At 48.4% G+C, this 123,787-nt stretch overlaps 2 protein-coding genes and 1 long non-coding RNA gene across 5 annotated transcripts; 2 read left to right on the forward strand and 1 right to left on the reverse strand.

Annotated features, from left to right (window-relative positions):
• The first annotated feature begins 51,181 nt into the window (after positions 1–51,181).
• On the forward strand, positions 51,182–102,072 carry ACAN (aggrecan). Its single transcript, XM_039493418.1, has 19 exons — positions 51,182–51,236; positions 66,362–66,438; positions 66,927–67,310; positions 68,744–68,918; positions 69,668–69,795; positions 70,459–70,752; positions 73,071–73,532; positions 74,117–74,291; positions 74,745–74,872; positions 75,004–75,297; positions 75,732–75,914; positions 77,237–79,573; positions 80,209–80,322; positions 90,063–90,176; positions 93,839–93,997; positions 96,371–96,453; positions 96,946–97,090; positions 99,185–99,367; positions 101,044–102,072. The coding sequence occupies exons 2-19, from the start codon at positions 66,369–66,371 to the stop codon at positions 101,130–101,132; spliced, it is 5,517 nt and encodes a 1,838-aa protein (XP_039349352.1). The 5' UTR covers positions 51,182–51,236; positions 66,362–66,368; the 3' UTR covers positions 101,133–102,072.
• Positions 102,073–103,927: 1,855 nt separating this feature from the next.
• LOC120372860 lies at positions 103,928–117,050 on the forward strand. The gene is made up of 3 exons (XR_005585222.1): positions 103,928–104,181; positions 111,868–111,950; positions 116,361–117,050. It is a non-coding gene; the product is annotated as an uncharacterized LOC120372860 (long non-coding RNA).
• HAPLN3 (hyaluronan and proteoglycan link protein 3) lies at positions 105,222–116,123 on the reverse strand. 3 transcript variants are annotated; one of them, XM_039490301.1, is made up of 5 exons: positions 116,021–116,123; positions 112,394–112,545; positions 110,469–110,837; positions 107,589–107,891; positions 105,222–106,424 (listed from the first exon to the last, which is right to left on the reverse strand). In XM_039490301.1, the coding sequence occupies exons 2-5, from the start codon at positions 112,515–112,517 to the stop codon at positions 106,144–106,146; spliced, it is 1,077 nt and encodes a 358-aa protein (XP_039346235.1). In that variant the 5' UTR covers positions 112,518–112,545; positions 116,021–116,123; the 3' UTR covers positions 105,222–106,143. The 3 variants fall into 3 exon arrangements, with proteins under 3 accessions (XP_039346235.1, XP_039346233.1, XP_039346234.1); XM_039490299.1 differs by having other exon boundaries at positions 112,388–112,545; XM_039490300.1 differs by having other exon boundaries at positions 112,388–112,541; positions 116,021–116,084.
• Positions 117,051–123,787: the final 6,737 nt, after the last annotated feature.

Raw genomic sequence — 123,787 nt, forward strand, 5'->3', positions numbered from 1 at the left:
ACAGAAGAGAAATTTTCAGTAGAAGAAAGTCGTTCTTGGCTCCTGTTAACATCTTCACTTCATACACTTAGGAAAAATAAGTTCCACTGAGCTTTCTTTCTTTCTCTCTTATTTTTTTTATACTAACTGTTGTAATAAAATAGTCACAGTAGTAACTACTGACTAGATCCTCAGCTGGTGTAAACTGGCATAGCTCCTGTGAAATCTGTATACATGATAGTTGCGGGGCAAAGCATGTGCTTCCTACAATCCCACTTACAGACAAATGTGAAACTAACATACAGAGCCCTGGGTTTCTCTTTCTGAACTCCGGGCATGCCAGCTCTCATTATCTAGATGGGCACACACGAGAACGTGTGTTTATGCGGCTATCCATACGCTGAGATAAACCCAACTTCACTTCCTTCAGTGATTAGATAGGAAAACAAACACGCGCTTGTGCATTTATTTGAACATGAGCTGATGCCATTAGACGCATAAACTGTTACTGGAAACTCTCAGGCAGTACCTGATTGTGTGATCATTTGATTCTCATACCACACGGCAACCCAGGTGCAGGTTGTGTGTTTGTTTGAATGTGCCATCAGTTACAATGTCCTTTGTTTTTTCTATTATTTTTTAAGGCAGTGGTTCCCAAACTTGGGACGCCGCTTGTGTAGGGAAAGCCCCTGGCAGGCCAGGCCGGTTTGTTTACCTGCCCCGTCCGCAGGTCTGGCCGATTGCGGCTCCCACTGGCCACAGTTCGCTGCTCCAGGCCAATAGGAGCTGCAGGAAGCAGCGGTCAGTTTGTCCCTCGGCCCGCACCGCTTCCAGCAGCTCCCATTGGCCTGAAGCAGCAAACCGCAGCCAGTGGGAGCCACGATCGGCCGGACATGCAGACGCAGCAGGTAAACAAACCGGCCCGACCCGCCAGGGGCTTTCCCTACACAAGCGGCGTCCCAAGTTTGGGAAACACTGTTTTAAGGCATGGAAATTAATTGCAAATAATTGTTGGCTGGCTTGTAACCTTCGAGGGTCACAGCTGAGTTCCTTGCTCCGAGGGAAGTAGTCCTTTAGCTATTTCCCTCTATTTCTGTCTCTGAGCCAGCTCCTTTGCACTGGCCAGTGCATTGCAGGGGCATTGTAGAGGCAGAGTCTTGGCTCCGCCCAGTCTCCAGGAGAACAGTAGCAGCTCAGTGGTGGTTGATCTGTCCACCACACAGGCTCCAGTGATGCGGAGAGCCTCTGCAGGGGGGTCAGGGAGCTCCTAAATGGTCACACACCAGGCTCCCAATTGAGACCATATGAAAATGTGCCGTTGTTGAGATTTTAAGGAGAAATAATAAGGAGGGTTATTGTAATCTTGGATTTTCTTACCTTTATGCATATCAAATCTCAGCCACAGCCCCATACATCATTTGCATTGAATCTCTCTCCCTCGCTTTTCATTAGATATGTTTATACAGACAGACCATGACAGGTTGAGTTAGGAAAAGAGGAGAGAGAAGCTCCAGGGAACAAAACGTTAGCACCAAGCTTCTGTAAGAGGAGCACATATTCTGGAAAGTGAAATGAAAATTAAAACTCTTTAACAAAGCTGTGACAGCATCTGTTGACGCAACAGAGTCAGTGATTTATCACAGGATAATGGTCTCCTGCTGCTACAGAAATGCCACGGGGAAGCCAAGGTATTTAATTTCAGTGCAAGAGAGCTGAACCTTGCGCTGATGTTTTATCCCAATTACCTTATTTCCTTTTGAGTGAACGGCTGGTGGAGATTGCAGCTTTTTACCTGATGGATATTGGAGCAGGAGAGTGAGCATTGCCTTGGCCTCATGGTGGAAAAATTGCCTTCTGAATGTAATTAAACACATTTAGGAATTGGAAGCATCTTCCCAGCTTCCTCATGATGCTAAGGTTTGCATTTCTCCTTAAAACACAGAGGAGTCAGAAGTTCCTGCCTCATTACCTGAATTGTAAATGAATAAGTCTGTATTTCTTTAAGTTAATTTCATGTTGGTGGAAGGTACTGGATTGACAGGCCTGGAGATAGGCCTTCATTGATCCACAGGCTGGTACAGCTTGGGCAGCAGCAGGGATGGTTTCCCACACATTGACATCTGCCTCAAACCTGACCTGAAGAGACTACGACTAGTGCAAAGAAGAGTGGTCAGTGTCCTTGATCCAGTCAGCCCTGGGACTTTCTTCTGAGTAAGCCAACAAGGGGGCTAATCAGTGTCGGTTGCTTTGGTGGTTCCAGCTCTGTAAACACTTCTTCACTAGGAACGGAACTGAGAAACCCCCCCCCCCAACTTATTTTAAATGAATGCCATTATATGGCCACCACCATATGACCACCAAAATGGTAAGGACTTGTGGATGCTTCCAACCTGGTCCCATATCCTCCTAAGAAGGGAAAGTCCCCCTATCCTATTACTAGTGTTGGTCAAATAAGTAAAAACTGGTTCTAAAAGCACTGAGTCCTGTTCACTGTGAGTCAGGGCCATATTATTTTGTGTTCACAACACTCCAACTGGGAACTTATGGAAATTCCAACAGTTTTGTACATTCTATCCCAAAGATTTATTTGGAAGGAAATCTGTAACCAAAAACATGTTACTCATGGGATCCTTACCAACAAGTTGGAAAATCATGATCAATTCATGGGCAGTGCACCAACCAAAAAAAACCAAAAAAACAGAAGCTCAGTTCATGACAATTATTACTTGTAATGAATAGCTGGCCCAGCCCTACCGTTCAGCAATGTCCCTGAGTACTTGTATTCTCCACTCTTTTTAAGGGGGCCCTTTCTATGAGTTCTCAGTGATTCATAAGAAAAAGAAACACGAGATTCCTTCCACCCCTGCCTGATACAATGCCAATTTGTTTATTGAAATAAGAAAAAGTGACCAATGGGGACAAATGACGTGGAGGTGGGAAAGCTGAATAGAGAGGAGGAGCGAGTGTTATTTCCTAGCTTGACATTGCAAGTGAATGATGATCTTTGCGCCAAAGGTCCATTTCAGAGCTAAACTGAGCCCAGAGGTGGGGCCTACTTTCTTGGCAACTTCCACTCTGATCTCTGTTTAGTTCTCAAATACATCTTTCGAGCAAAGCGCCACCAAGTATTTGCAAACCATTCTGCCATGTCCCCCCAAAAACTTGCCCTGCATATGTTGGCAAATTGCAGCTGTCAGCACTCCATCCCTTGCACACACTCCCCCAGGAACAGAGACGGATAACTCTCCTCTCCATAACAGCTCCAAGAGCTGCCCAGTTTGGGGATCTTACAACTTGCTTCTCCCCTGCATTTGCTATGTGTATTTGCTTTGGCTGCCTGGCTCTGACCCGCTTTCCATTTCTAATTTTTGTATTTTGCTTTACACACACTGATCAGCCCTGGCTAGGAGTGCACACAGCTCCTCGCTTGTTTCCCCAGCTGTAGTTACAGAACATATAGTGTTTGGAACCTGCAAAGAGGAGGGGAAAATAGAAGAAAAGGTGGCTTATAGACCTAGGTAGAGAAGAAGATATGGCTAGTGAAGGGTCTGAGTGATAGGAACACAGACCTTAGAGGCACTTGAAGTTGGGCTGGATTTCTTTTAAACAGACAACAGAAAGTTTTCCAATCAAAAGAACATCCCATTAACAAAATGATTGCAGTAGCGAGCTGGGATGCACAACTACATGCTTTGGGGAGCGAGGGGGAGGAGGGTGGTTGTTTTTTTTATCTGTGAGCGCTTTTTCCTTGTGTCTTGCCTTCGGCAAAATATCCCGTTGCCTGGGCTTTGTCCACCCCAGTTTATTTCTACCGGTGATGTGCAGGTGAAATGGTGTCAGCATGCTCTGGCGAAATCAATCCGGGGCATGTTGGATCTTCGCTGCTTGAAAGAGAATATGGACCCCCTTGTTGTGGCAGACAGTCACAGTGTGGTTCTAACTCTCCAAGGCTGGTTTGGCGCTTCGGCTGTTTCACTTTCCCCAGGATCTCACGTTGGAGAATCTTTCATTTTGTTTTTGGCTCAGCCTTTCTCAACTAACCAATTGGGTCAGTTCTAGTTAAAGGACTAAATAGGACCCCGCCTCTTCTTCCACAAAAGGCCCTGGGATCTGTCTCCATCACCCCTTCGGCACAAGCCTGTCAGACCAAGTGAGTTCCAGCTTCTCTGGAAACATCTCTAGCCCCTCAGACACTGAAACATCTGGGCAATGAGCCCCACAATCCGGGAGCATACCCAGTTCCCATTATGGACAGTCATCCTGGATTATTACATTTTCCAGATAGTGACACTTTGATGCTGCCTCACAAATGCCTCATGCACATAGTAAGTCCCTAAGTGCTATAGAAGAGCTAGGTATTTTTATTATGATTCATTATTTATTACTGAAAGGCCTCCTGGAAATGGAACCAGAGCCATCAGAGATGAGAAGACTCTCTGATGTCCCATCTACTCCATGCTGCTGGGGAACTGCATGAGATTATTCTCTATACCCTACTTGCTGGTGCTTTGCTCGCTCTCATTTAAAATATAGATGTATGTTATGTCGCTGACATGGGACAGTGTCAGAGTTGCCTTTGACAATTTAAAGAACTCTGCCATGTTTTGTGACTGCAGAGAGGCTGTGGCAGGGTCCAGCACTTAAGAGGTTAAGCTGCAGCAAGAGGTTTGAAAGGCCTCAGTGGAATCCACAAACTTCTTCGGTCCCTCTGAAGCACTGGGATTGTCCTGGAGCTGCTAAATTCCTTCCCTTGTCCATGGGGCTGTCAGCCATTGACATCTTTTTTTTTTTTTTTTGTAAGCATGTTGGGCTCATTCCACACTGCCCAGCCAGAAGAGAAAAATAAACATGAAATAAACATGAGAGATCCTGGCAGCTGGGGGTCCGTTAGGTTACACGACGTGTGGGTATGTCTACACTGCAATTAAAAAGCTACGGCTGGCCTGTGCCAGCTGACTCGGGCTCACAGGGATCAGGCTAAGGGGCTGTTTAATTGTGGTGTAGATTTGGGTTTGGGCTGGACCCTGCGAGGTAGGAGGGTCCCAGAGCTTGGGCTGCAGCCTGATCCCAAACGTCTACACCACAATTAAACTGCACCTTAGCAGGAGCCCAAGTCAGCTGGCATGGGCCAGCCGTGGGTGTCTAATTGCAGTGTGGACATATCCCGGGACATTCTTGGCTTTAGGTTAACTAACAGCGCCCACCTCATCAGGACTACAGCCTGTAGATGCTCCAAGGGGAAGGGAAAAGTACTAGGGTTAGCTTAGCTAGGGTGACCAAATGTCCCGATTTTATAGGGACAGTCCCAATTTTGGGGTCTTTTCCTTATATAGGCTCCTATTTCCCCCCACCCCCGTCCCAATTTTTCACATTTGCTGTCTGGTCACCCTAGGGTTAGCTGTCCATTCCAGGCACCTCAGAGAAGGCTAGTGCTGTACATGGGTTCTCCATTGTGCCTATCCGCTGCCAGCCAGGGGGTTTTGCATAGGGCCCCACCCCGAACTTGCACTTCGTTATTTAGTGAGGCCGTGGGATGTGAATGGTGTTTACAGACATTTAGGAAAGCCAGGTGCCTGCCACAAAGGGGATTACAATAGGCACAGTATGAACCATTACGGCTTACGTGTGAGCCCCGGAGCACTTGGCATGCGGCTGTAGCTTTCTGTTCATATTGTGGGTATAGCAGGACTCTGGAATAAATGTTCCAAAGAGCTGCGCAGAGGAGCCAAGTGTCTCAGAAGAACAGGCCTGTGACCTTCTGAATGAGCAGAAATAACAGCCTCATTGTAACCCTCCCTGTGCCATAGACAGAAGCTAGAGTGGAAATGAAACTGATCTAGGCCTATCAACGACTGCAACTGAAACGGGCCACTGACTGGCCCTGCCTCCCAGAGCTGCTCAAACTGGGAATCACAGGGCACCTAAAAGGCGTCAGCCTAGACCGTGCTCCCAGCTTTCCCAAACTGTAAACCTAGGCAGTCCCCGCCCCCCTGCAGTCCCATACCCCAGGCAGCTTCAGACCCTATCAACTCGAAAGCCCAGCTGGCCCACAGACTTCCCCAACCTTGTTGTCCAGCCTGCCCCTGTAGTGATATATGCCTTGCCACACTTCCACCTAATGGCAGAGCTGTATTAAAGGGACAGGGGGGTACAGCTGGCCGAGTGAGCTGAAAGCTGCCAGTACATATTCCTGCTGTGATTTATCAATTGGAAGGGATGAGTCCCTGCCTCACAGGGACCCTGGGCGAATAATTTATGGCTGTCTCCAGCTGACTTACTGAAGCACTTCCTCTCTGTCAATAGGCAAAGGAGTGAATCCAGGCAATGATATAAAACCCAAATGTTGTTTTTGTTGATTTATAAAAGGTGTCCCTGGATCAGCAGCTCAGAGCAGCTCAGGGATGAGGAAAGGAGAGGTCTTGGCCTTTCAGAGTATTTTACTTTGTGAAAAAATGTGGGTATCAAAAAGCTGAGTTTGAACATTTCAATAGAGTTTGTCACAGAATCATAGGACTGGAAGGGACCTGGAGAGGTCTCCTAGTCCAATCCCCTGCACTCAAGGCAGGACCAAGCATTATCTAGACCAGGGGGTCTCAAACTGGAGGGTGTGACCCCTTAGGGGGTTGTGAGGTTATTATGTGGGGGTCGTGAGCTATCAGCCTCCACCCCCAAGCCCCACTTCACCTCCAGCATTTATGATAGTGTTAAATATTTAAAAATGTGTTTTTAATTTATAAGGGAAGTCACACTCAGAGGCTTGCTGTGTGAAAGGGGTCACCAGTAAAAAAAAAGTCTGAGAACTGCTGATCTAGACCATCCCTGACAGGTATCTGGGCAACCTACTCTTAAAAATCTCCAATGACAGAGATTCCAGAACCTCCCTAGGCAATTGATTCCAGTGCTTAACCACCCTGACAATTAGGAAGTTTTTCCTAATGTCCAACCTAAACCTCCCGTGCTGCAATTTAAGCCCATTGCCTCTTGTCCTAGCCTCACAAGCTAAGAACAATTTTTCTCCCTCCTCCTTGTAACAACCTTTTATGTACTTAAAAACTGTTAGCATGTCCCCTCTCAGTCTTCTCTTCTCCAGACTAAACAAACCCAGGTTTTTCAATCTTCCATCACAAGTCATGTTTTCTAGACCTTTAATCATTTTTGTTGCTCTTCTCTGGACTTTCTCCAATTTGTCTGCTTGATGTTTGCTTTTTTTGTAACAGTGTTGACTCATATATACCTTGTGAGCCACTGTGACCCCCAGATCCCATTCCACAGTACTCCTTCCTAGGCAGGAAGGATTTTTACTATGGCGAGTTAGCAGTGGTCTCCAGAACTAATGCAAACTCCTGACCCTGGGCCTTTCAAACAGGCTGGAGAATAACGTTCCATGGAACAGACATCTCCCAGAGCCTGTTGAATTCTACCTATCCCTCAGCATAGGCCTTGCAAGAGAACTCAACTTTTTCACTAGACTGTGGAGGGGAGGGCCTAGAGGACTTCTTACCTGAAAACTACTGCTACTATTACCACTGGTACAAGCGTAAGCAACCAGACCTGCCTAGTTCCCACTGGAATTAGTTATAATACACTCTAGGCCTGATCCTGCAAGCCCTCCACATGCAACTGCAGGCCCATACACGGATGATTTATAGAAACATTGCACCGGTCCAAGAGTTAGTTGATTCTGATTGGCTGAAGCAGCGGCATGAGACTTCAAACAGTTCTGTGTGATTGCCTGGAACGGTTGGGCAGTGGGTCATTGCACTTGCTGAGACACCTCCTGGTGTCAGACAAACAAGATGACCAACACAGCACACATGCCCCAGAGCCACACAGATGCATGTATTTTCTCAAGCCATTGCTGTGTAAAGATAGGACAGTCCAGGTCATCTGGCTGTGAGCTCAATACAAATACACAGAGGCAGAGAAGTCGCCTTGCTCAGACTCCGTAACCTTCCTATCCTGTGAACAATCTCTCCCAGCTCCTGCTGTCCAGCCCAATGACTAACTGCGAACACAGGTCTCTTTATAATTCTCCTCCATAAACACAGGAGTCAGAGCTGCAGCTCCCGTTTTCAGATCATCAGAATAGCCAGTGCGGCTGCACTAGCTCTTTGCCTTTTAACTCCATTTTAAAAAATGCTCTGGATCTAGATCAACTTTCTCCGCTCAGTAGTTATGACCAGTTCACCTGCCTTGAAATGGGGTCTGCAGGCCCCTTGATAAAGGCGTTGGGAGGTTATCCAGTTCCAATGGAGTTTTCAGAAGTGCCCCTTTAATGAAACAATACTGCTTTGGAACATTTAGGTTTGTGAGTCTCTTGTGAATCAACATCACGGATATCCCTACAGCTTCCTTTATATGGGATGTGCCGTATCCCTTCTAACGGCCCTGCTCTGTGATGACAGGAGGGTATTGGGGACTATTTCTTCTTTCTCTATCAGTGTTGTTATCATAGAATATCAGGGTTGGAAGGACACTCTTTTCTAAATCAACCTCACCGTCCCTTTCTACAGAAATAGCAGTAGAACCTGCACTTCAATAGCAAGCCTAATAATGAGAGGTTACTTAAAAGAGGTAATAGCTAACACATGGGGAAGTTGGCGGGAGGGAGGAAGAGAGGGGATTGACTGGCTTTTTCTGTTGTTGTTATGTGCTGCAGTACTGTAATTGAGGCTTCGTTTCAAGCCAGGGCACTTTCCAATAGAAATGGTCCCATCTCAGGGATGGGGATCAAGAGCAAAATGTTCATGTTATTAATCTTCAGATTTGCACATCGTGGGTGCTGCTAACTTCTTCCTGCATCAAGTCCCTCACACACTGAACATCCACTAGAAGCCACAGGGCCAAACTTCATCTCCGGGGGGTGTTACAATAAGACCTCAACACTTCTTTAAAAAATAGACGTGCTAGGAGAAGATAATATCGTGATGGGTGTTCTGAGCCTGGTGAGTCATTCCTGAGCCTGAGTGTCCTGAGTGCTCGGATGAGTCATTTGAGGTAATTCCCTGTGAGTCTTAAGGGTCCAGTGGCATCCAGTCCACAAGCAAGGGTCTAACCGGGCGACCCCAAAGCAGCTATATAGGCTCATAATGAAAGCAGCCACTCCAGTCTGCTCAATGTTGCAACCTTGTTTGGGATGCTCCCTGGCCATGCTGACAGGCTATTCCTACGCCAGCTCCAGGTCAAGCCATGGCCAGTTGCTCCGCTGTCCTGACAAACATGCTGTGGGCTCTGGGGGGGTCACATCCTTTATATGTGAGGCCACAACCTTAGGAGAGGCGCATCATGTTCACGTAGGGCTAGACTGTGACAAGTTATGAGGAGTGGTGGGCAGGTTGCATTAGGGACAGAGCTGGTCTATATTTCCGGTAAATTACTATAGCCATGCTAGCCCGTGAGTAGAGTCACCTCTTCACCCATTCCTCTATCTTAGGTACTTGTGTGGGCCCCAACACCATGGTACCTACATCTCTCACGAACTTTCATGGGTTTATCTCCACAACACCTGGAATAGATGGGAACCTGGGGCACAGAGAGATTAAATGATTTGGCCAAGGTCACACAGGGAGTCTGTGGCAGAGCCAGGAATTGAAGATGGGTCCCATGTCAGCCCCTTAAAGATTGGGCCACCCTCCTTCACAACTGCTTCTGGGAGGCAGTAATCCTCCTTCGCATTCAGAGCCAAGGTCCAGGTAGCCCATGTAGGTGGGACTCATCCTACCTGCACCAGAAGCACAGTGCAGGTTGCTATTTAGCCCATATTAACACCTTAGGTTTCACAGAGGACTTTCCATTTGAAAGCCTGGACAGACAATAAACAACTCTTGACACCTGCTGAAAGGCAGCAGGTGAGTCAGTGTTGCTATCCCTATTTTAGGCTTGGGACACACTAGGGAGAGGTCACTTGGCCAGAGCTGGTGGCCAAACTGGGATTAGAACTCAAGAAGTTCTGGCTCTTAGGTCTGTGTGTGGAGACACTTTCCACTCACCAAACCTCTTCAATCAGCTCCCAGAAGGCTACTTTGTCTCTGCAGATCCTTCAGCTTAGGAATGGTTTGCATAACATATTCAGGAGATGGAACGGGAAGGGGACCAGCAGGCACTGGCCCTTCGCCCCCAGCCATATCCCAGAGCCATTGGCTTCTCAGTTGGACAAGCTTATAGCCCAACCCTGTGCATTGGCCAAACACGGGACTGTGCTCAGGCCAGGCAATTTTTACAGCTTAATCACCACCCACTACAGCCCAGGATCTTTTGCTAGAGATCTGCAAAGCTTTTTAAAAAGCAGCAAGCAAAGGAGCCTAGCTAGTTTGGGGAAGGTGCTCGGCAGAAAATGGCTGCCCTGCCAGGTTGGTGAGTGTGCAGCAAAGTGCAGAGGACGTGTCCGAGGGTTTCTAAACAAGAACCGATTGTGCGCAGAGAGCTGCAGGACTTCCAGTTCTTCCCCTAAAGTCAGTGTCCCAGAGTCACTGCTCCCTGCCAGATTCCTGTGGTCATCAGCTTCTTGGCACAGGCAGCCGAGACAAGATGTCCAGAGCTGTCTTTCCTCTCCTGAATCACAGACTTAAGCAGATTGCTCACCAGTTTAACAAATTGCTTTAATTTAAACACAAGCATGTTTTTCATTTGGAGCCTGCAGCATAATCAGTACCACCACTGAACACGGGGCGTACATTACCTCCCCTCCTCCTTATTGAAAGAAGTCAGAGGCTAAATGCACCTCAGTGCTTGTCCACAGCATCCCCGCTCATCCAATACTATGCTTTTCCACCCAACCTCACCACAGTTCTGACCTACAATACCCTGTTAATCCAGTCCTGGATTCCCCCACGCAACTCTGTAATGCATTTTAGCCCTGATCTGGGACCACCCCCTGCTGTTGCAGCCCTGTGCACTGGGCCTCTTTTGGTTTTGTGATGTGTTTAAATGACTATTGGTGACTTCAGCGGGGTTCCCCCTGGTGGCTTTACCACCTCTTGCTTGCAGGAGATGAGATGAGAATGAAAGTTGGCTGGAAAACCTTTCCAGGGAAGGGATAGAGGGTTCCATGGCCAGAGTGTCATAATCCGTTTGCAACAGGCCCTTCATTGCCCCATTGGTCAAAAGTCACTGGGACGGTTGTATGTTCATGCAATGTGTGACTGTCAGACAAGACTAGCTCTGCACGGCTCCATCTCTTTATTACTTGAAAAGATTAGGGCTGTGGTCAGTGTCTCCCCAACATCCTCTGTGGGGAAGACAGATGTCAAAGAAACCATTTAGCTTCTCTGCAGTGTCTTTCTCCTTCTTATTTGCCCTCTTTACCACCTGGTGGGGGTCCAGTGGATCCACCAATTCTCTCACAGGCTTCCTGCATCTGATGTACTGGAAAGAGTTTCATTTGGTACCTTTGGCTATTTGCTCTTCAAATTCCCTCTTAGCCCTACTGATTTCCATCTCACATGTTGCTGGCTATAGTTTCTGTTCATTCACTTGTGCTGGATTTCTTTCTGAAGGATACCTCGAATAACTCTTGAACCTTGCCATTTAGCCACACTTATGGCATTTTTCCTTGCTTCCTTTTTCATTTAGGATTATGCATGGGAGACCCAGTTACAATGGGTGACTCAGATGGCATGTGCTGAGATCACGTTTAAGGTGGGGCTTTTGTACTTGCAGGTGTCAATGGCGGGGGTGATGCTCCCAGTCTCTAGTTGTGTAAGAAGGCTTGCTCCCAAGACATCCTGAATTTGGTTTCATTGTGGCTAGGGATCGCAGCACATACAGCCCTTTGCTGGGTGAGTTATCCCAGCACTTGCTCCAGGTGCTCACAGACACATGGATGGTAATTGAGATCAATATTCCAGCTGCATGATGTATTTGGAAAGGATCCCCATGGAGCTGAGTGTTCAGGGTGGGAGTAGGGTATGTTTTGGGCCACCTTCTTTTAAAATCTCCCTTTCCCCCACTTGCTTGTGCCTTCTATTTCCTCTTGTGCGCTCTCTCCTGTTGCTGTGAGCTGCATACTTAATAGATGCAGGCAAAAGCTTGCTGGGTCTTTGGCTTTTTAAACCAGAGATATCCCAGTAGCTTATTCACTCACCTCAGCGGGGAAAGGATTAATGTCACAGACCAGCCACAATGCTAAGAGACGTGGAAAATTGGCTGGGAAGAGAGCAGTGTAATTCCAGCAGCTGTGGAAGCAGCAGACCGGAACTGCCCAGAGACAGACACGGGAAAGGAAAATCTCTGCAGTTCTGGCTGGCTGTGGTATCAGTCTCCCTCTTCCCTTCCCCATCTTTTGTTTCATACCTTCGGGCAGCAGAAAGCCAGAGCGCTGCTGCTGCCAACTCCGCACCTTCTCCTCCAGACTTGAAAGCAAACAATGTGGCTTTAAGGGAGGAGAAGTGGGAATGGAGAGATGGCACTTTCCTAAGTATGTGATGGTCTCGTAAGGACACGTGCAGTCCCTCTCTGCACTTCACCCCCATTGCCGCAGGCAGGGTGAGATAGACACCCCATTGTTTGGATATAATCATAGCAGTGGCATTTCCCAGACCTTATCACAAAGCACTGAGACGTGTCTATAGTAAAACCAAACCAAAGTGTTTTTAATGGAGCTTGAGATAGAGATTCAAATAAAAGCAACTATAAGGGTTTGGAAACATACATTTACAGGTAAAAGAAAAACATAAAGCGCAATCAATGGCCTGTATGTATTAACAGGTTACGTTCCTGTCTAATAAGTTATTCCTCACCCAATGGTCAGTCCTTGCAGTGCTTGTCCAGGTCAAAGAGTTTTCATGAGACACCCCCACTGGCAGAGTCTCCTCTGTAACGGGTAACGACTTGGGCCATTTCTTCTGCTCTTACACATTTACAGGCTATTAGCCTATTAGGGTATCTTAGTCTCTTAGCTCAGGGGACCCCCCTGTTCAGAGATCTTTCCTGGGGTTGGCTTGTCTTTGGAAATGCAAAGTCTCCACCTGGTCCAGACATTAAGCAAAGTGATGTCTCCTCAGATGTCCATTGTTCCCAGTCTCAAGGTTGACTGCGTTAGCCCCGAGACCCTGCCTCGCCTCAGGTGACACTTCAAGTGTTTGCCTAATATTCTACATTTTACACATTGCTTAAACTGGTTCCCACGCAAACATCTCTCAATAGCCATAACAATCAGCTAGTGCTTGGCTTTCGGCAGAAACCATGCACAACCCCCTTTGGTCAGCTTCAGCCACTTGCCACTGGGTGGAAACTGGGAGAGCTCGGCAAGAGGGGTGATGGAGGCTCTCGTCACTGGGAGGGATGAGTCACACCCCTGGTCTTGCCATCTCTTCCCGCGCTGGGAATGTTCTGTTCACCGTGTGCCCCACATGTGACTGCCCTGGATGGAATTGCACAGCACTCCCGAGAGTCTGGGTGCAAGAAGCCAAATGATCCTCTCCAGTTCAGCTTACTCCAGGCACCTGATGTGGCTGTTGCTGTCCTGAACAGTTTCCTTCCTGCAGTTTGAACACTCTGCATTGTCTTCACCTATCGTTTTGCAAGCAGGGTCCTTCTCCCAGTGACTAGTGTTAACACAGGTTTCCCCTGTTCTTTCCCTTGAAATTTCCAGTAAAGGGCCTTTAATACAATCTCTCTGTGGCTGCTCTAATTACGTGTGAAATATTTTCCCCCCCGTAAACCAAAGAAAACAAATCAACACAGTAAGATCTTTTCTCTTGGGCTATTTGGCAGGCCTCACCGTCTTCAAAAGGAGTTACCCAAGGTCCACACAACCCGGGCTGTCTCTTTATAATTGTACTTTCAGGCTCCTGTAGAAGAACCCAACAAAGGAAGGAGCAAAACAGAGCACAAAGCCCTGAAAGGATATTTTATTTCTATTTTTCCACCTGGATATTGGCCAGCTACAGGACATGCTGTTTGCAGGGCAACAGAATATACACGCTGCAAGTCAGAGCTGTGCTGAGGGAGTGGGAAATTTATTTCTGGGTGGCAGCGGGTGGGAGTGGACCATTAATCAGATGTGATTTAAAACATGGCTGACTGAATGCAGAGATTTTGCTCTGTTCTCAGGAGGGCTAGGATACATTTGCTTTGCATATCTTGTCTGGGGGAGAGGAGTTGTGAATATTTTGCTCACACAAGTAAAGGGCTGTTCCTCTCTGTTAGTGCACCTCAGCACCCTCCCATTCCAATCCTGTGAAACACACGGTCTTCAGATGCAGCCCCGTGCTCCCCATTATTCCAGTCCTGCTGCCCCCGCCTCCTCCCAGGCACACATAGCTCTGCCAATAACCTCAGTTCCTCCCAGCACACAGTCCCAACCCTTTTCCAGTGTTGTCCCCTCCCTCTGACACAAAGCTCCGCTGATGTATCTTAGTCCTGACTTGCGGCAGCCCGTTATCTCATCCAGCTCTCCCAATCCTGTCCCTCATACATTCCTCTGCCAGTGCCCCTCTGTCCTGCAACAGCCCTTGCTAATTAAGTTCTGGGATTCTCCTGACATTGGTAGTCATGCTTAAGTTTACAACTCCCCATCTTTAAAATGGTCAGTTGAACTTCACTCTGGTCTCTCTCGCAGCCACTGCTGCTCCTACTCTGTGCCATGTTCCTGTCCCTTTCCACTGGTAACTTGAGAGAAGGTAAGCTAGTCAGAGAAGGAGCTTTAGAACTATGCTGTCACACCCTCCATGCAGAGAGGGCATTTTCCATCTTTTATGGGCACCTAGATCCAATACTAAATACCACTGGTTAATTTGCTAACATCACCTACCTAGCAGGCCTCTAATTATATTTTAAACATATGGCAAATGATTCAGCAAATTTACATAAAGCATAAAACAAGCCAGTTGTATGCTATTCACGGCTCACTAGGGTATGATGCAATGTACTGCAGTCCAGATCTGTTCTAGCCTCGGTCTGCTTTAGGCAGGAGAGGGATACTGCTAACAAAGAGGTGTTCTATGTGCTACAGGGGATCTGGCCTCTGCTAAAGCCCTGGTTAGGGCTGACGCTGTGATGTCACTAGAACAAACCAGGCCTCTTATCCACCCCTCTGAGGTTGTAATGTCACTGTACCAAAGGCCTAGCCTCTTACCCTCACCCTAGCTGTAACATCACTGTCCCAAGGCCAGGTCGCTTAGTCACCCCTCTGCGGCATGCATGAGATTTTTTTATTCCTGTCTGAGCAAGAACAAGGAGTGGTGACTTCCCACCTTGGTACAGTGGGAGGCTGCACCAGCAGCCACACAGGGTGGGCCTGGGGTGGGCTGTGCCGGTTGTAAGTGCAGCTCCCAGTGCCAAGCCCTGGCCTGAAGCAGCTGCCCCGGGCCCTGCACAAAGGCGCTTGTTTCTGGAAGTGCTGCAGCTGCCTGGGGCCCTTCCTACTTCACAAATATTGACACTGTGATCTCTGAGTCTCAGTCTAGAAACAACATTTTCAGGGAGCCTTGGATCTGCAGAGAGTTTTTTTTTTTTTTAATTTACTGGAGAGAATTTGGATTTCAGCCCCTCCGCTCTCTACTATGGAAGTTGCTCACATAGACCTGCTGAATCTCTGTGAAACCCCACCTCTGCCTCAGGGAATCCATAGAGGGCCTGCAGAAATGTCTTCCTAGCGGCACGCTGCCCGAAGGCCATTCTGTACAGGCTGTGTGAGGGCATTTCACAAGAAATACCAAGGCTGGGAGGGGTGGCCTGCTCTGGGGAGTTTTAAATGCAGCTGCCATCATTTTTTTTTTATGGAGGAGCACCAGTCAATGCGCCATCTTTGCTCAAGCTGAGGGGGATATTGCATGCTGGGAGCATGCAAATTAGCCACTGTGCTCCTCAAAAGCTTTTCCAATGATATTTGTGTGTCTGACTCTAGTGGTAGTCAGAGGTGCAAGACCAAGGGCTTTTGGCAAGACAGGTACAGCCCAGCCAGGGACAGGGTAGCTTACCTCACCCTGCCTAACTGATATGCCTCAGCCCAGCCCTAGATGCACAGCTCTCCCCATAACCACCTCGAATGAGACTGCCACTTTTCATGGCATTATCTTTCCTGGGCCCAGCAGAGGATGCAGGGTGGAGCTAGGGGAGACACACACTGTCCCAATGCCAACAACAATCCCCAAAAACCAGAAACCATGCACTGGAGTTCCTTCTCCCTGGGCAATGGTGGATGGAGAAACCCTTGTGAAGCATGCCATGAAGTTATGCTGTAAGGAATCAGAAGAAGACAGATGGTGTGGTGTGGTGGCACAGGGCCTCCACACAGACAGCCCTGTGACCCTGGCAGATCCCCAGAGAGCTACTCTTTCTGGGGGCAGAATCTCCTGCTGATTCCATGTAGGAGGGAGACAGGGAGATTTCTCCTTCCCTGTTATGCTGTGAGTTTTTCATGGGGGAGCGTTAATCTGGCTCTCAGAATGTCCAGAGCTATGAGGCAAGGCAGGTTACACCTTCCATCAGTTGGAGGAGGATGAAGGGATGTTATTATTAGTACCTTGAAGGACATTTCTTGACTTTTTGCATTAACGCCCCTGCTCCACCCGGCCCCACAATCCAAACACACACAAAAATCCTCTCCCTCGGCAAACAAACACAACACATTCCACCATATGTTGTTCAAAAGCCTCTGGAAAACAAGGGGAAATCACTGAAACCAGAGGATGAGGTTTCCTGGGCAAATAAACTAAAAAGCAAGGGAAATACCAATAATAAATCCAACTGAGGGGGGAGCAACAAACTTTGCTAACTCACCTGCTAACCCTGGGGCTGTCTGATCGATCAGCCACACTCACCAATGGCCTTCGTGCAGCTTGTCTGGAAGTACCGTGCACCTGCCTCCCTCACTTTCAATCCATGATCGCTGCAGCAGAGGAAAGGTTAACGGCTGAGTGTAGTGAGCCCACCAGTAGGTGCAGTTTTCATGGCCTCCAAAGCTGTAAGGACAAAGACTGTGACCTTGACAGTAGGAGACCAACTGGAGGGGTGTTTCTTCAAGCACTGATGGGAACATGGAAAAGCCTTTGCCCTCCCTATTGCAGAACAGAACGTCTCTGTGCAGGAGTCGCTCGTACACACATCTTTAATGATTTAATTTAACTTTGTGAGTTAAAATGATGCTCACGTGAGAACTGGCTAACGACTAACACAGCACAGGCAGGCAGTGTGCAAACTCCCCTCTTTCCTCTCCCTCATCTTCTCCCCCGCCCCCCAGACATGAGGAAAATGGGCCTTGGTGAGTGAGGCCTAATCTATAACCTTCAAATGTCTTTAGGTTCTGTAAACATTAATTTTTCTTTAGCTTTAGCTTCTTTTTATGAATAGAATTATGAATGAGAATTTAAGACAGCTCAGTTGTTAAGAGGTGACCATTTCCTGGTTAAGCCAAAATTTTTAGTTCCCCTAAAAAAACCAGAATATTTTCAGAAATGCTGAGAGGATGAAATATGGATGAGTGTGCGTGTGCATGAAGTAAGGAACAATAATTGTCATTAGAACTTGACCATCTGCACTCTTCCCAAAGAAGAGGAGCCAAAACCCCATCCATGGAGTCATCTCCTGTTGATTCCTCAGTTTTCATATTTTTGGAGCACGTCTGTGGTGGACTGGTGACATATATTGTTACAGAACCACCAGTAAGAGATGGGGCTTTCCAGACTGAACGAAGGTCAAACTCACCCAGCCTAAACCCAGATTGGATCATGTTATTGGGGTACAAGACCTCTAACCCCCTGTTCACTCGGAAGATCTCTGGGAAGGTGCCATGGAGTGGAGCAAGCTAGAAGGGCAACCTTCAATGTCCAGGTAAACTCAGAAGAAGGTGTGATCCTCCCAGGCCACCAGAACATCAAGAGCTTCATCTAGGAACAGGGCCGGCTCCAGGCACCAGCTCAGCAAGCAGGTGCTTGGGGCTGCCAAGGGGAAGGGGCAGCAAGTCGGGCTCTTTGGCGGCAATTTGGTAGCGGGTCCCTCGGTCCCTCTTGGAGGGAAGGACCTGCCACCGAAATGCAGCCAAAGAAGAAAGTGGCGCGGTGGAGCTGCCGCCGATCACGATCGCAGCTCTTTTTTTTTTTTCCCCACCGCTTGGGGCGGCAAAAACCCTGGAGCCAGCCCTGTCTAGGAAGGTGGAGACCAAGCCTACTGTAGGGAATGCCAGGCAACTGCCTGGGAAAGCCTGCCAGCCAATATTCGTTACTGCCTGGAGATGACATCATTTGATCCCTGAACTGCAGTCCTGGCTCGGCTGCTCTGCAAGATCATGCGAGCAGAAGAGTTAACCTTTTTCTTTTCAAATAACTTTTTCACTTTTTCCCATTTTGTGCTGTGGCAGGGACACCCACCACTCCTCACTTAAAGTCGTCCCGGTTAATGTTGTTTTGTTGTTACATTGCTGATCAATTAGAGAACAAGCTCATTTAAAGTTGTGCAATGCTCCCTTATAAAGTTGTTTGGCAGCCGCCTGCTTTGTCCACTGCTTGCAGGAAGAGCAGCCCGTTGCAGCTAGCTGGTGGGGGCTTGGAACCAGGGTGGACTGGCAGCCCCCCATCAGCTCCCCGCTCCAGCAGGCTAGCAATCAGCAGTTCAGCTGTCCCTCCCCCCACTGCCATGTGCTGCTCCTGCCCTCTGCCTTGGACCTGCTCGACCAGGAGCCTCCTGCTTGCTGTACAAGTGGGGGTCAAGAGGGGGGCTAATGACAGGGTGTCCCCCTCCCCCCTGCTCCTGCCCCCCACTTACCCCATCTCCATAGAGTAATGGGGAGACACGACAGGGCTCAGGACGGACGGAGCTTGCTGGCAGCAGGGGCTGTCTCAACTTGCAGATCTGCTTAAAAAGGCAATGTACTTAGAGTGGGGTCAGCATACCTAAAGGGGCAATGCGCATCTGTCTCACACACACACAGGGTGGGAGTCTGTCTCTATCTGCCATGCTGTCTCCCCTCTCTCCATTTGTGCTGCCTTGTAGAGTGTGAGGCTATATTAACAACGTGTTAACTCTTGAGGGGCCAGCTGTTCTAGTTCATCATTTAGCAGTAAGGCATTCCCTGGGAAATATCCCACCCTCTGCCTTCATCACCTCAGCCAAGCTTCACAATCATCATTGCTGTGTACAGTATTAAACTGTAAAAGCAGCAAAGAGTCCTGTGGCACCTTATAGACTAACAGACGTATTGGAGCATGAGGTTTTGTGGGTGAATACCCACTTTGTCGGATACTTATACTGTGTATATATACACAGGTAAAAAAAAATTCCCTGGAACCTACCCCAAGTTCTTATGGGGAAATTGGATTCACTTAACATCGTTGCACTTAAAGTCCCATTTTTCAGGAACATAACTACAACATTAAGCGAGGAGTTACTGTACTCATGATTTTTTTCTCTAACACTTTTTAAAATGTGTGTGTATATGAAAGAAATAGGGTGATCCTATGTCCCGATTTTATAGGGACAGTCCCGATATTTGGGGCTTTTTCTTATATAGGTGCCTATTACCCTCCACCCCCGTCCTGATTTTTCACACTTTCTATCTGGTCACCCTAGAAAGAAATAGCATGTGCATTTCCAAATTCTAAGTAGATCCTATCTTACATCACTTCATGTTACCTCAGGCTGTAAAAATGTGCCTGCACAAATGTCTCTGCCCCAAAGGGGAAATTATGGGTTGTTGTTAATCATGCTACAGCACAGTAGAGAGAAATCAGTCAGGAAAAGAGTCGGCCTAGAAGTCACCTAGTAAACGGCAACCTTGAAGGAGTCTGGGAATTGTTTCACAAGGCTGAGAAATAGACTACGCCTCCTTAGGTTTCCAGGGATAGTATGTGTAAGATTTGATTGTGTGTTATGTTAACTTTAAGACTGAAGTCTTGATTGTGTTCATCAGGGGTGGCTCTAGGCCCCAGCACGCCAAGCACGTGCTTGGGGCGGCATGCCGCGGGGGGCGCTCTGCCGGTCGCTGGGAGGGCGGCAGACGGCTCCGGTGGACCTCCCGCAGGTGTGCCTGCGGAGGGTCCGCTGGTCCCGCGGCTTTGGTGGAGCGGACCCTCCTCAGGAACGTCTGCAGGAGGTCCACCGGAGCCACGGGACCGGCGACCGGCACCCCCGTGGCGTGCCGCCGTGCTTGGGGCGGTGAAATCGCTAGGGCTGCCTCTGGTGTTCATCCAACAACTAAGTTAATTGCTGATTTCATTCCATATTATGGTCAATTTGTCGATTTAGTGACTCAATTCGAATTGTGATTTTGATCATTGTGTTGCTCCAGTCTTACTTAGTTTAATAAAAGGTATAATTAGCAAGAAGTTTGTTTAACTTTGTTTGCCTTTTTGTTAATTTGTAAAAAATAAAAAATCCATAATCACATACAGCTGGTATTTCTTTCAAAATTGCACCGAGGGTCACGGCGCTCTCCCCAAGAGCAAGGTCATTTAATAAAGTATCTAAGAGCTACTTAGCTCTGTCCCTAAATTAATACCTATGTCCCTTTCACAGACTTACAAATGCACCCTAATCCTGATCTACAGCACCTACCCAGATCTGGTCTGCCCCCACAGATATAGCAATGCCCCTGGATCCTGACTTACATCCCCCTCTGCTATTCCAATCCTGGGCTCACACACAGCTCTGCCAATGCACCCCAATCCTGAGCTGCTGCCGCCCCATCCCTGCTGTTCCAAATCTTTGTCCCCAACACAGTTCTGCTGATGAAGCTTCTTCCTGATCCGCCTCCTGCTATCCCAGTTCCGAGCCCTACCAGCATCCCCTAGTGCTGACCTGTAGCCCCCAGAGCTATACAAGTGTGGGGGCTAGCTGCACAGACTGGTAATCAGCACTTGTTACAAGGATTCCTCATAATGGACAAAGGAACCTGAGAAAGACCGTCAGCCATTTTTGGTTTTGTGACTATACAGGTTTTGAACCCAGCCTTCCCGAGGTGAAATGCTAAGGTGCTCTGTCGTCTAGTCCTCCCCTCACTTCCCTGGTCACAAAGGGCACATACAATCCATGACTACACAGGAGTTGTAGAAAGCCTTGGACGTGACTGAACCCGGTTCCCATCTTAGGGGGTTCTGTGCAGTGATCCTCATGTGAAAGGAGTTGTTGGGTCTCAGTGCAAGATGCCCCAGAAACGTTGTCACCGTGGCATTAACTGGCCCTGTCATTGGCAATATTAGCAGAAAGGCCAAAGATTGGCTGAGCTACAGAGCACGAGCCCCCCGTTATCTCCAGAGAGGCTCTCTCTAGGATAGTCAGTTTGGAGCTGGCAAGCTGACTCCTTCCCCACTGTCAGGCCATTGGTGTTTCTATGGTGAGACCTCCTAGGGGGCTTGGCCCCACGTCACAGGCTCAGATAAGCTGGCCCTTTCCCTCAGGACAGAGTTCACTAGGGAGAGAAACCCCTGGAGCAAAACCAACATGAATCAGAAGGCAAATCTCTCTGAAAAAATCCCCTTGACAAACATATTTCCCTGGAGTCAGCAAGTTCCCTTCACCTCTCTCTGCTGTACCTCTCCAGCCAGGGGGTGTGTGGCGTGGTGACTGACCCCGTCTCAGAGATCAGCACTGCACTTAGCACTGGGTGTGTGTGTTGTAGGTAACCTCTGCAGCCAGGGGGAAAAGGTGCGAGGCCATAAATATCAAACCTGCCTCCCCTGACGTAATCTCTCGTCAGCTTCCAAGGTCAATAGCAAGCTGTTTGTACTGTGTTGAACTAGGAAGGGAATTCTGGGAGAAAAGCAAACAGAGGAGATGTCCTGTGTCCATACAAAAGGTGCTGTATTCCCCACACACTCCACCTTGGGCTGGGAGGAACATAAAATTAGCACTGTGTTCATTTGTTCATTGTATCAATACCGTGCTTTGTGCCAGCCCCTTTGCTTTCTTGCTGAGCTTTCAGGTTTCCATAGGAGAGACTGAAAGGAAGACTGAGGTGGGTTCTCAGCAGCAGCCTGCTGACAGGATGAGACCAGGGCAAGCATGCAAAAAAGGAGGTCGCGCCAAACTGAAATGGGGCGTGAGAGAGAAATGCATACAAACAGAGGGATGTAGAGCTGACACCAGCCTAGTGAGAGACTTTGCCTGGCTATAGGGAATGAGTCAGCCAGCCTTTCCAGAGGAAATGTCACTTCACCCTACACTCTCCAGAGAACAATTATCAGACTGTTTGAAAGATACTGGTGCCATGAGTGAACCATGCCACAGCGGCATAGTAATGCCAAGGGAGTCGTACCGTGGCAGCATGCTAATGCTGTGGGCGGATACTCTCTGCTTGTTGCTTTGTAACATGGCTTCAGCTTTTATTAGGGATGAATTAAAACTGTATTGGGCCTGGAGCCATCAGAACAACACCCACCTCCCACCTTATCCAGATGCCCAAAGATCCAGTCACTGCCACCCTGACTCCTTCCCAGGAATGCCTGAAATTGAGACACTGAGACTCACTAGGGGTGTATATGACAATGAGCTGTTTTCACTGTCCCTGCACCAGACAGGCATCTGCCCTGCACTTGCTAAACCCCCAAAGTCCTGACCCAGCATGCACTGGCCTCAGTATGTAACCTGGGACAGAGTCCCTGGGGAATGGTTCTCCAGGAGATTCTCTGGTTGTCCCAAAGACTGGTCAGGAAGATGGAGGGAGAATATCATCAGGATATTATGGGCCTGGTCCACCTCCTATCTAGCCCCTGCCACAGAAACAGATGTCCAGCCAGCAGACACCATCTGGGTATCTGATTCAATGCTCATTCAGGGACACCCTGACCACAGGGCCCAGATCTCAGAGACTCGTGGCTCCTGCATTAATCTGCCGTAATGGAAAATGGTTCATGGTCCAGGCTGGTGAGAAGCAAAACGAGCCTCTTTCAGTTTGACTCTTTGAGGCTGTCTGGAAAATGAAATGATGGGGGAGATAGCAGACCCCAGCACTGCAGAGGCATTGAGATGTCTGGAGATGTAAACTGCCATCCCTTTTCCCAGGACAGTATATTAACCCTATAAAGGAGGCCAATGGGGCCTCAGGAGAGCCCAAAGTCAGAGCCATTGGGTTTGTTCTCAGATAACGAGACAATAGAAAGAAGAAGATGAAAGAGTCCCCTGAATGCAAATAATGGCACTAGTCGAGCAGCTCATGCTGCCCAGCACTAGATCCAGGACTGGAGGTGTCCTGTTCCAGATCCCTCTGGACAGACCTATTGAGCAATTGGAAGGACACTGACAGGATATGGAAAATGAAAAAATAGCTGCTAAACAAACCCCACTCTGTGAGCGTCGGCCCGCCCGGAGGCCTCGGCTTCTATTTTTATCGGCTGATGAATAAACCACCATATTGGGGCTGGGGGAGCGGAGGGGGCAGAGAAGCGAGTGCTGCTGTTTATGTCTGAAAGTGTAAGAGATGCCCAGTGTGAGCAGGGAGAAGGCGACTCATTCAGAGGGATCCAGGGGAGAGTTCCAGTTGCTGCAGGTTGAATGGGTGCATTGTCCTGGAGCCGGAGGCTCTGGAAAGGCACCGTTTCCAACCAGGGGACCCAACGGGGCTTGGGGGCAGATCACTTCCCAAAGGTGGGGGGGTGTTTCCCATTCATACAACCAGGGGAGCAAAGGCAGTTTGGGGGCATGGGAACTGGGGCTTCACCATCTACTTGTTTAAGCCCTGAGGGCACCCCCATTTTCTTTGTTTGTCTTCAATGCTTTCCAGGCTCCCTGTCACGGTGATGTAGCTGCTGAGGGCTAGATTTGACTCTCTTGGGACCTGTTAGGGCCCCTCTTAAATGTTAACTCAAGGTATTTCTGCAGCTTCTCCCTCTAGTTCGCCATGGCCTGCATGGCAATCCTCTACTATCCAGAGCAGAGCCATGAGACATACCCTCAGTTCCTGTCTCCAGGGACGTAGCCTGCTACTCTGCCCAGCCCCGCCGGTCCCCGAGCCCTCCGCCTGGACGAGCAAGGCACTCCGAGACGTGGGGTCAAACCTGGCAATGAGCAGCAAGAGCCACAGCAGTACTGGGTCGGCCCCCAGATAAACCCTTTCTGTCTTGCTCGGCTGCCCCTGTGTGGAACAGGGCGAGGGACGTGTGAGCTGCACTTTGTGAACTAGCTGAGGCAAAGGTTGAACAATGCCCCAGGCTCGCCACTGTTTGCCCCAAAGTGATTCTGTCTGGCAAGGCCAGTACCACGGCTGCCCTCATCGCGAGGTGCCAGTGCTGTCCACGTGGTAAATTAGAGGATGCTGTGCCCATGCTGCCCATATAGTGCGGGATGTGTTCACTGTGCAGCGAGAGCGAGTGCCACAACTGCCCACTTGAGACTGCACCAACGGGGCACTGGCAAGGAGTGAGGTTTAGTCCATTGTTTTACTAAATGAGTGAAATGCCATTTACCAGTTTGACTTGGCATCCAGCAGACACTGGTCTCTGAATTACAAGGGCCTCAGCAATTAGAGGGACCCCAAAACCCATTGTGTCCCGAGGCCCCCAAACTGCAAACAAGGAACAGGAGACTGCCTGTAAAGAGAGGCACTTTAAGGTGGCGTGTGTATTGGCTATGCAGCCCCTGCATCTCAAAGCACTTCACAAACATTCACTGGGAGATGGGGTGGAATGATTATTTCCATTTTACAGAGGGGGAAAACTGAGGCACAGGGAGGGGACATGGGCTTTCAGTGAGACAGTAATACGAACAGAACTCAAGAGGCCTGATTCCCAGTCCTGCACTCTGTCAACTAGGCAGCACATGATTCATAATGTTAATTGCGCTCAGGATGTTGCCCATGAGTGGTGTGTAGATGTGACTTTACACAATAGTTAGCATCTTTACCCATGTGCCTTTATCCACGCCACCTTGTGCAGCTACACAGATGTTAAGCCGTGTACCTGCTGATAAATAAGCCAATGCCACTAGTGAAATATTCCCAACTATGGAACTGATTCAAAAATACACCTTAGCCCAGCCCTGGGAGTACATCCCATTTCCTCTCCTCCTCCAGCCCCTGCCCCTCCCTCTCCCCCAGATAACAGTGGAGAAGTGTGAATTACTCAATGGCCATATTTGTCAGGAACACCCATACACCTGTCTGGGGCTTATGCAGGGGTCTAGTGTTTTCATGCTGGGAGTCATATTTGGGTTTTTTTCAGAGTTCTTAGCTTGGTGTAATTTGAACCAATTTTTTAACGACAAACAAAAACCAAGAAGTTTGCAAAATGTTGAGAAACTGAGCAGGAAATACACAAAATGCCCAACACACCCCAAATTAGTGGCTCATTTCTATATTCAGTCAATGAGGTGACAGCCTTTAGCATGCCAAAGGATCATGGAATGTTCTGTTTTGGCGGCACTTGTCTTCTTCATGCTGCCATAGGAGCTAAGGAGCTTTTGGCCTTTCATTTCTAAATGCTCTGCAGTATCATCTCCCCATGAACTGCGGCTAGATGCTCAGATTCTCAGCTTTCAAGTAATGTTGCTGTGAACTGAGTTCAGAATTGGCAGTCAGACTGGACTTTTATTTCCTATCTGTATAAAAAGATGGCAGAGCTTTTTGAGTGACTACTACATTCTCCCTAAGCACCGGTGCCTGTTTCTGATTCGGAAAAATATACCACTTCTCCACTGCTAATGTGCCATTCTCGTAAAGTGGCAATGGTTCCTGAGCCATTTTAGCAGGTCAAGGGGTATTGTCTGCTTCTTCATGAGAAAGTTCTGGACCCACTGCTGGTCATACCCCAGGCCTGCATGATGATGTGACCCCAGCAGTCTGTGCTTGTGGCCCTGCTCCAGAAGCACCAGTCTATGCAGGCAGAATCTGCAGCTAAGACAACAACAGGCCTGAGCAGCATCAGCGGGGTGGCAGATGGCATGTCAGTGTCTTCCTCTGAGAGGGGCCTTCAGCAGTACAAAAGCTACCAATGAAATGTCCACTAGCATCTCCCAGATGCTCCACCTACATCCCGAAACAAGACTGACAGCATGAGGTAGAGATGCCGGACCGGGTCAGGATCCATGTTGATTGCTATGGCTGCTGGGAGCATTCAAACACAAAATGGCTCAGCTGAATGTGTTTGAGGGCTAAAACCACCCAAAATACTTCTGGTCAGCTCCCCCATCACAAACAGACAAGTTCTCCCACAACCCGCTAGAGCAGCTTCAGCTGGCAAGGGCGCTAGGAACTGTTGTATACAATAGTACCCACCCAAAGAAGCTGAAGTTTTGACTCAGATCTACACACTGCAGTATGGACGCACCAACACAGTTGTGAAGCCCGGGTTCCCCTTGCAGTGTGGATGCTCAAGCATGGGCTTGGAAACATGAGTCCGCAAGCCCAGGTCCCACAGATGGGGGCTTAGTGTGCTGTGTAGACATACCTAAATTGCTTAGAGAAGAAGGTGGGACTGGGAATCATGATTCCTAGATTCCTTTCCTGGCTCTTCCACAGACTTCCTGTGTAACTTTGGGCAAGTCACTTCACCTCTGTGTGCCCACGGTTGGCCATTGGCACAATGGATATTATTTATATAGCATTCTCAGAACTTCGCAATAGGTGCCCAATAACTGTGTAGTAGTTGTTGGTTATTGATGAGATTCTATAAGATGTAATTAATGACTGTTTGCAAAGTACTTTGGGATCATGGGCTCCTCAGATGACAGACACTATAAAAGTACTTAGTAGGAGTTAAGTGGATAGCTAAAGCCTCAAACTCCTGGGTTTCCCAGGGCCTTTCAATGGTTTCTCACTATGACCTGCTATAGAATCTTAAATATGGGAGTCCTCCATTCAGTCCCCTTCGTACTGCGTAACCAACACACTCCATCCTCTGGTTACCTTCCTTATTCAGCTACTCTACAGTAAGTCTTTTAAAATTACTAATTAGTGTTTACTATGCAATAACTGTCCTACAAATGGTAAATGAAGTGCACTCTGGAGACTTTAAACAAAGGGGTAACTGATTCTTCCAATAATTCGTCTGTTCTGACAAAAAGGTGATGTTCTTAATGAGAAAGGTCAAAGCTGCCCCATGGCACAGGGACAGAATCCACCTCTGCCAACTGGCACAAGCCCAGAAGGGATGGAGTCCCTGGGATCCTCCTGTGTATTGGAGCAATAAAAGATGCAAGCAACAGGAGATACTAAGGATGCTCTCAAAAGGGCTGCCCCTTACTAACCCTGGGAGGACGGCGGGTGACAGTTTATAGGCCAGCTGGGATGTCTGTGTGACTGACTTCCAGCTGAGAGATAAGACAGCAGCAGCACAAGGGGGCGTGGATGTAAGGAGGAGGATAGGGATTCCCTATAACTGCATGCAGGGTAGTCATTTCCGGACAGGAGGGTTTGTGTCTTGGCTGCACTGGGGTATACATTACAACTGTTGGCCCTAGAGCTGGACCAATGTCACCATTTTTGTTGCATTGAATTCCAGGCAGAAACTTGCAGTTTCACACTGTTTGTTCTATCCTCCCACCCCACCCGATGTGATCCACCAGGGAGGAGCTCCCTCATTAAAAGGAGGAGAGGGGGACTGGGGATAGGGCATTTTGGGGAGGAGCCTTTTACTCTGAAACTCCACCCCCTCAAATTTGGTCAGCCACTGCTCAGAGTAATTAGTCCTCCAGGTTCTGTGAAAATATGTTGCTGTTTTTCCACTAGTTCTCCCCATAGACAAGAAATTGAGATAGTTAGCAGATACTGAACAGTTTCTGTTCTTTTTCTGAAATTGCTAATGAAGAGACGAGAAGAAGACGAGAATTCCACTTTCCTAGCTGCTCAGTTCTAAAGTTGAATTTTCTTAACTCCTTTGGCTTCAGCCCACAAAAGGATTAAATGGGCTTCCAAACCACAGGTGGCGCTAGAGGACAATCCAGGGTTCACAGCATTTTCATGGTAAAACCAAAAAATGCTGGTTAATTTCCCAGAAGATTATTTCTCTTATGGTGAGAAAGGGTTGAACTTTGTGCTGGGGTATGTGTGGAGTAGCGAGGAGGCCAAGGCTCAGATGTTTGAAATACATGAAGTCCTGGAGATCCAAAGCAGATTTTATGATCATTACTAGAGGGATCTAGCTTTATAGGATTCTGAGTCCTGCTTTTTCACTCCATTTTTGAAATATTGAATGCTAACCATAACTGCCCCAGGTCAATGGGAGCTGCTGGAAGCAGCGCAGGCTGAGGGACCTACTGGCTGCCGCTTCCTGCAGCTCCCATTGGCCTGGAGCAGCGAACCGTAGCCAGTGTGAGCCGCGATCAGCCGGACCTGTGGATGCGGCAGGTAAACAAACCAGCTTGGCCCACCAGGCGCTTTCCCTACCCAAGCAGCGTACCAAGTTTGGGAAACACTGCTCTAGAGCCATGCCATTTATATTGACTTCAGAGAGATCTCCCCCATTGCCCTTTTGACCTCTAACATATTGGAAGCTGGGAAAGGGTTTCTCTTTAAATTAAAATCTCGCGCTGACCTGATGAAGGAGATGGGGGAATGATTTAGCTCTACACCCAGATCTGCCTCTGAGATATGATAAGTTTCTTCTGAGTAGGCAGATTGCCTACACAAGTGTGCCTCCCTGCTGTGGGGTCGGCGAACATTAGCTGTCAGGATGATGGATGTAAAGCCGCCGAGACAAGATGCGGATTCTGTGAGGTGACCTGTAAGGTCACCTGTAAGGTCACCTGCACATCTACTAATGTCATATATGCCATCATGTGCCAGCAATGCCCCTCTGCCATGTACATTGGCCAAACTGGACAGTCACTACATAAAAGAATAAATGGACACAAATCTGAGAACACTTCAGTCTCCCTGGACATTCAATAACAGATTTAAAAGTAGCCATCCTTCAACAACAAAAACTTCAGAAACAGACTTCAAAGAGAAACTGCAGAGTTACAATTCATTTGCAAACTTAACACCATTAATTTGGGCTTGAATAGGGACTGGGCGTGGCTGGCTCGCTACAAAAGCAATTTTCCCTCTCTTGGTATTGAGACCTCCTCATCGGTTATTGGGAGTGAACCACATCCACCGTGACTGAATTGGCCTTGTCAACACTGGTTCTCCACTTATAAGATAACTCCCTCCTCTTCATATGCCAGTATATTTATGCCTGTATCTGTAATTTTCACTCCAGGCATCTGAAGAAGTGGGTTTTTTACCCATGAAAGCTTATGCCCAAATAAATCTGTTAGTCTTTAAGGTGCCACCGGACTCCACATTGTTTTTGTGAGGTAACTGTAGGCATCAGGTTTAAAAGTGAGACAGACAAGGAGGCAGATATGAAATGAGGGATGGGATTAAAAAAAATTCAGGGAGAGAGGAAAAATGATTATAATCATAAACAGGAAGGCAAGGGAGGGAGTTGGGAACAGAGAGGGAAATAGATATTAAACATCATGTCAAAAGAGAGAGATAGAGGGAGAAAGACTGAGTGTGGAGGTATGTGGCTTAGATTAAAGGGAGTAAGTTGTCCGTGGAACATGCCTAGGATATAAAACTTCACCAGCTGTCACAGGCAGGGCCAAGCTACCAAAAGCCACTGAGGAGCTTTGGGGCTTTGGAGCCAGCAGGGAAAGAAGTTCCAAGCAGATATAGTGGTAGAAGGTCGGCATTTTTTCTGGATACCTCCTCATTGAGGGTCTGGGTCATTCAAAGGCGGCTGGTAATGAAGTGCTGAGGAAGTGCAATCCACTAAACCGCCATGTAGGGGAGCAGTTTGAGAGCAACTTCGAGGATCCCATCCAGGGCCAGGGAAAGGCAACATCTTTGGCTAGAAGAGGGTGCACGAGACCTAGCGACGAAGCATTGTTGGTAGTACGCTTGGAGAAGGATGTATGCCCTGTCCTTCCAGCCAGGAGGGAAAGTGTGTGCCAACAGCTGTCACAAATAGAGCAAGGTGATTTCTTTTTCAGGGAATGGTAAATTTACCAAAAATTGTGGTTTGGGGGGGGCACTAAAACTCTTCCTAAATTTGGGTTGAATTTGCCAAATAGTTTCAGCTGAAAAAAAACAACCCTGAAAACAAAAATTTTTGAAAAGTCCAAATGGTTTGTTTTGAAAATGTTGTTTCGAGTTGATACTTAACACATTTCACTGGACCCGGATGAAATTTTTTCAGTTATTCATTTCATCAAGAAAAATAAAAATATATAAAAAATTCAGATTTGGTTTGAAACAAAGAGAATTTTTTTTCTGGTTTTCTGGGTCAGCTTCTGAACCAAAAAATCAATTATTTGCTCAGTTGTAATCACGAGAGAGAAGGAAGATCGGTGGTTAAGGAAGGACTTTGGAATGAAGGGACTCAGAAGCTCCTTGACAGACAAGATGATTTCCATTGGCCTTGCACATGTGCCTGTTCTTATCACCCTGGCAATTCCTAGTCACACAGCCAGTCCTAAGGAGCTTTCTCTTGGGTTTGACTGACTGACTTTCTCTCCTATGAGGTATGGCAGTGGGGAGATAGCTGCCTTTTAAGAAAGGCAGCATCTGTTTGCTGAAGTCCTGTGTTTTTTCCACAGAGTAGGTGCTGCACAAGCAGTGGCATTAAACTGCAGCTCTGTGCTGTACAGATGACATTGTGGGGCTCCTTGTTTATCATCGCAGATCAAATGTGGACAGCGTAGAGGTGAAAAGATGTGTTTTTAAAGGTGCTATTTCAAATGGACACTATGGTGGTGGGACAATGAGAACCTTACAAATGATGGATAAACACTCCGCCCAACCTGGAGGGCCCTCTGTAGGTGTGAAAGAGAAGGTCAGGCTCCATAGCACAGTCAATCCTTGGTTTTTCTGTTGAGGCTGCCACTAAGGTGTGTCGGTTGGGAGGTTTTCAGGTGGACACCCATCAACTAGATTGAATCCAGCTACTCTTTGCATATAGGCCACCCCACAGCCATCCTAGAGTAACAGCTTTTGATCACTATTGGCCTACGCTGGATTGGATATGGCAACCTGGAGATGAAATCCTCTGCAATGTCCCACCAGCCATCCCCTCTGCCATCCAGTCTTTCTACCAGCCAAAGTTTACATCTGCAAAAGCAAATGTATTCTAGCGGTTCAGAGACCAGCTTCACTGCCACTGGAACTTGCCCACGGCCAGTAGAGTGAACACCCGGTGAAATGTTTCAAATCGCTGTGCCCTCAGCACTTCCCCATGTCATCAGACTAACTCAGGACTAAGGCTGCATTTATTTATTGGAACTAGCTGAGGTTTTTTGGTCATTGCTTCATTCCCCACCATTTCCAAGCTCTTCCTGGCTCGGCGTTTTCTCCCACCTCATCTTTTATTCCACCCAGCCTTTAAACAGGCTTTTTTCGTTGACAGTATCTCGTTACCTCATCACTTTTAAGTGCTCATTGGTTGCTGAGGTTTTGGGGCCCTTTCCATTCCTTAGTGCTGGAAATCCTCACCAGCTTTCCATCTCCAAATTCCTCCGTCCATTGCCTGTCCCCCTCTTTTCCTACTCTCGTCCACTCCCCTCACTAAGTCACACAGTCAAAGCCACGCCAGAGTGCTCTAAACCAGTGGTTCTCAACCTATGGTCCGCGGACCCCTGGGGGTCTGCAGACTATGTCTAAGGGGTCTGTGGACGGTTGTTGTAACCATAGAACTGTGGTTTTCAACCTGGGGTCTGCAGACTATGTCTAAGATTTCCAAAGGAGTCCGCGCCTCCATTTGAAATTTTTTAGGGGTCCGCAAATGAGAAAAGATTGAGAACCACTGCTCTAAACTTTTTAAAATTTTCTGCTAGTTCTGGGCTCTCCCCAATCTACGTTACTCCGAATAAATCTGTTAATTCCCAGTCAGACTGCAGTGATATCGACTGCATTGCAGGCATACTCTAACACTCTTTAATTAGCCTTCTCTTATTTTATTTAGCATAAACCCCACATCTCTCTCTCTCTTTTCATTACCTAACCTATTCCTTTCTATCAACTTGTGGTCCCCAGTCTAGCTGGTTCCAAACTGGAGAACTATATTTAATCCCCATCCCCTCCTCCCCATTCAGTTTTCTCCCTTTGCAGTTTTTTTAAGTCATCTTTTCTTTTCTTTTTCTGCTTTTTTTCCTCTTTCCGAGAGGCTGGGCTTCCTTTCTGTCCTAGAGCCCTCCTATTTCCCCCTGCCCATGTGTTATTTCCCCTGGATGCCTGCCTACCTTTACTCTGAGAGTTTGAGGAGGATCCAATACACTTAGTAATCTGCCAGCTATTCCAGGAGGTATCTAAGGAGGCTGACAGGAGGAGTCTGAAGGTCTCTCTTACAGCCAGTGGCAGCTATGGTCTGATGTTGCAAAACGTCTCTCTTTTTTCATACTCACACATAGTACTCTTCAACTGTGCTGCTGCTCCTGCTGCCACTGTCTGAAAGGAACCTGACATACCACACAGGGAATTTTGATTTCTTCTGGGGGGACCAAAAAAAAAAAAGGCTGGAAAACCCATCTGGAGGCTGTGAAGAAGACATACAGTAATAGCAAGAAGTGGCAAGCCCTTTCCTTATTAAACACAAAAAAGGAGAAAACCTAACTTCTCTGCCAGGTGTATGGGACTTAGATTCTTGAAACACTGCACTGAACTGTTAAAGGTAACGTATAGCACTTTCATCCATCATCTCTGCTTTGGTATTTTTTAACCTTTCTTTTTCTTTCCTCGGTGCCCTAAGGAAGCAGGGTACCCGATATGTGGATTGGTTGTTTCCCTGGTGGGCAGGGGTTGGAGGATGTGAGGGCATTTGCTAACAGATCGATTCCAAACTTCTCTAATAAGTTCCACTCACGCACACGCACAGCTCCAGCAAGAGAAAAGTTTGCCTAGAATGTAAATGTTGTTCAAGGTTGCCAGGAGCACCTTCTGGATTTCAAACCTACAGCCAGAAGCAGCAACTGTGTATTGAGTTTGTTGGTTCCCTTAGCAAAAAAAAAAAAAAAAAAAGCTTAGTGTCTGGTTTTAAAGAAAGCCCTGCCAAGATCAACAGGTGGGAGTGGAGGAGGGGGTTAGTTCCCCCCCCCCAAGCAACCCCCTAAACCCTGAATGTCTCTTTAAGACTGATTTCAGCTGGCAGCTGAGCACCGAGGACAGTTCTCACACTGATGATGAGCAATGTGGGAAGGAGCTGCTGCTTTTTCTTTTCTTTAGAAATGTCCTAACCTGGGTTTATGATGATGTTCCATAGAAGGCAAAGGGAATAACTTAGTTAAAGGACTGTTGAACCCTGCATAGGGGATGGCTGGTACATCAGTTCATCCCAGTGATGGGAATAAAAAGGGACTGGATGCTGAAGGTGTGACAGTGCACACTGCTCATGTTAGAGTCATGGCAGCTGGAACTGAGCAACCTCTAGTGAAAGAGGCAGCAGAGATGCTAAGAGCCTCTCTAAGGACCTGCCTCTCTTTCTGAATGAATGCACAGAGTATGTTCTGAGCAATAGTCTGCAGGAAGTGCAGGCTTCGTGTATTCATTTCTCCCAAACAGCATCAGAATTTTTCTCCTTAAATCAGTCAATTGCTTTTAAAAGTTTTCATTTAAATCAGATGCCAAATAAAAATCTTTCCGCCAAGGGCTGCGGAAAGCCTGCCCTGGTTTAACCCTTTCCTTCTGAGCTTTCTGGCCAAGCACTAAAAGCTTTAGTTTGTAAACTTTAATGTTCACCAAGTGTCATTGGTTTTAGTCTGCAAAAAGGAAAAAGAATTCCCAAAGGACAATAGCAAGGGGGGCTGCTGAGCCTTCGTTGCTGCTTTGGGTTTTTTTATTTGTTTGGGTTTTTTTCAAACTACAGATCAGGTAAAGGACTTTGGTTCTGAGGGAGGAAACAATCATTTGGGAACTGACCTTAGTAGATCTTTCAGACTCTTCACCCACCCAGTGGCATCACACACATTTGGAAGTTAAGCTACTGGCCTCATTCCAGTAGGAGTTTCTCATTTACAGCTTTAACATCTGGGGAAGCAAACTTTGATCAGTAGAAAGCTTGGGTATCTCTGAACTAATCCTCTCTCCTTGGCGTTGCTGTGGATGAGTTACGCCACACAGAATATGATTTATTTATTTTTTTACATTAAATTCCCATGCTTGTGATAAGTAGCTAGGGCGACTGATTCTGTCTCTAGAATGACAGATCAAAGTGGTTACTTCCCCCCTCACTGAGACATTTCAAGCTGGTGTCAGAGTGCTGGAGTGGGAGGGAGACATACTGTACAAGCAAAGGTGTTGCTTGCTCACATGCCTCTCAGGTTAGGTTTGGAGGCTGGATTCAGGCAGCTGGAGAAGTCTGAGGATTTGCATACACAGGCTGCCTGTTCTCAGTAACATGCACGGCCTTTGGGGGGGAACTTCCATCTGTTCCACTTGAACGACTATTTCATGTTCCCTGTAATCAACTCCACCTACAGCAGCAGTTACTTGACAGCAGCACAAAGTCTTGGACAATCAGTGGGGAAAGACAGCTAAGAAGATAGGAAAGTGAGGGAGTGGGGAAAGGGAACATGAGAGAGAGAGAGACTAACTGAAAAGAGCGTTAAAAAACATTTAGCAGGCACCTGTGCTTTACATCTTCAGAACAAATAGGAATTCATCACTACTACACTCTTATGTAATTAGAATGGGAAGGTAAAGTGTCGGGGCGGGGGAGAATGGCTAATACCAAATAAACCAATGTAAGAAAAGATCAATACATATTTAAGTGACGGGGGAACCCAAGTTACTCATGGCTTGTTCAGTGCTCTGATATCTAACCAGGGATTCGCACAGCAGCCTGAAGTCTGGGGGGAACTTGTTATAGTATTTAAAGAGTGAAAGAGAGAGAGAGATCAACACTTGATCTTAGCTCATAGATCGCTTCTCGGCTCTATGAGCTAAGATCAAGTATTGATCTTTCCTTTCCTGTCTCCGGTGCAGCTCCTCAGCCAGTGTAAATTGGCATAGCTCCATTGGCTTCAATTGACTTCATTGGAGCTACTCCGATTTACACCAACGGAGGATCTAAGCATGTCTGCATTCAGCTGCGTGCTACAGGGGTTGTGGCCAGCTGGTCAGTTGCACCATCCCATTTTAAAAATCAACAGGATCCTTCTAAACATAATGAGGCATCTTTCCCCCTTACGCCCTCCTGCCCCGCCTGCCCCCTTCCCTTTGCAGCATTAGAGCAGGGTGTTCTGCTACCACAAGATGATGCCAGTCTTGCCTGGTCTCCCTCCACACACTCCAATTTCCATGTGCTGAACAAACCGGCCTGTGTGTGCAGTTCACAGCCAGCTTCCCAGCAGCAGCAACAACAAAAGCCGTGTTCATGGCAGGGTCTGGACCACATACAGTGCCAGAGCTCAGCTGCTGCAGAGCCGCTCAGAACATTCAGGGCCATTTAAAGAGTGACAGAGAGAGAAAGAAGGAAAAGAGAGGGAGCCGTTATATAAAAAAATACTTGAGACCAGTGCAACAACGGAAACCTTAGAGTTTACTTTTAAAAACTCAGTGCCTCCTTGTGAAAGAGCAGAACAGCTCAGCCTGTGTGTGCGGAGCTGATCTGCGGGCTCCGGCTGTATGTACAAGGGCAGAGTGTGTGTGTGAGTGGCTCCCTCTCCCTCGCTTTCAATGGACTTACAGTGTAAACCTAAAGAAGCTTTTTGTTGGGCTTATGAATAGATGGGGGGGAGGCGTTTGTAACGGTCACCATCCAGCTTTTTAGATTCTCTTCACGTTGAGGCTTTGCCTGGGTTTTTAATTTGTTTGTTTGTTTTTAAATAAAAATTTCCACTTCTTCCCTGCAAGATGCTCCCATCTCCTTCGGGATCAGCTTGCCCTTTGCACTCATTGCTCAAAGCTGGTCCAGACTAGAGAGGGCACAGGGTGTGTACGTGGGTGTGAGAACAGTAGGACATTTGGCTTCGATCCCAAATGATGCCCAAAAGCCTCCATGGGCCTTGGCTTGGAAACCCCCAGGCTGTTGACTTGCAGGCAGGCAGGCAGCTTCTCTCCAGCTGCTAGAGTTTCCTCCTCTGCTTTACAAACCCATCCTGCTTGAACTTGTTGGCTTTAATGAACTTACATTCGAGATGGAGTTAGCCCATTACCTGATTAATCTTCATGAGTCTCCATGAGGCAGGTGGATATGTTATTGTCCCCATTTAGCAGATGGGTTAATCTGAGGTAGAATGAGGTGAAGTAACTTGCCCAAGACGGGAGAGGAGGGTCAGAGTCGGGGCATGGAACAAACCTTCAGCATTGCTGGTTCTCAATCCCATGCCTGCTGTCCTCAGCTGAAGCCACTTGTTAGTGGAGTTTGCACATTTTCCATGGTGCTGCATTTCACTGTGTCTCACTAGAGAGACCCTTGGGAGGGGAGGATCTAGTGTGTGTTTGGGAATCAGTTGGTGATGACTAAGCGAAGGGGACAGAGCAATGTCACTTTGAGAGGAAGAGGTGCCAGTGGAGAGGAACGGGAGGCAGTGGCATGTGCTCTAGATTTGGACTTTCTGCTTTGCAATCATTAGTTTCACCAGCCAAGGCACTGCTGCATGGAAGTTCACTAAGGCCGGCGTTCTGGACTCCGATGTAAGCTAGATAAAAGCGAGGTGTCTTGCACTAAAAGGAACCTTGGGGGAGGAGCAAAATTCTGAGATAAGTTATATGTGGGCTCCTCCCTTTCTCCCTTCCCTGCCCCCAGATTAACAAAGCTGGTCACGTAACCAGTGTGAAAAAGATATAATCAACACTGCTAACCCTGGAGCAGGTTAGCAGGAAGGCTTGCACCATGAGGAAGTGTGGTTATTATTATAAGGGATTTTGGTGAGGAGGTGTCTTGAGAAAGGGAGGTCTGTGCTATAGGGCCTGGGAGGTGTGTTTGTTATTATTATAGATCAGAGCCCCGTTGCCCTAGGTGCTGTACAAATAGAACAAAAAGATGGTCCCGGTTATCATAGTGTTACCAGGCAATGATACTGGAGTGAAGGTTGTTCACAAGGACTTTGGTGTAATATGTGTCTGGGAGAAATGAAGCAGAACTTTCTCCTAGAGCTCCATGTGCTTATACAGAAAGCCCAGTGGCAGGGCACTTTGTGTTAGCTGAGGCAGTATCAGGGGGACAAATGAAGGAGCATTTATGAAGAGAAGGGCGACACAGAAAACCTCCTTGTCTTTTAGGTAGAAAATGTGTGTGACAGGAAACAATTTGGTGGGGCAGGGAGGGGCTATAGTTAGGCTGGAGAGGGTTGAGACTGTCTGTTGAACCATGGCCAATAAACTAGCTTACATTAGGAAAAAATATGGAACATAAAACCATCATGCTCCAAGGCGTAAGCCAACCACTAACTGCCTAGTGTTGGAAGAAACTTCCTCCTCAGCAGTTTATTTCATATTTTTCCATGATGGGAGCTTTACACTCCAAAGCTTTTCATGCTGACCACTGTCAGAGACAGGATATTGGCTTAGACGGGTCATTTGTTTGATCTGAGATGGCAATTCCTATGTGCCTATGGCTTCTGGAATGACATTGGTTAGCATCAGTCAGAGGTCTCCGAGACTTTGTCTTCAGTAATGTAGGTAAAAACAGAAGGAAGGGAGGATTTATCTGAGACAGCCCAATGAGTAACAACCTCAAATTAATTAAGAGGGACTTTAGATTAGATAAGAAGTTTAATTTGATAATGGAACAGCCTCCAAGAGAAGACCAGGAGTACTTGTGGCACCTTAGAGATAGCACGCTGAGATAAATGTGTTAGTCTCTAAGGTGCCACAAGGACTCCTGTTCTTTTTGCGGATACAGACTAACACGGCTGCTGCTCTGAAACCTCCAAGAGAAGGCACTTGAGGACAACAAAGAGAAACATCCAATGTGAGATTAGACAGCAAACTGAGAAGGGCGAAGAGTCAGAAGATACCTGGTGGGAACAAGCACTTCATGAAACAGGTGGAATTGAACTGTGAGTCCCCTCCAGCTGGAGTCCTTATACTTCATCAGCATCTGCTCCTGGAGCCTCTGTTCAGAAGGTGGAGTAATCTGTAACTCTTCCCTGCATGGAACTTGCATTTATTTACTCAATAAATACCCTGTCACAGCATAAGAAATACTGACCACTGCAGGTCATTACACACGGTGGGCCATTGATTTCAATAGATTTACAGCACTGTAACAGAGCGGCAATAGGTCCAAAATTAATAACCATTGCACGATCTGAAACATAGTTTCAAGATCAGCAATAACTAAGTAGTTTTATTATTAGAAATTATAGGATAGTTTCCATGTAAATGATAACCTGCCGTTGTTAGTTAGCTTGTAAATAATACCTAGGTCTGTATAGTATTTGGTGTGTCAATAACGCCCTGCTGCTTTATAGGATTTCGCCTGTAGCTAATACTTGATGCTGTATAGTAGTGATTACCCTTCCGTTCCATACTAACTGGCTTGGAAATAATATCCTTTCCCTCTATTGGAAATTATACCCTGCTGCTGCTGCATAGAATCTGGCCCGTAAATAATACCCTTCCCTAGTATAGTATTTGGTGTTTAAATATTACCCTGCCCCTGTATAGAACTTGGCATGTCAATGTCACCCTGTCCCTGTATAATACTTGGTGAGTAAATAATACCACTGCTGTATAGTAAATGATACCATTCCACTCTATACTGCTTGCCCTATACATAATACCCTGCTGCTTCATGTAGTATTTACTGTATAAATAATACCCTGCTGCTTTATAATAATTGATATGTACCTAATACCCCGTGGCTGTGTAGTGCTTGATCTGCAGTTAAGAATACTACCTGTCATCAGATAGTTTGTGGGCTACAAATAATCATCAAATCGTAGGACTGGAAGGGACTTCAGGAGGTCACCTAATCCAGTCCCCTACACTAATGGCAGCACTAAGTATTATCTCGACCATCCTTACTCAAGGCAGTATAGTATTTGGAATGCAAATATGTAGTGAAGGGCTCCCATCCAAGCACTGAGAACGTAGGCCACTGAGTATTATTTGCACGCTGTATCTATTCTAAACGCATCCTGGAGGGTCACGAAAGGCACTCAGAACCTATGGTCACAGCACCATAGAAATGCCTAAAACATATATAAATGACCAATAGAGGAGGATATCGTCTGGGCTTGAGCTCAACAGCCGAGTCAGTGCAGCAGCCTGGCTCTGCCTTCAGCTGGAAGGGTCATTGCTGTCCCTGGTGACACGGATGAGCCAGAGTAGTAGGGAGGCAGACAAGTTATAACAACGCTGCCGAGTCCCCAATGGAAGTGATGGTTTCTATCAGGCTTTTCATTTCCCTTGCTGTATGTTTGCAGATATGGTGTGATTGTGTGGGATATTCCAGGCCCAAGATGAGGTCACAGGATATTTCTTCACCGTGGACCTATTCCAGCTGGTCCTTTTCCATTGCTGCTTTTGGAATCAGATTGCCACTGGCAAAAAAGCATTGGGCCTGATCAGTACTTGGATGGGAGACACCTCTGCTCTCCCGTCCACGGCAACCCCAGAGTGCTACAGTGAGTGGTTTGGTAAGAGGCACTCTTCTCTCTGAACCAGCGCTAAATGCAATGCCTCAGCGCAGTGCTCATGGGGCTGAGCTGCTGGACCTTCCATCCCTCAGATGAGACATAAAACAGGGGTCTTGACCATTCAGGGTCATTAAAGAGCCCTTGCTACTTTACCAAAGAGTCGGGATATTATCGGTTGTGTCAGCAAATTCCAGCTTGGGTAATTACGTTTTGCCTTCCTAAAGCGATTCTTTACATTTCAACTGAACATAGTCTTCTTCGTCCTATCCTGAATGGATGAGTTGTGTGGCTGTTCAACAACAGCAGTGTTCCACCCCAGAGATAGCTGCATTTCACTGGGAGAGTGAAGTGATCCCTGTAACATTTAAAAGGCTCTTGAGCATCTGGTTTGCTACAGGAGAGAAGGCATTCCACTTTAACTAGCACTCAGCTCAGTTTCAATCTCCTCAGGCATCTGGAAACAGGGCCGGCTCCAGACCCCAGCGCGCCAAGCGCGCGCTTGGGGTGGCATTTTGCCGGGAGGGCGGTAGGCAGTTCCGGCGGACCTTCCGCAGTCATGCCTGCGGGAGGTCCACCGGAGCCGCGGACCAGCGGACCTCCCGCAGGCATGACTGCGGAAGGTCCGCTGGTCCCCCGGAGCCGCGGGACCGGCGACCGGCAGCGCGTCCCCTGCGGCGTGCCGCCGTGCTTTGGGCAGCCAAATTCCTAGAGCCGCCCCTGTCTGGAAATATCTGGTTCACACTGGGTATGCTCAGAAGCTCACTGAAGAGATGCTCCCCATCTCATTTGCACAGTTATTCCCATACTAGTAATTTGATACCTACCTTTCATTCCCCCACCCCCTTTCAAATTATTTTAATTCATCAGTCTGAAACTCTAAGGCAATACCTACAACTTTGAAAGAACATAGCGGAAAGAGGCTTGGTGGATTTGAAATACTTGTTGGAATCAGTGATTGTTTATTTCTGTCCCATATGTGTCCAGATGGTTTTCTCAGGACACTGCCACTAAGACGATTCACTCCAGGTGGATTATGTTGTGGCATCAACCCAGCGCTACTTGCGCTTGTGATGGCAATGCCTGCAATGATTCTGCATGAGGTGACCTCGGGGATGCAGCTGCCTGTTATGGTTCTGCTGGCTTTGGTACAGTTTCTTATTCCCTTGCCTATTCCTAGCGCAATCACATCTGCACCTGTAATTTTTTTAATTTGTAGTTAACATCATCATGTAGGTAACTGGAATGGGTTACCTAGGAGGTGGTGGAATCTCCTTCCTTAGAGGTTTTTAAGGTCAGGCTTGACAAAGCCCTGGCTGGGATGATTTAGTTGGGGATTGGTCCTGCTTTGAGCAGGGGGTTGGACTAGATGACCGCCTGAGGTCCCTTCCAGCCCTGATCATCTATGATTCTATAATCAGATATCTGGGATAGCCTGCTGGTTTCCTCTTTTTCCACAGCATATGACTGTGGCTGTGGTCTGATTTATGCTTCCAGCTGTTGTCTATCTGTTCTCAGGTAGGATGGCTGCTCAGCTGTCAGGATGAACAGTGGTTGTGCACAGTGATGAGCTGCCAAAATCTTAACAACCAGTTCCCTATAAAAAGTTCTGATTTAAGGAGGGGTGCGGGGGAGGGGCTGAGGTAGGGGGAGACATACCTGTGGGGCCAGGGGCCCCTGCAGGGCCTGGGGCAAATTGTCCCACTTGCCCCCCCAGCAACCCTAGAGCTTGCAGCCCCCTCCCCTCTTACCTTACCAGCAGCTCAAAGCAGCAGGAGGACTCAGGAGCTCAGCTGAGCTGCCCAGCTGGTGCCGGCGGCTGGCCCCGCTGCAGCTGGGGGGAAGCGGGAGAAGGGCCGGGGTAGCATCAGCCTCCTCAGCTGGGAATCCTGGGAGCAACAGGATGGTCCAGCCCGCGGACCAGAGTTCTTTGCCCACTCCCTGGCCCTTTAACAACCAGTTCTCCATGGAGGTCTAATTTTAGCTACCGGTTCTTGGGAACCTGTGGGAACCGGCTCCAGCTCACCACTGGTTATGCATAGTGTTATAGGAACAGTTTTGTTTCTTTTGCCTTTCTTCCGGCTGTATCTGTAAGACTTGTATTTGCTTTGGTTGAAGTAATCATATCAGCTATCTGAGCTCTCATCCCAGCACAGAACTCTTTCTCGTGTACACCCCATCTGGCAATGTAAATCACCAGAGGGGTATAAAGGGGCCTTAATGTAACTGAGAATCCAGCCCAATGCCTTTTGCCTTTTATTTACATTCTCCAGTGCCTAGATGAGAGAGATGTATTTAAATGAGCAGTTATTAAAATTAATTTCGTTGGGGCTTGGGTGCCTAACTCCCTTAGTCTCCTTTAAAATCTCAACCATAATAATTTCTCAGTTAAATATAGCCTTTTGGTATAGTGGTGACTCCCATAGGCCTCAATCAGGATGCCACTGAGCCAGGTGTTATTGTGTTGACCACTGTACAAACATACAGGGAGATAAGATCCCTGCCTCAAAATGATTCTAATCTTCCTTCCCCCGTCTTTCCCCTTCTAGTAAGACATGGTCCACCTCAGTGTTGCTCTTTTTTAGGCCACCTATGTAAAATTGTTAATTTCAGTTTGTTTAAACTGGAGTTGAGTGAATAATTGATTTTTTTGGTTCAGTGGCCAACATGAAAAACTGGAAAAAAAATTGTTTCAAGCCAAACAAAATATTTTTTTAATAATAAATAAGCTTCTGGATGTTTTTTTACCCTTTTTTTGTTTGTTTGTTCTTTTAAATCAGTCTAGCTGAATTTTTAAATGAAATGTCATTTCAAAATGAAAAGTTGAAATGGTTCATTTTGAAAATGTCAAAATGAAACTTTGACTTTTTTTTTAACTTTTTGCTTTTTCATTTTTTTTTCAGCCAAAATTATTTCGCTGAATTTAACCCACAACTGCATTTTTCAGCTGACAATCTATTTGTCCTAAAAATTTCATCGGGTTCAGTTTAAAACTGGCCTCTTTGAGTTTCAATTTGAAATCTAATTTTGAAGTAGTTATGGGCATGTGCTTCACTGCATTAATTTCATATTCATCAGTTTCTTTGATTGGTGGCCTTGATCTGGTTACTTCCCTGCTAAGGGAATTTGCAATGTGTAGTTCCTCATCTTATCTATATTCTTTCTGAGAAATCAGATCTTTGCAGCCTCAATGCCACATTTTGAATTCCAACTGGTGCCAAAGATGAAGGATTTTTTAAACAAAATTTCAAGTACTTTGTGATTTGTTTCTTTTCTTTCTCATATGCAAAATTTAGCAGAATATTTAGGGTCTATTGGTGCCTCTATACAGTATATATTGCCAGAATTGAAGATAACCAAATACAATTGTCATCATTTCCTCTTCAATTTAGACACGGTTTATTGCTGTCACGTTCTATTCTGGAACCTTCAGGCAAATGCAATTGGTTACTCCTCCAGCATAAACTATGCACTTCTTCTTTTGGCAGATACCTCTACTGACAGTGCAGGCTTAGTTAAATACTACTAATTTAAACCTGGTAGATTGGTGAGTTGTGATTTTAGTTGCTCAAATGTCTCTCATATCTGACTTCTCAATGCAAGGTTATGCCATTTTCCAGCAGCTACTTTAAAGGATTGGGGCCAGATTTACAGATGTGTTTAGGCACCTATAGATGCAGATAGGTGCCTAGTGGGATTTTCAAAAGTGTCTGGGTGCCCAACTTCCCTATCTGCCTCTTCAGGTGCCTAAATGCCTTTGAAAACCTGGCCACTATTGACCAGATTGGAAATTAATTTTGTTAAATGCTTTAACATCCCCATAAATCTCTGTGGATCTATTTTATCCTGTACTGTGTGCATTTTAGCTATTGCTATTGTTATCTGAATCAGTAATCAGTCTCTAATTTATGTCATGTAGGGGTGAGTTCCGTTAGACCAATTGTTGTGGTTGCTTAATGTTCAGTGTTAAGTGTCTTTCACTTGCTCTGCCCAAAAAAGAAAGGAACAGGCTGAACCAGAGTTGGAGAATTAGTGTTGGGATAAAGTGATTGAAAAAGATGGAATGGGTGCAGCTGAGCAGTGTCTCTGTCTGACCAGGTTGCTGAATGCCTCAGAGGGAGAACAGTCTCAGGGAGATAGAGAATCTCATCCTTAAAGTCCGTTTCTATGTATGGTAGCCCTGAACGCTAAAATATCCTTGAAGTGATTGGTGACATGGCAACTTGCTAAGGCAGATAGATTCACTTGGGGCACCTCATTCCCTGGAAGATGTGGGCCAACTGAAGGGAATTAAAACAAATGGAAGGATGAGTTATGAGGAAGGCTAAATTAACTAAATATGCACCATACGTCTTAGCTGAGTGAAGAGGGTACGGTATGGGAGAACTATCTACTAGCATGTGAAGGGTGTAACTATAGAAGAGGGAGAAGAATTGTATAAGGTAGTGTGCAGAGGTGTAATTAGGAATCATAAAACAACATTGATCACAGGAATAAATCAGCATGAATATAAAGAAAAATGTCCCAAGAGTGGTGTCTGCTGGACTCTGGAAGAGCCTCTCAAGAAAGTGCTGGAAGCCCCATTGATAGAGCTGGTCAAAAGTGGACAATGTACTGGATGGTACACTGAAAGGAACAGTCCTAAGGTGGATGACTTAGTAGGTCTTTTGCACAGATCTTTGATTCTGTGATGTGACAAAAGAATGAGGCCTCAGACTGCTGCTGCCTTTGTACCAGAGACAGATTGTATGAAATGTATATGCTAGAAATTTGGTGATGCTAAATTCCGCAAACAAACGTGAATTTCCATATGCTGGGGCCAGCTGAGGCAGGAAACTCTTCCCAACGCTCAACACACTTCTCTTTAAAGATCATTTGGAGTGCTGGGAAAATGTGGTCCAGAGACCGAAGTCCTGTGCTTACCTACAGAGCAGGTAGTGGTACAGCACAGGCAGTTGTAACACCACTCACGTTGTCCTGGCCTTGGAGGAAGAGGGAAATGCACTCTTCATGGCCTATTTAATCCTTGGCATCTCTGCTAAAACTGCCACCAGCAAGGTTAAGCATGGTGCTTTCTGGGATGTGAACTGAAATGGCCAACTACCTTCACACACTGTGGACCACAAAATAGTTTAAGTGTGGTAGCGACATCCAGTCACTGTTGAACTGGACCTGACTGGGCCCAGCAGCATAAAAGTGAAAGACTTTGTTTCCCAGGCCTGATCATCTGCGCAGCACACAATTCCCCAGACTAGAGCCAGATTGGCACGTCTGATTTAGCACTGAAAGGCTGTCTCCCATCTCTGATCCATGAGCCATTCAGTCACACCTTTCCTGGAGAAGCAGGACGTTTCTGAGCCACATGAGTTCCCATCTGAGAAAGCTCCACCTTACGCGTAAAGGGGCATGTGCTTCCTATGTCAGCGTCTCCTTCTAAGATTATATTTGGAAGGTCACATCAGTGGCCTCAGTTGGCACCGTGCACTGACCCATGAAACTAGACTGCAAATGTAACATGAAGACACCTGCTCCGCGTGAGATCCTTAGATACCAAGGTGTACCTTTACAAATACCATAGACACACAGGCAGCCCTATAGAGAAACATACTCAAATGCTTTGACACAAGTCCTTTTTCAGACACAGGGAGGGGCAGGATCCTTTGTCATCAGTAGCAAAGCTCGCACATGCTTTTATACGAAGTGCCGCTCTAGCAAGACATCAGAACTGCTTGGTGAATGCTGGTGCCTAGTTGAACATGAATGAAAGAGCAAACGGCTCTCTTTTGCAATATGGATCTCCCTGCCTTGTGAAATGAGCCGCTTGCCAGTTTGAAGCGACCATGCTGGTGTCAGTGCTTATTGCACATTTGTGCAGCTGGGTTTCCACAGGCAACTGATTGCTTTGTTTGAGCACTGGGAAAAGAGGGAGCGAGTAATGGATGATTGCCAACAGTATCTAGTGGCACCAGCGTTAATGCCACCAATCTCTGCCACCAGTATCAATGATCTCAGTAAAATAAAGAGCATTCATCCTGTATGAGGAAATTCCAGAGTTGTGAAGAAAGTAGTTGGGAAGAGACTGAGTGTCACACCCTAACCTCAAATCTTCTACAATATTTACAGCAAGCCAGTGGCATGTGGCTGGCCCATTGGTGCTGCCTAGTGAATATCACAAGAGAACATCTTTCCCTTTCCCAACTGCTTACCAGAAATGCACAGGACTCCTCCCATGCAAAGATGCTTTCATTTGCCCTATTGTCTTCCAGCGGCCAAAAAGGTTATAAGGGGTGGAGGTTTCACCTTATAGCTGAAGCTAAATTGTTCATTCCCTGAATTTATAAGACAGGAAACTTTTTGGTAGGAAAGTTTGGACTGAAACAGCCTCGTTTAAGAGAATCCAAGCCCAGTGTTTAGATAATGTCTGGAATTAATGCAGAGAAAACTTTCAGGTGCCAGCACTGGAAAGGAAAAACGGGGAGCAAAACGGGGCAGCTACTGGACCTGTAACAAAGCTGAAGGCTCGTTGCCCAAATGGAGGGGATGGTTGGAAAGTTGCATGTCCCACTCTATGCAGCAGAGAGACCTGTTGTTTCATCTCATACGCCATGAGCACCAGCCAGGTGGGCAGTCCCATGCTATGTCCTTAGAGTCAGCTTGGGGTGTGGTCACATGAGAAAGCATGTGATTAATAACAGCCGTATATGCAATCACATGATAGAGTATGTCATTAACAACTTCAGTGCATGCAGTCACATGCTATGTTATAAATGCCAATAGGTGTACAGTTATATGTTGTGTCTTTAATAGAAGCCAAGTTTGTAGGCTGTATGTGTAACTCCACACATGCACTAACATGACACTGTGAGTCACTAATGCTAGGTGTGAACTTGCATGAGATGCAGACCTTAGTAGTAACTGACAAAGTCAATGAATGGTCCCAGGCACAGGTCTCTGAAATCTCTATTTGCCTTTGGTTACTGTCTACTGTGACTGTGACTTGCATACCATGGGTAACAAACTCCTCCACTGTAATAGTGTTACACTGACAGGTTCACCAGTCACCCTTGTTCTCTTTGCTACTGACATCTTGCCCTGTTTTAGATTTTGGTGGATTTCAGTGCATTGCCCTCTGGCTGATCTAAGCTTAGACAATAGGGGTCTGTGATGTATCTAAGCAAACAACTTTAATATTTCCCTAGAGCACTTTCTAAAAAGCCAAGGTGTTTAATTAGGAATGGTTTGATTAGAGCTCTTTAAAAGCCCATTTTGAACTTCCCTGGCTCACAGCCCAAACTGCTGTCTCCACACTTGGCACCCACAGACAGATCACTTTCTAAACTGACTTTTTTTTGGCTCTGTTTGACGTTTTGCCTCCAACCCAGGGTCGGAAGGCTGCGGAGGGCCGGCAGTGGAGCTGGAAACCAATTGTTACTAAAAACTTGTTTGGTGTATGCAGAGCTCTATGGTAGCAAGAGGAAGCTAAGGGATAATATTACAGTTCGATGTCCATTCTGCTCCCACTGACAAAAATTCTGTCTCTGATAATGACCAAGTGGACTTGGGTCAGAAACTTTGGGATCCATGAAGATACCCAGTCCCTTAAGACCTGCATTTAGGCTCCACAGCAACCACAAAACACCTGCTCAGCTGCCACCTAACCCTGTAGGTGCCTAAACTCACTTGGCTCCTAAGTTTTTACTTAGGTATGCACACCGCAGCCTCACTCTAGGCCCCCAGGTGCCTGTGTCCTGCCTGAGCCCCAGACCTATTCACAAGCAGAAAGACGAGCCGTCAGCTGTCGAAGTTATGTGCAAGGGCACCATCTGGCAGGTGCCTTCTGAGCATGCCTACTAGATCAGACACCTTAGGTGAGTTCACACAAAACAGCCAGGGGCAAGAGGAGCCACTCCCTTATAACCTTTACCCTAGTGTACTCACCTGGTATGTGGAAGACCCCCAGTTCGAGGTCCCCCTTGAGGGGGAGAAGAGGTGTGACTAGAGATCTGCCACCTCTCAAGGGAGTGCCCAAACCACTGGGCCATACCATCATTCTAAATGCTGTTTCTGGTTCAAGTAGTATTTAAATAGTCCATTGTTTAATTAAAGTGAAACAGCTTCAACAGCAGAGTTTGAGGGAACTCACATCAGAATATTCCATAGCTCGGTGGTTTGGACGTGCACCTGAGAGCTGCTCAATCCCTGTTCAAATCCCTTCTGCCACTCAGAAGGTGGAGGGTGCTGACCCAGGGGTCTCTCACATCCTGGGTGAGTACATTAGGCTAAAGGTAATAAGGGAGCTTTTCTTTCTCCCCTGCCAGCTGTCCTGCTTCAGGTCCCACATTCCACCTAGGCAGCCGTGCACCTATCTTCCCTGTTTGCAGATCACTAGCAGAGCTAGGCACTTCCCCACAGCCTGGACTTAGGTGCTTACCTCTGAGGAGGGGCGGGGCTAAGAACACACCACGCCCACTGGAGGAGGGATGGGCCTAAGCATGCACCACTCCCACCGGCGGCTATTAATGATAGTTAATTAATGTTAGTGAATTGCTTACTAAAAGTAAAAAAAAAAAAATTTAACACAAAAGGCTTTTTGGTCAAAAGACCTCTTTTTTTTAAACAAAAAATATCACAAAAAAACCTGTCGTTACTGTCCAAAATGTTTTCCACAAAAAAGTTGTGCTTTATATATTTTTGCTAAATTTTTATTGAAAAAAATATTGAAAACACTATAAAGTAGTTATACATTTTTCAGTTACAGAAAACCCAGGTTTTGGTAAATAAAACATTGCTTTAGCCATTAGCTATTTGTTTTATTACTTTAAATTAAAATTTTTAATTGTTTTGACAGTTTTTGATTCAGTTTTCAAATTTTTTTAAAACATATTGGAAATAAAATGTGCTTAAAACGTTTTTTAAAAAGGAAAATTGGATCTGTTTCCAACTCTTTCAAATTTCAAACATTTTCATTAACCTAATAGTTCATCTCTAATGAAAAGTACTAACCATTCTTATTAGAATATAAAATAATTAATCTATATCATTCAGGTGTATGAGGTAGCTGATTCACTGCCTGCTGAGGACTCTCATCCTTTAGTGGTTCGTTTTCCAAGCGCAGAGTCCTTTTTACGCCTGTGGGTTAGTGGCTATAGCTTCTGCATGTGCATGTTTGAGAAATGTGTGCTGGGGACAATGGAGTCAGAGAGAGAAGGCTGGGTTGGCTTTCTTACACTGCTTTAGTGAACTGCCTGCATTGGTTTGTGGCATAAGAAGGAGAACCTGTCTGGGTCTGAGCTTGCGAAGGCAACTCAGGTCTGGTCTTCACTACAGAGTTAGGTCGACACAAGGCAGCTTATGTCAACCTAACTATGGAAATGTCTCCACTTAAATTTCACTCCTGCTGACGTTAATTGCCCTGCTACGCCGACTTAATAGCACCACCTCCACGAGCGGCGTAGAGTGAAGGTCGATGTAGTTAGGTCAATGCAGCATCAGTGTAGACATTGTGTTGCTCATGTCAGGAGCTGTCCCACAATGCCCCACTCTGACAATACAATCGATACAATCGCTCCTGGTGAGGACATGCACTGCTGATACAAAGAGCAAAGTGTAGACATGCACAGGCAATGTATTTAGTGCGGGGGCTGTATGCAGACATAAGTTAGGTTGACTTAATTTTGTACTGTAGATATGGCCTCAGTGATACAGAGACGGGTGCAAGATCTCTACACAGGCTCCCATCCTACAGACAGGGATGCTCCCACATGGGAAAAAAGGGAGAGATTCTATTCCCTAGAGTTGTTAGACTTTGTATCATAAAGTGCTGGGCAAACAGCAGCAATATGGACTAAAATGGCCATTTTTCTAAGAGTTCTTTTGTATTTAGGCCCATGCACTTCAGTGTCCACCAGACTTGCACCATGTATGTGCATGCAACCTGGGCAGGGACAAATGAAGATCTGAGTCTTTGGTTTTTTGGGTTTCCTTTCAAGAGTGTAGGGAGGGGAAGGAGGGCATCTCGATGTGATTTATCCACACCCACAGAAATATATAGGGCCAGCCTTGGCACAAGGGAGTGTCAAGGGGCCAGTTACGGTTTCCTGATGCTAAGTACCAGTCCCGACTCTGAGAGACTTAGAGTGGCTGTCAGGCTGCTCTATGATACACGACTGGTATAGGGTCCTTAGGTGGATTCTACGCCAGTGGAGGATCGATGCCACAGTGTTTCCTTTGCTGCCTCCCCTCCCGGCTCCTGACATGACCTGTGTCCATCCCGACATATCCCCCACACTGGGGATGAGGGTGGCTGTCACAGGAACCTTGTGCCAGGGGAACGCCCTCCTGACCATTTGCGGCCAGGTACCAGGCCCTTTTGCTGCATGACAAGTGCAGAGGGGACAGAGCTGATTAGCAAATCTGGCCAGTTTTATTTCCCAGCGAAAATGTCACTTACTATTTACCAGTAAATTGGAAACTAGAAACTGCTCTTTTTTAGTAACAGGAGGAGTGATTTAAAAAATAAAATGCCCACGCTTAGTGCATGGGCTGCAATTTCTAACAGAAAAGCGCAGTTTTGATTGTTGTTCTGGGAGGTCGCCTATTCCGCAGAACAGAGATTTCAGAATATCACTTATTTTTTATGGGTTAAACTCCCCTAAGGCCTGTGCACCATTTAAGTCCCTCTTAAGCCCTCAAAACAGGATTTAAGTAGGGATTAAATGGTGCACAGGCCCTTGGCCAATCCTCCGCACTGGGATGAATTTCACTCTCTATGTATAGATCTTTAAGGCAGCTGTCAGGTGAGCAAACGGAACAGGCTGAATTTGCTGTAGCTGTTGTACCCACAGAAATGGCACTGCTGGAATTAATGCATTCAGGGGTGGAACAGGTAAAATCCAGGATGATTCTACCCACAACTCTGACCTGACCTGGTCGTAGCACGACCCAGTTTGATGCACCTCTGATTAGGCAATTCTCTTTGTGAGAGGCTTCGTACCCAGTGTTTAAAGCATTCTCATCTATATCTATATAGGCATAGATATAGGTATAAATATATAACAAGTGGTGGGAGAGGAAGATTAAGTTGAAGAGAGGGAGGATGAGAGCCATGGAAGCTGGAGAGGGGAAAGTTAATCATCCTAGACAGAGAGCAGTGATGTGAACTGGGATTAGGCAGAGGTGACAGAGAGGAATGGGTGGATTTTACAAATACAGAAAGAGAAGAGACGAGAATGGATGACAGCCTGGATGTGAGGAGAGGAGGAAAGGGAGGAAAGGTTAAAAATACTGGCCATGTTTAGTCCTGAGAAAGGAAGACTGTAGAGGGACCTGATAACAATTTTCAACTATGGTAAGGGCTGCTACAATGAGGAGGTGATCAATTGTTGTCCATGTGCACTGAAGGTAGGACAAAAAGTAATGGGCTTAATCTGCAGCAAGGGAGATTGAGGTTAGATATTAGGAAAAACTTTCTAACTATAAGGATAGTTAAGCCCTAGAACAGGCTTCCAAGGGAGATTGTGGACTCCCCATCATTGGAGAACAGGTTAGACAAACACCTGTCCGGGTTGGACTGTGTGTATTTAGTTCTGTCTTAGTGCCAGCCTGGACTAAATGACCTCTTGAGGTCCTTGCCAGCCCTACATTTCTATGATTCCGTAACCCCAAGGCTGCAAGCTTGAGTGACAGGAAGAATAGCAGAATTGTCAACAGTGACGGTGAAAGCAGGCTGGGGAGAGGGATCCAGAGGCCAGATGTGTTCAGGTTTGTCTCTATTTAGTTAAACAGGTGAGACTGGAAGAGATGCAAGCTTGGATGCGGGTGGCAAAGAGCAGGTAAACTGTGGAGACCAAATAGATACAGTTCAAGGAATTTAAAAGCTCCATTGGCAAAGCCTACAGAGTTTGTACAAAGAACAAGCTACATAGTGATGGATTTTTCCCACTTCCCCCTTTTTTAATTAAAAAAAATCCAAGGAAATGAAAACAAACAAACAAACAAACAAGGGATTAACACAATTTGCAGAATGAGAAATCAGGTGCTCAAATATCAGCCAGGCCCCAGAGTTCAGTTTCTCCCTGACATGCTAATTCAGGCATGTTGCACATATGTAGTGTTGTCTTCCTGGGCACGAAGCCCAGTCTTCACCCCTCCCTCGTGCACACTGTCCTCCTTTCTCCTCAGTGCTCCCTTCTCTCGGTGAGCTCCCATCTCTAATCTCCACTTGGATGCTATCTACAGTAGTCTGATTATGAATCAGTGTGTTAGATCTATTTGATTCAGTCTGTAAGCAATTTGGGGCAGGTACCTCGTTCTCCTACAAGTTTGTAGGACACTGTGCCCACCTGGGGTGCTAAATAATGATGATAGGTGAGAGTTGTTGTCTGTCACATCCACCTCACTAATGGACAGAGCAATGAGTGGAATCATTGTGCATGTGACCACAGTTAAGACTTGAACCAGGACCTTTGAGATCTGTAGGCAGCTAGTCTGCTAGACAAGGTGGGTGAGGTAATATCTTTTATTGGACCAACTTCTGTTGGCGAGAGAGACAAGCTTTCGAGTCATACAGAGCTCTTCAGGTCTGGGAAAGGTACCCTGAGTGTCACAGCTACGTGCAAGGTGGAAGAGAGAGTTTAGCATAAGTAGTTAGCACATATTGTAAAGGACCTTTCAAGGTAGAGTCGCCCGTTAACGCCTCTGAAGTCATAGGACAAAAAGAGGGAGTTAGTGGATCACAGATTGTTGTAATAAACCATAAATCCAATGTCTCTGTCCAGTCCATGATTTTTAATGTCTAGCAAAGTTATGCATCTTTTCAAAGTGTTGTGCAGGTTTCCTTTGCGGATGAGGATTGATAGGTCAGATGTATAGTGATCGCTTTGTGAAAAGTGTTCACCTACAGCTGATGTGGTGTTTTCAGCTTTTATCATTTTCCTGTGAGAGTTCATTGGAGAGCGTAGTGATTGTCTGGTTTCACCCGCATAGTTGTTATTGGGATATTTAGTGCACTGGATGAGGTACATCACATGTTGTGATAGACATGTGTAGGATCCATGGATCATATAAGGTGTGTTGTGGGTGGTATTGATCAATGTAGCAGTGGAGCTATGTCTGCAGGTTTTGCATCTGTTGTTCTGGCAAAGTCTGGTGCTGCTTTGAGTTGGTATGACATGGTCTGTGAAGCTTGCTTCTGATGATGAGCTTGGAGAGGTTGGGGGTTATTTTAAGGCCAAAAGAAGGGGGTCAGGAAACAATTCTTTCAGGATGGGGTCCCCATTGAGTTTGGAGTGTAGTTGTTTGATGATTCCCCATGTGGATTCTAGTGTAGGGTGGTAGGTGACAACTAGGGTATGCGGTCAGAGGGGGTTTTATTTCTGTATTGAAGCAGGTTCTCTTGGGGTATTTGGGTGGCCCATTCCATGATGCGATGTACTTCTCTGGTGGAGTATCCTTGTTTGGTGAAGGCTATTCTGAGTGTGTTGAGGTGTGTATCCCAGACGTTCTCCTCGGAGCATATTCGCCGTGGTATCTGAGTGTCTGGCTGTAGATAACAGATTTCTTGGTGTGTTTGATGTGGCTACTGTGTCTACAAAAGCAGGTATGGTGATCCGTGGGTTTCTGGTATATGGTTGTCCAGAGGGTTCCATTGTTGAAGCTGATTGTGCATCCAGGAAGCTGATGCTAGTGTGGGAATGTTAGAGTTTAATGGATGGATGCTGCCGGCAAGCTGAACGTAAGCAGTCACTGGGAGAGGGCAGGAGGTGTGCTGAGCTGTTCTCAGATAGGAATCATTCCCCTGAGAAAGCCATAGAAGTCATGCTGAGCTGGTAGATTTCATGCTGCCATTTGATGTTTTAATGGAAGATACACTAAGAACAAAATTCAAATGAGCAGGTGCCAACTTCCTGGCCATGCCTGCTAATGACACTAGATGACAGTAATGAGATAGGGCCAACTTCACACAGAATGAAGGGCACACGATCTGCTCCGTGTCTCTGTAGTTCCATGGGGAGTGCACTGCACATCTGAGCACTATGGCGGAAGCAGGTGTTATGTACCAGGCAGGAGACTAGGATATTTGGAGACTGTTTGCAAGATTCTTGCTTAACATTAGTTCACTTATGTTAGGTACACGGTGAAACCAGTACAAGAGATCAGTCCTATTAAGCAACCTCCTGTTTTCAGCATCTGCCCCCAAAGTATCCCCATGTGCACAGACTGCAGTCCTATAACACCTCTCTTAGCGGAGCCAGCACTGTTAAACAGCCACTCTTTGTTGGTTTCTTTAGTGGTAGTTTATCACACTGTATCCAGCCATCCCTTTATCTCTCTCGCTATCCACACTACAACTAATGCATCACCTTTAGAGCTAGAGTTCAGCAGATACATGGGTCTGTTAATTAGTGTTTAAAGCACTATTTCCCACTGTTCATTTATTTAACGAGCCATGCTTCTCCAGGGAATATGTTTCCCTGGTGTAGACTCTGCCATTGCCTGATGGTTTGAAACAGTAGGTTGTTCCTAGGAGATTGGCCCTTTGGAGGGGAATACATTGATTTCTCTATATGAAGATTTTTCTGAAATGTTAGAAGTATGTGATGAGATTCTTTAGCAGACTGTGTCTAGTAATAAGCAAAGGAGTTTACATAAGAAAGAAGCCACCAAAACCTTCGTTGAGAGTTCTAACAAAACCAGAACTTTTTTTAGGGTTTCAAAAAAGCCAGTTATATCAGAAACAATTTCCCTCACCAAAGTACCACAGCAAAGATTGTTCTCCCGATACTTCTCCATAGTGTTTTTGTCTTTTATCATTTTCCTGTGTGAGTTCATTGGAAATCTCATGGCAGAACCTATTGTGATGGCATTTCTAGCTTGGTTTACAGACCAGAAAGGTTCAAAAAAGCATCCAGACTTCTAGGTGAGAAATCAAATTTCTCAGCAGTTTTTTGAACACGCTGTTTATCCTCAGTCCGTATCATGGTGCCTCATCACAGTCATAGTTTGGACATCTTATGCCCTGTTCTGGATTGTATCTCCCATGAACAAAACTTCCATTCAGCTGCAATCGTCTTTCTACTTCACAGGGCTGAGCTAAATTCCTAAAGGAGTTCAAAGGCTGTGTAGGTGGTTTGTCAACTGCTTGTTCCACTGTACAGGTCACATAAAGCAGTTGAAAATCAGAATTTTCACCCTGTGGGAAATTCCAGTATTTCAAAATTTGTTTTTGTCCTTGTACAGGATCAGGGCCTATCTTATAGCCCTCTCCTCCTGTTTGGGTTCGAGTTTACACTTGCTAAGCCAGTTTCCTCTCTGGGGAAGTATGTCTGGAGCCCTCTCACAGAATCCAGGGAACCAGTTTCCAGCAGTTAGTTGTTTTGTTTTTTATTTCAAGCCTTCTTAACAAAACAAGATCAAAGCTTCACAGACTCTTCCCTCAAAAGTCTGTGCAGGCCAAGTGGTCCCCTCCCCAAAGCTGTCCCTCACACCCATAAGTTCATCAGTCCAAGCTTCCTGGCTCTCACTTCAGAACCTCAGCGACAACAGGACTTCATACAGTCACCCATTGCGTATTTGGTTCTTGGAGCAGTTCCTCTCTGCAGTTGCTCCGGCCACAGTCCATCTGGCGCACACAGCCACTAGCCCCTCAGCTTTCTGGCAGGTATTGCAGTCCCTCCCCTCCATGTCCTGCTGCCTTCTTTTATGAGGATCAGCCAATTAAGTTGCAGGTCTTTTTCCTAGGAGCAGCGGGAGGAGCTAATCAGCCAGCCAGTCAGCTGCAGGCCTCTGACCCAAGAGCAACGGTGTCCCCTTATACCTTCAGAAGTCCTGAATTAAGATAGAAAGCTGAAACATTAAAACTTTTCATGGAATAGAAAATTTCAATTAATGCTTCATTTTGGGTCAGTTCAGCATTAATCTGTGTCCCTCTGCATTAACACGGTGCCTCATCAGAATTATAGTTTGGATATCTTATGTCCCTGTTCTGGAGTGTATCTCCTATGATGTGCCGTGGTAGTTCAACAAAAGAAGAGACTGTCATGCATCAGAGGAGGTATAGTCCATCAAGAAACCTGGGCCATAGAGGATAATGGAGGCATGAAGAGTTCCAGCAACTCAGATGGAGTTGACCAGACCCAAAACAAAAAAATTCATTTTGATTTTCCCAACAGAAAATCAAAAATTTTAGACAACATCAAGAAATGACATTTTCTATTGAAAAAAATTTTCAACCGAAAATCTCCAACCAGTTCTAGTCTGAAGTCATGGATCTGAGAGCCAAAGTATGTTGGTTTTATTTCAGAGAAAGGAGAATTTTGTGGTATAAGTGACTGCTATCCATCCTGGCTCTAGAGAGAGACGGGGGGCTCATGGTTAGTTGAGTGGACTGGGAATATGGACTCCTCAGTGTTATTCCCATTTCTGTCACTGCCTTGCTGTACAAGTCAGTTCTCTGCTCCATGTCTTAGTCTCCCCAAGAATACAATGGAGATGGTGATCCTTGCCGCAGCCTCCATTGGCCCAGAGCAGCAATCCGCGGCCAGTGGGAGCTGCGATTGACCGGACCTGTGGACAGGGCAGGTAAACACACTGGCCCGGCCCGCCAGGGGCTTTCCCTACACAAGCGGTGACCCCTGTTTGAGAAACCCTGAGCTACATGAATAATGTAGCTAAAGTCAACGTACTCAGGTCTACTTACTGCGGTGTCTTCACTGTGGTGTGTAGATGGGAGACGCTCTCCTGTCGATTCCTATTGTGCTTCTCATTGAGATGGAGTACCGGAGTTGATGCTAGAGCAATCAGTGGTTGATTTATTGCATCTATACTAGAAACAATAAATCGACCCCCACTGGATTGATCGCTGCCCATCAATCCGGCCAGTAGTATAGCCAAGCCCTCAGTTAACTAACTTTTGGGAAGAGTTTTGTAATCCTCAGATGGCACATGCTAGAGAAGAGCAAAGGACAATTACAGTTGCTTGTATTTGGCACCCATGGATGTCCTAGGCTTTGATGGATAAACTAACACGTAGAGAGGGCCAGGAGGCAGATAACTGGAGGCATTTGCCCCAGCCCAACCATTTGCCAATAAGAATTAGATATATGAAGAACACGTTCTTTCTTCAGTTTACAGGGAGAATGATATCCTAATCCTTTGTAATAGCTGGTGGAACAGATAACAGACACTCCCATCACAGGCACACAGGCAGCACAAGGAATTTGAGACCTGGAACCCATGCCAATAATTGAGCAACTCCTGGGGAAAATGAATAGTGAATGAGAGATTTCCTTTATTTACCCCCCTAAATGTTGTAGATGTGTTGTGAGACTCAGCAGGGAAGCCAGGGAGATAGGATTTCCTAAGCATATAGGAAATATATATATTTCTAATAAATGTGTATATACGACACAAGTAGACACAGACATGGGTGATCCTTCTTTCCTGAATCACTGAGCAAGATTTTGAGATAATGACTTGGTCTCCATAGATGACCTGCACTGGGAACCGCAGCACCTCAAGAGTAATTCAGTGCTGATGTTGTATCAAGTGTGAAGAATGCAACTTGTTTCCCACTCATTCCCAGATATATTACACCTTGTTCTTGAATGCTTGAATGGTGGAAACGTTGATGGTGTCCATTGCAGGTGGCAAGGCATTCTGCTCTCTGCTACTAGTTTCACTAGTGATTTGTTGGAAAATTAATGTTAGTGGTTGAGTGGGAGATGTGACGGTGCTGTTGGGGGCCAGAAGGACAGTACGTCTAACCTAATTCTGCTCTCATTCATGCCACTGTGATTCTGGAGTAACTCTGTTAATGTCAGTGGAGTTACACTGGTGTGAGACTGGAGTAAATGGAGAAGAAGGTGGCCCATTGTGTGGTGGGTATGGCCCATGGTAGTTTATATGGGGTTAATATGCATTCAAAAGGAAATCTGCTCCATGCAAATTGTCGGGGTGTGACTCTCCACTCCCTGAAACTTAGCAGTATTAGTTGTTCAGGATTGTGACTGGAATCTCATCCTGGCATCTCACTCCTCAAGTGGGAGCTTGTCCGCCTGGTAAATGGAATGTGAAATCACCGTATCAGTTGCCCTTAACACCCTTCGTTAGTTTGGTGTAAGTCTGTGTGTGGATACGCTTATTTTGGTATAAGATTGCCTTTGGGTTGATTTAATTAAGCTGGTAGTTATAGTTATGTCATATAGAAACAGGGCTCTTATATTGCACTGTGTGTGCATACAGGAACTTAAACTGAAATAACCCAGGGTGTGAATTAGAGCTGATTAGTTATTTGAGTTCCATTTACTGTATAGACAGATGAAAAGAGAAGTGCTAAACCATGTGTTCTTGAGGTGCACAACATTCCTGCCAGTCAGGAGGGAGAGGCCAAGTCCTGCCAGTCCACCGAGCTGTGTATAAGAGAGCCCATGACCACAACAGCAAGGGGTACTCCAGGACAGGAGTGAGATAAGTTGGCTGAGGTGTATGATGAAATCTGCTGCTTTCCTGAGTCCTAAGCAACCCCTCCTTTTCTTGCTACCCTCACTCTAATAGAGTCTCTTTCTGTGCCTCCAATTTGCTGTCTGACGGAGGAGGCTGATGTGGGGAATGTCAGCCCCCATCAAGCTGTGGGCAACACACCGCAGTGACACAATATCACAGTAACCGCTGCCATGTTTCATTCTTGGTTCAAAAAAGACTTTCTTGTCCCAGGAATCACGTCAAAACCGGCCTTGGCGGGAGCAACATCCGAGCAGCCCACTGCATAAAGGGCTTAGTCTCAGAATGGTTTGGAAGCCAGACAGAATGGAATAGTTTTCCTATTTTCTTTACAGCTGAGAAAACACAAAAAGTCACAGGAGCATATTTATTACTATGTTTCTATTCCAAAACTTGCTTTATTTAAAAAAAAAAAAAAAGAAATAAAATTGTTTCTCCCCTCCCCTCCTTTTTTTCTTCCTCCCCTCCCATTTCCTGGAGCAGGGTGGGGTTTGAACAGAAAAGCTCTCAGTCCTGGACAAGAGCTTGTAGCATGGGGAGACAATGGGGAATTTGTTTGTGGAGGTGATGAGGGAGCACTCCATATTCTCCCTGAAACAAAAAGCCACTGACAGTTCTGAAGACTGAAGGAACCTGGGACACCCCATAGATATGTACATGAGGGATCAAAGACCTGATATCCTCCTCTGTCAAGAGGAGGTACATTTTCTTAATTCTCCTTAAGCCTTCATCCAAAGTTTTGCCATCATCATTAAGTCTTGAAAGCAGCTGAACTGTGAGAGTTAGTTGAAATAAACAAGATTGGATGGAGGCAGTTGGTGTTCCCTGGAGAAACTGAGGTACATTCCCTGGAGGGGGAAAAAAGGGAGACTAAATCTTTGAGGGAAGAGAGTGCAAGGCTAAAGTATGGCTGGTTTGGTCTCTTATTAGATGCCTCTTTATATCCAAATTTAAAGAACTATGTTCTCCTGGAAAATGCCGTTATGCCAAAGGCACAAGCTCCTGCCCATGAATGCTGTTTTATTACCAGTCTGAAACCCTACTAAGATTTCTCAGAAGTTTTCCATATCTTTTAATGTGCCTGGGTCAAATCAAAGTATGGGAGCTGTGTGGAATATAGTAGCGTCAGGTGAGTTTTGCTCCGATGTTTTGCAATGAAATGACATTTGTATTGTCATGAAGATGGTGTGTTGCAATGCTGTAACATCAAGATGTGTAATTGTGTCCATTTTGTCCCAGATTTCAAAAGCTGCAGATCTCTGAGTGGGTAACAGGCTCAGAAACAAGAAGGTGTGAAATGAATCCAAGAAAAGAGGGCATTAAGGGTGATTAAAGTAAACTTACTTACTGCAAGGGTGATTAATGTGGAATGGACAACCAAAAGCAGAAGGAGAAACTGCAGATGGGTATAGATTCAAAAGCAAGCTAGAAAAAGACTGGAAAATGCATGACAAAAAGCAAATACATTGGATAGACAGACTGTGTTCTAAATGAGCCACATCTGCCTGCCTTCCTGGGATGTTACTGTGTAAGCATTTCGTTGGATCTAGAACTTTCCTTGCCTCTAAGATGCAATTTTTACTCTCACAAGATTTTCTAGGTCTGTGAAAATCTGGGGAAGGGGGTAGAAAGAGAGAGGGGTTTAAAAAATCCAAAATGCTCAGATTTTTCAAATATGCACTTTTACTTGCAGTCCCCTTGTGACTGTTTGCATACAATCCCTGGTGCATGAGCAGAAACCAGAGGCTGCACACATGTATAAGTCCTTCTTTGAAAAAAATGGGCTTAATATAAAATGGCAATAAACCCAAGTTAAAGTGACAATTGTTCTCCAGGGCAGAAATATCCTGTGCTATCCAATCCTTCTCAGTTCTGGATGGTTTGGAAACTCCGGGTCTTTTTCTCAATTACCTCCAGACTTGGCTGAATTAGGAGATGTGGATACATAAATAAATCCAGTGTAAAATGCTAACCAAGCCTCATTCCATTCTCAGTTAATGCTTAGAAGAGGAAGAATGGCTGGAATTTTGGGTGACTGTTAAGTCTGAATGTTGTTCATCCAGACTGGTTGACCTAGCATGTGCTCCGAGACTCCATGTGGGTAGCAGTGATCCTGTATAACACCTCCTACCTCCTCCTCACCCTCTTTTCCACAAAAGCCAGAAGAAATTGTCTTGCAAACTCCATCTTCCCAGTGTCAATGGATCTGCAGTCTTGCTAAGCACAAACACAGCCTTTAAAGCACTTTAAACGCACCTTGGGGGCTGGAAGATGTTGTTTCCCCATAACACAAACTCTTCTGAGATGCTCAGTACAATCCTGACTCCATTTGTGGCACTGGCTGCCATCAGAAACAATTCTGACCCTTTGCTGGTGCTTGGTAGTTCCTGTCTTCTCAGTATAACCTATTCAGACACCCACCCCCCAAAGTACCCATTCTCAGAATCTCTCTGCCTAGGGGTAAGGTTTTCTACTGGAGGATAATGACACCCACAGGTAATTTGGGTTTGCCTCTAGTGACTAGTGTGAGTTAATAAACTAATTTTCTAGCAGTACAGATACTCAGGAGCATTCAAACTGAGGCATTTATAGAACTTCTGTGTTGCATATTTTACTTCTTATGCATTCTGTGGTAGGCAGCTTAATTATATCCCTAACCCTATGCTAAAATTCATCTTTGTAACACTAACCTTAACCATAATCCTAACTACTAACATTAACCCTGTCTATGACCATAAGAGTAACCGACCCGAACCACAACTTTAACTGTCACCCCCACATTAGCCCTAACCCTCAAATGATGTTTTGTGTACTCAGAGAGGGTAAGAGCCCTGGCAGACTGGGGCAGGGGGGAGCTTTGTAACAGCCCTGTAAAGACGCCTCCAGTTTTCATTTAAAGCATTTTATTTTTGTTTTCAGTCTCTATCCCTTTTCTTTGTGAAAAGCCTTGAAAATGCAACTGAAATGCAGGGGAGAACTGCCCCCCCCCATATCCCAGCCAATGGGAATCCATTTCCTAACTGTCCACCCAACCTATGGCTAGACTCACTCCCCATATGACCAGTCACCACACAACCAGAGGCCACAGAGTCATTTTCCTGCTACAACTGAGCTGCTGTAGAGGGCCACCTAGTGGAGCCTCATTGAGGTCCTGGGGAGGGGCCATTCCCTTCTCTCCTTAACCCCCTCCAGACTCCAGGCCTTTTGCTCTTGGGACAGTCACACAATTAATGGCCACCAAGTGCCTTCCTTTCCTTGAAAGCCCATGATGTATCCTGGCCATAGCAACCACACACCACTGCAGGTTTGCTCAGCATTGTCCTGGAGGGTACCTTCACATGCTGAGGTCTTTAGACAAGGGCCTGTGGTTACAGGAGCGCTCTCTAAAACAGAGATGTTCACCCACTGTCGAGTGCCAGGCACGCTGACATCCCTACAGAAACAAAACAGAATCATAGAATAGTAGAATATAAAATCATCACTGCTAATGATGGCAAATTATCCAGGCAGCACAGAGCAGGGCTTTGTATGAGCTGCAGGATAAGATTTCCCTGCAGTAGTTAGAATAGTGCGAAATGGAGAACATGTTGCAAACATGGCCGTGAGGAATAGGCACCTGATTGAATTTCGCACTGGCGGGGAGTCAGGGCTATGAAGCTGGCAGAATGCACTCCACACACTATTATTCTAATTTGTTTGAACTGCCACTGAGAGAAAGAATTCACTGTCTGTGGGATACTGCGGGGGAGGGGAGATGGAGGGAAGGCGTTTCTTTTTCATGAATAAACCAAACTTGGAAATGTTCCTGTCTTCCCTGCCCTTACGGTATGATGAAATATCCCCCTGTGTGAAGGACCAGCACAAAGCAAAGTGTAGGGTGACCATACCAGGGGCGGCTCTAGACATTTCGCCGCCCCAAGCAGGGCGGCATGTCGCGGGGGGCGCTCTGCCGGTCGCTGGTCCCGCGGCTCCAGTGGACCTCCCGCGGGCGTGCCTGCAGAGGGTGCGCTGGTCCCGCGGCGCCACCAGACCCTCCGCAGGGACGCCTGCGGAAGGTCCACCGGAGCCGCCTGTCGCCCTCCCAGCGACCGGCAGAGCGCCCCCCGCCCCAAGCACGTGCTTGGCGTGCTGGGGTCTGGAACCGCCCCTGGACCATACGCCCCAGTTTGGCTGGGACAGTCCCATTTTTAAGCTCTGCCCCGGGCGTCCTGACTTTTTTGACAAAAATGGGCATTTGTCCCATTTGCTCTTCCCCAACTAATCAGTTGGAAAGAGCAAACGAACAAATGCCCAGTTTACCAAAAAAGTGGAGAAACATTGGGAGGAGGGTCAGCAACATGAGGTGCTGGGCTGAGGGCTCTGGAGTCAGCTCCAGCCCCAGCTGGCACTGGGATCAGTCCAAGCCGCAGCTGCATGCGGAATGGATCTTGGGAGGAAGTCAGACCCAGCACCAGCCGGTGTGGAGGTTGCAGGGAGTGGGGGGCGTCAGCCCCAGCCATGGCAGCACAGGGCTCCGGTACTCAGCTCCAGCTGCGGGGTAGCACAGAGCTGGGGGGGTGGGGGGTCAGCCCCAGACCCAGGCAGTGCTGGGCTTGGGTGGGGAGGTCAGCCATGGGTGGCACACAGCTCAGCACTCGGCCCCTTGGAGCATGGCTGGGGGGTCATCCCCAGCTGTGGGTGGCACGGGGTGCAGTGCTCAGGGGAGGGGGGGTCAGCCCCAGTCCCAGGCAGTGCTGGGCTGGGGAGGGAGGGGGTCAGCCATGGGTGGCACACAGTTCAGGCACTCAGCCCCTTGGAGCTTGGCTGGGGGGTCATCCCCAGCTGTGGGTGGCACGGGGTGCAGAGCTGAGGGGATGGAGGGTCATCCCCAGTACTAGGCAGTGCTGAGCTGGGGGGGTCAGCCATGGGTGGCACACCTTGGAGCTCGTGGGGGTGGGGGTGGTGTCAGCCCCAGCTACAGGTGGCGTAGAGCTCGGGGGGAGGGTCTGCCACAGGCAGCACGGAGCTCGGGGTATGGGGGGTCAGCCATGGGCGGAACAGGGCTCGAGTGCTCAGCCTCAGCTGCGGGCCGCACAGAGCTCAGAGCTGGAAGGGGTCAGTCACGGGCAGTTTGCAGCCTGGGGGCAGGGGGTCAGCCCCAGCCCCTGATGGTGGGGGTGGCTCTGGTAAGTCCTGCAGGTGGGGCAGTGGGGTGGCTCAGGCGATCCCCATCCATATTTTAGGAAATATGGTCACCCTAGCAAAGCGGGACTCCAGGGGTTCATGGGGCTTGTGCTGGCTTTCCATACAGGAATGAATTTCACCCATTCAGAATAATCAGACTCTGCAAATTCCAGCCAGCGCTAGCATGAACCTGCTCTCCTGCTTCATGTCTCACTGGCAATGAATACTGACAGAAACAACTTTTTTGCTACAACTTTTGAGTGCTTGGTGACAATACCAGCCTATAATAGATAAAAGCCCTAGAGGTGTTTTCAGACAGCCAGGGCCCATCATATTTGATTTCTCTGTTTCAGTGCTCTAAGATGCTTCAATTCCAGGTTTCTTCTGCAGAAAAACCCAGACAAAAGGATGCCTGTCTCTTTGCTAATCCAAGGCTATTTATTTTAAATCGTTTTTAGCATAATGCTGGCGGTGCTGAAAGGTACCAGATTTGCTGACTCTGGAGAAGTGACAGCTTGTCTTTAAAGCTAGAACAGGTGCAACGCAAGCTGCGACAGTACGAGTTTCCAAAAGGCTGACCCCACCAATGTGCCTTCTGCCTTGGAGGCCTCCCCCACCACAACACCTGGGGATGATAGGGGAATTCCATCTCCATGGCCCATCCAATCCTTGGCCTCTCTATTGAGTCTGTCATCAAGAGATCCAATTAGTCCCCAAGGCTGCTTACTGTAATTTCATATTTCACACAATGTGCTCACCTACCACGTTAGAAACTGGATTGAGCCCCCTTCTCCCCACTCCCAATTCATTTAATGTACAGTAGATCACCAGAGGGTAACAGCTGTATAGGGTTCACTTCGAGTTGGAAGGTGTCATTTCCAGCCTGAGGAAACATCACCCACACGCGCTCTGATCAAGTTAGCACACTAAAAATAGAAGTACAGCCATAGCAAGGGGCTAGACACCTGAGTACAAGCCCGTCTGAGACACTCAGATGGCTAGCCCCTCCCATCATTCGCTCTGCCTCAGCTAGTCTCCATATCGAGTGCACTAACTTGATCGGAGCTAGTGCAGGTATGTTTCCTGGAGCTAGAATTTACACCTCCAGCTCTCAGTGTGACATAGCCTAAGTCACCGATGACCTGGGCCTTATTAAAACTAGTGACCTATTGGTGAAAGGCTCCCTATTACATAAACAATCTCCTGAGTCATGCTGTCTCCAAGGATTTGTTCTTTCTAACAAACCGGGAATACATTGCCGACATTTGGCTTGAGTTTTTTCCCAGTGCTAAAGTCCTTACCTAGAGACTAGAACTGAGTCTGTCTGCTTTTATGGCTTTGGGTCTAAAGTGGGACTCCAAGCTTCTTGGCGTACAAATAAATAAATAGCAGCCAGCACTGATCTTAAAATGTAACAGTGATGGGTACGTAACTTCAGCAGCCAGAGAGAAACTGGAGTGTTTCCCCATGATACAAATTAATAATCTTACTCCCTGTCTCTTGCTGGTTAACTTTCTACTCAGCCTCTGCATTGCTGTTTGACAAAAGGCCATGGGGTACTGTGCAGACTGAGTAATGGACATCTGATTCTGGGTTTTTTTTAATGTATTTATTTTATGGGGAGCTTTTGGTCATGAATGCTACAAGATAGTTAAAAAAATGTGTCTGAAGTAGTTATTCAGTAGTTATTCATATGACTTTTTGTACTGCCTAGAGCCAGACATAATAAATAATACAAGAGGAAAGATTGAGACGTCTCATACATATTTCAGTCCTACCCTGCAGCACCCACTGCTGTTCCAGTCCTAGACACCCACATGACTCTGCTACTTCTCCTCAGTGTTGTGTGGTAGCCCCTTCCCCACCCCACTCCCCCTGCACATCGGTCCTGACCTCCAACAACCCAAGTATTCCAAATGTGGGCCCACACACATCTCTGCCAATGCACCTCAGCCCTGACCTGTAGCAGCCCCTGCTAGTTCAATGTTTAGCCTCTCTTGAGTAAAGATTTCCAAAGGGTTTAATATTTGGTCACGTAGATAAAGTACCAGGTTGTGACTTATCAACACATTTTATCTTTTGGCTTAAGTAGGATTTGAACTCAGTTCTTCAGAAGTGAAAGCCTAATGGCCTGACTTTATAAGATGTAATTTACATTTTCCCTTGTCCTGTGCCATGCTTTCAAGTATACTAGTTAATGAGCTTTACTACTGAGCCAACAGACATGTTCGCTGTCCCTCATAATGTTCCCTGACTGCAGCCACAGGAACACTAGCTGGGATCCCTCTAGTTCTCAGAAGTCAAACAGCCAGTATTTGGATAGGTGACCACCAGGGAAAACCTAAATGATTCAGTAGGTGGGGTTCTTCCTTTTGGCTCGGTTCTGAATCAGTGCTGCAGTGCAGAGTTAGTGGGTGCTGTGCCATCTTGTGAATGAAACATCAAACACTAGTGGTTATTTAAAATCCCATGGCATTATACACAGGACTAAGGGCATTAACCTGGCTCTCCTGGCCAAATTCCAGTTTGGGTGATTCCATTCTGCCTCCCTTCATTCCTTCTGCTATTTCTGGATACAGGACAGTCCTCCACTGTCTGTCTGAAACTGTTCTGAAGTTGTGAGTTCCCCTGATGAACGGGATCCCTACACAATGTATATGTCATATAGTCCTTACAGTGAAGTGCTAAAGAGGTGTGGAATCCATTTGTATTTAAAGAGGTATAGACTGTAAAGGCAGGATTATTGGTTGTGTTGTGACCTTTAGCCTTTTCACCCTGAAGGGGCCAGACTTCTGCTAGAATAGTTGTACAAATTACATCCAAGCAGCTGGCCAAGGATTCCATGTTGGATTAGTAGAGGAAGGATACTGGTAATGTGAAGAAGCTTCTATTTCGGGTGTTCCAGGCAATGGTGTAGGATTAGGGGGAGAGGACATCTGACCCAGTGGTTGTTGCTGGAATAGATGTAAAACAAATGAGAAACTCCACTGCGAAATTGTCTTTCTGCCCAGAAGTGAAGATCACAAGAGAGAGTGTGAGAATAGAATAATAATGCTACTGACATAATGGGTACCCTTGTTTGGAGCAAGATGCCTTGGGCCTCCCTCTATTAGACAAGGTGTTGCCCTGAAAACTCTCTTTTGTTGCTGGTCATATGTAAAAAAACCCTGTTGGGGTGTGTTTAGGTACTGTAGGTGAATGGGCTTGTTCCCTCTTAAGAGTCCTTGAAGGGTCTCATTCCCTTATGATCATCCAGCAGTAATTAACCCCTGCCTCCCTGTGTTGTTTGTTGCAGGTAAACTATGACCACTTTACTATTAGTGTTTGTGTGTTTGCGAGTCATCACTGCAGCCATTTCTGTGGAAGTTTCAGGTATGTACAGTCGGCGGGACCACTGTTCAGTGCAGTGGACCATACATGTAACAGGTCAACATGCCCCTCACACAGCAGACACGGGCAACTTAACAGGTCTACCTATGAGCTCACTAATTTCACCCATCATTGCCAAGGGCCTCCTCTCTGGGCTGCTGCAACACCATGACTACATGGTGCCATTGCTGTGCTTGGTAGGGTGGGAGATAGTCACAGCTTGTAACCTAGCTCCAAGTCCCCCAACCTGCCTTCAGTGTAATAGCATTATATTCCACCAGGGCTGTTACCAATCCTCAGGGGCTGCTTTAGGAACATCAATTACTTCAAATTATATTTACTAGAATATACCTAAATATATATATTTCCTAATATTGTGGGTGCAGATTTACAAGCTAGATTGAGGCTACTTTGAAAATGTTGATAGTTATGACTGATGTGTGTTATTGATTAATCCTCACTTTGTCTTTCTCCATATTGGGACTGGGCAGATCATGGTAACACACTGAGTGTCAGCATACCTGAACGGTCTCCCCTGCGTGTCATCCTGGGAAACTCTCTGACCATCCCCTGCTACTTCATCGACTCATTGGATCATGTCACCACAGCCCCCTATACGCCTCCTCTGACCCCAAGAATCAAATGGAGCAGACTCTCCAATGGGAAGGAAGTCGTCTTGCTAGTGGCCACAGAGGGGCAAGTTCGAATCAACACTGAGTACAAGGAGGTGATCTCTCTGCCCAACTATCCTGCCATCCCCACCGATGCCACCTTGGAAATCAAAGCGCTGAGGTCCAACGACACTGGGATCTATCGTTGCGAGGTGATGCATGGTATTGAGGACAGCCAGGATACGATAGAGGTCATAGTGAAAGGTGAGGCCATTGTGTCAATATTTCCTCTTGGTGATAGTGTTGATGTTTACATTGGTTTGACTGGGGAGAAAGAGGGAGGAAGAAATCTGACCAGGTGCATTATGAAAAGAAGTGGAGGCATTTTACCCTTTCCATGAGCATGTGGTATCACTCGCTGTCATAGACAGGATGCCAGACTTGATGGATCATTGGTCTGATCTTGTATGTGAGCAGGAGCCAAACAAGATAGACCATTGATTTATTCTAATGTGGGCAGGATCTGGAATGCCATATTAAACAGACCAACAGTGTCACCCAGTGTAGTAGAAGATGGCACCAGTCTGTTCTGATATGGGCAGGAGATGGAACACTGGATGAGATGGGCGGGTGGTGTGATGTGGTGTAGCAGGAAACAGGCTATTGGACCTATGAGATGTTTGGTCTCACCTAGTATGTTAGGAGATGGGATATTTTCCAGATGGCCCGTTGGCCTGTTTTGGGAGAGCCATTCTTATGTTCTTTCAAGAAATGTAAAAGTGGTTTACTTAGCTAATATGTAGACAATATAACACACAATTAACTTTCCCCCAGTTAACATTGTTACTTTCATCAATAAAATTGTGAGTGAGAAGAAGAGCAGCCAAGAAAGAAAGTATGCAAGCGGTTTAACCCTTCTTATGCCATGTCTGAGTATGCATACAGCCACCCACTCCTTTTAAAGGTCACTCTATATGGAATAGTATGACTTAACTACATTTGCAATACATATAACTCTTCAAAACACATTTGCTATAGTATAAAATGTATGTACCATCAGGGCTAGGACCATGCCTTTCTGTGTGTTTGGACAATGCCTGGTGCACTGGAGCCTCAATCCTGATTGGGGCCATTGGCCATTCAAGTCTATAATAAAATAGTACAACATCGTACTGATAACACACAATTAGCCAATTTCCATAGAGTGTTTTTACAATACTGTGCAGTGCCATGCCAGCCACTTTAAATGTCTTGAAAGTTTTGGATCCTTCTGACAGTGATGTATTTGTTGCATTCTGGGATGTTGGTTTACGCTGAAGCTGTCAACATTAAAACACCGGATTTAGATGTAGCATTAGTGTACTCCAGCGTCACAGGAGAAAAGAACCTGGACTGGACAGCAGGTGTGTTCCTGTAGATTTTTCTGTTCACCAAAGGGAGTACATCTAATTCCCCTTAAATTGAAGCCTGGTGGCCTTGGGATGGTGGAATATAGCATGGGGAAGAACAGAGTCTCTTCAGGGCACAGTAGACTACCCACACAATACGAATGATATGTGGCAAACACATGATTTTCTATATGAGATAGAATGCCTTTTCTCTGACTTGCTAACCCCTTTGAAAGGGAAACTGGTGAGGGGCTGGTTCTTCACTGACTGATGTGTGTGTGTGTGTGTGCTGGCGGATGTGTTTTCCAGGAATCGTGTTCCATTACAGAGCCATCTCCACCAGGTACACTTTGGACTTTGAAAAGGCAAAGCAGGCGTGTATCCAGAACAGTGCTGTCATTGCTACCCCTGAACAGCTGCAGGCTGCCTATGACGATGGGTTTGATCAGTGTGATGCCGGCTGGCTGGCTGATCAGACTGTCAGGTAATCAGCTGAAAGAGGGGAAGCAAGGTTGCCAAGAGGGAAGAAAAGAGGGCTATCCAGGCAGTAAGGGGCTGGAAATGGGATACAGGGCCTTTCACATCTAGGTAATTGGTTTAAATCCCATCCCAGGTAAATAATGACTAGCAGTTACCATCTGATAGTCATTTGGTGTGGAATGAGCTGGTGGATCTCAGTCCAATTCCCAGTAGATAGGTGTTCACATCACAAAACCACTCTCACAACTGGCCCCCTTGTTTGGCAGTCACAGCTGAGAAGCTAAGGACTGAATGGCCTAGAGACTTGAGAGTGGTGGTTTAATCCCGGTCCCTACTAGCTCTCTACTTTTGCCCGTGCGAATTGCAGAGATGCTATGCCAAGCTCAACAGATGTGACTGTATTTTGCACATGTCATCTAGCATAGCTCAGAGAAGTCTGAAAACCAGCAACTCCCCGTTTATCAGTATCTTTGGGGGACACCTGAAGGATCTTCTCCCCTCACCTCCAGTGTCAGGAATGGAAGGGAGTAAGTCCACTTCTCCCTCGTCTCCTGTCCAGGAAAAGTTCTGGGGGTTTGGCCTCCCTCCACTTCCTCCCTCCCTCCAGAATGTCAGATCTCAATTCGGATTCTCCACCACCTGTTCAGTTTGTCCTGATGCCTCCTGCACCACAAAGCCATGTGACAGTCATCTTTCTAATGAAGCTTCTGTCTGCTCACTAGACATTTCCTGTGCATGCTCTCTCGCTCTCAGGTACCCAATGCACCATCCCCGGGAGGGTTGCTATGGTGACAAGGACGAGTTTCCTGGAGTGAGGACCTATGGTATTCGGGAGACAGATGAAACATACGATGTTTATTGTTATGCAGAGGAAATGCAAGGTGATCTTGGGTTTCTCCTATGTAATTCTCAAGGGAATGAGCTGGCAGTATCATGAGCATCCTCACTGCAGACAAGGATAAAACAAGAGGCAAAGGAGCTAGAAGTCAGAGACATTTGAGATTCAAAAGCTATGTGAGATCCCATCTAGTCCCACCCTGCCAAGGCTGGATTATTCCCTAAAGCCTATTTTTCTGGGCTTTGTCTACTCATTGATTAAAGCAATGGAGCTCCCGTTATTTACATCAGGGGACGATTCCACATTCTGGTATCTCTCATTAGGAAATGATTTTCACAGGTGCTGACCACCCATGGCTACAACTGAAGTCAATGGGAGCAGTGGGACCATTGAAAACCAGGCCTCAAAATATTCCTTATCTTAATGTCATTGCATGACTCCAAGTAGAACATACACCCCCTTGTTCCACCCTAGAAAATTCCTCTCCCTCTTTGAGGTTTGCACCTTCCTAACATTTGTAGACAGTGATCATATGTGTGTCCCCACCCTGAGTTGTCACTCATCCAAGCTGTACTTATCTAGTGTTTTTAACCTTTCCTTCATCCCACCAGCCCCTAGGGAAGGAAAGAGAAGGGAAGAGAGAGATAGATGGAAGAGGAATTAAACACTACAGTCAGTCCTTGAGTCAATGGTTGTGTGATTGCAGGTGAAGTCTTCTATGCCACCTCTCCAGAGAAGTTCACCTTCCAGGAAGCCACAGAGAAATGCCTGAGTCTCGGGACCCGTTTGGCCACCACAGGAGAGCTGTACCTGGCATGGAAGGGTGGCATGGATGTGTGCAGTGCAGGATGGCTGGCAGACGGCAGCGTTCGGTATCCCATCTCCAAGGCACGTCCCAATTGCGGCGGGAACCTGGTGGGGGTGCGGACAGTGTACCTCCATGTCAATCAGACAGGGTACCCTCACCCCCATTCACGCTACGATGCAATCTGCTACACAGGTGAGTTGCTCTGGTTTTATTGAATTAAGTACAGTGCCTCTGTCAGTACTCATAAGCAGCAGATTCCAGGAGCTGGGTATGGTGCTTCCCAGTCAGAGCTGAATTATCGCACAACCATGGACATTAAACATGAAGAACTCCTGTTAAGTCCCATCTTGTCCAATGCCTGATTGTTTGTCATGCTCTGTTTCCCAGTGCTGTGTCTACTCCTGGTTTTAGTGAGTCAAGAGACAGAACTTCCATAATTTCCCTTGAGAGACCATTCCAGTCTATTCTATAAAAAAAATTAAATTAATAATAATAATAAATAATAATAATAATAGTAATGAATAATAAAAATAGTTAGAACCACAGGGATCACACTAAACTTCCCTCCACTTTTGGTACTTCCTTCAAATACTTGCGGATGGCTATGAGATCCCCTCTTAGTCATGGCAGTGCAGGATTAACTCAAATATTATGGCGATGGCCACCAACATAAGAATCAGATACATCACTTGTCATCTTTCCCCACTGATCATTTCTGTTGTCTGTCTCTGAATGCCTTTGACTCTGGTGCTAGCCCCACCTCAGAATTAACACAGAAGCAGAACAGCTTCTTACTGTTTCACTTAAACAAGAAAAGCAGATGTAAATTTACAGGCACCCAGTACCCAGCAGGCCAGTGCCCCTCCTTTCTTGTCCAAGCAGAGAAAGAAGAGTTCGGAGGGTATGTTAGCATTGCAGTACAACTGAGTGTTCTCAATGGGAGGTGAGTGTGATATGCCTCTGTCCACTCCAGATTGTCAAACACCTTCCAAGTTTGATGGCCCTCCAGGAACCAGGCAGCAAAGATCAAGTGCTTGCATATTAAGTAATTTAATATTATAGATAGGAGAACAGAAAGAAGACAATAGGTCAGCTCCTGAGCAGCAGTGCTTTGATAGTGCCTATGGTAGGGGTCCGTGTGCAAAGACTCCATTTTGCATTTCCTTGGTCCTGGGGTAGCCATTGTGCAAGGCTGGCTGACCTGCACTAATATTGGAGGGTTGCCTAGGCTGCAAATTTTCATAAGGGGCCCAAATTGCAGCCAAGGATCTGCTCGCCATGCCCCTGTCCTGCTATGCCAATTGCCAGCAGCAGGCAAGGAGGGTTGTGTGTGTCTACACCAGATGTTGGAGGTTCAAATTCAAAATGAGTGGGGTTATCTTCCCAGGGCCAGTGAAGCCCACTTTAGGATCAGATTATGCCAGCCATACGGCACAAAGTGGCCTGACCACACCAGCAAATCAGGCCCAACATGTCAGTGCCCCGCAGTCTCTCTCAGGTGCTACTTATTAAACCACTTAATATGACAGATAAGTGTTTGAGCTTTGATGCCTGATTCTTGGAAGCCTCTCGGATCTGTGAGTTCCTGGCGACAATGAACTAGCCGGGTAAAGAAAATGGAATTTGAAATAAACCAACTGAGAAAGCAAAGCAGCATTAGGGTGGAGGTCTGATCGTATTTGTTCGGCAGTGTTCAGTCCTGTTTTCCCAGCTTCCCACGTGCACTGCTCCCCAGCTCAGTCCTGCCTCGAAATAGGACCGGCACAGCACCCCCTTTCTTCTCCCCATTTTGAGCTTTGTATTTTAAGTTCCCTGCTGCTGGCACTAGAGATCACACAAAACTAGATTAGTGTGTGGTGCGCTAGCGGATTAGAGTCAGGAATATAAGGTGGGGGATGGGGGAGAAGGGAGCTCTGACTCCCTAACTCATATGAAAGCTATAGAACATATGGGAAGAAAAACAAGAGACTCCCCTTTTAATTCAATTAAATTCCACTGTCGAGTGTTTTAGAGAGACGAGGCGCAGCGGGAGGGGAAATGGTCAATATTTTACTTCTTAAAAGGTTGAGTTTCACCCTCCAAACAGGGGGCCCCCAGTACCCAGCAGGCCAGTGCCCCACAGGCTCGCTGAGTCCATTTGCAAGATGGAATAGCTCCTAGGGTATCCACATGCTGTCACCCATCGTGGCACCTACTCACATGGTCTATATCTCCCAACACACACATGTCTTGTGCAATAGCATCTCCCCTCAGAACACCTGTACAACTACCCCATTATCTACCCTAGTTCAGATCACATCATCCGGCCCATCTCCCATCACACCCACCCTATCGACTACCCAGGTTCCCATCACAGCCCTCACAACCATCCGATCGCCCTCCCCGTCTCCCTTCAGAGCATCCGCACACCCAGCCCCTTTCTTGAGTGTCCATTCATTGATTTGTTTCCAAAGCTTGGGCCTGTGTCCCTTGGAGACACCAATAAAGGAAACATGTGCCTCTTGTTGTAGACGAGGACTTTTTAGTCCCTGAGAACTTCACCATCCAGACCGTCACCCAAACCGAAGTGGAGATGCCTCTTCCACACAATGTCACAGAGGAGGAAGCCCGAGGCAGCATTGCAACTCTAGAGCCAATCGACTTCACACCCACTGCCTCAGAGCTAGATGAAGGCTTCACAGTGACTCCAGATCTCTTTGCCACTGGTATCACTGCCGAGACAGCTTTCACAGAGGCAGAGAATGTGACTGAAGAGGGAGTCACAGCTGTATGGATGACTCCTGAAGAGGTCACCACCTCGGTCCTGGACACACTTTTCACCAGTTTGGCCCCGGAGGTGAGCTCAGCGAAGGAGGACTTAGGGGTGACTGCCACGCCAGAACTAGAGTCTGCCTCAGTGGAAGAGACGATTGTGCAGGTGACAGCCGCTCCTGCGAGCGGTCTCATTCCCGAGCAGCCCATTTCTCCCACTGGTAAGTCATAGGGACAACAAGAAACCTCGCAATCCATTTCCTCCAGGGCCAGCCACACCGCTGCTTCAGCTGATAAAATTGGAACAATGTCCATCTACCAATGGATTTGGCTCTACTGGGGAAAGTGTGGTTTGGGCAACCCCCACCTTTCCCCTGCCCCTAGAAATTCATGGCAGGAATAGCTATCTGCTTACTGCCAACAGCTCTCCTTCTGTGCTTGGCACAGGAATGGGCAGGGGAGCCTGGAGGGCATCTCATGAGGTTGTAGAATGACCTCCTCTGTCTGAGGATGAAAGCTGCATTGGCCAACACCAGATTCCAATGTTCTGTGTGCACCCCTCTGCAGCTGAAGGGGAGGTCACTGCATTGTGATCATTGAGGGGAGGAAGACCCCCAAGATAAGCCCTCCTTTTATAGCCTCTTTAATAACAGCAGAGACCGGTAAACAAGGGACTTGGCTCAATGTGGCTCCAGAAGGTACTGCTCCTACCAGGTTGGTTTTGAAGGCCCTTCCTGAATATCCATCCAGGGTGCCTGGGGGTCTCCATGTCCATACGTCACTGCTCTCTCCCTTTCCCCACCAGGTGTCGTGTTTCATTACCGACCAGCCACCAGCAGGTATTCCCTCACCTTCACCAAAGCCCAGCAGGCCTGCCTGGATAACAACGCTGTCATTGCCACACCCGAACAACTGCAGGCCGCTTACCAGACTGGCTTTCATCAGTGTGACGCCGGCTGGCTGCGGGATCAGACTGTCAGGTAAGGGGAGGCCAGGTCAGGTCAAGATTACCTGAAAGAAACATTAAGCCATCAAATGGAGTCACTTGGATTACAGACAATTTGCTGCACAGCCCCACATGGACGCAGGACCCAGTGACAGCACAGTAGCACCTGACATGGATAAAACACAGGTCGGACTGTAGCGTAATGTGCTGCTGAATTGTGAACATGTTCCCCACATGTGCCACATTTTCCCATGTTGTGTGTCCATGACATGTTTCTAAATCATACTGATGAAAAGGCCAATACAAGAGTTAGGTATTGCCACCATTATTATTATGATTAAGGACGTTGGGCACCTCTAAATGCTACGTATTGTCATTATTCAATGGAGAGCTTATGTCCCTTCCACAGGAACACTCACCGAGAGTCTTCAATCACAGGGTATGCAGGACCCTCACTGGGGAGGCCCCTTTCTTTCTGTTTTGGCAGATACCCCATTGTGACCCCACGGACTCAATGTGTAGGAGACAAGGACAGCTCCCCAGGCGTGCGGACGTATGGCATGCGCCCAGCTTCTGAGATGTACGACGTGTACTGCTACGTTGACCGACTGAAGGGTATGTTCTCCACATGCCTGTGAGTACGGCTGTTATGGGGTGTGTGCATGTGTGTGTGCAATGTACAGCGGAGGGGCAGAAATATCCATAGTTCTATGTGCCAGTGACTCACACTTGATTTTTATCTCCAGGTGAGGTGTTCTTTGCAACCCAAGCAGATCAGTTCACCCTCCTAGAAGCCCAGGAATACTGTGAGAGCCAGAATGCCACCCTGGCCTCTGTTGGGCAACTCCATGCCGCCTGGAAGCTGGGCCTGGATAGATGCCGTGCTGGCTGGCTTGCTGATGGCAGCATCCGATATCCCATTGTGACCCCACGTCCTGCTTGTGGGGGAGACAAACCTGGTGTGAGAACCATCTACTTGCACCCCAACCAGACGGGATTCCCTGACCCACTGTCAAGGCACCATGCCTTCTGTTTCAGAGGTACTGACCCACTCTTCAGAGCCATCTACCATAGCACATAATGCTGATAGCACAGGGAAAATTCTGCATTCTGTGGGGGAAGGATTTCAAGAGGGAGATGATTACACAAGGGTTCCACTGTATGTTTACCGAAAGGAGCTGTTCCTTCCAAGGACACACAGGGACACCACATGGCTCATTCTTTTGCATTCATTTTACTCTCACAGAATCAGAAAATCTGAGATGGAAACAAGGTATGAAGTCTCCTTTGCTCCTACTTTCTCCAGTCTAATTTAGTCTGTTTATCTCGTATTAAGAGAAATGCCATGTATTTAATTATAGACCGTTCTATGTTGCTTTTCACCCTGGTATTGGGATAGTTTATGGAGCATCATCAGGTTTCTGAGAGAGCCAGTTCTGCCTTAGAAATTCTCTTCAATATCTTTCTGTTCCAGCCCTGCCATCTCTGGACAGGGATGAATTTGTTGAGGAGCAGATAGTAACCCAGGTGATCCCTGGCTTGGAGGAAGTACCCTCTGGGGAGGAGCCAACTGTGGAAACGGAGTTTGCCACTGAACCTGAAAATCAGACGGCGTGGGGAACAGAAGTCTTTCCAACTGACATTTCCTTGCTATCAGGTGAGTCGGGCTGTTCCCTGCACCCAGAAGGGCACTAGACTGGCAAAGGAAATGTTTAGGGGCAAGGGCAATCCAGAAACAAAAATTCTGTGCCCTTACCAAGGAGAATCCCTGTCTGAATCCAGCTGGGGAGTAGCCTGATGAGGGAGGAAGCTTTGAACTGCAGCTCTCTCTTCAGAGAGAGTTGGTTCTCTGGCTCATTAACGCAGATTCACCTCACATGCCCCTTTTAGCCAAGCGGAGCTCTGAGGCCTAGAGCTCAAGCCATCACACCCCCTGGATCACACTGAGTGAAACATGGTATTCCTCATGGACACTACATTATTCACAGGCAACCCAGGGCAAATGAGGATTAATGTGAATGGAGAAAGGCTATTCTGTGACAAGAAAGTGTGGGCTCTTAGCTACTTAGAGCAAATAAAACCTGAGACTCCCAGCTGTTCCAGCTCTGCTTGTGACAAGCTTTTGGGTAAGGGGGCCCGGAGAGGTCAGCTGACCCAACATTTGAGGCATCTTTGGGTTTTTTTAAGCTGTTAGCAAAATCCAGGTAGTTCATTATGGCCCAGATTTTCGAAACTGCACGTACAGAATATGTGCAAACAGTTACCACAAATGCAGGTGTCAATTTTGTACATGCCTTTTTACTCACACAGGTCTGGAAAACTGAGCTCAGACATTTTTTTGTTTTTTAAAACAGATGATTCAGTGCTTCTTTTTAAAATAAAAATAGTCAAAGCCAGCATACTGGACTCATCAGCCAACCCTACACTAGCAAACTAGTGCCAACAGCCCCGCATTCCTGAGCCATCCTCCAAAAATGCATCGATGTGCATGTAAAGAGGGAAAATCAGTCAGGAAACATTTCAATTTCTGGCTTTCAAGGGGGCGGTGCCGCTTTACTGGAAGCAACACTGAGACAAAAACTGCAGGATAGGTTTGGATTTTTTCTTCTTCTATATATTATCAGCAGAAACAGCAGCAGTTTCCATCCACTAGTGGTTGCTGGAATGCTGGCTTTGTTCTGATGATTATCCTTTGGGAATTTGTGTTGCAATTGTACTGTCACAGGAGGTGATAAATTGAACCACTTTTCCAGAGTTATTTGAGATAATCCTCATTAACAGAGTATAGGGGAGGGAGAGCGATCTGGAAAATGTATAGGATTTTCTGCCCTCATCCTCAGAGTCTGTCACTATTTTATTTGATGTCCATTTTTATGCACAGTCAAAGAGGATATTTTCAATATCTCCTTGAAACTGATTTGTTAAATCCTTCTTCCTCACTCTCTCTCTCTCCCCCCACTTCCCCTGCTTCTTTTCCAGTGAGTCCATCAGCTTTCCCCCCTGTTGCTGCAATACCAGATAAGCCCAGTGTAGAGACTTCTCTCAGTGGAGTGCCTTCAGGGGAGATATCTGCGTCTGGAGTACTTGAAACCAGTGGTGAACCATCAGCTTCTGGGTGGATACCTGGAGAATCAGCTTCTGGAACATTTGAACCTAGTGGAGAGCCCTCAGGGATTGAAGAAAGCGGAGTGCCATCCGTAGACCTGGATTTCAGTGGATTTCTTTCTGGACTGCCATCAGGGGATGAAAGTGGGCTGCCCTCAGGCATTATTGAAGGCAGTGTGTTACCTTCTGGCGAGGAAGACCTATTAGTATCTGCTTCTGGAATCCCAGACCTTAGTGGGGTACCATCTGGACTGCAAGAAATCAGTGGAATTCCAGAAATCAGTGGGTTGCCTTCTGGAGAAGTCTCTGGTGTTGAGCTTACTAGTGGCCTGCCATCTGGAGAGTATGATGAAAGTGGACTCCCATCTGTCTCTCTTGTGGATACTACTTTGGTGGAAGTTGTAACAACAGTAGCAGAAAGTCAACTGGAAGGAAAAGGAACAATTGGGGTCAGTGGAGAAGGAGACCTATCGGGGTTACCCTCTGCTGACTGGGACATTAGTGGAAAAGTCAGTGGGTTTCCCTCAGGAGTTGATATCAGTGGAGCACCATCTGGGATACCCGATATCAGTGGAGCACCATCTGGGATACCTGATATCAGTGGGTTACCCTCAGGAATCGATTTCAGTGGAGCACCATCCGGGATACCTGATATCAGTGGAGCACCGTCTGGGATACCTGATATCAGCGGCTTTCCCTCAGGAATTGATTTCAGTGGAGAACCATCTGGGATACCTGACATAAGTGGCCTTGTAGACCTAAGTGGCCTTGTTTCTGGTGTTGATAGAAGTGGAGAGCCCTCAGGCGTTACCTTTTTAAATATCAGTTTGGTTGAAGTGACAACCCCATCAGTTACAGAAGCCGAAGCAAAAAAGTTTTTGGAAATCAGTGGATTGCCCTCTGGGGACGAAGATATATCAGGCACAGTGTCTGGAATTTTAGATGTTAGTGGTCAGCCTTCTGGGCAAATAGACTTCAGTGGTGGGGTTTCTGGAGCTCCTGAAATGAGTGGATTTCCAAGTGGAGTAATTGACATCAGCGGAGATACTTCTGGTGTTGAGGTTGTTAGTGGCCTGCCATCTGGAGTTTATGATTATAGTGGACTCCCGTCTGGCTTTCCCACTATCTCTCTTGTGGATACAACTTTAGTGGAAGTTGTAACACAGACATCTGTTGCCCAAGAGGTAGGAGAAGGGCCATCTGGGATATTAGAAATTAGTGGACTTCCTTCAGGGGAAAGAGAAACTTCTGGAGAAGTGTCTGGAGTTATGGATATTAATGGGTTACCATCAGGGACAACAGACATCAGTGGAGAGCCATCAGGCATTTCATATTTTAGTGGAGAAATTTCTGGACTCACAGACTTAAGTGGAGAGTCCTTAGCAGTGACTGGAGTTAGTGGAGAGGCCTCCGGACTTCCAGAAGTCACCTTGGTCACATCTGATTTGGTGGAAGTTGTGACAAAACCAACAGTTTCACAGGAGCTAGGTGGAGAAACAGCTGTGACACTCCCCCATATTTTTGAGTCAAGTGGAGATGGCTCTTCATCTGGGGAAATTGGTAGAGAGGCCTCTGCATTTCCTGAAATTACTGTAGAAACATCTGGATTTCATGAAATTAGCATAGAAACATCTACAGCTCCTGAAACTAATGGTGAAACATCTGCATTGCCTGAAATTACCATAGAAATTTCTACAGTTCATGAAACCAGTGGTGAAACATCTGCAATATCTGAAATTAGCATAGAGACTTCTACAGTACATGAAACCGGTGACAAAATATCTGCATTGCCTGAAATTAGCATAGAAACTTCTACAGTTTACAAAACCAGCAGTGAAACATCTGTATTGCCTGAAGTTAACATAGAAACATCTGGCATAGCTGTGGTCAGTGATGAAACTTCTGGAGCACCGAAAGAGAGGAGGGAAGATTCTTCAGAAACACCCGTAACCCCACTCCGATTTGTTTCAGGGGAAACCTCTGCACCAGACGTTGTAATTAGTACCAGTATGCCAGACACTGAATTAACACAAGAGCCCATGGGTCCTGAAGAGGCTCGACTTGAAATACAGTCCTCTACTCCCATGGTATCAGAACAAGAGACCGAAATAGCTATTGTTCTAGAAACTTTAGAGATATCACCCACTGCCACTGCTATCTTGCCTCAAGTTTCACCAGAAGCCACCAATGTGCCAGAACCCACTGCAGAAGGTATTGTTAAAAATATGTATTGCTTTTCCAGACCACCTTCTTTTATAGAAAGGGGGTGGGGCTTCCCTTCTGTATACAGCAAAGGGAACATAATGAAAAAGGGTATTTAAGAAATATTTTATCTGAATGAAAAGCTATAGGGATGTAGGATTTGCCACACCAGATCAGACCATTAATCCCTCAAGTCTAATATCCTGCCTCTCACTGTGGCTGATAAATGATGGAACAATCATAATGCACCTGGCCAATTGTGCAGCTCTGCACATGGCAGGAATGTGAGGGGGAGGTTGCTCTTTTCTCACACCTGCAGCAATCAGGTTGTGCCCTGAAACACAAAATATCCAACTGCTTTTATCTTAACAAGCGCAACTATCAGTGCTATTATTGGCCATACAATTATCCCGCCCTCCTCCGTCCCCATTATTTGACTTTGACCTTCGATGGCAGTGGAGACAAACTAAAGTAGCCTTAAACCAAAGATAAGTGCAGAGTAACATGGCAAGTAGAGAGTGAAGCAGCACTGAGACATGGATGGCAGGCACCTCCCCCCTTGTGCAGCAGCTGTAGGCACACTGTATAACAGCAAAAGGCATCTGTATAATTTGGCTGATATCCTTCTCTCTTGGGAGTTACAGTCATACCCAAGACATGTGATGAGAAGCCCTGTGGAGCTGGAACCTGCCAGGAAAGAGACGGAAACATCACCTGCGTGTGCCCGCCTGGGTACATGGGTGACCACTGTGATATAGGTAAGCTCTGTCCTCTGCTTTGGTGGGGGATGTGCAGCAAGGGGAGAATATTTTTATTACCTAAAATGAGTGCTGCTGTGGCACAGCATATCTGAGCATGAGCACAGCATATCTGGGGGAAACCAGGAGGAGTTCACTTTCCTTTCACCGTCATTGCTGAATGTTGCTCCAGCCTAGAGAAATCAGGGAAGCTGTATTCTCCTGAAGCCCTAGAGAAGGCAGCTGCTCCTTCCACTCTGGATCAATAGGAGAATTTCATCCTGGCAATTGAGGGGGTGAGAGGAAGAGGCAGAGAAGCACTGCAGAATGGGATAGTCACCACTGTCCTATGTCCTTATCGCCTATCCTGACCTATATATATATATATATATATATATATATATATATATAGACACACACACCTATATCCAGAACATTAGGATCTATATGTACTTATGGATGGATGCCTTGTGTTTCATGATGTTTGTTATGGTGCACTAGGTCTGCTGTTGTGGACCTCCTGGCTTCTTCTGCAGCATTCAAGGGTCAAAAACAAGCCAGCAAGAAAATCAGAAGTTTTTGCTCTCTGAGCTGCACCTGCTGCAGGCAGTATGTGCACATCCAAACCATCTTCCTAGCCCTTCACATTGTCCCTTGGCAACTGTTGGCAGACAACACCTCACCACCCTTAACTTAGCCTGGGTGCCCTTCTGCCACCAGAATCCCACTGTCACTTCACTATCTGTGGCAGCTAGGACCTTATGGTGGACTTTCATCCCCATCCAAGGTGCAAGACACTTTGCATCAGTTTGTCAGGCCCAACTATGCATTGGGAATGAAAGAAAATATATTTCTTCAAAGGTTTAAAGGAAGAGACGTGAACTGAGGTTCTGCTTCATAGTATTGGGTCTTGTGCTTTGGTTTGCTGGAACTGGCTACAAAGGATGATGCACATGAAATGAAGTCTAAAGCAAATTAACTGGTATTTTTTATTGGCTCTTTTGGCACATGTCTGTTTCACTACACTCTTTCAACCTGTGGATTGGTGGGCTCATTCACTGGTGTATGTATAAATTGCTACGGTACTTAAGACTGTGAAAACATCATGTGTCTTTCGTGGTAGACAACCAGCTCAATATTATTCATACAGTGAGTGTGTAAGCTGCCTAACCTGATGTTACTGGGAAAAAGTCGTCCCTTAGCAATTAACCAGGAATTTTCTTCCACAGCAATCGCTTCCCTGGCTATTGCTGCCTGTCAGGGTGAGGAGAACTAAGTCAAGGATAACACGGAATTCCTTCCCATTCCTGGCTCAGTGTCACTTTGATACCGAGACAGAATGTAGCCTGTGCTAGCCCAAGTTAAGGTTGCAATATGCAAGGATGGACATGCACTCTGTATAAAATATAGGCCTCTTTTTAAGAAACCTTAGCTCTGCACATGTGTGTATGTTTTATGTGCATAATTGTGCCTCTAGAGTTTTTGAAATTTTGCCTTCATATATATTTGCTTATACATTGGTACAATCTATGAATGCAATCAGACTTGCTCAGTCATTTCTAGTGAAAAAAAAAATCCATCCTCATAGCCCCCAGAACTATTTTCTCACTTTAACCACTAATGCATACTGCTTTGGGTTAGGCAGGGGCTTTTTTGGAAGCAGCGCTTCTAGTGGTTGGAGTGGAGGGCTGGATTCTAATTCCATACCTGCCACTGAATCACAGAGTGCCCTTGGGCAAATCACTTTACATCTCTGTGCTTCACTTTTCTCATCTAAAAATAGAGAAATTAATAATTACCTACCTCAGAGGTAGGTTGTGAGGTTTAATTCATTTCCATTCATAATGCATTTGATACCCTCAGGTGGATGATGCTATAGTGAAACAAAGTATTATTATGTCTATGAGGTCTCAATTGGTCATCAAGCTTGTTATATTTCTCTTGCTCTCTCCCCACCTCCTCCTCTTTTGTCTTACTAATAAAAGTTTTACTTTGTCTGGTACTTTCTTTGATGGTGTATCCCGTGCATGTGATCATTACTTCAAACCCTGCCCATACCTTCGGTAGCCAATCAAACGGCAGTCTTTCCGTGTTTGCAAGGTTACCAGCACCACTCAAGATATAGTTCAGATATGAAGGACCAAGCCCTGAAATCAGAGCCTTGTCACTTCTTAATACACAAAGATGGAGAACAGGTGACAGGAGCCAGCCTCTATCTTCATGAAGCTTCAGTATTGTGGAGGCTACATGATTCACTGGAGTCTCCATCTCATTTGAGTTGTAGTCTCTCCCCTTTGCTCATGAATCAGTGAAATCAAAGGATTCTAATATCCCACTTGCACTTGTTCTCTACACTGTCACTGCAGGGACTATTCACAACTGACCTGAATACCCCAACATGGTAGTAGGGGACCCGTGCTGCAAGGAGCAGTGTGGGTGACTCTGTAGGGGGCACTCCTCCCTATGAGTAAGTATTGACCGTGATACCCCAGCACAGTTCTAGGTGCACTGTGCTGCAGGGAATGGTGTGGGTGACTCGGTAGAAGGCACTTTCCTTTCTGAGTCAATACTTGCCCTAGTATGTTCCTATCTTGGTGTGGGCGACTCAACAGGGACATTACTGAACCATTGCGTTTACATGACGCCAGGCGTGGGGCTTGGCACTGTGCTAATGGAGTTGTTGTCCTGGTCATTAAATATTCCGCAGCACTTTTTGCAAGACTAATAGGTAGTGTCATTGGCCTACCACTGTTGCCACGTTCCACCCCAGAGGTGGTGACGTAGCAGTGAAGGAGGAAGTGATTATATGGCTGTACATTAGAACTCAGCAAATAAGTTGTAAGAAATAATTTGCCTGATAGTTTTGCTTCTTTTTCTATCTGTAAATTGCCAACAAAAATTGCAAAATTCTTACGTTAACTTGCTCAAAATTCTTGGCAACTCGCTTCAGTGATCTGAATCTAGAACTCATTGCACATGTTCAAAATCTCAAATGTGCTTTGTAGTGGCAAGTTACAAAAATTACAATGTATTGTTTCTGTTTGTTAATTGGACAATTTATGTAAGTAACCAACAGTATAAAGTTCAAATGAGTATATATGACAGTTTAGTTATGGGGTTTAGAATCTGTGTTCAGTGACTATTCTAGCATTCAAGCTGAAAATGTGCCTTTTAGGCTAGTAAAGCTCATTTGCAAACATATTCATGAAGAGTGAAATTCCCCCATGGGCAAAAAGCCCACACAAGGCCTATTTCAGAGCAGAACTTAAGGGAGGCCTAGTCCTTGTACCAGCCTTCCACAAAAGGGTGAATTTCATCTAGAAGTAAGACCTAAATGTGTAAACAAAGTGGTGGTTTTTTAAGATGGAACAAATATTCACAAAGATTGTTTTGCAATGTTAGCCCAATTCTACTATAAAGATAGTCTTCAAAGTGCTTTGAGATGAGAGATGCTAGAGAAATGAAAGGGGGAATCTGTATATTGAGACAATAGTATATAATAATAGACCTATGCTGCCTCCTTCTTCTGGTTCTTCTGGTGTGTCTTGTCTTCCTAATTTAGAAAGTGAGCTCTTTGGGACAGGCACTGTCTTGATAACTGTGTCTGGTGCTGTGCTGAACATTGGTGGGACCAGAAGAATGATCAAAAAAGATAATAATAAAGCAGAACGGAATCTAGTTCATCTTGCAAGAAGGACCCCAAAGCAAAGAGCCAGCTGAAGTGGGGATTTAGTGCTAGTTTTTCATATATATTCCTACTAAGCCTACTTTGGTAAGGTTTTCAAGTGGATTCAGTGATCACCATTTTTTTTTTAATGAAAATTTCTCTACTCTACCATACCCTATGATTCCCCCAAGATACCAGCGCCAGAAGCCAAAGTGGATTGAAGGTTAACCCTTGGATGCTGGCATTTTCCAGGCTTCTAGCCAAGGAATGCTAAGGTCCATGTGATCAGTTGTCAGCATTCTATTATTGCCCTCAGAATTAGGGTCCCACAAGAGCCTCAAATTTGAAGTGTTGTTCACATAACTGGTCTCTTCATCCAGACTTTTGCCAACTGTGTGCAGAAGCCTGTTACAATTGGCAAAATTTGAGGGCACACAAGTATTAGCAAAAATACTGTGCTGGCATTTCAGTGAAAAAGCTGTGGTTTGCACTAGCTGATGGTTTTAAAGACTTCAGTCAGATCAAGGGGAAAAATGACATTTGCTGAATCGTCAGCAGTTTACCAAAAGGTTTGCATCTCTCTGGATCTGCTGCCCATCCAGCCAAAATAGCTGAAGTGTATTAGGTGATTTTGGAGGCGTCTTGATGGGTGCAATGCTTTTCTATGGCCTGAAGGATATTTTTTGTTGATTAAAAGAAAGCAGTAGAAGAAAAACCTTTTTTTAAAAATCACACAGGTGATTCATACAATTCTATTTAATGTGAGAGTCGGGCTATGAAGGAGGGTAAGGTAGCTCTAACCAGTTCCAGCTGAGATCTAGGCACTGGCAGGTGTCTTTACTGGCCAGTCCAGTTATTTGGTGTCTCTTGGCTGTTTCATAACACTAAGTCAAAGGATTACAGTATTTGCTTATGGAAAACCAGCTCTGAGGATACAACCTAACATAATGGCCTGTTGTATAGATAGAGTGAGTTTTCTTTTACACATAATACTGTGGAGCCAAGGTTTCCCGAGATTTCTGAGGTCTCACTGTTTGTAATCAAGTCATCACTTGTAAACATAGCACTGAGAGGGAGTACCACAAGATAAATATGTTTCCTGATAAGTGTCTGACTTTAATAGAATATTTTCTATGTTGTGGCAGATTATTTTCTCCTCCTCTGTATCCTGAGGCTTAAATTTCATTTTTTTATTTATTTGTCTATGGCTTAAGTCAGAGAAATTAGACTCTTTCCATCTGCTGTCAAGCCACTCCTTGGCTGTACTATTGCCAAGAGCCATTACTTATCTCTTACATCTAAGAGAATTGTTTTCTCCAGCTGCTTCTTTTCTGCTTTGGTCAGGATCTGGCAACAGAGGGAAAGTGTGAATGGGGTTATCGTTTACATGCCACCACTGGCTTTGGGATATTCTTCCCTGCTTAACCCAGGTGTCTTTCTCTTAGACTGGAGCATTGGCCTGCTAAACCCAGGGTTGTGAGTTCAATCCTTGGGGGTGCCACTTAGGGATCTGGGGCAAAAATTGGTCCTGCTAGTGGAGGCAGGGGGCTGGACTTGATGACCTTTCAAGGTCCCTTCCAGTTCTAGGAGATTGGTATATCTCCAATTATATATATATATATTTATATTATATAACCCACCAGATCAATGTTCATAATGGTCCCAGGAATTCCTGGAAAGCAGAAGCTATGATTTCTGGCAAGATTTTCTTGGCTCTCTAAAAAAGTATTGTTTAGTCAGTCTTTCATGTCCCTATTTAGTGGTTCATACACATCAGTAAACCCTATAAAACAGGTCAGTGTGGGGGTTGTACACTTGAAAATGTCTTGCTTTTCAAGCTGCAGAATGGAGTCCGGATTTTGGATGCCAGATTGTATTTCCAAACAGATTACTCTCACTCCCAAGAAAACTGTTGGAATTTTTCAGTGTTAAAGCGGTGTTTCATATCCTTCCTGCTTGCAAGCTGTTCCTCCTTAGTGACTGTTTTAAACACAAAACTAAACTTGTTTAATCAGTATTAAAATCGATCCATGACCTAGGCTGCCTTTTTAATAAAACACATGGATTGTATCTTTAAAAAGTCCGCGCCACTGTTACTGCCAATAATCTCTTAGATAATTAAAAGGGAAGCAGTTCTGAAATGCTAATGGATTTTCCATCGCTGACGCTGCTTGTTCATGTTTGCCATTATAGTAAAATGGTCAGTTTCACTTTTGTTTATAAATGTTTCCTCTTGCTGTTTCTTGTGTTCTAGTATAGTGTTCTTGTGTTTAAGTTTGCATGGGAAGATCTAGTCGTATACTACTTGAATGGAGTAGGAGTGAGTAAATGCAATACATACCTGGGAACATTAAAGCTTAGGAAGGGAATAACAAGCTGATGACGCTATTTTGTGTTTGCCTAAATGAAGCATCCAGAGTAATCCTGCTACCTCCCTGCTTTTGTCAATCAACAGTTGACATCTATTAAATACGAACCCTGTTTTCATTTTTTTTTTAAATCATGAAAACGTTTTTTTTAAAGTGAGGCCTAAAACGTTAGTCCCTTTAAGAATACATCAGCTAGAAAACCCATGTTGTGACAAGACATTTGAATGGTCTTTTTGAATGTTCTGATGATAGCACGGTAAGTGTAAATCATCTTCTAAAGACCCTTTATTTTCGTGATGCCCTCCAGAAGTGAGTTAATGTTTTAAATGCACTCCCTGTTCTCGGCTCCCCATTGCATTCTGTCTTCCGTGTCTTTCTCTTACACTGGAAGCTCTTCAAAGCAGGGGCTGTCTCTTTCTGTCTTGTACTGCCCCACGTACATTGTTAGCACTTAAATAATAGTAATAATCTTTTCTTCCTGTCCTGGTAGAGAAGCTATTTGAGGGGGACCAGCAAGGGAGTCGTGAGAAGACAAACATGCATTTTTAGGAAAATTTACCATAAAATAACAAATATCTAATAACAGTGGCTTTGTAAATTCCTTCAGTGTTAAGATACATGACAGCTGCCAGCCGCTGAAGGGTCCCTGCACCCTCATCTCACCTCTGAGAGTCTACTTTGTGCAGAGTTGAATGGTGAACAAGACTATGGATCTGTAATATATGCTTGTGGCAACTAAAGGGATAACAAAAAATGCCAAGCATTGAGTAATTGGGTGATTTAACATTTCTTTTACCAAAGTTTCCTTCTCATATCAAACCCGGAGTCCGCAGCTTGCGTGCAATATCATAGTTCCATTCTCTAGTGTATCTAGGGACTATATCGTGGCTGCAGCAAAGACTCCTGTGGCACCTTATAGACTAACTATATCGTGACTGATGCTAGCAGGTGATATTATTTATTGTTCTGAAAAATCTCTAAGACCAAGTATTACAGGGTGAATGGCAAATCAGCCACACCAACTCCATACGTCTTGACATGTGCAAGACTCTAAATGTACCAGAAACTGCCGAGACCAGGTGCTTTCTAAAGACAGAGGAAGGCACAGTCCCTGCCCCCAAAGAGTTAACATGCCAAATGGCTAGTTTGATATTTATTATCCTCATGTGTTTTAAATGTCATCTTTCAAAATATTTGCAGCATGCCTTTCAAAAAGTATTTCTGTATTTCCTTGCATTATTTTTACAACACTGTTTAAATGTACTCTGTGTGGAGAGAGAGAGAGAGAGAGAGAGAGAGAGAGAGTATCCATATAGTATATATAATATGTACAGTGCGCATTATATACAAGCACAAAAGCAAGTTCCATTCTAATGTTATTTCCTGATTTGAGATTTGATGCAGTGCACTAGCCTGCGTGTATATCTGCTGCCCTTCTTCTTCCAGGACTTGCGTAGGTGGGACCACTGCAGATCATCTGCATCTGAGAGAGACCTTGGGCACATAAAATGTTAGTCCTTGTCACTGAAGACAAATGAAGAGCCCATTATTCCCCGCTAAACATTCTGCTTTAGCTCCTGTACATGCTTTATTTCCATTTCTACAGCGTGCTTTCCACTTAATAGAAGCTAATGGACAAAGGAGAACCCTTCCTTACTTGTTCAGGTGGAGACCACTGTGATTGGCATCAACTTCTGCTGCTACTGTTGCTGGGGAACCTGGTGTGTACTGGGATTTTAATCTTCTCTCAACACATTTCAGTTTCCCTTTTGTGTTTTAAATCTTCTAAGATCCAAAGACGTGAGCAGATAAGTAGTAATCAACCTGACTCATCCATTCTTTTCTACTAGGTCAATAATTCCCTTTTTGTTCTGGAAAGTCCCAAAATGCTTATTAGCGTTGATGAAATCTGGGCATTTCACTTCCCTCCCATTACACTAAAAATAATAGCTCAGAAAACATTAATTAGTATTTGAATGTAGAAGCAGACCCTGAAGAGCCAAGTGCAAAACTGGTGTAAGTGGTTCATAAGCCATTTGGGGAATATTTGCAATATCTTCAGGGACACAAATGAGGATATAAATAACAAGGGCTCTCAATCCTCATGCTTCAAAGTGCCAGCTGACTACCAGTTGAGGCCGGGAAGACTTTCCCCCATCATTTAATACTATACAATTTGATGTGCTATAGGAGTTTACACTTTTCGCTGAAGCATCTGGCATTGGCCACTGTGGGTGACTAGACACATAGAGAAGGTAAAACACTTGTCTGTTTTCTTATGGCGGATCACTGTTTTGCTCTGGTATAGCAGGAGAGAGGATACCGGACTAGACAGACCATTAGTCTGATCCAATGTGGCAGAAGACAGAATATTGAACTTGATGGATTGTTGTTCTGCTCCATTATGGCCATGTCCACATCCTTCTCTGATTCATCTTCTCTGAGTCTGCTTTCCCACTAACCCCTCTAGCACTGAAGTGTAGTGTCAGGTGTCAGCCAGATGACTTCTGTTAAAGTCAGCATCTTCAAGACTTCCCAGTACTTCAGAGTCTGAGAAGCAAGACTTTGAACGAAAGAAGAATAGTCTCACTTAAAGGAGCTAACCAGCAGCTACAATCCTTTCTGTATGTATTTGGACACAAGTACATTCTTACTCTTTGGAGCTTGTCTATGGTTTCTTCAGCTGACTTCATCTCTGCCATCTTTTCATTCTTTATTAACTTATTTCTTCCTTCTGATTTCAAGACTCACTGAGGAGTAGGATTAAGTTTCAGACTGGAGAGATGTTAAGAAAAAAATGTAGAAGGATGGATTTTGGGGCATATTAAATGCAAACTGTCCATTTTGGTCTCATTCTGAGCATGAAACCCAATTAATCCAAGCTGCTTCCCTTCCCTTCCTGAACTGGCGGGGCTAGGCATGCCATTACAGTACTGACATGTATTGTCCATGTTGGGATAACTGACAGACTGTGAGACAGAGACTTGGGACTAATCCGGACCCACCCAAGGGGCTCTTTGTACCAATGGAGCAGTAGAAAGAGTCCATAAAACTGTCCTAAATGGGCAGCCAGCAGTTCCCACCGTGTGGGGAAATCCTTGATTGGTGTAAAGCTGGCACAGCTGGCTTTATGCTAGCCCCATCACTAGCAGCTGTGCTCTGGAACAGGTGAGGATTTAGCCCTGGGAGTTCAGGATCAAGGATGACATCTCGACTCTGGTTAGAAAGAGTCAAAAATGAGCAGTCAAGGAGGGAGAGGGACGAGATTGCACTGTGTTACTTAAGAGAAGCCCAACATCTGTCTTTTAGACTTTAGCAGATGGAGGCTGAGACACAGCCACAAGTTTGCGCATTTGGTCAAGTTAGGCAGAAAAGATGGACAAGGAAGAGACACAACCGATGTCAAAAGATACTGAGCAGAATACACTGAAAGTCATCCCTCCGACCTCTGCTGATGTTGCCCTGATATCATCATAGTGTTGTCCAGGCATCAAGTGACAGAAATTTGAGTGGAAAATGATGCCAGCCTCCTAGGGTGGGTTGGGCTTTTTGCTTTCATTTCTTCAGCAGTAGCAGCAGCAGTAGTTTTGAAAATAAACCCATAACCCACTCTCGAGCTCTCCCAAAACCTTTGACGGTCCCTCCTGAACAAGAAAAGAAACAAGTTCTCCTGTTGGTGGAGTTCCCTGCCCGGAGTCCTAATGGCAGCCCTTGATTTCTTGCAGACATTGATGAGTGCCACTCAAGCCCCTGTCTGAATGGAGCTACCTGCGCTGATGGCATCGACTCTTTCAAATGCTTATGCCTTCCCAGCTACGGAGGGGACCTGTGTGAGATCGGTACGGCCTATCTGGCTTCAGCTAATTTTACTAACAGCTGCACCCCCCAAAAACCTGACCCCCACCAATCCTGCCCTCATCTCAATAAGCTAACTCCTAACAGCAGATAAAATGCATCTTACTGGGGAAAAGATTAAGCTGTTTGCTTACAAGTGATTATTATTTTTCCATCACAGCATCTTGTTTCTCTGGGAAATTTCTCTTAACTTCTAGGAGACAGTGACAGCGTTAGGGCTCCTAGGGAACCTGGTGTCTCCTTGGCTTCTTAGAAAGGGAAATTATTCTCTTTGTTGTAGTTTTCTCTTGTAAAATTGCATAAAGGACATGATAGTGTGATACTGTTTGCCATAAGCACAAACATGCTTTTGGGTCAAAGAAAACCCTTCCAATCCACCTGTAATAATCCACCTGTAATAATCGGGCAATGTCCCAGGCACATCTTCATGGCATGTGAACCTTCTCTGCTCCTCTGAGATTTCAGTGAAAGATGCATGAATTGAGCCATGTGAAATGACCATGTTTCACTTTGTGAGGATTCACCCGTGAAGGGCTTTCATTCACTCCTGTGAATCTTCTCTGCTTCCACCTGACCTTTGTGTCGTTTCCTCAAGCGAATGCAATTTTCATGGCGACAATGGCGAGCAGTGTGAATCACAAAGGGGAAAAATGAAATATCTTGTTTTTTCATCAGAATGACACTTTCTTGTGTGCACAAATGCCTTTTGTTTTGGGGGAGAAAACAAAAGAATATTTTGTTTTACTGCAAGTCCATGAAAGCCTGATTTTCTATCAGTTCTTAAGGAGGAAAAATGTTCTTGCATTGCTCAACAAGGGCAGGGAGAAGCAGGTTGAAAAGTACTATCCATTCACCTTCGAATGGATAATAGGAAAGCACATTTGATCTTCCCCCTCTCTTTCTCTGCATCTCTCTTTCTCCTTTTAATATGAGTGGGTGGTAGAACTCATGAAAGGAGAGGAACTGATAGGAATGGCTAGAGCTTGTGAGCAGGCACTCCTTCACTTACCTCTTCCAGTGTACCTCAGTCCTGACCTTTAGCATCTCCTGCTACTCTGCCATAGGAGCCTCTCCTGAGATGAGGAAAAAGACCTCCTATAATATGGAGTATTCCTCCTAGTAGCTGTATTGAAACACCACTCCAATGTTTGACCCAAACCTAGTCTAATCTCTTCTCTTCATAACAGTTAATCTATTAATGGGATCTTGCCATCAAGGGGTATCTTTACCCTGGATTACCCTGGGACATATGAAAGCAGCCTACTGCCCTAAATATCAGTGAAAAACCCCCATTAATACCCAACATTGCCCCCAAGGTAGAATATATGATCTACTTTCCCTTCTCTAACTTTTTTGATTCCCTAAGAACATCTATGAGCGCTAGCGTTTTATATGAGCTCTTCTGTGCCATACACACAAGTCAGTCATTCTTAAATGCCTCTAAAGCCTGGAGAAAGTGCCACTTCATGGGATTAGATTTTACCTGCAACTGCATAGGTTTTTGCATAGGTAACTGCTATATAGGAAAGCCTCGCGTTTTCTATTAGAATATCCTATTGAGGTTGTACATTGTGTTCCATCCCAAGTCAGTGGTTGTGATACTTTATAAAGGGGGTATGACATAACCCACCAGAAAAAGAGACTTAGAAAGGCACATTACGTACTCCCTCCCCTGCTCTCGGAGATGTGGTGGAGAAGATCTAGGTTTGTGAGTGCTCTCACAACTCCTGCTCCCCAAGGTTGGCCCAGCGGAGATGGTCTGCTTGGTCTGTAGAGGAAGAAGGTAGAAAAAGAGAATTCAAAGGCCCCACCAACCAGCCAGTCTTTGGAGGGTCAGCCATTGAAGTCTGCATGGGGTCTGTGTTGAAGAGCTTCACAGGAATAGAGTAAGAGGAATTGATGAGTTGAAGGGAAATGGGGTACTCTGGAATCCAAAGGTGGACATTAGCCAAGGTGAGAGTTTTTTTCATGAAAGTGGAATATAGAACATCTGTCCTGCATGAAGTTAGAGGGACATTTGCTTAGTGGCCAAAAGGAATAATAAAATCCCACCACTCTAGGGCAACAAGGAGCTGAGAAAGGATGATAGATGGATGAACTCTCTCTGCCACTGAAAGGCTGCTACTAAATAAATCTCCATCTTGTCACCACTAGATCTTCCTTCCACACCAGTGCTCCTCTTCCTCATCTATTGGCTGTTCTGATTCTGGGTGCTAGTCAGTGGAGGAGGTGATAAGAGATGATGGGACATAGTAAATTCAAGGCCCAAAAGACATAGCAATTCCATGGTTTGAGTGCAACTGCTTGCAATCCAAGTGACTATTTGGAGGAGATGGTTTTATCATCATAATAGCATCTGCCCCAGCTGTTGTCATTTCCGCATCTGTTCCTGTTTCTTCTTGGTTTACAGAAGGTATTTGTATGACTTTGTTGATGGCAGAGAACAAAGGATTTCCCAAAGTTCCATCTTTTGTTTATTCCTTTGCATCTGCTCTACCCTTTTTCATTTTTTAAAAAGACTGGGTTCTATGTCTCTGTATTTCCTGTCTTACATCCCTCACCTACCTTTTCTCCTATGTCCCCGCACAGCTAGTCTCATAGTCCCTGTGGCCTGTGAGTCAGTTGCCAGAGTTTCTTTGGCCCCAAGTATTCATTTCCAGTGCCCACACTTCCTGATGCAGGACTCATATACCAGCTGATGCTCTTCCCTGAGTGTCTATTCCATGTATGACCCAAAGAGAATCTCCCACATGCATCCTCGCCACACTGGAACTAGAGCTTCAATTCAAAAGAAACAATCCCCCTTGTTCAAATAAATTAAGCTGGTTAATTTCTCTGCAGGGAAGAGGATAGGAGCTAACTTCCCTTTTAAAGCCTTTACCTTTCAAGCCCTGGCCCCAACCATAATATAGAGACAGTCAAATAGTTTGTGCCTTTAATTTGCTTTGATGGCATTTCTTAATAATCACCAGCAATAACCACTTAAAGGAGGTGACAGATTTTTGCTTTTTTTTTAACTTCTTTTTTTAAATATTTTCTTTAGGGGTTTTTTTTCCTGTCTCCCAATGCTCCCATATGGTAAGTCCTGCCCTGCCTCCCTTTTGTGTGATCTCACCGGGTTGCTTCTTCCATTTGTGGAGGCTCAGAATAGCGATGTAGCCAACTGAATCTAAACTCTGACCTCTCCTGCCCTTCTCTCCCATCTCTGATGCATGAGTGCTGATTTGGGGGAGTAAAATGCAGGTTTCAAAGGTGAAAGCGCCTCTCCAAGGTGAGAAAAATCAGCAGGACAGCTCTGGGGGGAAAGTGGTGTTGTTTGGGGCTATTTCTCAAAGCAAGAGTCCCAGAACCTGACTGGGAGTTTGAAATGTTCAGGAATCTTTCTGTTAGATTTTTCAAAAGTGCCTATCACGACGTCAGTTGCAGGGCCTTTAACCTACTCCCCCTCCATAAACTATTCCTTGTTTAGCTTCTGATCATTTTCCTGTTGATGCGACATACAAAAATATCAGGGTTTATTCTTTAGTGGGTGTGACAATGTGTTGTATTTTTGTTCCGTGAAAGCTTGGGCAGCCGAGAGGTGAGTTGAATGGCACTCTGCCCTGAGACATGCAGTTCCCTTTCATTCCTTTCTTGTGTGTTTCAGACCTGGAGGACTGTGACGAGGGCTGGACCAAGTTCCAGGGCCATTGTTACAAACACTTTGAACAGAGAGAGACGTGGGTGGAAGCTGAGACCCGATGCCGGGAACATCAGTCCCACCTGAGCAGTGTCATCACTCCAGAAGAACAAGAGTTTGTGAACAGTGAGTGCGGAGGGTAATGGCCAGGATCTGAGGGTGGTTGGGCACAGATCAAGCTGTCCATTTTGGCCTTAAAAAATCCACCTTCCCTGCTGGGTGAATTCCACTGACTCTCACAGATCCTGTCAATCAAGACCCTCTTGTCCTGCAGAGGCAGAGGAATTTTCATTTTCATATAGGGAAACGCAAACCCAGCTCATTCCATAGATCCGTGGCTCATACAGATTTGCCTTGCTATCCCACTGCCACATTAGGTGCTTCCTAAGACGTGTGCACATGTTGGCTTGTTGGTTCGTGCCAACACAGAGGTTTGTGGGGAGCAGGATATTGGAGGATGTGGGTGTTGCTGTGGGGCGGGTGCCTGGTGGCTTGTGTAGGAGGAGGGGATAGGATGAGAGAGTAGGACCTAGCTGGGAGGGAGGTGTTTGGGGAGTGGGAAGGCGTGAAGTAGGTGAGAGAGGAAAGGGAGGTTGTTGAGGAGTAGGAGTCTGAGGTGGGAGAGGGCAGCTGGCAGGAGGGCGAGGCAGCAGAAGTGGGGGGCCTGAGGCAGGGGAGGGGATTCATGGCAGGAACAAGGCATGTGGGAAGTGGGAGCCTGAGGCAGGAGAGTGGGGCTTGATGGTGCGTTTGGGGGTTGGGGGCCTAGGGCAGTGGAGGGGGCTGTTTGGGGGCCTGAGGTGGAGTGGAGGGGGCCTGAGGTGAGGCGGGGGAGAGTGGGAGGCAGGGGAGGAGGGCTTGGTGCGGGTGGGGAGTGTGGGGGCCTGAGGTGGGGCGGGGGAGAGTGGGGAAAGGGGGCTTGGTGGGGGTGGGGTGGGGACCTGAGGCGGGGTGGGGAGAGTGGGATGCAGGGGAGGGGGCTTGGTGCAGTGGGGAGTGTGGGGTCTGAGGTGGGGAGAGGAGGAAAGGGGAGAGGGGCTTGGTGTGGGTGAGGAGTGTGGGGGTCTGAGGTGGGGGAGAGTGGAGGAAAGGGGAGAGGGGCTTGGTGGGGGTAGGGAGTGTGGGGGTCTGAGGTGGGGGAGAGTGGGGGAAAGGGGAGAGGGGCTTGGTGCGAGTGGGGAGTGTGGGGGTCTGAGGTGGGGGAGAGTGGGAAAGGGAGGGGGGCTTGGTGGGGGTAGGGAGTGTGGGGGTCTGAGGCAGGGCAGATGTGTGGGGAGCAGCCCACACCAGCCAGCAGAAGGAGCCAAGGGGAGCCAGTCTCCCCATGCCCTCAGCACTGTGCCCCTGGCGGCCAAGAGGAGGAAAGGCAGGGAAAAGCCCTGCTGGCTGTGGGGCTGGTCCATGGCGCTGCCCAGAGCAGGATGCGCGGCAGCCCTGACTGCTCTGCCCCCCACCTCTCCAGTCCAGGTAGAAATAGCAAGGCCTGGGAGTGAGCTGGGGTGGGAGCAGCATCTTCCTTACACTGGAGCCAGTGAGACGCCTCCCAGGTTGGGCAGCAGCTCCAAATAGCTCCAACCCAGAGCAGGAGCTGGTCTCACCGCAGCAGCTAGGAGGAGAAGACGCTGGAGGAGTCTGGTCTGGTCACTTCAGGAGAGGAGGGAGTACCTCTCGCGTTTTTCCAGGGGAGGGGGAGCTGTGTTCCTGCCCCCTGTGCACAGAGACGAGAGCGCACACCATGGATCTGGTTAGAGTGGGATCCTCAGGCAGCTGGGGTGGGGAGCAGGACCCTGTTCGACCAAGGGTCTAAGGGAATTAGCACTGATGAAGCTTGTGCTGTGGTGCACAGCCTTGTCTGGGACTCCTGGGAACATGCCTTCTGCCGACACCACCCATTTGTCCCTTTAAATGAATCTGAATGCTAGTGTGCAATTCCCTCACCCCCCATTAGTGAGTCAGGAGACCTGGGGGCCTGCAGGCATGTGGAAAAAGTGGCCCAATTTGGGCCCAACTGGGGTCTTCCTTTGAGGCATCAAGATTAAACAGTTCCCTTCATGTTGTGGCCTCCCTCTCTGTGGCCTCGCTCTGAAGGGGTGATGGACCACAAAGTAAGAATGGCCCTCTGCCCACACTAGGACTAACACCTCCAACAATAGTAGCCACATGGCTCGCCCTGGCACAGGAACAGCAGACCATCATGGGACAAATATGGCAAACTGGAGCCACCTTTACAGTGACACGCCAGAGCATTGCCAGCTCAGACGCTCTCAGTTCCTAACTGAAGATTTATCCACCTCACCTTTAACCAGTCTGGCTTCATCAATCAGACCTGCCCCTTGTCAAGCAACTCTTGATGTGGTCCAGATACAGACCATGTAGCCGTGGTGTTCAGATCCTTGGCAGAGCCCTTTTGTGTTGCCTAGGACTAGCATGGGAGAGGTGAGTGGTGGAGGGACTCCCTTTCCCATTTCTTACCCTTCTCTCCCTGTCTTTCTTTTTCAGACTACGCCCAGGATTACCAGTGGATCGGACTCAGTGACAGGGCTATCGAACACGACTTCCGCTGGTCCGATGGAAACTCCCTCGTGAGTTGTGTGGAGGGGTGGGGGTGATATTTCTTCATTGAGAGTCATTTCAGGAAAGAACCACCTGCTTCCATGCAAGCTTTGACTTTTTGTGCTGTGTCAGGACATGAAGCTGCTGTCTGGGGACAGAACCTTAGAGCCATTGGAGTGAGCAGCTGGGACAAGTGCTGAATGGAGTCAGCCATAAGCTATTTTGGGGTCAGGAGGGACCATCATTTTGTTCTGTGTTTGTACAGTGTCTAATACAATGGGCTCCTAGGCGCTACCACAATACAAATAATAACAATACATGATTTCCATTGATGAGAGAGACAGACCCAGGAGGAAGAGAGAGAACCAGTCAGAAAAACAGAAGCAAGGGAGAGTGAATGAACAAAAGCAGAAGGAAAAGAGCCAAAGGGGAGAGAGAAGAAGCAAAGGGAAAGGGAAAGCTGAAGAGAACAAGGGAAGTGTCTCCATAACTTAGAGGAAGGGCTTCTTGTCTCTTCACAGCAATACGAGAACTGGCGGCCCAACCAGCCCGACAGCTTCTTTGCCGCAGGAGAGGATTGTGTGGTGATGATCTGGCATGAGCAAGGCGAGTGGAATGATGTCCCATGCAACTATCACCTCCCTTTCACGTGCAAGAAAGGAACAGGTGAGTCCTGGTGCTACTCGTTTCTGGCTTGGGGTGTATGTCCAAGGTTAGGCTACGGCTCTTAAACCTATAGCACAAGAGAAGCCAAACTTTGCCCTACCAAGGGTCCCACTGGCAACATGCTAGGGTGCTAAGGGTTGTACATTATGTGGGTCAAATAGGGCATTTTGCAGATCCCTTCCTCCTTAATATGCAATGGCAGCCTACAAGATGACTAGTCCCAGAAGGCAATGTGGCTTCTGCTTCGATAAAGATGGAGTGTTGCAGGCTGAGATACGTACCCTCCACGGAGTTCACCAAGGCAACTGCAGGACTTAGTGGTCCACATTTTAGTCACTCCTTGACTCTAACAGGAATAAACACTGGCTGTAAACCCGGGAAACTTTACTCATTCCTTGTGAACCTTAACTTTTGCATGGTGACCCTGTGTAAGAGATTAGTACAGGAAATGAAGACAAATCCTATGTGGATTTAAAACGGCAGAGGGGATTTCTGGAGGCAGAATTAGAATTTGGCCAGGACCCCAGTACGAACAAACCTCGAGTCTTGGGAAAAATTGCCCTAAAATCTTTAATAAAGACTCATGGTCAGGACCTTGGCTTTATGCGTAATCCCCAGGATGGTACTTCCAGCAGCACCACACCCCCTGGCATTGCGATGGGCCCTAGAGACCATCGCCCATACTGAGACACCCACCCATCTCTTCAGCATAGCGCTGTCTAGAACTGCCTGCAGCAAAGTACTCCCTAGCACTGCATTGGCAGGCGGGGGGGGGGGGTCAGTGCTGACTCAGAGCACCCACCGCTGGGTCACTCTCACTGCTCTTTGCCACACCTGGGTCCTCCTTGGAGGTCTCCTATCCAAGCATTGATCCCATCCAGCCCTGGATCAAGTTGAAGAGGCGGTGTGACTGCAGAGGGAGTGGATTAACAGGAAGCTTTTGGAGAATGGGAAGTGCCCTTCCATAACTCACAATCTTCCTATGAAATAACCCCCAAATATTCCCCCTTCCAGGCTCCAGGGGGATGTACCACTCCCATTTCCCCTATCAGCCCCCACATCCCCCATTTGGACCCAATTTGTACCCCTCTTCCAAGCCAGCCAGTCAAGTCCAATTTCCCCCAAGCCATCCGCTCCCATCCACCAGAACCCCTAATGGCACAGAAACAACAAAAGCCTTCCTGACAGCAGCTTTCTTGTGCCTGACACTCATTGTGGTCCTGCCTCTCTAGAGGGGAGGGACGGAACCCTTTGGAACGTTGTTGCTAAGTTTCCCAGCCAGCCGCAGAATTTCAATATCCCCCGTGACTAAATTTCCAAGCCAGTGGTAACCGCAGCAGAATCTCAAAAGCAGTTTGGGTTGTAATTAACTGCCTTTTATTTAGTGCCTCCATCTATAGCCCCCCAAATAAAGGAAACGATCCCTCCTTTGTTAGCTGCTTCCGTAGCCCCCAAGTCCGGCTGACGGACGTGGCACTACAGCAAGTCAGGCCCGGGGGATGGCAGGCACTTAGCAACACTGGCATCAAGTGCTGGCATGTCATAGATGCCAAACAAAGCTCCAGTGCAAAATCCCTTTCCCTGTCTGGATCCAAGGCGTCCGCAGGGAGATGGCCATGCTGTCTGCACTGTAGACAGGTGTGCTCGGCCCTCACTACAGTGACTCAGACAGGCTGATGCTTTATCTGTGTTTCAGAGGTAACGTACATTCAGGGTCCCAGCCACTCAGGCACAGCACAGAGCAGCTCATACTTCACCCCGTGCAGCGCAGGAGCAGTGAGCAGCACACTAGCCATTCAGCCAATTCCTGGTGGGGTGGGAAATGATCCCTGTATATGCAGCTGCCCCTTTCCACCCCAGAAGCAGCTGCATTTCAGCGGTAGGTGACGCAGTCCTTGTCTGTACAGCCTGTAAAGCACTTTGTGATCCTTTGGGACAAACGGCACAAGGGAAACATAGTCTATTGGTTATTGTTCTAGGGAATGTATGTGAATGTGGCCAGCTCCCCTTGAGCAGCACGGTTAGACCCAAGCTGCTTGGTTAGTGGCACACATTGAGCTGCCAGTTCCTCATTGTCTGGCTTGTCTTTGTCAGTTGCCTGCGGGGACCCTCCTGTGGTAGAGAACGCCAGGACCTTTGGAAGGAGGAAGGACCGATATGAAATAAACTCCATGGTGCGGTACCAGTGCAACCAGGGCTACATACAACGCCATGTGCCCACAATTCGGTGCCAGCCCAATGGCCACTGGGAGGAACCACGGATAGCCTGCATAGATCGTACGTATTGTTCCTCATTCCTACTCTATGCACCATGGCCCCTGCAGGCCTCTGAGACGCCAGCCTGGTACTCAGCCCAGGGCCAAGCTCTAGGAGTCCATGGGCTGATTCCTGGAAACAATCCACACGATTCAGTGGGGGGGTGGAACGGGACTTGAATTCAAGAGATCAGCCCCCAGAGGGGACTAGCGAGTGGTAGAGATAACCCAACCAGGAGAGCAGCGACTTTGCCTGACACACACCCCAGCCTCCCTGCCTGTTCCAGGTGTAGGACTGATGGCTTCTGGAGGGAGCTGCCACCATTTCTTTTTATTTGGAGCAACTTGAGGGACATGGAGCAGGTGGGTGAGATGGGCGAGAGCCAAAGTGCAGGAGGAAGGGAGATACTTATGGCTCCCAGACAGGGGTGTCCTCCATCCACTACCTCATCCACAGAAGAAACTGGTTTGCTGCCATTCAGGCCAGTAGGAAGGGACGCTTTCCCTCCTGTGCCAGAGAGTCAGGTTGTTCTTTGTCTCAGGTTACCAGGATTATTGGATCTGACAACTCCCAAGTGGGTCTGGACCATGGGGACCAGCTGGAGACACAACCTTGACTCTTCTGAGTCAGTGCAGCTGCCAATAGCTGGAAAGCTTCCGCCCAGTCAAAATACCCCAATCCCTGATGCGCTGGCTCCTCTGAGCCCAGAGCGCCTGATGGTTGTTGAGGAAAATGGGGGACAGCTCACGGGGAGGGCAGGAGAAGCAGCTAAAATGGATCTACCTGGGCTCCCAGGGAGGGAGAAATTTGCACTTCCGGCCTGCAGGGGAAGAAGCTTAAATGGTTTATTTTAGCAATATGTGCAACTGAGCTAGGGGCACTGAGGGAAGGAGTGAGGAATGGGGGTTCCCCTTAAAGGGCACCCTGAGAGCTTCCTGAGACTCAACTTAGGCCTGTCTACCCAGCCCTTGTTCTGTGCATCCCTCTCCTCCAGTGAGGCTCTGAACAGAAGCAGGACACATAAAATATCAAGGAAGGGTTAGCCCAAGAGCCACGCAACCATGGTTTAAATTGGAATTATCCCCCTTTTACAGATGGGAAGACTGAGGCACAGACAGGGGAAGGGAGTTGCCCAATGCCACACAGTGCAGCAGTACTATAGCTGTGCACAGACCCCAGGGCTCCTGCCTCCCTAAGCAAAATGTTTGGGTGCATTATGGGAGCTTGGGAGGGGCCGGCTCCTTCCTTGCTGGGCCATTGGTCTGAGCTGCTCTGGCTGCCTCTATGCGTGTCTGCCCACAAGGAGAAGGAAGAAATACAGAACGTATCGGACGGACAGCAGCGGCGTTGTCTCTGAACAGGATGCGTTTGAACAGGCTCCCAGGAGGCACCTGACTCTCTTTAAATTCAGTGTTTGCGGGGGGACAGGGGCCGTCACAAAGTGCACTGAAAACGCCCCACTGATTCACCAGGTCCCAGAGCGCCAGAAGCGAGAGAAGGCCTGATTGTCTGGTGGCGAGCGGGCTGGCGCCGTGGCCCGCGCTGCCCGGATGGCCAGAGGCAGAGCTTGCACAGCAGCCCCTGCCGTGTTTTTCCAGGGAACGCCAGGCCTGGGGTGAGCCAGCTAAGGACAAGCAGAGGCTCTGTAACTTTCTCCCAGTAACAAGGTGCCTTTTCTTCTCCTCCTCCTCCCGCAGCCTCCATCTACAAACGCAGACTACACAAGAGGAGCCCAAGGAATCGGTCGAGAACCAATGGCAGAGCCGCACAGACACACACCCATTAGAGAGGGGAGCGAGAGATTTTACGGAAATTATATTAGCAGAGGCAGTTTCTTCTTCTTGATGTTGTTGTTGCTTTTTGTCATATAAGGAAAAAAATATATTAAAGAAAAAACCCCACCTTTGTGTATATATATAAAAAAACAAACCAACCTCAGCGCACCAAAGCAAAGGGAATTAGATTCCAGCATTTTGACTAGCCGTCCGGTTCCAAATACCTTTGTGCCTTTGGGGAAGGGGTGGGAGGGTTGCAGAGGGCAGGGGGGTTAAGTTAAATAATAAAGAAGATTATTTTTTCCTGATTTTATCCACGAACAATGTAATTATTTGTTATTTAATGGCTGGGGCGGACGCCACCCTTGTTTTATTTTAAAGAATCCTTCCGCTGCTGCAGTACGGCGGGGGTGGGGGGGACAGTCAATAGATGGGAAGTGTCGCTGAATGTATGAGAGGGGCATGTAAGGTGGGGGAATGGAAGGGAGAGAGTGAGATGGCGGGACGAGCGGGGAGGGAGAGATGGAAGCTAAAAATCTGGGCCCAGATGCCTCTTGGATTTCGGCCCCTCCCCTCTCTCCCACCGCTGGTTCCTGGACGCCGAGTCTCCCCATCCCCAGGCCGCATGGCGAAGCAGCTCCCATCCTGTGATGGCGCGCTCTTTCCAGGGGACCGTGCAGGGCACCAGGGTTCCCTGCACCTATTTATATTTTTGAAACATGATGATGATGATGCTAATGATGAGAAATGATAATAAAGAGAGAAAAATTGGAATAGTCTTTTTTTGGGGTGGGAGGGGTAATTTAAATGGCTTAGCCAAAGTCTCCAGGATGCTGGTAGGAGCCTGTGTGTGCATGTCCTGAATTGCGCTTTTGCTCATGACGAGGGGCAGGGAGACCCAGTCTGGGAGGGGAGCTTTGGGGTTTTGTTCTTGTAAAAAGCAAAAAAAAAAAAAAAAAAAGCCTTTTTATTATAAGTCTTGTGCCTAAAATGAGAACCTGACACACGGCAGTGCCTGCTGCTGTCAGCGCTATTGTGAAACCTGGACAATAAAACTGGTTGTATTTTATTCTTCCTGTTACCTGGTGGACTGCGTGTAGGCAGCTGTGTGGTTGTGTGCCACTGCATGTTTGTGCGTGTGCTTGTGAAATGTCTGTGGTGTGAGTCGAGCAGCCCCTCTGTGCCCTACCCACACAGGCTGGGAGTCAGCTGCAGCCCCAAGCTTCAGAGCCTGGCTCTTTACCTCACACTGTAGAGGCTGGTGCTTTTAGCTCTAAAGTCCCCCCGGTTCAGTACCCTGATGTTGATCACGATGGCATCCATCACATGGGCACCCGGGTGTCTGTCTGTGTGAACACTCTGTGTGCATGTGGATGCGTGTTATCCGTGGGGAGCAGTGTGCACACACAGTTGGGTGGGTGGGGGTCTCCTCCCCAGGTGAATGTGTATACGAGTGGAAGCAACAAATATGCCTGAAAAACCCGAGCGAAAGGTGCCTTCCTGAACAGGCCAGGCAGTGTGCTTCTTAGGGGGAATGCAAATGGGCCTCCCATAAGCCTTTGAGCCCAAACTGACTGTGACTTGGTTTCCTGCTGTTGCTGCTTCTCCAAACCTCTCTGGAAGTCTGTGGTCTCCCATAGGGCAGGAGAGTTTATAATGCTTAGGACAGCGAGGTCTAGGATGCAGCACAGCAGGAAGAGGGTTTCTCCCTTTCAGAAGCCCTCCCCTGAATGTCCCATGCCAGCTTTGGAGATGCAGCTGCTGCTGTAGCTCGTTATAGCCGTGGGGTCTCTTGCTTGGAAAGGGAGTTCAGTGCTGGGGAAAGGTGCTCCATGGACAGGTGTGGAGAGTGAGGCCTCTCCTTATCCAGCCAACAGGCAATGGCAAATCACACTAGTCCTCCACACACGTGCTGCTCCTTGCACTGGGGGAGCTCTTGGAGATACTAACTCCTCTCTCTGTTAGAGAACTGTGTGGGGATCAGCTTTCTTGTTAGGGGCAGCAGCAGAGGTCTCGGTATCCCCTGTCTTCATCCAGAATCACCACAGCAGGTAGGAATCTGGGGGGAAAACCTACATCCTCAGAGCACAGCAGCTGCAGCAGATGAGTTAAAGAGGCACCACCCCAGCTCCATGTCACAGCCAGTCACAGCTATCGCTTCCCTCTCCCCAACACAACACAGCCTGTCTCTAGTGGAGGCCACCCCTTCTCATGTGCCATTGCATAGACCCCACTTTTCCTCCCATATACAATCAGCTGGCCTCTCTCCTTCCCTCTCCTCCCATTCATGATCCTGCAGGCCCCTCCCCTCGGGTTACCCCTGGGGTACATACCTAATACCCCTGCTACCATGGAAAATTAACAGCAGCAGAGTATTCAATGAACGTTTAGCTTCTTTTACTACAAGGAGGAGACACATGCCCAGCCAGCTCTCTGCCAGCCACCAGCACATCATCAGTAGACCATTGTTTGGGAGCCCCCCGACTGCAGTGTCTGAGACCTGCCCAATTTCCTATCACAGTGTTTCTCAAACTGGGGTCGCCGCTTGTGTAGTGAAAGCCCCTGGCGGGCCGGGCCGGTTTGTTTACCTGCCCCATCCACAGGTCCAGCAGATCGTGGCTCCCAGTGGCCGCGGTTCACCGCTGCAGGCCAATGGGGGCTGCTGGAAGCGGCGGCCAGTAAGTCCCTCGGCCCGCGCCGCTTCCAGCAGCTCCCATTGGCCTGGAGCAGCGAACTGTGGCCCGGGGCTTTCCCTACACAAGCAGCAACCCCAGTTTGAGAAACACTGTCCTGTCATGAAGAAGTTCTCCCATTAACCTTTAAAGAAGATTCAGCAGCCTGTCCAGCTCAACGACATTCAGCATTTCCTACCTGGTCTGGGCAATTCATTAGCCCTAATTAGAGAAACAACTGACGAGACTGCAGCTACTGAGAAGCCCAGTTCCTAGGCCTGTGCTGCTGATCTCATATCCAGAGTGCCAGGACCTTTGGGAGCTCACAGCTGAGACAAACTCTGACACATTTCAGCAGGAGACAGAGGAGACTGAGAGGATTGCTTGGGTAAGTCCAGGGAGCTGCTGCCCATAATAGAAATGGTATTTTAAGGGCATGGGAAAGCACCTAATTTACCAATATAGGGAGGCACCAGCACCGTGTTGGGTAATTTGTTTGGAAAATCTCCTGGTTGTTTAAAAATTCCAAACCATCAGGGGAAAGGGGACACTGATCTGCTGCCAGGAGAGTTATGGGCCATTGCAGTTAGGAGACGAGCAGGCTTCCAACTTCGCCCCACTTCATCCCCTGGGAACACCCTTCAGTCCTGCCCTCACAGCTACTTCAGTCCAGGGCTCCCCCCATCCCCCACATACAACTGCCAATGTGCCTCCACCTGGACCTGCAGCCTTCCACCCTGCTCTTCTCTTCCTGCCTTCCCTTCCCCACAACCTGCCAAGGCACCTTAATTCTGCCTTCCCCTAGCTCCAGTCCTGCCACAGTTCTGCTGAGGCTCCTCGGTTCGGCCCTAACCCCCAGCCTACCTCCCAGGCCTGCTATGCCATATGGCTTTGTTCATACATAGCTCTGCTGATGCCCTTCGGTTCTTATCTCCAACACCTCCTGCTCTTCCAAGTCCTGGGTGCCCCACTTTGAGCCTAGTACCCCGAGTACATTCCCTTTCTAAAATCCTTCACAGAGTGGTGCCCCCAGAGCTGCTGCCGGGAAGAACACAGAAGAATTTGTCCTACCACCCAGGACACAGTTGCACACCTCTGGGGCTTTCTCCAATGCTTTATTTGAAGAGGTCCAGGAGAATACATCTTTTCACAACAAAACGCACAAAGACCGAGCCCCTGGGATTCAAGTGGTGCCTGGGAGAGGGGCCCATGGAGAACAAGGCAGGCAAACCGGAGAGTTCCACCAGTACATGCATAGTAGCACCTTTCAGTGCCCTTGGAAACTGCCAACCTCAGATTGGAGTCTCAGAGAGTCGAAACACATCCAGATCCTCAGGGACGGCTCTAGGTTTTTTGCCGCCCCAAGCAAAAAAAAAAAAAAAAACCCTCCGAGAGCGCAACTGCCAAAGTAAAAAAAACCCACCCGGAATTGTGCCACCCCAAGCACATGCTTGGTTTGCTGGTGCCTAGAGCCGGTCCTGCAGATCCGGCAAGGAGGGGAAGGGAGAGAAAGAAGGGACTGGAGAGGGGTGGGCGGGGGAGAGAGGGAGTCTCCCGGGACACACACATGAGGCCTAAGCTGTGTTAGCTCTGGGCCTCTATGCTTAGAATGATGCCTAATATCTCTGACCTCATCTGTGCTTCATTGGGAGGGGCAGGGGAAGGACTTTGATGAGCTGTGAGTCATTTGTGTGTGGTTGATCATTCGCTCACATTAACTGGGGGATGGGGGAGAGTGACCTGCCTTACTCTAAATTCCAGCTTGCAGTTGATTTGATGCCTTCCCTGCTGGCTGGGATGGGACTGGCTGGGATGGGATGGCAGAGCAGTCTGTGCATTAGAAACAGCTGTTTCCCCTTTGGAGCCGGTGAAACTGGAGCACGTCCAGGGGGCATCTGCCTTTGCCATCAACCAGTCGCGCACTCTGTGCTTCTCCGATGCCTGGATGCATCACTGCTAGGAAATGACTGTCTAGCCCAAGTGGACGAGCGTGAGCCTGTCACTTCTTATCTAGATGACCCTGTGACCAAGGGATGGAGCCACCTGGTACCAGACACCAAGCTCCCCAACCCGAGATACCATCTCAGTCTCTCTCCACTCTCTGGGTGGAAGGAGATCTGGTGCCCCATTCCCAGCCAGGAGAGAGATGCAGAGGTGGCAATCAGCTGATTAGTGAGACGCCAGGGCCCAGCCCCCTGCAGAAGTTTCCCTTTAGTGAAAAAAATGTAAAATTTAAAAAAACAATTGAAATTAAAAAATATCCCAACACCCCGGAAACCTGATCCTTTAAATCCAGGCAGCACCAGGCAGGGAAGTGTCCACTGGCAAAGAGGGAGCCCCTCCCCCTTCCTTAGTTCAGCTTGTAGCAATAAACCCCAAACTTGCCCTTGTCGGGAAAGCCGAAACTCCGGACCCCCGGCTCCGGTGGGCCGCAGTTGGGCCGGGGGAAGGCAATGGGGTAGCGGATGCTACCATCTGCCAGCCAGCCAGCATCGCAGCGATCCAGGCTGAAGAACTTCCACGCCGCATACAGCTGCCCCACCTTGGCAATTTCAGCCCCGTCATCCTGGCAGGCCTGCTTGGCCTCTTCCAACGTCAGCTTCTCCGGGTGAGCCAGGTAGTAAACTTTCCCTGGAGGGGAGAGGCAGAGGGGATGGTCACTGGGAGACAGAGGGACACTGAGCATGGCCAGCCCTGCACAAAAACCACTCACTTGCAGGAGGTGCTAGGAATGGGGGTTCACCCCATCTCTGCCTGGATTCAACGTAGGTTAGGGAGTTCAGAAACAACAGGCCAGGATCTCCCTGCCTCCCCTGCCATAAGACTGAGGAAGGGGCCAAAGGGATTTTGTACCATCTAAACCAGGGGTGGGCAAACTACAGCCTGGGGGCTGCATCCGGCCCTTCAGACGTTTTAATCTGGCCCTCGAGCTTCTGCCAGGGAGCAGGGTCTGGGGCTTGCCCCACTCCGGTGCTCCAGCCAGGGAGTGGGGTTGGGAGCTTGGGCTCCGCGCGGCTCCTGGAAGCAGCATCATGTCCCCACTCTGGCTCCTATGCGTAGGGGCAACCAGGGGGCTCTGCATGCTGCCCCTGCCCCAAGCACTGCCCCCGTAGCTCCCATTGGCCGGGAACCACAGCCAATGGGAGCTACAGGAGTGGCACCTGCGGACAGGACAGCACGCAGAGCCGCCTGGCTGTCCCTCCATGTAGGAGACAGAGGGGGGACATGCCGCTGCTTCTGGGAGCTGCTTGAGGTAAGCGCCACCTGGAGCCTACACCCCTGACCCCCTCCTGTGCCCCAACCCCCTGCCCCAGCCCCGATCCCCCATGTGGAGGGTGCCATGTTATCCATTTGAATGACACAGCTTTGCCAGTCTCTCTCGCCTTGCATCCCAAACCGATTTGTAACCTACATGGGGCAATCGCTTGACCCAGCGACCTCTACCGTGGGGCACATATGCAGCGTGCAGCAATGCTACCTACCATTTCAATCTGGGCAATGGAGGAGAATCCCAGATCTAACTGAAGGTGCTCTGAGAATTTAGGGAGGTGGATGGAATTACCCAGGTTAGAATTTGGCTGGGTCAAACATCCCAACTCTTAGAGAAGTTCTACTGGGTCTTTGCAGGCCCTCAGTTTTACATTTCAGCGGAGAGGTGTCTCTTCCGACAGGCAGCACCCCCTGCCACCACACTGTGCCCTGAGAACAGAGCACCCCTCTACTGGTCACCCCACTTCTCTGCAGCATCAAGCCAGGCTCCTGCCTGACTATGAGCCCTGCAGATGCCAGACTCACCTTTCAGAGCAGAGGAGAAGCAGAAAACGTCAAAGTAGTGCAGGTTCTTGTGGCGCTCGCCGTAGCTCCGAATGCCAGGGGCCAGCCTCTTGCCGCCACAGGGCTCCCGGGGCAGGGAGATGGGGTACTGCACTGTCCCATCCAGCAGCCAGCCGGCGTTGCACCAGTCCAGCCCCTCCTCCCAGGACTTGAAGAGCTGCTCGAAGGACGCGATCACAGCGTCCTGCTCCTCACAAGTTTTCTTGGCTTCATGGAAGTTGAGTCGATAGCGGCCGTGGTGAGGCTGGTATGGGAAAACCACCCCTGGAGGGAAAGAGAGCGGGATTGGCTGAGTCACAGAGCCACTGTGAAGGGTGGCCCCCTCGGGCTATGCCCGCAACCTGACCCACGCCCCTGAGGTGGACGGTACAGATCTCCACCGACATACCCAGGATGAGGCTCCCAGCAAGCAGAGGGTGTCACAGCAGCACCCTGCCCTCTCCCAGGCTCATGCCTCCAAACTCACTGGAGCGAGGCCTAGGCACAGACGAACCCCAAACTGTGCTGGGGTCTCCAAAGCCCCTTGTGAGAACAGCCTCTCTCTGGGGTTTCACTCATGGGCTTGTCCAGGAAAGAAAGGCCCCGGAGTGCCTCAAAGTTCAGGCCCAGGATCTCATCTGAGTTCAGCGCAGCCCCTGTCTTATTGGAAACAGGGGGCCTGGCCAAAGACCAAAGGGACAATGACACATGTCAATGGTGACACCTGGTGGCCAGAATGAGGCATGATCACTGCGTGCTCAAAGTTAATTGGGAGAGCTTTGAAGGCTGCTGTGAGTAGCCAGCGAACTTGCCCCTCGCTCAAAGCCTCTGTCCTCCAAATGGCTGGAAGGCAGCTTGGTACAAGTCCCTCTGCTGCAGAGCGAGTGGGTGGCACTGCATCAGGAACAGGGCTGGCTCCAGGCACCAGCCCAGCAAGCAGCTGCTTGGGGCGGCCAATGGAGAGGGGTGGCACGTCTGGCTCTTCGGCGGCAATTCGGCGGCGGGTCCCTCAGTCCGTCTCGGAGCAAAGGACCAGACATCGAATTGCTGCTGAAGACTGAAATGGCAGCGGTAGTGCCGCAGATTGCAATCGCGGTTTTTTGGGCGGGGTTTCTGCTGCTTGGGGTGGCAAACTTGCTGGAGGATTCTCTGGAGCTTGAGGTCTTCAAATCACAATTTGAGGACTTCAATAGCTCAGACATAGGTTAGGGGTTTGTTACAGGAGTGGGTGGGTGAGATTCTGTGGCCTGCATTGTGCAGGAGGTCAGACTAGATGATCATAATGGTCCCTTCTGACCTTAAAGTCTATGAGTCTATAACTCTAGAGCTGGCCCTGGTCAGGAACACAACAAGGTGGCAGGAAATGTGACATTTCCCACCGTTCTGGGTGGGTGTGAGTCTGGGACCATGATGCGGAGCTGGGGTCTGAGCCTATGGAGAAGGAGAACATCCTAGGGGGTGACTCTCCGTATGGATCACAGAGCCACAGGTGGGATGTTTCACCCCCTTCTTAGTCTCTTTCTCCAGCACCAATTCCCTGTGCATTGTGCCCTGCGCTGCACAGATTGAGCAGTGAGAAATTAGGCCAGGGAGGGGAGGAGAGACACACACGTGTTCTGTGGTCTGATGCCCCCTCCTCCCTCCTGTGAGAGCTACCACCTTAAATAAAACCACTACAACAGTGTTTCTCAAACTGGGATCACCGCTTGTGTAGGGAAAGCCCCTAGAGGGCCGGGCCGGTTAGTTTACCACCCCATCCGCAGGTTCGACCGATGGTGGCTCCCACTGGCCGCGGATCGCTGCTCCAGGCCAATGGGAGCTGCTGGAAGCGGTGGCCAGTACGTCCCTCGGCCTGCGCCACTTCCAGCAGCTCCCATTGGCCGAGAACAGCGAACCGCAGCCAGTGGGAGCTGCAATCGGCCGAACCTGCGGATGGGGTGGTAAACTAACCGGCCCAGCCTGCCAGTGGCTTTCCCTACACAAGAAGCGACCCCAGTTTGAGAAACACTGTACTACAGTGTAGCATAGCGACAGGCCCCCAGTCCTGCAGCAACACAACTGGATGTCACGCCACGCCCCCGGGGTTGGAGGTCACTGTTAGCAGGACTTGACCATGGAGCCTTTGGGTCTTTAAACAGCCGCCTCTTCTACTTGGGGTCAAACACCCAGCTCTGCTAGCACAAAGCCAGCAGCAGACTCCGATATTCAGCCTCCACTAGGGGGAGCCACACTGAGTGGCTGTAGGTTACACGTGCACTTCAGTGTCGGCTGCACTGGATGGCGGATGAGCCACAGATGTCTAGTGCAGTGTTATTTGCATGCTGCAGTAGTACTGTACCTAAGGGCCCCTGTCAAAGCTCAGAGCCCCACTGTGCTCGGTGCTGTACAAACAAGGAATAAAAAGACATCCCTTCTTTCTCCCTGCCCCAAGAGCTCCTGCGAGTTTAACCTGCCAGAACACAAGTGCAAGGTGATGGCACATGGCAATAACACTGCAGGGATGCCGATCTGGGTGGGCAGGGCCATAGGAGTTAGTGGCAATTTTTATGAGGGAGGGGTTCCTTCCTTCACTCTCTCATCCAGTGGGAGAGCATCTGTGGGGGAGCTTCTTCCTGAACTGCTGTGCCATGGCACATGCATAACCCCAGTGTCGGCTGGGCATGGGAGTGCCACAGCAAGGGGCAGCCGCAGAAGGACCCAGAACCTATGCTGATCCCACTCAGGAGCCTCAAAGGGGACAGCTTCTTGGGTGCCTGTTACTGTCCCCAGGGGCTGTAACCCCATGTGTAACCTCTGTGTGAGGGGGAGTTGCCCCATCTGTTCCCCTGCCCCCTCTGCCCCACTGGACATCAGCCCACTCACCTCGCAGCTCCAGCTCCACAATGCCACTCTCGTCCTCCAGCCCGTCGATCACCTCGCAGCGGTACTTGCCGTAGTCCTGCAGGCGCAGGTCGCTGATCACCAGGGACGCCTCCTGCTCGCCCCGCTGGCGCAGGTGCACGCGGCCCCGGAACTCGCCGAAGCTGCGGTGCTTGAGCCCGATGGCCACCAGCACGTCCCGCTCCTTGGTGTTGTCCTCCCGCAGCTTGGACCACTTGATGCGGATCTTGCGCGGCGTCTCCAGCTTGGGCTCGTAGTGGTAGCGGCAGGGCAGCGTGATGTTGGCGCCGCGGTAGGTGAAGATGGCGTCTTCCGGGGTCTCCACCACCAGCTTCACACCGTTGAAGTGAACTGGTGGGGGAGAGGGGTGAAAGGGGGAATGAGCACTGCCAGGGGACCCCATCCCTCCAGCTCAGGACTCTTCTGCAGCCCATGGGGGAGTGGATTCCCCACGTATGCTACAAGGAGGGGGCAGCCTACCCCACAAGCATCCCCACTAAGGGGTTCTAAGGCAGTTACTGTCCAGCAGGGCAGCCAAGCACCCACCAGCGGCTGCAGGGCACCTGGGAAGAGCTAGACGTGTATAGGGAGAGGAGGAGGGAGCAATCTGCCCTGCTCTGAGCACAGTAATTCCTGCAACTGACCACACCATTGATTGACACCAATCTGGCCCCGTCAGCCCCACCTCCTGCACCCTTGTTCACACCCCCCTTGTACTCTGCCCCTTCCCTCACACTATCTACCCCCTCCTCCTGCACTCGCTCACCCCCCGCCCTTCATTATCACTTCCTCCCTCGGCACGCACCCTCCCAGCGCGTGTAGGAGAGGGGTGGTGAGAAAGGGAGGCAGGTGGCATCAGATGCTACTGGGGTTAGAGGGAATCCAGTGCCCAGCAGAGGGCAACTTCCCTGTGGAGCAGCAGCTATCTGAGCCCAGTACCCACCAGCTGCACAAGCATGAGAACCTGAGAACTGCCAGCCAGGATCCCCTGGGAGGGAGAAGAGTTGTTCAGGGTGGAACAAGGGTAGAACTGAGAGCCCTGGATGGGATATTTGGCCTGCATCTCAGGAAGCTCTTTCAGACATCAAACCCCCATTAGGCTGAGCCATCGTCTCCCCAGGGAAGGGGTGCAAGTCGCTGGGGCCGCTCGCAACTGGAGGAGACGAATCTCCAGGGAATAGGCTACAGGGCCCAATCTGGCCCCAACCCTATGGGGAAGAGGGTGGACCCGACTGGATGGGAGCTCCTCAGCTGCTCCACCTCCGCTGTCTCTAATTCTGTGACTGTACAAGAGGAGCGGACCCGGGGGGAGTGAGACGGAGGAATGGGGCAGAGGTCCCCATCAGACCAGGTTCAAATCAGTTCCATTCTACTCCCGCAGGGATCTTCCAACTGGAGCAAGAGCCAAGGGGATGCAGTCCTGGCATCCTGGCAGGGCAGAGGAGGGCAAGAGGAGATTTCCAGGTAAGGTGGCGGGGGAAACTCCCCTACGTTCCACCCGGAGATGGGGAGTTTTATGGGAGGGGGATGATACCAGCTGGCTGTGGGGAGCAACAGCCCCAACATGCCTGGTGTGAGCCTGGCAACAGTCATCCTCTCCTTCTGAGTTACCCACCCGAAGTTAGGAGGCAAAGACCCTCCACTCACACCCACATCCTCTGCCCCGCAACTGCCCCGGCCTCCTTCTCAACAGCTCCCACCCCCACCTCACCCCGATCTACGCCTACTGGCAACACTCCAATCTTCCACGCCCATGTGCCTGCTGCCTCAGGAACTGGGGAAGGGCAGTGGGTGCGCGATGCCTGCCCAGCCTGCCACAGGATTCCCCACCCATAAACACGAGCAGTAGCCTCCCTGCATCAGCGGCTGGTACTAAGGGCCAGCCCCTCCCCCCCACACACCTTCACCGTTGCCGTTGCCGTTGCCCTTGTCATTCATGACATGGTCGTAGTAGAAGCCGTTGTAGAAGGGGAGCCCACAGCAGCCTCTGCCCAGCTGCAGCAGCATCACGACCAAGGATAGCAGCAGCATTGCTCCCGGGAGGCGGACGAACACCTGCCTGTCCAAGAGAACAAGGAGGCTGTGTCAATGCACAAGGGGTGTCTCCCTACCAGCCCAGATCCTGCACTGTGGTTTTGCATAAGCGAGTTGCTCTGTGTGCAGTTCTCATGTGATCACCTGTGCATACGCATGGGTTAGAACTGACATGTGCACAAGCCAGTTTGCACTCACCGCTGGGCCTGGCACATGTATGTTTTGTCGCTAGTACACACACACACCGTACAGGCAGCTGCCTGCACATGCACTGTTAGAAAATACTCCTCTACCATTTAAAGTATATCCTGCTGAGAGAGGGTAGACCGCGTATAGCAGGGAGCTATTTCACAGCCAGAGCTCCGAGAGCCATCTCCCACAGTGCCTGCACAAAACCAAATGCCCTAGTCCTGCCCCTTCCCCGAGGCCCCGCCCCCGCTCACTACATTCCCACTCTCTCAGTGGCTCACTCTTCCCCACCCTCACTCACTTTCACAGAGCTGGGGCAGGGGGTTGGGGTGTGGGAGGGTGTGGGCTCTGGGTGGGGCCACAAATGATGGTTTCAGGGTGCAGGAGGAGGACCTGTCTGGAGAATAGCCACCGAAGCAGCATTGCAAGCCCCTTATTTCCTCTCCTGTCTCGATGCCAACAGTCCCCTGCTCACCACTCACTGAGCTTTCCAGGGAAAGCACATGAGGGCGGGATGAGACAACAGGTGTTTCCGAGAGTCCAGGGACGTTCTCGCCCTCTGGGCAGCTTCTCTTGTCAGTGACCAAGTTTGCAAGGCCTTACGCTACTCTTGGTGGCATTTCTCTGTGCAGAATGTGATAACTTTTGAGTGCTGCATACGGACCCCAGGGCTTGTGGGAGAGAATGGGGGACCCTAGTATGGGGGGCACACAGAGCCCATAGCATGGGGTGGGGGTGGATGAGAGACACTGGTATGGGGGAGGGGGAACATGGGGGGAGAATTGAGACTCTGGCATGGGGGAGGGGAGGATTGGGAGCACACGGAATCCCTGGCATGTAGGAGGGAAGGGGCCGGGACTGTCTTCTTCTTGGTCTGTGTTTGTACAGCACCTTGCACAATGGGTCCACGACGGGGAATCCTAAATGCTATAGTAATACACACAATAATGTGGGGGCTCACAGAGCCCTGGCACAGTGGGGAGAAGGAGGATGCTGGTATGGTGAAAAGGGGCAAACAGCATTCCTAGCATGAGGGTGAGGAGGGTCGCACGGAGTCTCTGGAATAGAAGGGGATGAAACGGTGGCAAATAGGGGACTTGTGGGGGGAATGGAGGAATCCAAAGAGCCCTGGTGTCTGCAACCCCCTAGTTGAAAATCTGATGGAAGAACCTGGAGTTAGTGCTGGGCAAAACTCTTTGGCTGAAACGGTTTTCCATCGAAAACAGCAGATTCAGCGACACTGAAACATTTAGCAAATTTGTGTCAAACACACAAACGTTCTGAAAAAGCGGAAACGTTTCGATTTTTCAGATCAAAATGATTTTTTGTTTTGAAACTTCCTTCGGTGTCGTTTAAAACCAGTCACGGCCCCTTTAATATGGTCCCATGTCAGCTGTCCCGGAACCACTGTTTTCATTCTGGTTTTTGGAATTGCCAAGGACCCTCCCAAAATCCATTCCTTGCCCTCCTCTCCTGGGAGCTTCCTTCGCTCTCTCAGTCCTTTAACACCGCTGGACAGAACCCTGCAGAGCAACCTCTCAGGAGCAAACCTGCCCCGGAGCTGCGCTTGGCAGGGGACTCTCCCGCTTTGACATCTGGGACTAAGCCATGTTATCACTAGGGCAAGAGCTGACTGGGTTTGTCATGTTCAGCAGGTGGCTCTTTAACATACGGCAGACGTGGGAGACGTTAGAGCTGAACTAGGGAAGAGAACAATTGTTTTGCAAATCCCAGATCTCTTTAGGGGAAGCTCCTCAGACCCTCCAGCATTATGGGCAGACACTTCTTAGGGTTTCATAGGCCATAGAGAACCAAATCAAGTGGAGCCAGGTGCAACTCCCAGAGATGTATAGATTCTCAGACCAGCAGGGACCACTGCAATCATGTAGTCTGCCTGCCCGCATACCACAGGCCATAGCACTTTCCCCAAATAATTCCTGGTTTGAACTAGAGCGTATCTTCCAGAAATGTTTGGCTGGCTGCAAGCTCCTTTAGAGCCAGCAGAGGGCGCCCTGTACTCATCAGCTCTCCAGTCTGCCACTAGTCTGGGTCCCTGGAAGGAATTTGACATCGCTGCCCCCTGTTTAGACAGGGTTTACAAGCTCCTTTGAAACCGCCACCATCCATCCGGGGGATGTGGGATGTGAGAGCAGGGGGCGTGCAGAGACAGGGCAGCCCGAAGGCATGCGGCCCTTTCCCTTCAGAGTGATGCATGCCAGAGCCACACAGCCAGCTCCCCACTGCAGCAGCCCAGGCAACTGCTCAACCGCTGCCCCAGGGTACGGGGGGGGGGGTTCCTAGTCCTAGTGTAGGAGCCGCACACCCAGCCGCATTTCTGGGAGTGGGGCGGCTTGTGGCCAAAGTTCAGGGCAGTGAGTGAGGACTCCTGGGTTCTATTTGCACCTCTGACACTGTGTCCCTGGGTGACACTTTCCCCCACTCTGCCTCAGTTTCCCTATCTGGAGAGAGATAGTGGCCTGAGATCTTCAAAGGAGGGAGCAGGCCACAGGCAGAGCCCCACTGCTCTATAGTCCACTAGGTCCTATTGTCATTTACACGCCTCTGAAACCAGGTCAACCAGCGATCCACCAGAACAATCCTTCCAGCCTGGGACATCCCAGCACAACGCGCCGCTGCTGCCAGCTACACCCAGGTACATACGCTCCCACGTGCCGATCTGCGCCTCCCTTGAAGCTTGGGCTCCCTTTATCCAGCTCTTGTGTTTCATCTCGACTCACACCAGCCCTCACCCCCCTCTGCCACTTCCTTCCTCTCGCCCCCAGTTATTTGTCTTTCCATTTGTAACCATTACTTTGCTGTGTAATGTGCCTGGGATCCAGTTACCCTGAAGGACACTGTTCAGAGTGCCAAGGGCTGGTACTATCAGAGCTTCACCACTGGGGCAGCAAAGCCTTCGCTAGCCCCTTGCCCTATATCCAGGGATTCACCTTACCCGGAGAGTCACCCTTCGAGACAGATCACAGATTGGTTTTAAGCCCCAGGCGATCATGCCTGTGCTATCTGTCCTGTCCCAGCAGAACCTCCAGCACCAGCCGCACTCCCAAGGGGTCTGCCAACTCTGGGCATGGTTAGCAGGCAGATTCCATGCAGTTAACAGGGTCCCTGCAGCCCCCCACTAACTTCCAGGGGACTATTCCTTGGCAGCTCCCTACTCTTTCCAACGCTCCTTGTCCCCACCAGCAGATCCACACTCAGTCCCACTGGAAAGGGCACAGAAAGCAGGATTCCTGCTCTCCCACACTAGCCCCTGTGCAGAAAAGCTTTGGGGTCTTCAATCATCCCCTACTTACGGGTGGGAGCCAGTCAGTGTCCTTGGGAAAGTTGAGGAGGCTCCTGGGTTTCACCGCCTGAGTCAAGCTGGAGGGCTGGAGTGAAATGTGTTTAGGGCTCTTGCATGGGCTAAAAGGAAACAGCAGCAGGACAATCCTCACTGCTCCAGAGCCAGCCTCTTAAAGGGAAACACACGCCATTTCCCATCTATGCCTCAGAGAGCGGAGAGTGGGGGCAGAGGAGGGATGGAGAATGAAGGTCACTGAGTTTTCAGTCCATTGTCCAGAATCGAAGGGGAGTGAGGACAGTGCTTCTGCAAGCGGTCAAAGAATTTCCATTAACATCTCGGCATCGCCCTAGGCCAGTGGATCTCAGACTCTGACCGGCGCCCCACAGAGCCCTTCTGCACACTGCCGCCCCTGCACTGGGGCCTGGGAGGGAACTGGCCCAGATGAGGATCTCGTCTCTCTAGAGTGGCCCCCAGAAGGCGTCCGATGGAAGCCATTGCCCAAAGGAGGAAGGGCACATCTGTGACAACCTGCCCTGCATCAGAAGAGGGCTAAAGGGCTGAACTGGGGATCCAAGCCCTGTGACGATGTCCTGCCCCAGGCAGGTATTTGGTGGGGCACATCACCTCCTGTCAGTCTGACCTGTGCTGTCTTCTAAACTTCGGCCATAGTGTATCTAGCTTGTCGTCAAGTCAAGTGGGCAGCAGCCTGTGGGTGAGGCTCTTTGAGACTCCAGGAGGGAATGGCCCATGCACTGCGAGAAGGCACCATGCCAAGGAAACCATTGCAGAGCCTGGCACTGCCGGGCATGGGTTAGCGGGGCCTGTTGGCAGCCTCCCCCTTGAGCATCTCCTGAGATCACAGTCTGGATGGAGACTCTGAATTCTGCTAGTTGACGGCATGTGCCCAGCTCAGATAAAAGTTTTTGTGGTTTAGCTTCGTGGGCAGAGGAGGCGCCGTGGAGCCAAAGAAGAAACAAATGGCCATGAGAGGAGAACTTGGCAGGGACCAGAGCAGCAGCTGGGTGGGAGAGCTCCCCAAGTGCGCACTCTGCTCTCCCCAGCAGAGGATGCTCTGATCAGAGCTATGAGTTTCGCTGGGGGGTCAGGCAGCACGAATGAATATTTCTTTGCTTGATGTCAATGAGCTGCAAGGTGCCAGGGCAGTGTGATGACGGGCACCACGTGGTCGTTAGCATCGGTAAATAAACAGCCCACACAAGCCCATTCTTGGGTTTCACACGGGGCCCTGGCCTAGTCACTCGGTTGCTGCCCATACTTGGTGGCCTGGGAAAAGGCACCAGAGAAGGTCTGACAGGGAGGAGGGGGTTGGTCATTCTTCTCAGTGCAATGCAGGGGCAGAGGTGGTGGGAGGAATAGCTCAGTGGTTTGAGCATTGGCCCGTTAAACCCAAAGTTATGAGTTCAATCTTTAAGGGGGCCACTTAGGGATCTGGGGCAAAATCAGTACTTAGTCCTGCTAGTGAAGGCAGGGGGCTAGACTCAATGACCTTCCAGGGTCCCTTCCAGCTCTATGAGAGGGGGGGGATCCATTGGCACACTGCTAATGGCAACAATTTGGCCCTTTGGAGTATTAGATTGTTGCCATTCTTTGGGTTTACAACTCAGCATCCACATACCCATTCGCAGCAGTGGTGAAAGTCCTCGGGCTCCGGCCCTGCGGGGACAGAGAATGGATGGACTGTTTCCCCACTCAGACTCCCTTAGGCCAGGGATTCCACAGGCCCTGTTCTTAGCTCTGTGCTGCTGACAGATCTGCAGGGTGTGAATGAGAAGAGGAATTGGAGAGCTGTGTGCGCAGTGACCCCTCTGACCCTTGACCCTCTCTGGGCCAGAGCTCTCCAGCCACACAGCTCAGGTTTGTTATTTTATGATGAGGAAATGAGCTGCCCCTGAGCGAGGCGCTGGGGCCCGGATCCAGCTCAGCCCTCCAACCAGGAATCATTCAAACCGGAAAGAAAACAACTCTTTCAAAAATAAACCACCAGCTCTTCCCAGCCAGGCAGGCTTTCCCATGACAGGTCGGGCCTCGGAGCTGGGGACAGCCTCTCCTCGGCTGAACTGGAACTCAGAGCTGGACAGGGTGGTTCCATATGTGCAAAAGAATCAAGGCCCTTAGGAACTGAATACACAACCCTCAGTGCTCACACAGACACTGCCTGGCTCTGGGACGCAGAAGTACAGCCTGCGTTTCACCATGGTACCAGACAAGGTGTGTCTATGGGCAGGGAGGAACGGGTTGCTTGGCTACACGACTCACCCTTTGCAGCCGCAATGAGTGTGTTCAGTGTGATCCCGTTTCCCTGAAAGTTGCACCATCTCCTTTGATCTCTGTGGTGGAGACATCATCTGTGAGAGGCCAACTGCTCCCCAGTGCCTGGAAGTGGTTTTATGGGCCAGCCCCCTCACTAGCCGAGGAGGAGGGATAGCTCAGTGGTTTGAGCATTGGCCTGCTAAACCCAGGATTGTGAGTTCAATCCTTGAGGGGGCCCTTTGGGGATTGGTCCTGCTTTGAGCAGGGGGGTTGGACTAGATGATCTCTTGAGGTCCCTTCCAACCCTAATATTCTAGGATTCTATGAGCCCAACCGCTCCTGTCTCTGATGGGAAGCACTGAATAGGTGCTGTGACCTCTCAGCCCAGCTACTCCTTTCCAGTGGCTCAAGAGACATGGGGATCTGGGCCTGCTAGGTAAGGCATGAGAGGGACAGTCCATGATGGGAAGCAGACTGCTCTGGTTTGGTTTGTCACTCGTCAGGGATAACCTCCCCCTGGATATGTACATGGCTGAACGAAACGGCAAGTCCCTTTGCTGCCTGTTCTCCCACTGTCTGCTTAGACCAGCTCAAGGTGGAGCCAGCTGTAGTGCACAGCAGGGGGACCTTGCTGCTCCACCGCTAGCTGCTGGGGTTATTCACGCAGTGGCAGAATTTATCTGATTTCTTGATGAGTTTATGTTTCCTGCTGGAACGCTGTAAACGAGCAGGTGGGTGCCTTGCCGATCAGGCAGACACTCCGCGCATGCACATGCCTTTCGCATGCACACGAGTTCCTGGTCCCTCCAGTGGGGTGTGGGGAAGATGACTTGACAAGACAGAAATAGGGAAAACATTCCCTGGGCAAGCTGGATACCGGATCGCAGTGGGAAACGGAGATTGGAGCTGCCATCTAGCTGTGCTGACTTTGGTGAAATGGCATCTAACCAGGGGGCAGAAGGAAAGCCCACAGGGAAGGGGGAAGGACAGTTTGGAGGAGACGGCCTACGAAGATGGGGTGCGTAAGGCAAGTAGCAATGTCTGTGGGGGTGGCTGGGCAGTGCTCACTCCAACTTCTAGGCTTGCGGGTTTAATTCCAACAGCCAGAGGCAGGCTCAACTCTGATAGCCCAGAGCATTAAAACAGGGGCTGCCTTTCTAGGGGATGTTAGACCAGAGTCACGTCTACCCATCTGCTCCGAGGCCCGGCTGGAAGTTAAGGGTCCCAGAAGGCTTTGGGAGGACCTGTGCTGTCAGAGCTAAAGCCTCTAACATTAGTGCTGTAATACAGGGCCCTGCCACAGCTTCAGAGCAGACTTAGCCTGAGCACCGGGCTTGGCTGGACCAGGTGCCTGGCACCCATGTTTGATGCAGATGCCGAGTGCTCACAGGGAGCAGGATGGCTGCTGCTTCGTCCCGCCCTGGCAGCATCTACCTGGCAGCCTTTTAACGTGGCTGGTGCCTGCATGGATTTGGGGAAACCCTCATTTCTACGTCACCGAATCTATTCCTTGTTAGTGGGCCCTGTGTGAAGGGCTCTGGAGAGATGCCTGGTCGCTGCTTGTTAATCCTCCAACAATCTGCTTGGTTTTATCTGCCGAACAGTTTGCTAGCGAGCCAACAATGAGGGCCTGATTAGATCTCCCTGGCGCCCGGCAGGAGGTTGCTACGGTAGCTGGTTCCTGAGGACCCACCCTGCAAGGGGTTTTGGAGTCTGACACCTTCTCCTGAAATGCTGTAGGTGGCCCAGTGCCACTCAGGACCTGCCCTCGCCTTCCATGCTGCGCTGGTCCCTGTATACTGCCCATCTTGATTCAAGCAGCGCAGGAAGCTGCTTCCTCCCTCCCGCTCTGCATGAGACACTGACTCCTCAACTAAGTCTGGGGATGAGGCTCCATGGAGCGGGTGAGAAAGGATCCACAGCCCTCCCAGCAGTGCCAGGCAGAGCAGAAGCTGCCACCCGGGTGCTCCCTGCCCATCGGCTCAAGCTCCCTGCCCCACCTGTGGCAGTTTTCTTGGCCACCTTTTGTTTCCACGAGTTGTTTTCTTATCGCTTTGTCTCCCCCACCCCCCCAGCTCAGTGTCTCTAGGAAGCACCGTCCCTGGCAACCCTTCAAGCAGGGCACAATGCTCTTTGGCCAGACGCTGAGTCCCCCGCTCCATTGTTTCAGTGGGGAGGAAAAAGCTGCACAGTGCCCTGTGCGCCGGCAGCCCTGGCTCCGCCGAGGCCCTGGAATGTGCTGGGGGGAGACGAGTTCTCGCTCCTTTCCTGGATGCTTGGCCACGGGAGGCCACGTGCTGTGCCAGCCACCGAGCCAGGCCGGCCTGTGCCGAGCAGGAAACCCGCCAGGGTGAGGGGAGGAGGTGACTTTTCATGCGTCTGTTTTTGGTGGCAGCTCCTTCCCCTACTGACTTGGCTGCCCAGTGCCTGTGACTCCTTCCCTGAATGGGCTGAGCAGCATCAATGAAAAGAGGGGGCAGGACCTGAGCGGAGGGTGCGGGAAGCAGGGGCAGGGTATGCACCATTCTGTGCTGCGCAGACAGAAGGATGCTGGGGCATTCCCCTCTGGGCCACCCTCCCTTTTGTACCAGCTGGCTGGGCCACCTGGAGGAGTCCAAGAGACGCAGGGCCCACACCATTCAGTGCCCAGCTCTGCCACGCCCCTCCCAGAGACACTGCTAGGGAGAGGCTGGGCCCAACTGCATCGTGGAGCCTTGGGGGTTAAACCTAGGGCAAGGTTCAGCTGGGAATGTCCCTGAGCTGAGACAACAAGGTGCAGCTGAGCCTGGTTAGGTTCAGAAAAGGGGGCAGGCTGCTGTCATGGGGTTTCTCTGCAGGGGAAGCGAAGGGTGGTGGGGGAGGAGTTCAGCTGCAGGAAGGAAACGTGTCCAGACACTTGCTGCTTTAGACCCTTTGGTTAAACTAAAGCCTTGTAAAGAAGGTGGGAACCTCTGCAGCGGGGCTGGCTGCTCTCTGCAGTGCCTGAGCCCCTGGCCCAGCTGCAGCTTCAGAGAAGCCCTGTGCCTGAGCACCAGGCAGGGTCACGGTGACCAGCACCTGCGTGTTGATGCAGGTTCCTGATCAGATAAGAGGCATTAGGCAGGATGGGGCTTTGTCTCTGCAAGGTTTACATGGATAACATACCTTGGGGCCCAGACTGACAAGGGCCCTCTAAGAATTCCTGTTTCTCTGGGCCTGTGGGGTGGGGGTTAATTGATCAGAGGAGGGGTCTCTTGTGGCAGATCCTGATTGATTTGTGCTTCAGCTGCAGGCTAGGGCAGGCCCTGCAGGGTGAGTCCTGTTGAAACTTAGGTTTTCCAGTGAATGAGCCTGTGTGTGAAGCTGCAATGGGTGCCCTGGGGAGGGGAGAGCCCAGAGGGGGGCTGTAATCTTGGCCTGGCATTTCTTTGTGTTGGTGGGGGAAAGAGGATCCCATCCTTCCCCTCACCATGTTTCTGGAGCAGCAGTCTCCTGGGCCCTTGCCAGAGCTGACAGACTGATGGGGCTGAAGCATGAGGCAATAAGGGCCTGTCTCCACTCTGCTGCATGACCTGCAGCCCGAGGAGCCTGCAACCAGCTTCCTGCCTCTGCAGCCTGAACCCTGCAAACTGCTCTCTGGCCTCTTCCAGGAACAACTTCCGAAGGATGCTGCCAAAACAAGAGAGGGGGGCCTGGGCCGTGAAGGGAGAGCCCGAGCCCTGCCGCTGCCCTTGGGATCAAAGAGGGGCCGCATCAAAGGGCTGCCCTGGGGACGCTTGCAGCAGGGGCTGAGCCTGAGGAAGGTGGCCTCAGCTGCTGTCCCGTAGCCCTGCCAAGGTGGGGTTGAGGCATCTAGTGTGTGTATTAATTTGGGGTGTGGACAGGCATGAAGGTGAGAGTAGGCTGGTGCCTACTGAGCCAGGCAAAATGAACACTAGTTGGGCAAGTCTCCCACCTGTGCGCACAGTACTGCAGATGCAGCTAAGCCCTGTCCTGCCCTGCCCTGCCCTGCAGCACTCTCAGCCATTCTACTGCCGGGCTTAGTCCTGACCTCCAGGGCGTGGGCTGCTCCAGGCTGACTGTACTGGGGCTGGAAAGGAAAAAAGAAACCGCTTCCAAAATAACTGATTGGTAAGGCCTTGAGAGCCCAAAGCCATCACTGCTGGGGCCTCTGCAGCTGGGACTTCCCCCCCAGGCAGGAAAAGCCTTGCTCTCTAGCCTATGGCAATGCTTCAGATAAAGCCAGGCCACCGGGAGCCCTGAGTGGCCCCCTGCACTCCCCTCTGCTAGAAACTCTCCCTGTGCTTACCATACAACCCATTTCCTTGCTACCTCCTGCCTTCCCTGATCCCTCTTCTGTGTGCCCTACACAACCCCCCTGCTGCTGGAAACCCCCCCCCCCCGCCCCGCCTTGAGCTCCCCAAGCAGCCTCCTTCCCCACTGCTGCTGGTTCAGGTCCACTTGGCTGGAAACCATTTGGAGGGTTAGTCAGTTAGATACATTCATGGAGGTTAAGTCCATTAATGGCTATTAGCCAGGATGGGTAAGGAATGGTGTCCCTAGCCTCTGTTTGTCAGAGGGTGGAGGTGGATGGCAGGAGAGCAATCACTTGATCATTGCCTGTTAGGTTCACTCCCTCTGGGGCACCTGGCATTGGCCACTGTCGGTAGACAGGATACTGGGCTGGATGGACCTTTGGTCTGACCCAGCACGGCTGTTCTTATGTTCTTAGCCAGTTTGTCTAGGAGTGCACCTCCCCAGGAGTCAGGGGGGTGGGAGGCAATTGCCCCTGGAGATGGAGTGCTTTGTAGGGGGCTCATGGGAGAGCTTAGGGCTGCGGAGCAGGGTTGGTTCTCCAGGGCTCAGCAGCTGGGCAGAGGGGCAGGGATAGTCTCTGCTCCACATTGTGATTCACTGAAGATGGGTTTCCCTGGCCTCCTCTTGGACACTCTGCCTCCTGCAGGAACCCGAGGAGATGAGGAACGGGTCCCTCTGCAGGGCTTTCATGCCTCTTACATTCTTTGTTCTGCCCAGGGATCTGCATCATGTTCCTGAAAGCAGCTGGTGCCAGATTCCTGGCTTCATCTTCCTGCTTCCCTACAGGGTTAGCCACTCATCTGCATTGCCCAGGAAGGTTTCACCTGCAGTGCACCAGGGGGTGCCCAACAGCATCCGCACTGCCTGGCTGGGACAGGAGAGGGTTTGATGACTATCAGCTGCAATGAGTGGTCAAGCAAGGCCCCTGGGGGTCAGCTTAGCAACTCTCACCCACACCAAGAGCACACAGTGGGGTGGAAGCTGCTGCCTCCTAGCTCAAAGATGAGCTGAAGCCAAATGAGGATGTCCAGGGCTAAATTACTCAATGGTCCAGATGGACGTCTTGATTACTAATAATAGCTCTCCATTGCTGGAGTCCTTTCCATCCCCAAGTGCTGTGAAGGTCAGAAGGGCAGAGATCACTTGCCTGCCCACCTCTGAAATGCAGCCACTTCTGGGGAGACACCAGCTATATCACCCACCTTTTCTT

This window comes from Mauremys reevesii, linkage group 10 (assembly GCF_016161935.1).
Source record: "Mauremys reevesii isolate NIE-2019 linkage group 10, ASM1616193v1, whole genome shotgun sequence".
Classification (NCBI taxonomy): Eukaryota; Metazoa; Chordata; order Testudines; family Geoemydidae; genus Mauremys; species Mauremys reevesii.

Coding starts and splice junctions, on each gene's coding strand:
- ACAN (XM_039493418.1), top strand. CDS start 66,369: ATGACCACTTTACTATTAGTGTTTGTGTGTTTGCGAGTCATCACTGCA. Junction 80,323..90,062: donor GGGTGACCACTGTGATATAG/GTAAGCTCTGTC, acceptor GATTTCTTGCAG/ACATTGATGAGTGCCACTCA. Junction 97,091..99,184: donor CACGTGCAAGAAAGGAACAG/GTGAGTCCTGGT, acceptor TGTCTTTGTCAG/TTGCCTGCGGGGACCCTCCT.
- HAPLN3 (XM_039490299.1), bottom strand. CDS start 112,517: ATGCTGCTGCTATCCTTGGTCGTGATGCTGCTGCAGCTGGGCAGAGGC. Junction 110,838..112,387: donor CGGCAACGGCAACGGTGAAG/GTGTGTGGGGGG, acceptor CTCCCCCACCAG/TTCACTTCAACGGTGTGAAG. Junction 106,425..107,588: donor CTTCTCCTCTGCTCTGAAAG/GTGAGTCTGGCA, acceptor TCTCCCCTCCAG/GGAAAGTTTACTACCTGGCT.